The 144,179-nt window shown below is 39.1% G+C and overlaps 2 protein-coding genes and 1 long non-coding RNA gene across 5 annotated transcripts; 2 read left to right on the top strand and 1 right to left on the bottom strand.

Moving 5' to 3' along the window:
- The first annotated feature begins 22,063 nt into the window (after positions 1-22,063).
- LOC122224219 (pregnancy zone protein-like) lies at positions 22,064-67,257 on the top strand. Of its 2 annotated transcripts, XM_042945766.1 has the most exons (36): positions 22,064-22,146; positions 24,234-24,417; positions 25,123-25,276; positions 25,435-25,487; positions 26,551-26,571; positions 27,041-27,209; positions 28,470-28,554; positions 30,671-30,794; positions 32,138-32,252; positions 34,066-34,175; positions 36,319-36,480; positions 37,328-37,555; positions 39,055-39,118; positions 43,008-43,150; positions 46,581-46,730; positions 49,616-49,780; positions 52,040-52,130; positions 55,118-55,277; positions 55,657-55,885; positions 56,189-56,315; positions 56,526-56,647; positions 56,874-56,925; positions 59,115-59,198; positions 59,711-59,887; positions 60,177-60,264; positions 60,901-61,057; positions 61,443-61,517; positions 61,806-61,989; positions 62,415-62,638; positions 63,471-63,689; positions 63,843-63,973; positions 64,348-64,438; positions 65,124-65,192; positions 65,525-65,627; positions 66,004-66,045; positions 66,704-67,257. In XM_042945766.1, exons 1-36 carry the CDS (start codon positions 22,064-22,066, stop codon positions 66,724-66,726), a joined length of 4,458 nt encoding a protein of 1,485 aa, XP_042801700.1. In that variant the 3' UTR covers positions 66,727-67,257. The 2 variants fall into 2 exon arrangements, with proteins under 2 accessions (XP_042801700.1, XP_042801699.1); XM_042945765.1 differs by lacking the exons at positions 22,064-22,146; positions 24,234-24,417; positions 25,123-25,276; ... (2 more) ...; positions 27,041-27,209; positions 65,525-65,627 and having other exon boundaries at positions 28,475-28,554.
- Positions 67,258-82,250: 14,993 nt separating this feature from the next.
- Positions 82,251-129,272, top strand: LOC122224216 (PZP alpha-2-macroglobulin like). The gene is made up of 36 exons (XM_042945761.1): positions 82,251-82,390; positions 87,654-87,837; positions 88,988-89,147; positions 89,326-89,378; positions 90,393-90,413; positions 90,672-90,840; positions 91,456-91,540; positions 98,282-98,393; positions 98,712-98,826; positions 98,977-99,086; positions 99,949-100,110; positions 101,747-101,974; positions 102,227-102,290; positions 105,436-105,578; positions 106,161-106,310; positions 110,255-110,419; positions 110,926-111,028; positions 114,713-114,848; positions 115,494-115,722; positions 116,611-116,737; positions 117,156-117,277; positions 117,961-118,012; positions 118,976-119,059; positions 119,345-119,521; positions 119,799-119,886; positions 120,997-121,153; positions 121,494-121,568; positions 121,983-122,163; positions 123,051-123,274; positions 124,833-125,051; positions 125,216-125,343; positions 126,351-126,441; positions 127,126-127,194; positions 127,947-128,049; positions 128,527-128,568; positions 129,125-129,272. Exons 1-36 carry the CDS (start codon positions 82,305-82,307, stop codon positions 129,145-129,147), a joined length of 4,437 nt encoding a protein of 1,478 aa, XP_042801695.1. The 5' UTR covers positions 82,251-82,304; the 3' UTR covers positions 129,148-129,272.
- LOC122224218 lies at positions 101,460-132,220 on the bottom strand. Of its 2 annotated transcripts, XR_006204682.1 has the most exons (4): positions 132,070-132,220; positions 130,711-130,766; positions 102,081-102,272; positions 101,460-101,497 (listed from the first exon to the last, which is right to left on the bottom strand). It is a non-coding gene; the product is annotated as an uncharacterized LOC122224218 (long non-coding RNA). The 2 variants fall into 2 exon arrangements; XR_006204683.1 differs by lacking the exons at positions 101,460-101,497; positions 102,081-102,272 and adding an exon at positions 125,058-125,139.
- Between the last annotated feature and the right edge of the window lie 11,959 nt (positions 132,221-144,179).

Raw genomic sequence — 144,179 nt, 5'->3', positions numbered from 1 at the left:
CACTTTTTTTCCCTCATCTTTGTCTCTTTCTTTTTGTGTCCTTTGCAACTTTGCGAAAGATGTTCAACCTCAAATGGACCCAGAGGATCCAAAAGGAAATATCTCCTGCGTACGTGCTCTGCACTTAGGAAAACAACGTGTAAGAACTACGGGGCTGATTTTCCGTAAGTGCCCGAGTTACAGAAAACGGATAACATTGACATCATCTGAAATGACAGGGATGTGGTCAGGGGTTACCTTGTGTGACCCTTGTGATGTGCTGTTTCACCTACAGTGTCCAGACACGTGAACAAGAACCACCCCCGATCAGGTGGGTCTCACCAAAGAAGCCCTTGTGAACTGCATTTGGATGATTGGATTGCTTTTGTCCACTGGGGGAATTTTCAAAGCTGCTCTCTGTTTTTATTCTAGCAGATTCTGAGTGCCTCTCCCCTCTTTGGATTCCCAGCCCATTAACACAGCCTCTGCCACGCCCTCAACTCACCCACCTGTAGCTTGCCTCACTTTTCCCGTTTCAAATTGCAATTCCTCCCTTATTCCCAAACAAAGTCATCTGTTTTGAGTTTGGAGCTTCTTTTATAGGTCAATATTCCCTGGATCAGAAGTAGGATTCAGGGGGGTGCCTAGGTGGCTCAGTGGGTTAAGCGTCGACTTCGGCTAAGGTCAAGAGCTCACGGTTGGTGAGTTCAAGTCCCACATCTGGCTCTGTGCTGACAGCTGAGGGCGTGGAGCCTGCTTCAGATCTGTGACTCCCTCTCTTGGACCTTCTCCTGGTTGCGCGCTCTCTCTGTCACGCTCTCTCTCTCTCTCTCTCAAAAGTAAATAAACATTTTTTAAAAAAATTTTAAAGTAACTAAAAGGGGGGAATAGAAACTCTGAAACGTGGGTTCTAGAAAGATCCTACTGCCCAGAGATCGATGGAACTGCATTAGGAAGACATCTTCCCACATGAGGAGAGAGAGACCTGAAAACCATAACTGAACAAAAGGCTGGATTTCCCACTCAACAACAGCAAGAAAGAAAGAGAGAAATCGAAACCCTGTTATGCAAATTAACGATAGGGTTGACACAACTAAGAATACAAACTATTTAAAAGGAAATGAAAATAAAGACTCGTCATACCACAATCACCAGGACAGAAGAAAAGTAGCACTGTGAGGACAACGTCTGATTTAAAATATGCTAATAGAAAAAAGACTGTAAAGAATTATCTCAATACCACATGTTATGAAATTAAACATCTTAAGAGGGGCACATGGGAGGCTCAGTCTGTTCAGCGTCTGACTTGAGCTGAGGTCACCATCACTCAGGTTATGAGTTAGAGCCACGGGTCCCCCTCTGTGCTGACAGCTCAGAGCCTGGAGCCTGCTTCAGTTCCTGTGTCTCCCTCTCTCTCTGTCCCTCCCCTGCTCACACTCTATCTCTCTCAAAAATAAATGAAATAACAAAATCGTTGTGAATCGTACAAAAAGCTAACTTCCGAGAATCTCAAGAATGACCTAACAAAGATCAAAGTAAGAAGAAATAAAATAGACAATCCCACTTAAAAGAGCAGTGAAATCTAAACCTAGACTTTTCCAGGAGACCAGGGTGGCTGAGGCGGTTAAGCCTCTTAAGTCGGCTCAGGTCATGATCTCCAGGTTTGTGAGTTCGAGCCCCGAGTCGGGCTCCGTGCTGACACCTCAGAGCCTGGAGCCTACTTCAAATTCTGTGTCTCCCTCTCTCTCTGCCACTCCCCCCACCTATTCTCGCTCTCTCTCTCTCTCTGAAGTCAAAAATAAATACTTGTTAAATTTTTTTTTTTCAAATGTAGACTCTTCCTAGTGTAAAGTAAATGGCTACACTTGACACAAGGTAATCAAAAGCTAGAACAGATTCCATACCCAGAAAAGATCACCAAGATTGCTTTACAAATAGAGTCACCTAGACATGGCTTCCTACCTGAGTTACATAGTTAAACGTTAGAGAGCTGGGCACTTACAATAATATTTCAACTGTTATCCCAACAAGGGACTCGCCCTCATTTCATCAAGTCAGCTTAAGGCCGAAACGCCCAGATATGGCTCCAACAAAGAAAACTAGTCAATGCCAAGGAAGAGTAGAGATGAACAATTCTACCTTAAATGCGATCAAATACAATCCAGCCACACATCAAAATAATACATTTTATTTACACATACAATAATCATTGAACATCAAGACACCTTTGGGTACAACTTCTTATAACAACACTGTATATTCATTGGACTCTCCACTTATGACAATTGCAGTTGCCTTTAAAACATCATTTCTCAAATTTCGATGGGGCGGTCAGAGCTCTAATGCCGCTGGTGACAAGTAAGCCCAGGTCAAGGTAGACAAAAGTAACACGTATTCACAGTGTTGCACTCTCTGAAATCTTGAGTCAATGAAAGAAAAACCACGAATATTCCCAGTGGCTGATCTACAAGCAGTGGTCATTTCAGAGCATGTAGCATATTTGAAACAAGTTCTTCCTGGAAGAAAGGTTTAAAACATGTTAAAATTAATTGTGCATTTCTGGGGTGTTGTGGGCAGCTGGAGCCTTGGACAAAGTCCACACTTCAGAAACAAAGTGTGAAAAGAAATATTCTCTTCAGTGACCTGACACTTGTGTTCTATATACTCTCATGGTATTCTCAAGATGAACACAAGAGATTAGATTAGGATTTGTAAGACTTTGCATCACAACACTCAGACACACAGGGATGCCTGGGAGCTATGTTGGTTAAGCCCCAAATCTTGGTTTCAGCTCACATCATGACCTAATGCTTCTTGAGATCGAGCCCTAAGTCCAGCTCTGAGCTGACAACATGGAGACTGTTTGAGGTTCTCTCTCTCTCTCTCTCTCTCTCTCTCTGCCCCTCCCCCACTCATGCCCTAGCAGGCATGTTGCCTCTCTCCCTCTCTCTCTCTCAAAAGAAATAAATAAAGTTTAACAATATATGTATTTTTTAAAAAGTAAATCATTTGGGCAACACAAAGACTGTTGTGTCTTATGGGTTTCATTGTCGTGTGAATCTCAGCCCAAAGCCACTGGTCAAGCCAAATAAACCGCAAAGAAACACATAAAGGTGTTGGAAAAACACAGAATTCAGGGACCATGGAACAGCTTGGGAGTACTCACACAGCTCTTCACTTCTTCCATTGTTTCATGCAACATTTTGAGAAACTTTCTCCTCTTTTTATGGTGCGAGATTACCTTAAGGAAAAGACAATCAAATGGGACGTATTATTCAATCTTATTTCATTCAAAATTTTGAAAACTCTATTCTTTCATTGTTCACGATTTCGTCACTGCAAAATGTTCATGTTGCTGTACTCCCCAGATGAGTACAACTCTGGGACATTTCAGCTATTTGAAATGACTCTCTTTTCTTTCCTAATATCACCAACTTAGAGGCAATTCTCCTTGGAAGGAGACCTCTGACATCAAGACAAATGGCCATTTTGGAGACATGAATTTTCCGCATGACTTGCCATCGGCCTTACCTTTTTCCGGCCATGGTGGCGAGTTTTCCTGAGTTTCTTCTCTGTTCTTGATTCCCACATTCCATCCTGGTGCCTCTCAGGAACCAGCGATGTTCTGTCTGCCTCCTGATCATCCAGCTTCAAATCTGACACTTCAAAGAAAGATAGCTCTGAAGGGGAGATGAAGAATGTCAGGTTTTCCAGAGCTGGGGATATTTGAGATTAAGATCCACCCATGTAGAAATAGATACATGAAAGAATGACTATGTGCGTGAACAATCCAACTGATGGAGGCTAAAATCCCAAAATCTGTCCTAAGCAAATGCAAGAAACCAAAAATACATCTGGTCTCTGATGTCTCATCCCTAACTTTTGCCCCACCCCAGTCACCTTCCAAACCTCTTAGAGACTCAAACTAACCTCGTGAAGCAGCTTGACACACATCTTCCTTTCCTGTCATTTCTTTTTCTCCATTTGCTGGCATCTCCAACAGCATTTTAATATCATCTTCGACTTCATAGTTTTGGAGAAACTGGGCTAGAAACTCATCGCCAACAACGGGTTTATCTGATAATACAGAAAAGAAATGCTGAAATTTGGAGACTCCGGGGAAATTAGATTTCCCCAAACATATTCTTCTTGTACAACACTCAGTAATACCCCTACGTCATGAATTAGAGTTAAGCCATGGGTGGGTGCTATGGAAAACAGAGCAGAAAACAGTTAGATAACAAAGAGAGAGGGGTGCCTGGGTGTCTCAGTCATTAAGCATCTGACTCTTGGTTTCCAGGAAGGTCATGATCTCACAGTTCTTGGGATCCAGCCCGTGTCCACCTCTGCACTGACAACATGGAGTTTGTTTGGTTTTTTCTCTCCCCCTCTCTCTTCTGCCCTCTACCCCGGCCCACCCTGACACAAACAAACAATTAAAAAAAAAGAAAAAAACCTGCGGGATACAGGTATCATCTGAGAGCGATATATTCACTCAGGTCTTAGACTAAAAGACAAGTAAAGATTTCATTTCATACAAGGCTAAAAGCTCTCACATTGAAACATATAGTCTTGTCCTTGGCATCGAGTTCTTCCTTTGCCTAACCAGCAGAGAAGTGTTGAAAGATCAATAGATAGACACTAAGGATCTAAAGGCAACAGCTTAAAGGAATAACACACACAAATTCTAAAGAGAAGGACAGTGTTGTCAAAAGAATACCTGTATGGGAGATCTCCTCTCTTTGACGTATGTTCAAGGGAATTTCCATTGAATGATTCTGGAAAACAAAATGGAGAAGAGTTTCATTTTGGTGGGACTTCTGAGCCCAATGGAGCACATAGATTTCTTAGACATGGTGGACAACCAAAGGCGATATTTGTGAGGGTCTTTTGGCTGAATACTGTCACCCGGGAGGTGAACTGAAACTAAGGCTGTTACCTTAGTTTGATACCACAAACTTTAATGGTATCTGATACGTTTTAGTCCGGACACTCGTAGGCAGTTAGGTCCTTGAAGGCAAGTTGGAGACAATTCCACAGTCTATGGCTTTGCCCTGATGCCACCCGCTGTATCTCGGGGCCCAGCATTTGGCTCATGAAAAATCCAATACAGTTGCAGAGAATCCAGCCTCCATTCTTATACTCCCATACTCCTCACAAGCACCTTTATAATTCTAGGTAATTCCCCAAGTATTAAGTGGTGCCGTAGTTCAACACTAATCTTTCCTTCATGCAACAGCCCCTCCATGTTAAGCATACCCTCGACATGGATTCACTAATATTTCCACGTGCCCAAGGTCAAAACTCCCCTAGGCATCTCCAGGATGCTTCTTGGCCCTCAAAGTATTCTACAACCTGCATAATAGTTTTCTGCTAGTCCCATTTGCCTCTAACTCCCGGGAAAAGCCGTAACCCACCTGGCATGGCAAGCTCTCCATCCTTGAAATGGCTGAAGACAGATTTCCACCTGGAGACTTCTGTTTTTCAAGGCAAGGAAATCGCATTAGCATTAACCAAATCAAATCAATCAAGTCGTTACAGGAAGCTTGGCTCTCACCTTTATCCCTGATAACATGAGGACCTTTCAGACTCTTTCACCATGAAGATGATACTCCCACTTTGATTTGAGTGCATACATTTTCTACGGGTACCTTGAATCCCTGAGGTCCATTGATGGAAGTCATGTGTAAACTCCCTGGATGAGTGAATTTTCCCTTCAGAGTCTAGTTCCCAAACACACTCATATGGACCCCGCACCTAAATTTTAGGAAGATTCGTAGTAGAGCCCAGGAAGACTGAGTGTAACCGTAACTATTGAGAAGCTAGCTACAAAAGAATTCTTCAGTTCAAATTGTCTGTTGTTCCCTTCTAGAATTTTGATTGCAGAAAGAAAATACAAATTTGGCATTGCAGAGTTGACTTTAAAATATTTGATAACCTCCTAAGAATGTATGCGTTTACTCTGTCAACGAATACAATGGCAGTGTTTTTGTCAAGGCGATACAAGTTTTTCGAGTATTTTTAACAGGCTCAGCCAACTGAGATCCTACGAGGAAATCAACTAAAGTTCCTGTCTCCAGGGCACCTGGGTGGCTCAGTCAGTTAAGCTTCCAACTTCAGTTTAAGTCATAATCTCATGGTTGGTAAGTTTGATCCCCACGTGGGACTCTGTGCTGACAGTTCAGAGCCTGGAGCCTGCTTCACATTCTGTGTCTCCCTCTCTCTCTGCCCTCCCCCGCTTACACTCTTTGTCTCTCTCTCCCAAAAATAAAGAAACACTACAAACGAAATTGTTTTAAACCCTTCAACAAAACTACAGACAAATCATATTGATTAACATAGATTTGTTAAGATCTTAAAAGGTTGCTTAGAAAAGGAATGTGTTAGGGGCTCCGGAATGGCTTAGCCGGTTAAGCCTCTGACTTGGGCTCAAGTCATGATCTCAGGGTTAGTGAGCTCCAGCCCAACTTCCTGTGAGCCCTGCTTCTCTCTCCCCGCCCCCTTCCCCTGGCTCACCTGGACCCAGCCTCGCTCCCTCTCAAAAAAAATAAAAAAGAAAAGCAATATATTAGGAAGAAGTGCACTTTACTGCAGGAATTCAAGAACGGTTCAGCATATAGGAATTAATTAACATTATCTGTTTAGGTTGCAAATTAACACTATAAACTGAGGAAGACAAGTCCCGGTGATAATACTGATAGGTGTCAGAGGAAAATATGTGATGCTCTACAGCAACTTTCACATTTTAAGAAATTCTCATCAAATTAGATGCAGTGATGCACTTTTTTTTTTTTTTAATTTCAGACAGGTTAATTAGCATATAGTGCAACCATGATTTCAGGAGTAGATTCCTTAATGCCCCTTGCCCATTTAGCCCATCTCACCTCCCACAATCCCTCCAATAACTCCCTGTTCGTTCTCCAAATTTAAGAGTCTCCTACATTTTGTAATACCTCATTATATATATTTATCGCATCAATGTATTACTCCATTGTATATATATATATATCACATCTCCTTTATCCATTCATCTGTCATTGGACATTTTGGGCTCTTTCCTTACTTTGGCTATTGTTGGTAAACACTTTTTAAAAAATGAATGAATATAGATAGGACAGATATTTTAACGCTGATGTTTTTTTCTTCTCTTATATTTTTGAGTATTTCTTCTTTTTTCAATTTTTTACATTTAATGTTTATTAATTTTGAGAAAGAGACAGAGACAAAGAGCGAGCAGAGGAGGGCCAAAGAGAGAAAGAGGGACACAGAATCTGAAGCAATCGCCTGGCTCTGAGCTGTTAGCACAGAACCTCACGTGGGGCTTGAACTGATGAACCGCGATATCATGACTGGAGCGGAAGGCAGATGTTTAACCGACTGAGCCACTCAGGCGTTCCTTTATCTACTTTTTCTAGACCCATGGTCTGTTCATTCCAAGCCTTTGGTCCCAGTCCTATGGAGATTATATCTTTGCATTCTGCTCTCTTGACAATGAGCAGTTTTCGGTTTCACTTTCTATCCAATTTTTTTAGTACATCATTTAATAAACTGAGTTCTTTTTTAAGTGTGTGATCCTCCTTCTTCATATTTAATACTGTTTCTTTTTCATACTCCCCTTTATAAATATTTTTATTCATCTTCAAATGGGTAGGATTCTTGCCAGACTCCGGGGCTAACAGGCATGTAGATTTCCCTTGGCTTATTGCATTTGATAAGCATATGTGTGGGTTGAATGCCCTTCTAAGAGCAATATCTACCCGTCACTTTGTTGTCATTAGCACTTACCTCAATTCCTAGTGGTCTACCTCAAATCTTTCATCGAAGGCAGTGTTTGTTAAACTAAAGATCACAACGTATTAACAGAGCCTGATATCACTTTAGAAAATCACAACTCCAAATGTCCTTGTGCATTGCCTGTAACTGTGTAACTCCTGCTTGGCCAAGGCTGTTTTCAGTTGTATGTACATATTCATGCATATGTGCGTAAAATGCGTTTCTTACTGTGGTCATAGTCACAATTGTTGAAGAGCACTGCTCTTGGCGGATATGCTCTGCTAAAATCAGTTGATCCCTTAGTCCCACTGCCTGTTTCTCAAATCCTTTGAAATACAAGAACATAACAAAACCTAAATCCACCTTCTGATGCATGTGTTTGTCACACATCAAAATAGATTAAAACTTTCTCTGATACTCTGACGCATCCCTCCTTCCCTATTTCCTCAAGCCCTGCTGGCCCTGGCCTTTGCGAAGACTGCTTTTCAATGCAGTGATAAAGGATTAAATGCAATGGACAGCGTCCACAGTTCAGGGACAGCTAACTGTTCCATATGATGCTTTAACAGGACCCAACATCTCTCAACAAGGGAGAGGAAAGGAGGCAAGAATAAAGTCTCTTTCAGGCTCCTGTCAGGTAGATGGAGCTTCTGTATCTGTTTAGAACACGTCATCACCATCTGTGCATTCAGTGGAAGGAAATCGTGAATTGCTAGTAGTCTTTTACTTAACCTTTTTTTTTTTTCCCAAACTCGTCTGTTTCATGCTACATATTTCCTGGAGAAACTGCAGTAAAATTTCCAGTCTGATGACATTTGAAAGCACATATTTTATTTTTTTAATTTCTTTTTTTTAACATTTATGCGTTTTTGAAAGAGTGACACATTGTGCGAATGGGGGAGGGGCAGAGAGAGAGGGAGACACAGAATTCCAAGCTGGATCCAGGTTCCAAACTGTCAGCACAGAACCCGATGCGGGGCTCGAACTCATGGACCGCAAGAGCATGACCTGAGTCGAAATCAGCCGCTCAACTCAGGTGCCCCTTCTTTGATTTTATTTTTAAGTTTATTTAATTATTTATTTTGAGATAGAGACATCACAAGTCGGGGAGGGGCAGAGAGAGAGGGAGACAGAGAGAATCCCAAGCAGGCTGTGGCCTGCCCCCACAGAGCCCGATGTGGGGCTCTGACTCACGAGAAGGTGGGATCATACCTGAGCCGCAACCCACAGTCTGACACTGAATCGACTCAGCCACCCAGGTGTCCCCAAAAGCACCTATTTTATGTATTTAAAATTGTCACTGCCTGTTTTATGTATCATTATGTCCACTTTTCTTCTCTCATCTTTTTTTCTCTTTCATTTTGTGTCCTTTGCAACTTGTGAAAGAATTTCAACCTCAAATGGACCCAGAGGATCCAAAAGGAAATATCTCCTGCGTACGTGTTCTGCACTTAGGAAAACAACGTGTAAGAACTACGGGGCTGATTTTCCATAAGTGCCCGATTTACAGAAAACATAATAACAGTGACATCGTCTTAAATGATAGGGAATTGGTCAGGGGTTACCTTGTGTGACCCTCATGATGTGTTGATTCACCTACAGTGTCTAGACATGTGAACAAGAAACGCCCCCGATCAGGTGGGTCTCACCAAAGAAGCCCAAGTGAACTGCATTTGGATGATTGGATTGCTTTTGTCCACTGAGTGAATTTTCAAAGCTGGTCTCTATTTTTATTTAAAGAGATTTTGAGTCAACTCTCCCCTCTTGATCCCCTGCTCATAATCACAATGGTAATATCCACTTCTTTCAGGATGCATACGCTTCTGCCTTTAGAAATAATTACAGGACAACTGAAGCACTTAAGGCCCTCCCCACACACACTTGTTCTTACCCACAACTAATGAAAGGGCTTATACTAAATCAAGCACTTAGAAAACATTTACGCTCTGGTAGAACAATCTTTCCACAGTCCATTCCAGATGAAGACACACATCACAACTTACAGCCTGGAAACTTTTTCTATTGGAAAGACAGCTCCAAAAATACTCTTCAACATCACTGGCAAGGCCTCTACCAGCTATTATTATTAACCAATCTCTGTGCACCCAGACTTCAAGGCACACACTCCTGGATTCATGGGTCACACCCCAAGTAAGCCCCACATCTGCATAGACTTGTACACCAACTAGTGACCTGGCACTGAAAATTTCTAGGAACTGAAGCAGACAGCATCTGAAGTAGACAACTTACCCGAGATATACAGACCAGACCTGTATAACTTGACATTTTTTTAAATTACTCTATGCTTAATATTTCATCCTATTCAGGCCTTCCATTGATCTCTCTCTAGTTTTCCTGACATTCTTTACTTTAGCTTTAACACATCATTTTATCCCTACCTTACAGAAACTCTGATTCTGCTACCTTACTGATTATTGGATTTGTGCCAGAGCAAATAATGCTCATGATGAACCCGAATTGTGGCGCAACTATTGTCTTTAGAAGGATGGCGAAACCTATCTGGCAAAGATAATGGATCTTCCTGTGGTAACTTTGAAACCATTCATGTCCTCTTTCTAGAAGTCTGGCACTAAATATTATGGCTTTCCATTGGGTTTCCCTTACTCATAAAGGGATACCCTCACTCAGGTCTGGACTCTTACCCAAAATTTGTTTTGAAAACTATTATGAAAGTGGAAACACTCTAGGATATCTCCCACTAACTACTTATAACTATGTTATTTTATATAACCTAAATAAACATGAGGGAAACTTGATTCAACTTGCTTCTTCCCTAGATATCTTTTTCCCCAGATATCCAGACTTCCAGCAAAATCTTACTGATATTACATCAACTCACTTGTTACTTCAGGTCTATACAAATTTAAGATGTTCACATAACCATTCCCATAATGCTAGTAAACCAGATTATCATATGCTCCATGTAAATGATTCTATTTCTGATCATGCTATTCTCTCATTTTAGGAAAAAGAATTTGGTCAAAGGGACCCAATTATGCTCGACTATGCTTTATGCTTAGAATACATTGGATATTTCTTTTTATGTGGGAAAAAAAAAAGGTATATTCTATCCTTTCCCTTAATTGGAAAGGACATTGTGGGATCATTGCCCTCACCCCTGATGCCAAAATTAGAAACCCTCTTTCCTCTATTGCTTATATATCTAATCTAGAGTCTTTCTCCTATCAACTTAAAAGGACACAGCAGAGCTGGGAAGTTTATAATTTTGAGTGGATATCTACAAATAACCCTATAGAAATGGTTTGGGGCATGCATTCTCCAGGGACTTTTGAGCTTGGATTGGAGTAGCAGACCTTGAAAAAGCAATCTGTGGTCTTTCTAGAATCATGTCTACCACTTTCAATGCTTCTGTCTGAGCTTTTAACTACCAACAAGCCCAAATAAGCCTCGCAGGAACAAGCTTTACTACAACTTTAGGCTGCAGAGCCCTAATCCTGCTTAGCAGGGGGGAGCATGTGCCCTCCTTAGAAAGTAATGTTGTTTTGATGTCAGTAACCTGGAAAAAATAACACAAGCACTAAAAATAATGAAAGACACTATCGGGCAGAATACTGCCTTCTTCTGCTAGCGGAAGTTGGCCAAACTCTTGGAACCTGGGACACGTTTGATCTACTAAGCATAGGCAATTGGGCAAATTGGCTGAGAAGTACATTTTAATCACTAGCTATCATTGAGGTTTTGGTCATCAGTTTACTTGTTTTCTTAAATCTCTATTGTTTTAGTAAGCAAATGTCTTCTTCCCAAATGTAGGTACAAAATAAAATTCTTTCCTTTTCAAAGGCTTTTCCTGGAACTCAACTAACCATGGAAACTAAACCATACACCCTAGAGGGACATAACTGGGATTCTTCGTTTTCAACCCTCTTGTTCAAATAAGGCCAGTGAAATCCCATATCATGTTCCTCCTCTGTGGGACAAGATGCAAAAAGATGGTCCTTCTCAGCTTCATGGAAAAAGACCCCTGCACCTGAGAACAGCCCTTCTCAGCTCCATGGAACATACAATACAATCTGCATTGTATACAAATGAATACAATGAATTGTAACAATGAATGCAACCAACATTGTTTTCTATGAAAGATCTTGATCAAAGGAGGAAATGGGGGGGGGGGGGAGAAAGGAGGAGAGGGATATGAAAGAATTTGTAAATGGAAAGTGGAGAATGGAAAGTCTCATGTATGTGCCCTCAAGGGGAAAAAACATAAGGAATGAGAGAGAGACTGATATCCCATAAATGCCTGATTTACAGAAAACAGATAATGTGGAATTTTCTTAAATGATAGGGAATTAGTCAGGGGTTCCCTCTCATGAGCATTGTGGAAATTTTTGCTTATGGTTTCCAGAGACACGAACAATGAACCGGGTCAGGACGATCTCACAAAAAGCAGACTTGAGCTTTATGTGTATGATTGAACTGGTTTTGTCTGCTAGGGGACTTTTCAAAGCTGGTCTATGTTTTTCATTCTAAATGAATTCTCCCCCCTTTCTATTCCCTGCCCATAAATGCAGCCAATCCCAAACCCTCAACAGTAGCTTGCTAGAGTTTGTGTGTCCCACAATGCGATTTCTCTGTTATTCCCAAATAAATTCATCTTTTTTGAGCCTGCCCCCGTTTACTTCTTTACTAGGTCGACAATTTCTTTCTATTTTTTACTACTTTACCTTATATTTCATATTTGACCTTTTTTCTTTAGCATACATCTATTTTCTTCTTTTTCAGTTTTCACTTAACTTGTTCATTGTTTTAATAGTTTGTTACACTATTTTAACCATGTCTCTATTTATTTCATCTTTTCATGGACTTATCCATGTTTTGCATTAGAAAACGTTATCCTGAAAGCACAGTTGTTTCAATTTCTGGACTTTTCTTCTCACAATCTCAAAAAAGTTCTAACTTCCTTAATAGTCACTCTGTTATCTCACTTGCAACTTCCCCTTTCTCAATCCCCATGCAAAAAATTTGAAATTGTAATTCTAAAGATTTATAACCCAAAATCTGCACCACGATCCCATGATACTCACACATCAGTGACCACTGTAGTGTCTTTTTTTTTTTTCCCACTCCACGTGTAGTCCAATTCTTCCAAGAGAACAAATGAAATATAAAATACGTAATATCTTACATAGGATCATTCAGCACTGATTAAATCCTGAAGAGGCATTACTGCATAATAGGAAAGAGAGATTACAATTTATGAGAATCTTCAAAATAAATCTCAGATTTAACCATTAAGAGTAATCAGCTTACTTCCAAAAGCTTCGTGAGGGTTGCCTTCCCTGTTTCTTATAATCAATTTGTCAGTTGATTTGCCAACAGATAATTAAGAGTAAGAACCTATTTCTGTTACTCTACGTTTTTGGAAAATAGCGTTCCATCTTTCTGTTTCTGATTTGGTGAAAAATAATAATAATAATATCATAAATACAATAATACAATAATAACGTTGGATTGATTTCTCAGGCAAGATGTGAAATGAAACGCATAAGAGGCTCTTCTGGAATTTATTTTAAACACTTAAAACTTTGGGGGCCTGGGTGTCTCGGTCAGTCATCCGACTCCTGATTTCAGCTCAGGTCTTGACCTCAGGGTCGTGAGTTCAAGCCCTGCATTGGGCTCGGTGCTGAGTGTGGATCCTAACTAGAAAGAAAGAAAGAAAGAAAGAAAGAAAGAAAGAAAGAAAGAAAGAAAGAAAGAACAAATAAAGCACAAATGACAAAATAAACAGTTTTTTGAAAAAAAAAAAAAAAAACAACACTTAACAACTTTGCAATATTGTGCTGTCTCAGAATCTTGACTCTGATAAATCCCCACAGGAATCTGTGGAAAATCTGGAAATCCTGCACAAGGAAATGGAGGGTGGAGAGGAGATGATCATCCATGCAACTGCCCTTGCCTTGCTTCCTGGCATGAAAAGTTTCACCAGGCCTGATGTTCTCAGAAGTCTTCGATGGAAAGATAGCAATTCCTCTGTTCGTGGATTTTCCTTGCCCGAAGGAGGGACATTTGCCCTGATGCAATTGCCCCATCCTTGAATACAACCTCGTAGTTGGAGAAGGCGCCTAGGGCTTCCCAACATCTGTCCCTCTGTCCTCTAGCTTGGAGCTCCTTTAGGAGATCTGGGTAACTAAAAGATCCCTTTTAAAAAGATTTTCAACCTAGAACATCTGTCTCTGAAAACAGTAAGCTTATCTTTTCTGAGTAGTTCCTTAAAAATGTATGCTTATTGGGGCGCCTGGGTGGCTCAGTCGGTTAAGCATCCGACTTCAGCTCAGGCTATGATCTCACGGTTCATGAGTTCGAGCCCTGCATCAGGCCCTGTGCTGACAACTCAGAGCCCGGAACCTGCTTCGGATTCTTTGTCTCCCTCTTTCTCTGCTCCTCTCCCACTCCTTCTCTGTCTCTCAAAAATAAATAAATAAATGTTAAAAAAAACAAAAACAAAAAAACATTTTTTAAATGTAAGTTTATTGTCTTCTTAGAAAATTGCAAAATAGCATCTCTCAGACTCACATTTTCGTCTGGAAAAAAATCAGCGTTCAAAGATTGTTATGTTACTCTTAGTTATTGCTGTATAAAATCATTTTATTACAAAATCAATCAGGAAAACATGTTTATCACTGAAACTGACCTTTGACATCGACTCTCCGGTCATTCACTGACTATGGAATAAGCTACCTGGACTCAAAAAAGAGTTTTATATCATTTTACAAAATCTTTATTTTCATACTACCTCAAAAATATTATTACATAGCAATATTCCACCATCAGAAACAATAATAAAGTGGAAGAGTGCAACAGAGAACTGCCTGTCTATCTTTCTTCCATTAGCTAATATCTTAACCATTTAAAAACATGCTTACAAAGGAGCACTTGGGTGGCTCAGTCGGTTTAAGCGTCCGACTGCAGCTCAGGTCATGATCTCACGGCACATGCGTTCGAGTCCTGCGTCGGGCTCTCGGCTGACAGCTCAGAGCCTGGAGCCTGCTTCAGATTCTGTGTCTCCCTCTCTCTCTGCCCCTCCCCCTGCTCAAGCTCTGTCTCTCTCAAAACTAAATAAAAAATTAAAAAGAAACATGTTTACATGTACAAGATAATGTATTTTTACCCGTGTCCTTAGCAAAAAGGAAGGACTGTTGTGTTCTGTTGATAAAAGTATGTAATTGAATCTTGTTAATTGATTTCTTGCAGAAAGACAAGTTTAACAACATATTAGGTAAATCTTAATTCATTCTCCTTGAAATATTATTGTTCCATATCAAATATATACATACAGTTCAATGGATTCCTTTATAATTTTTATTTATTTTGTAAGAGAGAAAAAGCAAGTGTCACATCTCATGGGCCCATGATTCTTCATTCATTTACTCAACAATGATTGAACGCTTGCTGTTATTGGATATGGTTCCCATTCACAAGGATCAGTGATCCACAAAACTGCATTTAAAATGGCAGTCTACCCCCCTATCTTGTGGCATTACTGACCTCCCTTGTTCTGCTAGGAACTGCAAGCATTAAGTCATTATTGAATAAATGGATGAAGAATCATGTGCCCATGAGACAGGACACTTACTTCTCATTGAGAAGATGACGGGTGAGCAAAAGCAGAAGAGAGGAAGTTAGCCATGTCAGTATCTGGGAGAATACTGAAGGGTGAAGGGAATAAAAAGCACAAAGTCTTTAAGGCAGGAAAGCTTCTAGGTTCTGGAGGAAAGCAAGTGCCGTATGGCTAACGCAGACAAGGTAGAATCAGCAGTTTGGGCATGAGGAGACTGGGGATCACAGGACCGTGGGGGAGGGTTGTGCGGGCATAGAAAATGGCACACTCCTGAACAAAATTTCCAAAGATTATTCAGAGGCAGGAAATTGAGCTGCATCGAAAGTTATTTTGCCACTGGGGCAGTTTTTAATGATGTCCATGAAGAAAATACTACTGCCATCTAAAGGAGGAATCACAGCTCAGCTGACAAGCCCATTGGCCTGATCTCTGAATCATCATGGTGACATTAAACATGAGTCTTTCTAATAAGACCCCCCCGAAAAGCATCTTCTTTATATTCTTATTATCATTCACCTTGCTTCTCAAAATCTGACTGGAAATCCTTAATGGATAGAAATGTGTCCTTTATGCTCCCGAATTTTCCAGCTTGCTCTCTACTATAAGGATAAAAATGTGTCCTTTATGCTCCAGAATGTTCCAGCTTGCTCTCTACTAAGCCAAGTATTCACGGGGAGAAAAATATATATATACCCCAAATCAGCAAGTTACTATAGAGGATAAATTATCACAGCCAGGATTTCTGGTTCTTTCATCCATTAAAAGCATCGCTATGAATGTCCCACGTGTGTTAATACAAGTTTCAAGTTTATTCTACACCTGGCAATGCTTCTAACTCTACCTCCCTACTCTACGTACACTAAGGTGGCAAGGACACTCATTCACATCCGCTCACGGTTGCTCAATGTTCTGTAAACATACTTTTCTTTGAAAATAACATTGGTTTAGAGCTATGTCCAAAGGTAATGATGTCTTTCATAGAGTTTTTTTAATAGCTTTATTTTAAGAATTGTTAAAAATGTATTTGTTCAATTAACATTATATCAGCATTGGGGCACCTGGGTGGCTCAGTCGGTTGGGCGGCCGACTTCGGCTCAGGTCATGATCTCGCGGTCCGTGAGTTCGAGCCCGGCATCGGGCTCTGTGCTGACAGCTCAGAGCCTGGAGCCTGTTTCAGATTCTGTGTCTCCCTCTCTCTGACCCTCCCCCGTTCATGCTCTGTCTCTCTCTGTCTCAAAAATAAATAAACGTTAAAAAAAAAATTAAAAAAAAAAACATTATATCAGCATTATCAGTGATACAAAGTCGACTTTTCATGTTTACTTACTCTCCTCTAGTCTTCGTTTATGTAAATATTTAATGCCATTATTAGAGCCATAACTTAGCTTTTGTTCTCTTTTTCATGTAGCAGTAAATAGCAGTAATAATTTACATGTTAACTAGTGTAATCCAATCATGCAGGAATTATTGTCACTAAGTCAATGTTACAGGTGAAGAAGCAGAAACACTGAGAGGTTGCGTAATTTGCCCAAGACGGCACAGGAAGTGAGGAACCTGGGATTTCATCCCAGACGGTTCGGCAAGTGAGTCTATTGTGTGAACCCCTGTGCTGTCCTACCTTAAGTCCAGTTAAAATATTCTCACATTGTATTTCAGATTTCTTCTTTTCCAGACACTTTTCTTGCTTATATGAACATGATTTTAGCCAGGAAACGCTGTCAAATTATTTTATTTATTACTGCATTCAACAAATATTTATCAAGTGTCTATTAAACTGATGCTTGGAATTCCGTTACTGTATGTTCTTTCATGTGAGTTTAGTGGCTACCTACTATTAAAAATTGGAATGCTGGGACACTGATCTCTGACCTTAACATTTGGCTAAAACCTGCCATTCGGGTTCAGCCTTGGCCTCAACCTATTTCAACATCATTTCTGGATCCCTCAAATTGTGCATGATCAATAATCCAATGGTCTTTGTGGGTCATAATTATATAAAATCATTATCATAATGTTGATAATATAATCCAAGTATGATTTGTGGATCTATTTTAATATAGGAATTTTCACTTACAGTTATATGTATTTTAGATCTATCTTGCAGTGGAAAACTTCTTGCTCATCTCTTCCAAAAGGACAAATCAAAATATTGATATTTGCAAAAACTCCCTTGAGACATCAAAGCCCACTGTTGACCTTATTCATCCATCTGTCCTAAACATATTCCTGGTATAAAAAATATAGCATTATAAATGGGTAAATTAGGCTCACTTTTGAATTTTCTGTACTCACACATTTCATAAGGGTGGGTGGCAGATATAATGACAACTTTTATGTAAATCCCCACCTCTTTTCTGCAACTCTTGTCAATGTCTATTGCCCCTGAGAGTTCTGTAGGAATAAAGCAGAGAGCATGGGAAGAAATACTGAAGCCTGGTGTCTTCATCTAGGCAACAAATCCCCAGCAAGACCCTACCTTATCTCAGAATTTAGAAGTCAGACAATTGCCACAGGGATGTATATTTATCGGTTTAAGAGAATTAAAAATGAAGCAATATCTGTCCTATCAGAAATGTTTCATTCGACCAATTATTTTGACAATGAGGACTGGCTTTGCAAAATTAGCTTATCGGTAAACATTTTCTAGAAATGTAATCAGCTAAATGTGTAAGTCATCATTTAGAAAATAGGTTAAAAAATTTTATAAAGTTTTATATTTTAAAAGTATAATTGAATTAATATTTCAATTTTCCAAAATTTCTTGAGTGTATTAAGTGTGTGTCTTTAAGTGAGAAAGTAACCATCAGTAGCCATTTATAAGTGCTGATAAGTCTTTTTCTAGAGACTGAATATGAGGATGATTCTAATGGCTGAGTTCCAAATTCTTTAGCAATTGACCTAGTTTCCAGTACTTTGCTTTCAACAAAATTAAGGAGGCTATTTTTTTTTCAGCTGATAGATAATTAAAATTATATTTAATGATGATTATAATGTGACTTTTGGTTTATAACCTAGATGCCTAAATAATTAAATGATATTGTTATAATAGAACTTCTCTCATATTTGTCTCTTTATGTGAAAAAGTTGCCTTGGTGTCTACACCTTTATGACAGAAAACAGAGCAGGAATATTCTAGAATAGAAGTAGAATAGGATCAGGTTGCCTGCATGGCTCAGTCAGTTAAGTATCGACTCTTGCTTTCAGCTCAGGTCATGATCTCATAGTTCGTGGGTTCAAACCCCACATTGCATTCGCCCTAACAACGTGGAACCTACTTGGGATTCTCTCTCTCCTTCTCTCCCTGCCCCTCCCCTGCTCATGCTCTCTCTCTCTCTCTCAAAATAAATAAATAAACATTAAAAAGATTTTTAGAATAGAATAGAAAAAAACAGGAAGTAAATAAAGAGTGGAAACTTGTCTCAAGCAATAAGTAATATTCATCCAAAGATAAAAAATCTGATTGGGGGAACCAGATGGATGAAATATACAATTTCTTTCATTAAGAAATTATTTTCATACAAAATTTTATCTCTTGTGTTTAACATTTATTAAGATTGTAGTAGATATGTATGATCTTGATAAGTAATATACTGATAATATTTGTAATGATAACTCAACCCAAAAAATCGTATTCCTACTCAGAACCTTATAGCAACAAAAAACTTTTTTTATAATTCTGATTATCTTTAGTTATAGAAATGAATGATAAGGTATTCATTAAGGTGTATTGAAGAATAAAACACCAGGATAAAATTATGTGGGGAATTAGAATGGAAATACAAGATCAAGAAGAAACAAGATTGATGTAAAATTTCCAGCTGGTAACAAAGGAGTTCATGTGTGTTTTAAATGGATGATGACTATACCAATAAATGACTGTGGTATTCACATTTCACTGCATGTATTTGAAAAGCGATATTACAGTTTTATTTTTAAAATATCATTATTTATAACATGGTTTTTGGCATCTTGCACATGATGAAAAAGTTTTAAGTTAAAGAAGTGTGAGGATTTATATGTTTAATAAAATTCTTTTAAGGAATATAAGAAAAAAGGTTGAAGACCAAAGTGTATAAAAGCCATCATTGAGAATCCTGAGAAAGAATTATTTACAACATATAATAAATATTTTAAGTGTACCTAATAAAATTTGCAATTAAAAATCAAAATGATAGGGGTGCTGGATGGTTTTGTCGGTTAAGTGATTCACTCTTGACTTCAGCCCAGGTTATGATCTCACAGTAGTGGGATTGAGCCCCGGGTCGGGCTCCATGATGAGCTCCAGCCTGGGCTTCTCTCTCTCCCTCTCTCTCTCTGCCCCTCCCCTGCTCATTCTCTCCGCCCCCCCCCCCCCGCTCTCTCTCAAAATAAGGAAATAAACTTAAAAAGAATCAAAATAATAAAGTTTTCATGACATCCAATATGTTCTTCCATTCTCAAAGTTCAAGCTATGAGTTTTGCTTCATCCAAATATGGATTTTTATTTTCCATTATTAGGCATTTGGCCAACATATAGGGTTGTTGCACATCCAAAAATCTTAATTATGCCTGGGGAAAATAACATGGAGACCTCTTAACATCATTTATTATTTATTATAAGTTAATTTATCCCACATGAAGTCTGTAGAGTGTAAAAGTATTATTTATGACAGCGCAGGAGTGAAGGAGGAAAGCACTGAAGAGATCGGTAGAAAAGAACATAAAGATTCTAGTGAGGGCACAACCCAAAATGAAACAGAAGAGATTTGTACTCATTCAGCAAGCATTTACTAACTACTAAGGGCCAGGACAATGTGTTATTATGGTTTATTCTATTTGACTTGGCATTATATCTCCCATTGAATTTATTACCCTCCTTGAAGTTTTAATATCTTAAATATCTATAGTTTTACAGTTCACAAGAGGTGCCATGTAAATTATCTTCACTTCTCACTCTTTCAGATTATTTACAAAAATGTATGTCAAAAACAAAATATACTTCATCCACAGAAATGCCTGTTTCTCATCACATCATATTTTAGAGTTTAAATTGATTCTCTATTCAAAACATGCACACTTCATTTCGGGTGGTGTTAAATTCATGTAATAGTATGGATCTTTCATATTTTCAGGATTTCTTACAAATAGATTCTAACACCGGAATAGCTCTTGGGAAATCAATAGGATGCTGAGTCACTATTGATAAGATATTTTTATATTGCTCAAGGTAAAATTAAACAAGAACGTTCATCAAATAAAGGTCATTTCCTTAGGGAATAAAATGAATTAATTGGCTTTATAGTCTAGATGTTCAGTGAACTAAGAAACAATAAGAATGTATTATATGGGTGGTATTCTAATGAACTACTATTTTCTTTATAAACAAACATAGGGTTACTATAAAACGCAAGCTTTAAACTGCTAAACAAGGGAGAGATTGTCTTTAGAGTTATTGTGTTTAAAATCCTGTGATAAATTTCACTTCTTTGTTTCACCAAAGAACCATATGTATCACCCAATAATTGCACTACTAGGCATTTATCCACGGGATACAGATGTGCTGTTTCGAAGGGACACATGCACCCCCATGTTTATAGAAGCGCTATTGACAATAGCCAAAGTATGGAAAGAGCCCAAATGTCCATCGATGGATGAATGGATAAAGAAGATGTGGTAAATATATACAATGGAGTATTACTTGGCAATCAAAAAGAAGGAAATCTTGCCATTTGCAGCCCTGTGGATGGAACTAGAGCTAAGTGAAATTAGTCAGTCAGAGAAAGACAAATATCGTATGACTTCACTCATATGAGGACTTTAAGATACAAAACAGATGAACATAAGAGAAGGGAAGCAAAAATAATATAAAAACAGGGAGGGGGACAAAACAGAAGGGACTCTTAAATACACTGAACAAACAGGGGTTGTGGGAGAAGGGATGGTCCAGATGGGTAGGGGCATTAGGGAATCTACTCCTGAAATCATTGTTGCACTATATGCTAACTAACTTGGATGTAAATTAAATAATAATAATAATAGATTTAAAAAAACTTAAAAAAAAATAATAAAGAACCAGATGGGATAAAGCTTGTTCCCTGAACTACCAAGAAGATATTTAGGACATGTGTTTACATTAATAGCTATTTTTTAAAAAATGAAAGTCAAGAATATTCACTGAGGGACACCTGGGTGGCTCAGTCGGTTAAGGATATGACTTCTGTTCAGGTCATGATCTCACGGTTCACAGGTTCGAGCCCTGCATCAGACTCTGAGCTGTCAGCTCAGAGCCTGGAGCCTGCTTGAGATTCTGTGTCTCCCTCTCTCTCTGCCCCTCCCCCACTTGCATTCTATCCCTCTCTCAAAAATAAATAAACATTAAAAAACCTTTTTAAAAAGGAATATTAACTGTTTTCATCAAGTCATATAATTTATTTTGCTTCTTCTTCAAAATAGGTTAGGTACTGATTAATAATCAGAGACAGTGTAGCCTGAAAGTAATATTTTTCAAGGACAGAACATTTGAGAAAGCGGATAAAAGAATACTGATGGTCATAGAAATAATCTGGAATTGATTTTTTTATACTGGAAGTAGTTAATATGTTACAAAAATAAAGGGTTAGCAGTTTACTTTCACTGCCCATCAGGTAAAATAAAAACCAGTGATTCTAGGACAAGACCAGAGTTCAAGGAATCAAGGGGCTCAGATTCCTGTTATTTCCTATTTCTCTCCACACCATGAGGAGAAATCAGCTGCCCAGTCCAGTCTTGATTCTACTTTTCCTGCTTCTTCCCAGAGATGCTTTCACTGCTTCAAAACCGTAAGCAACAACATTTTCAGAAAATTCTGTTGTCCTTCTCTTTCCCATTGTTTTATCTGCTTCTTAATGTCTCTCTTATTTGTTTTCTGATTTCCTGTGAATTTATCGGCTGTTGAAGGGGCTTAGAAAGGTCAATAAGTTGTTATTGGTCATGTGGAAGAGGCATCCTCTAATTCTAGAAAACACAGAGACATGGGGCAGTAACGTTTACGAAACATTCACTGAATAAGAATACAGAATTATACAACATTTATTAAATAATAATATAGAACTCCTGCCAAAAAGAAAAAAAAAAAAAAGGATACATCCTTCATTGGCTCACGAAAAGGGCTGCAGTGTCCATCCAGTGTGAAATAACTCAATCTCTGTATTTTCCCCTGGTCAGAGATCACCAAGATGAATACATGACTTTCAGAGAAGCCAGGATTTTTGTGTCAGATCACTCAAATTCTTGAGCAAACCCGTAGGGGCTGGTGTTTAGATCTTGGGAATACACAGATAACACAATGTGGACCCTGTCCTCAACACTTCACGGTATAGAGAATAGAAAAAGTGTGCAGGGAAAGGAATACAGTGCAAAACCAGAAGCTAGCCTTGCGGGATTCTGTGAGAACAGTCGCAGAGAAAACCTACCTCCTCCTGGAAGCTGTGAGCCATATAAGGGAAGGGACGTCGCCTAAGTCTTCAGAGAGAAACTTGTTTGGAAAGAAGTCTTATGAAGCAAATAGAACTTATCCAGATAGACAAGGACACTTCAGGAAGAGAGAGAGAGAGGCGTGGACAACCAGAACATTGCAAAGTGAAGCATGTTTGGTGGTAGTAAATGGTGGGCGAAACAACTGGAAAGTGGTAGTTTCTTCTGGGTGTGCATGTTAATATATTTGGTGACTAGCCTCGCATGGCTCGATCGACTCCGCTTCCCTCATCACAGAGCGAAAGAAAGAAAAGAGCCAACATTGCTTCTGAAATAGTACTGAGAGGCAATGCCACTCCTCCTTATCCATTAAATATCATCTATTTAGTGTCCTAGAATAAAGAAATTCATATCGCCCACATGAAACCCAAGACCACATGTAGACAGGTTCTTAAGGCTTTCAATGATAATTAATGGGTTAATCACATTTTGTTGTTGCTCAAACAAACATTGTTTTAGCTTCATAGGCATACAATTGACAAAATTATGAAATATCTAAAAAGTACAACGTGATGGTTAAATTTACCTATATACTGGAAGGATTCCTCCCATTGGCTTAATTCACACATCCATCTCTTGAGTATTTATTTACTTTTCCTTTTTGTGTGTGTGAGAACAGTCTAATTCTCCTTCCAGCAGATTTCATTCATACAATGCAGAGTTATCAACTGTAGTCACTGTGTCACACATTATATCTTCAGACTTTATTCATCTTATTATAACTGAAAGTTTGTACCCTTTTACCAACTTCTCCCTATTTCCTTCAACCGCGCCCCCTACCCTGCCCCGCCCCTAGTAATCACAAAACCATTGTCTCTTCTGTTTCTGTGAATTTGATTTTATTTAAAAGGGTCTATATAAGTGGCAGCATGCAATATTATCTTTCTCTGGCATATCTCACATGTATATATTTCTTTAGAGAGAGAGGGAGAGTGCACATGAATGGGGGAGAGGGGCAATAAGAGAGAGAGAGAGGGAGAGAGAGAGAAAATCCCAAGCAGGCTCCACACTCAACACGGAGCCCAACACAAGGCTCAATCCCACCACCCTGGGATCACAACCAGAGTCGAAATCAAGAGTTGGATGCTCAACTGACTGAGCCACCCAGGCACCCCTGGCATATTTCACTTACAATGTCCTCAAAGCCCATCCATGTTGTTGCAAACAATGGGATTTCCTTTTTTTAAGGGTGAATAATATCCTATTATACATCATCCCATTTTCTTGATCCATTTCCAAATTTCAAAGCACATAATGATTCATGGATTGCTTATCCATAGCTTAGGAATAGTTCTATGATTGGTGATTACAGAAAAGATTATCTAGAAAACAGCCACAATCATGACGTCTTTTTAACCTTTCCATGGTTGACCCGGAGCCCTCTTCTCCACAGGCAGTACCTGGTGCTGGTCCCATCTCAGCTGTACACTGGGGTTCCTGAGAAGGCCTGTGTCATGCTCAATCACCTGAATGAGACGATGACACTGAACATAATTCTGGAGTATGGAATGCAGATCAGTACCCTCCTCACCAAGCTGGTGACAGAGAAGAACTACTTCTCCTGCAGCACCTTCATTGTCAGTAGGACTCTTTGGGATATGGAAGCTCGTTAGAGAAAGAGCGTATTAGCTGATGCCTTGTATTCTGACCCCCAGCAATAAAAAAGCATAATGAAGAAACACATGAGAAGTACAAAGTGAAAGTTTCTACTGAATACGCTTTCATAATATTTACAAACAGTCCTAGTGCAATATATGAAAAGTAATGGTAGTTATAGGAAAGGTTTCATTGGCTCCTACAATTCGGAGATGAATAAAGGCCATGCCGTCACCCATTACAAACACTGAAATTCATAAATTTAAGTGACTTATTTAAGATCTCACACGTGATTGATACTGTCCTTCTAACTTTTTGCTACATAAGGTATTAAATAGTTAATCACACTGGCTTACTACCAGTGATAATATGTAACGTTGACGTTGACCATTGGAAAATAACATTTGATAATTACTTCAATGCCATCATACTGCTGTGGAAATTAGAGTTTGTCATTGCCTTCACTGTCATGACTATTTGAAGACTTAGTTGGTTTTATTTCGGTGACATTTTCCCTTTAAATCAACAAAGTGTTCCTGTCATGTTACAGAAGCGTGAGAGTCTATAATTCTTGACTTATCCCTTACTAATTCTCTGGGACTAACCAGAGAAAGAACAAAGTCAGAAAGGCTGAGACATTCAGACATGGGTCTGGGCAGATTTTTCAGTGCTTTTCTGTTTTACAGATTCCAAAGCTGTTCACTTCCTCAGGGTTCATTACCGTGGAGGTGAAAGGGGCAACCCAGGAATTCATAAAGAAGAACATAATACATGTAAGGAGAGCAGAGACCGTTGTCATTGCCCGAACAGACAAACCCATCTACAAACCAGGACAAAAAGGTATAAGGAACCAAGCTGGCAAGAGCGACTTTAAGGGGTGGGTGTGTGGATATCTATTACTTTATGCTGCAGTCATGAAAACACAAGCATGCTGTTATCTGTGTTACTGCCTTGGATTCCCGCAGTAGGGTTTCATGGGGAAAATCTCTGTGTTTCAGTGAGATTCCGCATCGTCTCTGTGGATGTCAATTTTCACCCTGTGAATGAAACGGTAAGTCTCCTGACAGTGGATGAGTGTGGGGAAAACAAGCACAAACTTAAGGCCCATTCTTTTGAAAAACATGAGACCAATATGATCTAAGTGGTACCACTGCTGGAGAATGAGATCAGTTCATCAACCACATTATCAAAATAAAATATTCCGTTGAAATTATCTTTTTAAAGAGCCCAGTCATTTTGGGGGTGCCCAGGTAGCTCAGTCTGTTAAGCGTTCAACTTCAGCTCAGATTATGATCTTGCAGTTCCTGAGTTCAAGCCCTGCCTCAGGCTCTCTGTTGTCAGCCCAGAGCCCACTTAGGATCCTCTGTCTCTCTCTCCGCCCCCCTAACCCCCCTCCCTTCCTCTTCCGCTCCCGTGTGTGCACACACACTCTCTCTCTCTCTCTCTCTCTGTCTCAAAAAATAAACATTTTAAAAAATGTTTTTTAAATGTTTATTTATTTTTTGAGACAGAGAGAGAGAGAGAGAGAGACAGCCTGAGTGGGGGATGAGCAGAGAGAAAGGGAGAGGCAGAATCTGAAGCAGGTTCAAGGCTCCCAGCCATCAGCACAGAGCCTGACACGGGCCTCAAACCCACGAACTGTGAGATCACGACCTGAACCGAAGTCGGATGCTTAACCAACTGAGCCACCCAGACGCCCCAAAAATAAATAAATATTTTTTTAACCCCAGTAACTTTTATTAAACAAAGGAAAGTAAGTGAACTTGATTTCTCTCTTAGAGAGATGGAGAATTTCTCAGAGATAAATTTCATCTGCAAAATAAACTCACTCTTTTGACCTTTTTACTTAAGTGTAGGTTTCCTCCATTGTACATTATTTCATAAAAGGAAAGTCATGACTTCTCAAGAGATATATATATGAGAACTAAACATGTAAAACTAAACTAAACATGTAAAATGCATGTGAACCAAATTGGGGCACATTTCCTTGTTTGGATAAAAAATATATACAGACTCACTTCCCCTGATCCAGATAGGCTATCAATGCTGAGATCATGGCTTTCTTTTTCTAACCTCCATCCCACACTCATACTATCTTTTTTTTTTTTTTACAGTTCTCAGTGGTTTATATTGAGGTAGGTAAGATCTTATGCATCTCCGTTGGGATGTGAACTTACTACAAGTTAGGTTCCACTGCCTGTCCCGCCTCCTCCCTCCCCTCTAGCACTCCACCAAAACTAAACACTGTTTTCCCTATCTATCTTAAATCCTCTGGAGACTGGGTAAGATGTAAATGAAAGAACAAAATCCCCTGAGGTGATACAATTTAGTGACTTTTCCAGTATTTCTAACCAAAATGGATACCCGTTGTAATCTTTAACATCTCATAGCTAGTAACCTTGATGTCCTTTTCTGAGCATAGAATTCCTAGAAAACTTTGTTCACTACCTTTGATTTGTAGCAAAGTACCTTTGATTTGATTTGATGTAGTCAATTTGCCAGCCGTCTACTATCCGACTCCCAATGTGCCCTCCCTGGAAAGCTGCCCCTCTACTCAAAATACCTATTTCAATGGTTTCTATGAACTCATGTTTTTACCTATAGAATCCCAAGAGGAATCGAATTTTCCAATGGCAAAATGTCAGACTGCAAGGGGGACTCAGCCAGCTCTCCTTCCCACTCTCGGTGGAGCCCACCCTGGGTACCTATAATATTATGATGCAGAAGGAGTCAGGGGGAACACTACAGCACTCCTTTGAGGTGAAGGAATATGGTAAGAATTCTGCATGTGCTCGAGACATTTATGACATTAGAGTATTTAAGAGCTTAAGAGTTTTTATACATAGGTACAAGCAAAAATCTAGCATATAGTAGGTGCAAATTAGCAAGTTTTTTATTTATCTAAATATTCACTAAGTGCTTTTCATGCGCTATCTTGTTTAATCCTCACATCACCCCTCTGAGGCAGAGACTGTATTATCCCCATTTTACAAATGAGTACATGAGGACTAGAACTGTTAGTAATTTGCCAAAATCACAGAGCCAGCAAGAGGCAAGAAATATTTTATTAAGTCCATTTGACCCTATTCAATCAGAAATTGTTAACCAATACAATAAATATGTGCATGCATCTGTTGATCTATATCTTATAACTGAGGGTACCTCTGGGCCGCACCTATGACCTAGACCTATACTACTCCAACCAAAGTAGTCAGACGTTGAAGCCACCTTACCAGTTATCAGTTATGTGGATTTTCTCATGCCAATTGAACGTGGGTGAGGAGACTTGATCAACAAAAGCATGATTCCCCAAATTCACCAGACCTGCCACGGGAATTATAGAACAAAGATCTCTTGCAGGAACAGCTAATCTTACACAACTGTGAGAGAGGCCGGAAAAGTAAGGGTCCAGCAGGAGGAGCTAATGAGTCAGAGGAAATTACTAACCAGTTCTCCGGAAGCATGGGTGGGGACAAATAAGTTAGCACCCACAAGGGTCCCTTCAGATGCCAAAGTGGACCCCCAAGGGCCACCGCCATAGAAGAATCTATGGAAGGCCGTACATATACATATCTCTTCATATCCACTGCTTCAGTATTTCTGTAGTCAAGCGTCTAGTGGTAGATCTTGGGCCTCTATCAGTCAGCAGGACTCGCAGCTGGGAGGAAATGGACACAGAGAAGGACAGAATTAGGACAAATTGGAATCAACTGGCTTCTCTGTACCTTTCACCACATCCAACCATGTGGATCTTTAGAGACTCAGGGTGCTTCTTTCCTTCCGTCTTTGAAATCTTAAACAAATTCAGAGGAGATGCTAGGAAAGGTAATCCCAGCTTAACCAAGTTAACGCAGGACAGACTACCCGTGGTCAGAAACACATCACCCTCATCAGAGGTGGCTCTGCTGCTCCTTATTGCCGTTGACATCATTTCATGTGATCTTACATTATAAGGTTCTGTAATAGAATCATTACTAATACTTGCGAGATATCCCGCCCACCTTCATGTCTTTCTTCCTTCTGTTGACAACAGTTTTGCCCAAATTTGAGGTCCAAGTGAAAATGCCCAAGGTCATCGGCTTTCTAGATGAAGAATTTGTGGTATCCGCCTGTGGCCTGTGAGTTACATTTTTTTTTTTTTCATTCCAATTCTATTTCCCGGCTCTATTTGCATTGGTAACTGGACTTCAAGGTATTTTAATTCGAGAATGACTTTCTCCAACTAGGGAGCATGAGAGGCAGCATAAGACATCCTACTAATAATAAAAGTATTGCCTGACCCCTGAAAATGTGCAAGACCGTGTTTTAAGTGCCTTGCCCCTGTTAACATTTATTCTCACACTAACCTTGTGAGATGGGGATAGTTATCCTTAGTTTGCAAATGAGGAAACTATAACACATAGAGGATAAAAAAAACTTGCTCAAGTTTCTACAGATAGTAAATGACAAACTGGAATTTAACCCAACAGTCTGGCTCCAGGGCATGAACTCTTCACCCCTATCCTATATTCCTTCTGCAATTAAATAAAAAAAAAAAAAATCTAGTTTCATGAAACTTTCTACAACCGAAATTGAATGCAAGATGTCCAACTCAAGGTCATGCTCATGCTCATAAATTCTGTGTTATTCTGTGTCATACAATCCCCATTTTTTTATTGCCCCTGATTTCCTAAACTATGGGAAATTAGAAAAAAATTAAGAACTTTTCTTAAGTAGATATATAGATATATAATGTATAGATATATAGATATATATAGATGTATACATGTGTCACAGTTATTTCTTCCCTGGTTACCTTTTGGTGTAGTAAGACATTCTTCACGTGTACTGAAGAGACACTTTACCTCTTGGTTTTGAAAGCAGTGTGAGGATCATCATATCTTCATCTTTCTCACCAGTTTTGATGCCGTAGATCTTTCCCTTAGAAGGGGGAGCACTTTCAGTCAGGTTTAAAGATTCCTCAAAGTGAGAGTTAGTAAATCATTTATTGCTTTATCAGCATTGCTAGAAACTGGGGTGGGGAGGACTATAAGAAGAGGAGACTCGGGGCCATTGAAGCCAACTGTCACCTACCCCACAGTTTTGGCTAAAGCAATAGGTCTCAAACTTAAGTGAGCAGCTGGATCTATTGAGGTGATTAGCTAAAATGTAGTTTCCTTGGCCACGCCTCTGGAGATTCCAATCGTGAACCTAAGGAAAGATTGAGGACTCCGAATCGCAATACCTATCTCAGGTAATTTCAGGGTAGATGGTCCATGAAGCATACGTTGAGAAAGAACAGACTAACCTGGCTTCACATCATATCTTCATTCAGCCTGCTCTGACACATACCACAGAATGGTTAGTTTATAAACAACAGAAATTTGTTGCTCACAGTTCTAGAGGTTGGGAACTCCAAGGTCAAAGTGCTGGCATGGTCACATTCTGGTGAAGGTTCTCTTTCTTGCTCATGGCTGGTTGGCTTCTTGCGATGTCCTCATATGGTGGAAGGGGCAAGCGATCTCTCTGGAGCCTCTTTTATAGAGGCACCAATCACATTCATGAGGGTTCCACCCTCATGATCTAAGCACCTCCCAAAGACCTCACGCCTAATGCTTTCATCCTTGGTGTTTAGGATTTTCACATACAAATTTGGGGGGTGCAAACATTCAGAGCATACCATAGCATATCCTTCCCTCAGATTTGGCAGAATCAGACTAAGTCATTATGATACTGTTCATTTATAACATTTCTGTTCGATAGCTAGTGCTTTTGAATATTCAAATTTCCAGTTAAGTTCTCATTTATCTTCTTAAAATATATACGAATTAGAGATGACTTAGAAATACACCATCTAGAGACCCTTAAATTTTTCCCCCAAACAACTTAGGAGGCATTGTCAAAGGTGGAATTATAACTTAGATAATCTGATGGCAGAGAAAGAAGGAAATAAGACAGTAAAACCCCAACTGGAAAGGAGGAAAGATCTGAGAAAAACCACATTGTTAATTTTTCATTTGGAGGTGTTTCAAAAAGATTCAGTAAGTATTTTCTCTTAGAGTTGTAGATGTATATCCACTTGGATAATTAAGACGGTTTCAGAACAAGTGCTTCTAAAGAACAAATTCATATGGAAGGAATTACGACAGCTATAGATGAACAAGATGGATATACGAATGGATCAAATTATGTGAAAAAATATCTGAGTTATTTATATTAAACATATTCTCATCTATAACTGTTTGACTGTCATAGATACACATATGGAAAGCCGGTCTCTGGTCTGGTGACAATTAATGTATGCAGAAAACATTCACGATACCATTCCAACTGCCATGGAAGATATTCACAAAAGATCTGTGAAGAATTCAGTCGACAGGTATATGGAAACCACTCTCCCCAGGACACTAACAACAGATCTTGTTTTCTCAGGGATTCAAATGCAATAAGGAATATCATACAATAGAATACAATATTGTATTGTGAAAACAGTATAACAAAGAGTAGTGTTTGAAATGGTCCCCTAGGAAAAAATGTAGAATAAGGGAAACATTGTAAGATTGCCTGGCAACGTTAGGAGGTTTCTTGATAGTTGGGTTCATGAATTTATACTGGTATTTATGCGGCCAGCAGAGAGTGGCAGTGAGTGGGCCCTGTAAGGGTATGGAAAAGAAAGTTATCAGAGCTGCAGAGAGCAAATGAATGAAAGGCTAGGATGATGAATATGATAATGAATGTCAAGACAAGCATCAATAAGCAACATAAACATGAGAGGAATTTAGTTACAAAACCTTTAAAATATCAGGGATAAGGGATGAGTTTTTATTTTCAAGTGAGTAAATTAAAATACGATTAAGTAAATTAGATGTAAATTAACTATGATTACATTTTATTATGCAATGAATATTTTCATGGAGATAAATAAAAAAATGAAAACAAATCTTTCTTAAGGTATGGATCCCAATATTTAGTTGGGAAATCTATTATAATGATTCATATATTCAATGAATATATGTTTTTATTAATGTCCTAGACATGGAGAAATACAGTGAAGAAAACATAATCCTCAGTCGATGTTTAGATAAAGGTAGTCACAGAGGAGATGTTACATCTTTTTTTAATTAATGTTTTATTTATTTATTTTGAGAGAGAGAGAGAGAGAGAAAGCAAGGGAGAAGCAAACAGAGAGAGGGAGAGAGAATCCCAAGCAGGCTCCACGCTGTCAGCACAGAGCCTGATGTGGGGCTCGAACTCACAAACTGTGAGATCATGACCTGAGCTGAAACCAAGAGTCAGATGCTTAACCGACTGAGTCACCCAGGCGCCCCAGAGATATTATGTCTGAGCTGAGTTTAGAAGAGTAGTAACCGTTAGCCCGGATAAGAATGGGAGCAAGAACGTCATCGTCTGAGGAACAGCATACGCAGAGAGGCAGAATTACAAAATACAGTGGCGCATTTGGAAACTAGGAAGTTTAATTGGGCAGAAGCAGAATAGGCTTTCAGAAGAGGAGAGAGAAGCCAGAGGCAATGAGTAACTCGATTAATGAAGAAATATGATGTCTTCTTTGGCTTGGGAAGGGATAAGCACCTGAAAGATGTTCAGAACATTTGTAAAATCTCCTTTGGCAGGAAATGTGGAGCACAAAATTTTCGTAGATTGCTAACTGCTTTTTGTGGCAGCAAATCAGAGGACCCAGGAATTCTCTTTCTTTCCTTTCAGGCAGACGGTAAAGGCTGTTTCACACAACTCGTACAGACGAAAATATTCCAGCTGAGACAAAAGGGGTATGACATGACAATACAAGTGGAAGCCAAGGTCAAAGAGGAAGGAACAGGTTGGCATTGTTTTTAAATATTGATTAATTCATTACGTTACTAGTTTATTACCCTTTTTTCAAGGTTATGTATGTATGTGTGTGCATGTGTATGTATATATGTGTGTGTATGTGTGTGCATATATTTATAACCATAATAACATTTTCACAAGAAATGTAAAAACTAGGAGCCCCTGAGTAGTTCAGTGGGTTAAGCGTCAACTCTTGACTTCGGCTCAAGTCATGATCTCACGGTTGGTGAGTTCGTCAGGCTCTGCACTGACAGTGTGGAGTCTGCTTAGGATTCTCTCTCTCCCCCTCTCTCTCTGCCCTACCCACACTTGCACTCTCTCTCTCAAAATAGATGAACATTAAAAAAAAAAAGAAATGTAAAACCTAAAGACCAAATGAGCATGAAGAGAATTAATTCTAATAGAGAGGCAAAGTTTATAAAGTAGCATGTGGGCTGATTTGTACAGAATGGATAATATTTTGAAAGCTAGCAATGGACTGAGAAAAAAGCATGATTCACGTAAAATAAATGTGTTTGGTCTCAGAAGGATTTGAAAATGCAGGTAGGGGCTAAGATGAGTAAAAAGTAAATCATATGCCAAAAAGGTTAGACTTTATTATGAAAAGCCTTGGATATCTTCAGATATATTGGAGTAGAATGTTCTAAATAAATTGATATTTTAAAAATACAATTCTAGCAAACATGAAGGGGACAGGCTAGATGAAACAATTTTAAGGTATCACAGTGTGATACAGCAGATTATTCAAAATGGCTTCAAAGATTACAAATCTGGGGCCTGGAAAATGGAAATGCCATTAACCAAGATAAGGAGTAGATGTGAAAAAGTTATGGTAATGAGAATGTGTCAAAGATAATTAATTATAATCTGGAATACCAAAGTAGAATATGATTCGTTCATCCTCAAAAATAATTTTAAAAGAAAACCAGAGCAAAATCAGAACCATAAATGTATATCTGAAACAATTCCTATTGTATCTATACCCTTGTAAGGGTAAATGCAATTGTTCTGAAAGAGAACTCACTTAGCTTTGCTAAATTGAGGCTAGAGGCAGACAAGGAGAGGCCCAAGGACAGAAATAACTACATTTAGGACATAGTATCAAATCAGTCAGAATAATAAAATTAGAAGTCATAGGGATGGGGGGAAATAATAAAATAGAGTTTCTTAGAAGACACTGGAAAGGTTTCAGTGGTACTGATGTATGAAGTATTTCTGAGAACTCACTTGGATGAAGTCTGAGATGAAAATACTATAGTGGGAGAAAATAAGGGATCTTTTAGACTTTGATAGAACAGTGCTTTAGATGATGAAGATAAAACACAGATTACACTTCAATAAATGGAAAGGCACCAGGTGTTGGCTATACCTTGCAAGGGCCATACAAGTGAAAAGAAGGGTCTTTCTGGGTAAGAGGTTTGTGATAGAAAATAAGCATATTTTAAACATGATTCCAATGTAAAGAATCATGTTGCATGCAGAAAGTCATGGGGAGAGGGCAAGGATCTGAGAGAGATGGAAACAAAAATGGCGCAAGATCACAGAAGAGGTGAGGAGCTTAAGAACATAGAGCAAGTAGGATACTTGCAAAACCAGAGGAATTGGGGAATGAGGTAAAATAATTTTTTATACGAACGTGAAGCTAAGGTCATGTTGCTTATATTTTCTAAGTGTGAGAAATTCTAGAGAGGAGAAGATATAGAATAGAGATAGTAATTTGTTATGATGGAGTGAAGCTGGCTTGGAGGTAGGAGGTGAGTTGAATATATAGAACAGTTCAACCTCGCTTATTTCTTTTTCAGAGTTGGAATTAACTGGGCATGCATCATGCATAATCACAAGCACCTTAAGCAAATTGAAATTTATAAAAGTGGATACATATTACAGACATGGGCTCCCTTTTTTTGGACAGGTAAAATATCTTTTCAATAGAATCATAATTTGGGGGATGTGGCCTTTAAGAAAATGAATTTTTGTACCCCAAAGTATAATTTGTTATAAAAATAAATATTTATTTTGAGTGAGGAAAGAAATTATGGCAAATGACAAACTTAAAAGGCAAACACTATCACATGCAGAAAAATAAAGCACACTTACTAACTTCTAACACATCTCTAGAATACATTTTTCCCTGTGTAGTTTGACTGCAGACTCTTTACCTGTTTATAAACAATGATTTTGTTTTATAATTTTTTAAAGATACTCTTTCATCTAGATGATTGAGATTGAATTTTTCATATTGATAGTTTTAAACACATTTTTGTCAGCTTCAAAGATCAGTATCGGTAATCACATTGGTAAATTTTCAGACTGATATCCAGCTAAGTAAGTAAGCTATCAGTTTTCTTTCATATAAGAGATAGAAGTTTTCTGGACATTTAAAATTTTCTTCTTTAGTAACTAATCTTTAACCTGACAGTTGATAGACAATTTCCTTATTTTAGTGATGTTGTGAATTGTATATTTTCTTCATTTATTGCAGTATTTTGCATCAAATTGGCAAAAAATTAATAAATGTATAGATGTGGTTGTGTAAGACCATTTCAAACCAAGAGGAGTACATGAGCAAACTGAGGGCTTAAAAGATGAATATGACTTGGCCAGAAATTTAAGAAAGAGGGGAGAATGGCCAAGGCTCTAGGTTTTAAATAGCTTTTAAAGACCAAGGAAGCGGGGCGTCTGGGTGGCTGAGTCAGGTGAACGTCCAACCCTTGATTTCGGCTCAGGTCATGATCCCACAGTTCATGAGATCGAGTCAGCGTCAGGCTCAGAGCTAACAGTGAGGAGCCTGCTTGGAATTCTTTCTCTGCACCTCTCTTTCTTGTGTTCTCTGTCTCAAAATAAACAAATTTTTTTTATTTAATTTAAGCAAATTATTTTAACTGAAGAGCGAAGAGCTAAGAGGTAGCCAGGGTGACTGGCTGAGATAGAAGATATAACTGGATGGACTGTATAGTTGTAGGTAAGCCAGAGCAGCCCTTGAGGGCCTTTTAGAATAAGCTCAGAATTTTGTACTGAGGAGTTACTAAAGGTTTTAAGGAGAATAGCATGATCAGTTTAGCTGAGGCAGTATAGAGAATGGTTTGAAGCCAGCAGGAAGCAGGAAGAAGGCGAACTGTGTAAGATTCAATAAAATGGTATTGGAAACCAGACGGAGAAAAATATTGTGTCCTGTCATCTGAGAAAAGAGGTAGAGTTAAAATAAAAACAAAGCTTTTCAGAATTGCAATTTGGGAAACATGGATTTGGGCAACAATTCAAATAGTGCCCCCTGGCCTGCAAAAACAAAAATCAACAGTTTTTCAAGACAAAGGGGAATTCTAGTACATGTCTTTTATGAGGAATTTCGATTGGCGTTGGTGGCAGAAGACTAATCTTGACTGAATGTAAGCGGTTACTAAGGATATCATCGAGCAAAATCTCCTGTAGCAGGTGGCAGGTGTTCGGGCTGAGTTTGGTCCAGTTCCGAAGTTCATGGTTCTTCTGCTGAGGACCATCAGCCTGAGTGCCTAAGGCACTCAGTGCCTAAGTGCCTAAGGCTGATCTCCCTAATGGCCTCCCAGCTCCATTGTAAACCTTTTGATAAGAGACCTCATTTTATTTCACCTTTCACAGGTTTTAACTGGAATGGCAGCAATGAATCTAGAGAGAAATGAATAGGAATAAAATGTGTTCAACAGGGAAAGAGATAGCATTTGGCCAATGGTTAGATACAGTCAGTCAAAGAGAGAAAAATGATTTAAAAAGAGAAGAAAAAAAGCCTATGGGATGAATAGAAGCACCATATACTGAGACAGAGAACAGCGGGGAGGAAGAAAATTGGGAAAGGTAATATCACGAGTCCATTCTGGGATATTCGCAGTTGTTTCAGGCTCAGGGAATATCTATATAGAAAAGTCAAATAGTCTAGAGCCCAGAAAACAAGTCTAATTTTCAGATTCTAAGATCTTCGGTAAATGACAGCAGCCACGAGGTCAAGAGGTGAATGCAACAAAGAACGGAAGATGCCATTGCCACGTAACCCTTGACACCAGCTATCTCTTCCTCACTTCTAGGTTCTTCTAGTCAATGAGAAGGATCAGCCAATCCCCAATAAAACTGTAGTCGTCACTGTGGATGGAAATGCATATCATTCCAACTTTATCACGGATGACCATGGTTTGGTAGACATTTCCATTAATACCACCAGGTTCACATCTTCTTCATTCACAGTTTCGGTAGGTGGGAAGGGGCATCTGGGGCTGCAAAAAGATTGCTGAGGCTGCATAATTTAAGGGTATGTGGGAAGCATGTAAATTCTACGGAAAAAGAAATGGCAACACAGAGGAAAATAGAAATTAAGCAATGTGGAGACCTAACTCAGAAGAAAACATGATCTGCCAGAAACCTTTTACTTTAGATTGACTCCATTTACAACCTGCCGTAGACATTTATTGGCTCATCTTGACCTTCCCTCGTAAAATTCAATGTTTTCACAATTCTGTTACAGATTAGATTTTCTTGATTTCTTCGATGTGCCGCTATTGTTTGTTTTCTGTAGAAGGTTCAAATAACTTTATGCAGTTTATAGGCATAAGGGTATTAAGAAAAAGTAATTGGTCTTGACTGTGAGTGAATATCATCTACTAAATCAGTATGGCACAAGCATGAATAAAGTTAAGGAAAAGTCACTCACAGATTATGCTTTATTTGGGAAAACAAACTATAATGGAGCCAAATAAACATGGTTCACATAAAATCTTTAGTAAATGAGGGAAACCCTGGGTGGCTCAGTCAGTTAAGCGTCCGACTTCAGCTCAGGTCATGATCTCACAGTCCGTGAGTTGGAGAGCCCACGTCGGGCTCTGTGCTGATGGCTCAGAGCCCGCGTCGGGCTCTGTGCTGATGGCTCAGAGCCCAGAGCCTGCTTCTGCTTCTGTGTCTCCCTCTCTCTCTGACCCTCCCCGTTCATGCTCTCTCTCTGTCTCAAAAATAAATAAACATTAAAAAAAAGAATCTTTAGTAAATGACAGAGTGACCAACACGTACATAATGTATTTTCAAGACCTTTATTCTTTCCACTAGGTCACTTACAAAAAGAACACCCGCTGTTTTGATAACTGGTGGCTTGAAGAATATCATACGCCAGCACAGCACACTGTAAAGCGTATTTCCTCCCCGAGCAAGAGTTACCTACACCTTGAACCTGTTACTGGTACTGTGGCCTGTGGACAAATCCAGGAGATCCGGGCACACTACATCCTGAATGAACAGATTCTAAAGGATGAAAAAGATTTGACCTTCTATTATTTGGTAAGAATAGAAGTACCTCTTCCTTATTACAAGACCTCAAAAAGATTGAGTTCTTATCGAAGTGATACGCTTTGTAAGACATCAGTGAAAACCTTTTCTTGTCCTTGTTTTTATGCTTGAAGAGAAGTAGCTTCCTAATACATTATCAATGCTTTCATTTCTCATTTATGCTCTGGTCTCCACTGGAATTTCTAAGCTTTTTTCTGAGTTCCAATGGAAAATTATTGAAGGAGAGAGGAAAAAGCCAGGGAGAATGCCTTGTTAGACAAAAATAATGTTTTTCTTAGAACTCAATAGGTAAATAAGCAAAGGGCAAGAAATCAAGAACTTATTCAACAGGAAATAAAATTATAAACAAGCTTCTGGAAAATATTCAGTTTTGACATTAATTGAAGAAGTGAAAAATAAAACAATAAAGCAGTAGCAATACACCTGTAAATCTTCTAAATAGTTACAAACCTTATGACCAATGTTAAATGAAGGGAAAAAGGGCATTGACAGGCATATCATAAATTGATATGATACTTTTGAGGCCAATAAACCTATTTGTGCCCTGAGATTAAAAATATAATCCCAAACTGGCAGTTACTCAGATAAGTCACTTTAAGAAAAAAAAAAAAAAAAATTACATGTAAGAGACTGTGTATAGGAAGATTAACTGTAGACAATATGTTTTTAATTTTTTTAATGTTTTTATTTATTTTTGAGAGAGACAGAGACAGAATGTGAGCAGGTTAGGGGCAGAGAGAGAGGGAGACACAGAATCCGAACCAGGCTCCAGGCTCTGAGCTGTCAGCAAAGAGCCCGACGCGGGGCTCGAACTCACAAGCTGTGAGATCATGACCTGAGCCAAAGTCAGATCCTCAACTGACTGAGCCACCCAGGCGCCCCGTAGACAATATTTTTAAAAATTCTATTGAAAAGTTTTTTAAAAAGTTGACAGTAAGTCAGAATCTTAGTTTTATTGCTTGTTAGTTACGTGACGTTGGGCAATTTACCTGATCTCGTTTGTAAAGACAAACGTCAATCATCTTACCTGAATACTAGGGATGAGATTTATACCCACTTCATGGGAATACTGTGCACATTAAATAAAATCCTATAACTAAATAATTTAGCTCAATGCCTGGCACAAAGAGAGTGTCAATACCTTTGGCTTTTTAACAATAAAGAATACTTACATATATTTTATATCTATCTGCTTTTAGTACATATTGCCTTGTGTATGTTTAAAATATTTGTTGAAAGAATATGCAAATTTGAAATATCAATATTCAAGAAAAATAGCAAATACTAAATAAAATACTAAAACATTGCAAAACATGTATTTGTTATTTAAAGTATGTAACTCTACACATAGGAAAATACTGAAAGAGAACTTTAGTGTTCAAAACTTCTGGGTTGCAGTAGTGAGATAATTTATTTATATATTTTGAATAGGCTCTTGTGAGTTTAATATGTGCCTTTTAAAACGATAATGGATATCTTTCCGTCTTCAGATCAAAGCAAGAGGAATCATCTCCCGATCAGGAATCCACGTGTTGTCCATTGAGCACGGAGAAAGTAAGTACTTCCAGGATTTCCCCCCCTTTTTTTTTCTCTCGTATACTCAAATTCTGTACATTTTAGCAAGACGGAGCTACTTTTACATTTTACATTTACATTCTACAGAGGTCATGGTCTCCAACCTTCTTCAATCAACCAAAGACGAGGATAAGCTAATACAAAACAAATAAACATTTTAAAGGTTGCGGGGGGGGGGGGGGGGCGGGGGGCACCTGGGTGGCTCAGTTGGTGAGGTGTCCGATTTTTTATTTCAGCTCAGGTTGTGATCTCACAGTTGTGAGATCCAGCCCTGTGAGACGGAGCCTGCTTGTAATTGTCTCTCTCCCTCTCTCGCTCTCCCTCTCCTCCTCTCCCCCACTAGCCCTCTCTCTCTCTCTCTCAAATAAATAAACATGCAAAACGATAGCATACTAGGTTCATTTTAGTCCATTTAGTAATTTCTCTTATTTTTGTAACATTTCTATATTTTAAATTTTATTCCTAAAGTAAAATATATTCATTTTATAATTAAATGTTTTAAAATGCATATATTTTTATTAAAATGTTAATTTTATTAACGTATTTATTTGAAAGTGCAGAAAATCACCAAGGAAAAATTTTACTGTGTACGTCTTTGAATTCATTTCCTATTGCTGCCGTAATACATTACCACCCACTTTCTGGCTTATAACTGCAAATTTATCATTTTACACTTCTGTAGGTCAGAAGTCTCACTGGGTTAATATCAGGGTGACAACAGGACTGGCTGCCTTCTAGTGCTCTAAGGAGTTACCCGTTTCCTTGCCTTAGAACCTCCTGCATTCCTCAGTTTGTGGCCCCTCTATCTTCAACCCCGGGAGCACTTCATCTTCAAATCTCTCTCTTACATTTCTGCCCCCTTTTTAAAGATCACTATGATTCAGGGGTGCCTGGGTGGCTCAGTCGATTGAGCGTCCGACTTCGGCTCAGGTCATGATCTCACAGTTGTCTCTCTCCCTCTCTCTCTGCCCCTCCCCGACTCATGTTCTGTCTCTCTCTGTCTCAGAAATAAATAAACATTAAAAAAAAATTTTTTTTTAAGTAAAGATCACTATGATTCCATCGGGCTCACTTGGATAACCTAGAATGATCTCCCCCTCTCAAAGTCCTTGACGTAATCACATTTGCAAAGTCCCTTTTGCTGTGTAACATAACATGTACACAACTTTTTCAGATTATGATATCTTTGGGGAGGACGTTAATCTGCCTACCACAAACTGCCCTCTGGCCCCAAAGATTCACATCCGTCCCATGTGCAAAATGCACTCACCCTATCCCAACAGCCTTAAAAGACTCCATCCTTTACAGCATTAACTCAAGTCCAAAATCTCATGTAAGTCTCATCATCTCAAAAGTCCCAAATATCATCTTATTGTCTAAGTTAGATATTGGTGAGGCCTTAAGTGTAACCCTTTCTAGGACAAAAAGAGTTATCAGTCCCAAGAAATTTTGAAAGCCGTTTGGACAAACAACGTTAGGTTTCAGAATACTGCTTAAGCTGCATCATACAAGTATTTGCATGTGATATTTTCATTTGTGCTCAGTTCGAAACATTGTCAGATTTCCCTTTTAATTTCTTCTTTGGACTCTGGGTGAGTCATAAAATAAGTATGTTTTTTAGTGTCTAAATATTGAGGTATTTTTCAGAAACTTTTCTTAGTGATTTCTACCTTCATGCCATTGTGGTCATTTCTTTTAAATTTACTGAGACATGTTTTATGGCCCCACATATGGTCTATCTTGATAAATGTTAGTATTTCTATTCTTCTGCTCTTCAGCGTTTTCTAAATGTCATTTAAGTCAAGTTGGTTCACAACATTTCTATATCTTATACGGCACTTTCCTTCTGAATTTTCTTGAATCACCAACATCTCTCGATTTCTGTTATCCCAGGAAGGATAATTAACCTTAAAAAAAAAGGGGGGGGTTTGTTCCAAAAGGTAAATACATTTGGTCTGTTTATTTGTTACATGTCCCTAGGCTAAATCTCATAAATAGCCTCCTTTTTTTCTGTTCATTTGATAATTATAAGCTATCATTTTACAAAAACAAAATAAAAATAAAATAAAAACTTTTATTAGCAGCATATTTAGGAATCAAAAAGCTCATTCACCCAAGGTGAATCAGTATATGCAGGAAAAAAATGAAGAGTACCCATTACAAAAATTAAAATATGTTTGTCTTTTACCTTTGAAACCCCATTTCCGTGTCCTTGGCACGGAGTGGGCACACAAGAAATGTTTTTAAAGTAATTCATAAATAAAGGATAAGATATCTCTTTGTCTACAACCTGTGGTAGCTAAACTTTATTTGAAGTTTACATATTTGAACTATATTTGAAGAGAACTAACTTTGAAAATAATATAGCTTCCTGTCCTGATATATCTCTATAATAAGAGTTTTGGATAAAAAGTCCATGCCCTCAAGATGTTGTTATGCTATTTTTTATGTTTATTTATTTTTGAGAGAGAGAGAGAGAGAGAGAGAGAGAGAGAGAGAGAATGCGAGCAGGGGAGGGGCACAGAGAGAGGGAGACACAGAATCCGAAGGAGGCTCCAGGCTCCGAGCTGTCAGCACAGAGCCCGACGTGGGGCTCGAACCCACGAACTGCGAGATCATGACCTGAGCCGAAGTTGGATGCTTAACCACATGAGCCACCCAGGCGTCCCTGTTGTGACACTTTTTATGTGCTCTTTATATGGTTTTAGTATTATGGTTTCAAATTACTTTATTGAAGTATAATTAACACACAGTGTTATAGTAGCTTCAGGTGTCCAATATACTGGCTTGACAATTCTTTACATTATTCGGCGCTCACCACGATAAGTAGAGTCACCATGTGTCATCATACAATGTTACTACAATATCATTGACTATATTCCCTAGGAGATCTGGCCATTAGCGACAACATGGATGGACATAGAGCATGTTATGCTAGATGACAGAAGCCAGAAGTTTCGAATTTATTTTGACCCTGCTGTTTCCGTGCTTCTTCACCCCAAGCTGCCCTCCAACTTTCTAAAGACACAGGAAAGCTATACTTTTGAAAGAATTTCCTGCTACCCAGAACTTAGCTCGTTTACGAGAAAATTAAGTGTGGACATCACATAAGCACTATGCAATGCACGCAGAAAGAAGCAACTAAGATAAATATAGGCAATTCCCTGGTAAAACTCAGATTCACACCTGGTTTTGTCGGTAATTATTCGTACCGTATCTCTGCGGTATTGAAAATGGCCTGATGGTCAGACGAGGTTGCATTCTTTGCCTTTTCCTCGTGCATATGACAGGAATTGTGTTGATGTGGATCAGAGGTAGAGGTAATTAACGATATCTAGAAGTTCTTCCCTCTTGATTTCTTTCTTAAGAAATCTTTTTTTTTTTTCCTTCCAAGATTTTATTCAAATTCAAGTTAGTTAACATATAGCGGAGCCACTGGCTTCAGTAGAATTTAAGTGATTCCTTACTTCCATATAACACCCAGTGCTCATCCCAACGAGTGCCCTCCTCGATGCCCATCCCCCATCTAGCCCATCCCCCACCCACTCCCCTCCTACAACCCTCAGTTCGTTCTCTACAGTAGAGTCTTAAATCTTTTTTTCAATTGAAAAACAGAAAGGCGCATTAAATGCGTTTTTCGACTTAAATGCACAAATGTATCCTACACTTTTCCGGGAAAACGTCATTGGCTCAGCATGTCTGCACTCAACACAACTGCATACACGATGGTGTAAATGCAAGTCTTCTCTTCCTTTAGTGTGCTCCAAATGTTAGAAGGAGTTAAGTCATTAGAGGGTCTCTTCTGTATAAAGTTGAGAACTCCTCCCTCTTCCTAATCAAGTATCTTGAACGTTTTCTTACTCTCCAGTGAAAGGAGTATTTTCCTTCTCCTTTCGAGTGGAGTCAGACATCGCTTCTGATGCCCAGTTGCTGCTGTATGCTTTTTTGCCTGATGGAGAAATTATTGCCGACACGGAGAAAATCAACATCGAAAACTGTTTTGCCAATAAGGTGAGTCACCTGTATCAGCAGTCCTTTTATTCATCTCCCCTTTTGAAGGGCGGAAAAGACAGATGTCGTGGCCGTTTCTAAAACTGCCATATAGTGTTCCTGGAACTTTCCTCCAAAGGACATCCAGAGGCCGAGAGTGATGCCATACCCTGAGAGGGCTGGTGAAGAAGTTCAAAGCAGGTGGCCCTAGACACACAATGTTTGACAAGTTTCTTGTTTTATCTTAAAATTCATGTGCAATTCAAAATCTATTCTGTTATACAACCTGAATAGCTTTAATCTTGACGTTTCGTTCCCTAAATTTTCAGTTAAAAATGATGTCTCCCGAGGATGTGTCCATTTTATCCCATCATACCCCCGACGCACCTCAGTGTGCTATTGCAGAAACCAGTAACTCATTGTGAGTTTAAATTCAGTTTGATAATACAGAACAGGGGTATATGTATGTGCCCCATGTTGAGAAACACAGCCTGGGCACTCTAATAATGACTATAGCATAAAAATATAACATACTTGCAAATGGAGTCTTCTCATGTTTCCAAAGAATATATAGTTGTAACAAGAAGCCTTTATCCCAACAGAATTTGGTGCTTAACATGAACAATCAGAGAGCATCCACCAACTTCACTTATCTTTTTAAAAATATACCTAGGACTCTTTAACATGAATTTTATGAAGATTCAAACTATGCAAGGTACCTGGGTGGCTCAGTTGGTTAAGCGTCCAACTTTGGCTCAGGTCATGAACTTGCAGTCCGGTGGGTTCGAGCCGCGAGTCCGGCTCTGTGCTGACAGCTCAGAACCTGGAGCCTGCTTCAGAATCTGTGTCTCCCTCTCTCTCTGCCCCTCTCTGCTCATGCTCTGTCTCTCTCTCTCTCAAAAATAAATAAACATTTAAAAAAATGTTTTTAAGAACAAACAAAAAAACTACACATTTAGGGGCGCCTGGGTGGCTCAGTCATTTAACTGCCTGACTCTTGATTTTGGCTCAGGTCATGATCTCACGGTTCATGAGTTCAAGCCCCACATTGGGCTCTGCAATGAGAGCGCAGAGCCTGCTTGGAATTCTTTCTCTCTCCTTCTCTTTCCACCCCTCCTGCACGCGCCCGTGCTCTGTCTCTCAAAATAAATAAGGAAACTTAAAAAAAAAAGAAAAACTATGCTTTGATGGCAAGTGAACATTTCTGCAATGCGAACTACATTAGATTATCTTTTTTAAAAAACATATAATGATCTAAGAAAAATACACAATGGATTCTGATATAAAATTTTAATTCTATCGTACTAAAGAATGCTAGTAAACAGGACAGGTGTCCAAGGGCATAGTTTCTTCTGCTCTATTTGGATGTTCTTTGTGTTCCATGTGAACCTAGAAGAGATTCCTGTCTCAAACTTCAATGCCCTTACTGCTAATCGTGGGTAGTTGGTTGTTGGTTACACCTTGGAATGGCCATGTTATGCTATAGCTTTCGGCACACTTTGCTTATTCCAGCAGGGGTTTCTTGCTGGTAGAAAACAGGTGACCATTCCTGAGTAACACCAGAAAATTTCCACAGAGGAGTGCAAGCCCCTGGATATCATTCTCAGTCTCTTCATATCAAATATCTCGTAACTTATTCATCACAAGTAGAGAGACGCTGTGAAAACCAGAAAAGTATTTAGAAGAAAGGTGACTATTTTCATTTACCACCAGCAGTTAGAAAAAAAGAGGTATTAAAAAGTTAAAAACTGAGGACCTTAGAAGGTAGACAGCCTGGCAGGCTGATGAACAAACAGAGGCAAGAACAGGCGGAGAATGGGAGGGAAGAACCAAGTCAGTCTGAGATGTGTGTTCCCTCAAACCAATAATATACTTCAAGTATTCTCTTCAGTCTTCATTAGGATAGAGAAAAAACTGTTTTCTATCCAAAATTTGTATCTCTCTTTCTTACTTTAACAATAACAGATCTAGTATATAGGTTAAATACCACATAACACTTTGCCTGTCATTCTTAACTGGATTGAATTATTTACGAAGGATAACATTGATTAACTCTCTCTCTTTCACAAATAAATAAACATCAAAACAAATTTTTTTAAGGGGCGCGTTAGTGATTCAGTCAGTTAAGCATCTGACTTTAGCTCAGGTCACGATCTCATGGTTCGTGAGTTCGAGCCGGCGTCAGGCTCTGTGCTGACAGCTCGGAGCCTGGAGCCCCCTTCGGATTCTGTCTCCCTCTCTCTCTGCCCCTCCCCTGCTCATGCTCTGTCTCTCTGTCTCAAAAAATAAATTTAAAAAAATTTTCTTAATTTAAAAAATAAATAAACATCACAAACATTTTTAAAGGATGACACTGATTAATATGGATAAGTGCAGACTCTCCAACTATGCCTTAAAATCCTTTGTTTGTTCGCGTATCAGTAAAGCATTTTACATTTTCTAATGTAGTCACTTCTTGATTAATAGTCGTTTCGGTGGATTATAATGCAAATAATTCATGTGTTCATTTGAAATAGGCACTCACAAACATGTTTTCATACGCTTAAATTTTCTGAAAACAAAAACAAACACGTTTAAAACAAAATTCTCCATACGCCATGTTTTCATAATATAGTGAACTACCGGGATGAATACTTCCTCATTTTGAGAATAAATCTATTAATTGTTTTTCGTGTAGCTCTCATGATACACGAATCCAATTGTTACATTAATTCACAGACCACATAGCGGGATGATCACGGTTAAATTCAGCAACGCAAGTGAGATATTATTTTAACTAAGCATACTGACATTTCATTCCAATCCAAATCACCTTGCCGTTCAAGAACCTGGAAAGTTTCCTGGTGCTACTACAGACTCTAGATTCTAAATTATTTTCTTTTCTATATTGAATATAAAATAAAACTCAGACTCTGCTCCAGAAATATTTACAGAAACATGAAGAACGGATAGGTTCACTTATCAGTGAGTTTCTCCCGGCCGAAGCTGCCCTGCACCCCTTTAGAATGTCAGACGACTAAGACTGCGACCTGGAGGAGGCTTCAGGTGGCTGGTCTCAGAGGTGGAGCGTGACTTTTCATGGCACCGTGCAAACTGTGCGCATTCACCACGAAAACACCGCACGGAGATAGGTCAACTGCATCAGAGTATGTATCTTTGTTAGCAGTGTGCGCTCTTTTTCCCGTCGGGGATTCTGTCTCAATGTGATCAAAACCAATGTACATTTCACCAGCTACACGAGGACCAGGAAATCTCAGTGAACTGGAGCTACATTTCCAATTTACCCCAGAGATCGTTCACTGGTAGTCCCTACCGGTTCGCACCTCTTAAGCCTGCTCCAAAAAGGATGAAGGGAAACCAAGCGTAGAAAGAATTAGTCCTCGTCTGGGGTAGAGGTGTTGAGGCTGTAATACTTAGAACATTTGCTGTCATAATCATATCCTTTTTACAGGTCAATTTGAGCTTCTCCTCAGCCCAGAGCCCACCGGCCTCAAACATCAACCTGGAGGTCACAGCCACTCCCCATTCTCTCTGTGCCCTCCGTGCGGTTGACCAGAGCGTCCTGCTCATGAAGCCTGAAGCTGAGCTCTCGCCTCGTTTGGTGAGTCCCCTTTCAGCCTTGGATTTCAGAAAATGCACATATGCTAAGACCAGTTATAACTGAGAGGACGTATCCTTCAGAGTGTCAGGCATACTCTGGTAAGTTATGTATGAATTGGACTTGAATTCAGTTCCACAAAAGACATTGCGCCAGGTGCTTAACATAATCTGCTCTCACTTCATTCTCTCTCTTGATATATTCTCAGTGAGGGAGCAATATTGTTCCCCACTGCATTCACCGCCTAGCACAGTACTTTATGAATAAAAGGTGCTCAACACATTGTTAGGGAATCAACACATGAGTAATAATTCCTTAAGGTGGTCATTATTACCTTAATTTTATGAATGAAGAAAACACAGCTATGACAGATAAAGCCACTATAGAATATATTAAAATATAATATCTATTATATATAACGTATATAATATATACTATATATAAATTATATTATATATATAATTTATATATAATATATTATATATATAATAACATATAATTTAAATATAATATATATGTTATATGTTATTATGTTATATATATAATATATATTATATATAACATATATATTATATTTAAATATAAAATATAATATATATCACATAAAATATATGTATTACACAAAAATATTATATAGTATATATTATATGAAATATATATTATATAATATATAATATAATTTATATAATATATATTTATATTTATATTATATTTATATAATATACTATATTTATATTTAATATAGATTATATATAAGTTATATTATATAATATAATTATAATAATTACAATAATAATATAATATATGTTGTTTATAATATATAATAATTATAATTATATATTATATATATTTATATTTATATTATATTTATATAATATACTGTATTTATATTTAATATAGATTATATGTAAATTATATTATATATAATATAATTATAATTACAATAATAATATAATATATGTTGTTTATAATATATAATAATTGTAATTATATATAATATATATTATATTATATTTATATAATATAATATATATTTATTTATGTATACATAAATATATAAATATAATATATATTTATGTATAATATATTATATAAAATATATAATATATATTATATGTAAAATATATAATATATATAAAATATATTTTAAGGGTGGAGTTTGAATCAAATCTCATTCCATGCCACCTTTAATGCACCACATCAAGATAGTATGTGAAATGCCTGATTTTTCAGCTTCCCCTAAAATCTAGGTGCTTGCTCACCGGTTTGAAGTATGGACAAAAGAGAGTTTCCATTCAAACTTGTCTTTTACAGATGTCTCTTGTAATAGAGCACTTTCAAAAAGGCCTTATAGTTTACTTTCTCTGTCTGTTTATTTATGTAACAAATCTTCACTGCCTCTTCCCTAGAGGCTGGATCCTGCTCTGGGAACAGGAGTTCTAATGGTAAACTTTCAGATGTCGGTTTTGACCATCTTAGACTAACGGTCTTATGAGGCATTAACATAAACAAGTAAGCAACAAAAACATAAACATATAATAGTTCCCAATTTGGGTGAGGATAGTGAAAGAAATAAAAAAGATGCTGAGATAAAGAAAAAAAGAGTTGGACATTGTTTCAAGTGGTGATTGAGAGTGTCTTCTCATGGTCAGAGAATGAAGGAAAAAGGACAAGTATTATGAAGAATGAGGGCAGCGCGCCCAAAGGGCTTGAGGTCAGAACAAGACTGGAGTGTTCTAAAAGGAAAAGGTAATAACCTAATAAGTAATGGGGAGAGACGAGGATGCTAGAGACTGTAGGTAAAATGGAAAGTAAGGAAGATTGTGACGAGCTCTGTTAGCCTGGAGTGGAGTTTGGAGGTGACGGCAAATGCTATGGTAAATCTGAAGAGTTGTAAACGGAAGAGTGCCAATTCCAATTTATCTGTTAAGGAGATCCTGTTTGCTGCTGAGCGAATGAGAGCAAGAATGAAAGAATGGGAACAATTAGTAGGTTATTGTAGTAGCATAGGCAAGAGGTGAATGCAGCCACATTAGAAGGTCTGCGTGGAGGCCTGTGTTTATTTAATGGCCTGGGTACTATGTGACTGAGCAGGTGGCCTGACACCAGGCTCTGGGCAAAAACTGAACTGCAATTGATTTATTTCTAGGTTGCCTGGGCACCTAGTTTTTGGTCAAGCTAGAGTTGGAACTAAAATAGTAGACTAAAACAAACAAAAACAAAAAACTCAGTAAGAGTTAAAAAGAACTTAATCATAGAAAATGGGAAAAGGAATGAATTGGGAATGTACGGAAATTATTTCTGACTGTTGGGATTATGAGTGGCTTTTGTGCTCCTGTCACACTTCGCTATGCTGTCCACATTTTTGGCTTCCTTTTAAAAGCAGGCATTTGGGGGGCGCATGGGTGGCTCAGTTGGTTAAGCATCCAACTCTTGATATCGGCTCAGGCTGTGAGCTCATGGTTGTGAGATCGAGCCCCATGTTGGGCTCCACACTAGGCATGGAGCCTACTTGGGATTCTCTCTCTCTCTCTCTCTCTCTCTGCCTCTCTCAAAATAAATCAATAAACTTCAAAAAAAAAGATAGGCATTTGGTGTAGGAGACAGGAGACGAGTTTTATTCTTACTCAACCAAAATGGGCTCTGAGACTTTGATCAATTAATTTCATTTCTCTATGTATTAATGTCTTTTGTACAACAACAGGATTAGGATCCCTAACATTTATTATCTCCCCATGATTTGTCTGTGGTTCTTTGTATCATTGGCATGGGAGTATTCAATAAACACCACAATCTTTTAAATCCCAGACTGAACATTATCACACTAAAAATGAACTTAAAAGGCAAGACAAAACAAGAAGTTTCCCTTTGTTCTCTCAACTTTGCAGGTCTATGATTTGCTGCCACCAAAGAGGGTCCCTAGCCTTACACACGGAGGTCCCCTGAATGCATATGGTGAAAAATGTATCAATGCAGAAGACATAGTTCACAATGGAATTGTTTACACACCAAAGTGGGCCATAAAAGAGGATGACGTTTACAGTGTTTTTGAGGTAATTCACCTTCCCAAAAGTATAAACAACATTGAGTTTTAAGTTTTTGTTGAAGTGGAGAACAAATGGGCTTCTAAGCTCTAGAATCTGATCCTGCACCCCCCCCAAAACAAAGCTAAGCTTAACAGAAAAACACTGAAACCTCAGAAGCACGGAGAACTTTGTACACATACGGATATTCAATCATCAATGTATCTCGCACTCTTTAGCGCAAGTGGTATGCTTTTAGGGCCCACAGCCTCAACCAGGTTGATCCCAAAGCTGTTTACGACTGCCATAGCCCCCTCAGCAATTGTCAGAGATTCTAGCAAAACATAGAAATGTTTCATAGAAACATAGAAAACTAGTGTGAGCATAGTGAAACATTTTCCACAGTGAAAGGTGAGTACCTTATTGGCGGCCATTATCGTCAGTCTGTTGCACAATACATACGATGTTGAATAAATAAATGACTGAATACACAAAGTATAATACTTTCATCATCTTTACTGCAGTAAAATTTCCGGGAAAACTGAAAGTAGTCTTTCACAAAGAAAAGATTTACAAAACTTGGGTCGGAATGTGAGCAGGCCTGGGGCAGGTTAAATGCCCCAGGTTAAATAAAATGCCTAGCTTTCAGATTAACTGTAACTAGACAGTGTTACGAAGGGAGAGTTTGTCCAGCTTTGAGATGAAGTCTTATCACACGACCAAAGAGGGCTTAAAACCCTTATTGTATCTTGAGGAAACGTGCCCTTCTTCCACAGCGTAGCGGAGAGCAATTTAAATCTCCTTCTTCTAGAGCCTCCGGGATCTTAAATCAGTTGGTGAGAGAGGGGTAGGTAGAGGACTCTTTAGGCTCATTAGCTAACTGTTTAATCTTTAAACATTTGCTTCTGACTTCTTTCTCCCTGTTTCATGTCACTGCCACCACTGATAACTGTGTCTCAGCCTCGCACAGTTTCCCGCGTATTTGGAGGTAAGACAGCGAGTAGTATTTCCTGGTGACAAATAGTGAGGAAAGAGGCCTCTGGGACCAAGTGGACTCGAGGAATCAGGCTACTGTAGGCATCTGCATGTATGTTTTGGATGCAGAGATTCAAGATGCTTGCAAGAAAATGAGAAAGAAAAGAAGCAAGACTAAATTAGGAAAGTGATGGGCTGAGCATAGATATTTAGGGAAAGACACATTTTCCAATAAAACTTAAACAACACAAAGTGTAACTAACTGTGAAGAAAAATCTCCAATGTGCAACCCTATAATTTCAAATGAAAAGAAACATAAACAATTATTCTGTGCACACACACACACACGCACGCACACACACACACTATATATATATATATATATATATATATATATATATTATATATATATATTTGTTTGGAGAAACAAATATTAGTTGGTTGGAGAAAAGGAAGGGAAGATAAACATACAGGTGCAAAATAGTTTCTTGGATGCAAAAGATAATTAAAGAGGCATCAGCATATAGCAACAAAATTCAGAAATAGGAATCAGTAGAATCAGGGTTCTAATCCCAACTCCTAGTCACTAACTGGATGAACTGGACTGTCTGTGACTCCGTTTTCATATTTATAAAATAGCTCTCTTCCTTTTTGTGTGGCACTTTCATGATGATCCTATGGGCTATATGCATGATAATAATGAAAGTGTGATCATGTAGGGAAGGAAAAATTCCTCCTCTGCGCCTCAGGGTGTTCCGGCTGGACTAAGAATTAGATTTCTAGGAGACAGTTTAACAGGAGAGAAAAACGGTTTTATTACATGCTCTGGGGGCCCAATAATGAAATTGAGACCTAAAGAAATGAACAAACAGGAAGCTTTTGTACTTTTTAGCCAAAGAGAAGACAAATTTGTGGGAAACTGACAGGATAAAGAAAACATGTTCGGGAGCTTTAGAATTCTAAATGGAATTTGGGCTGAGGTCATAGATTAAAAAAAATAATAACGGGGTTTGTTTCTACAACATTCTTGGCTTTAAAGTTCCTATCTCTGGTGATAAGGATTTTTATTTTCCTTACCCTTTCCATGAAAGGTTACCTTTCATGTGGGAGATTTATTTACTGCTGTGAGGAAGACAGAGGAGGGATTGAGTGTCCTTGAACCAAATGTTTCCCAACTAGCCTCAATTCAAAATAATCAATATGCTATATTCGCTTTGGGCAGCCTGCTCTTGACCCCTACAGTACAAATGTAAGAAAAGATCCCATTCTCAGGATTGGATTGCCAATATGCTTTAATAATCCATTTTCTTCCAGTCTGCAGGATTAAATATTTTTACCAACTCAAAACTCCACAGTCCATCTTTTTGTTGGCTGCCTCCACCATATCCTATAGCCTATGAAGACGGTAAGGGGGAGATACCTTTGCCTGCTAGGATAATAGGGGAAAAAATGATGTTTTGCTGGGGTGGGGTGGGATGAAAAGTTATTTTTCTGAGTATTGAATCTTGTGACTCTTGTGAATCTGCAGCGACTTCTTGGTGAGTTTTCTTCAAATAACACCCCCTCCCCTCCAAAAAGAAACAATTTTTAAAGCAATTATCGTTTCATTTTTTTACTCTGTCTCTGAAATCAAAGTTGACTGCTTTTTTGTCCTAGCCTGTAGTAGTCTTGCGATTTCAAATCCTCCTTATCCAGTGTGGGTTCAACACCTCAATTAGCATAAGACAGATTTTACTGCAATAACAACCAAACTCCCACAGCTCAGCAACTAAGATGATAACATTTGCTTTTCTTTGTTCGCTCACACACAACTGCATATGCATCCAGTAGCTGTCCAGAACGGCTCCCCCCCAATCAGTGAGTTAGGGGTACCCTTTCTACTTTCATCTTGTGACTCCATTTCCCATGTGCCATCCAAGACCATTACCATGAGAAAGGAGGGAAATGATTATTTTGTCCTGCTGTGGAAGTGGGATATCTGCCCTTCCTGCAAGGAAGGCTGAGAAATGTGAAAGATCGTATGGACATTAATTGTCTCTGTCATCTTCTTTTTATGAAAATCAAAGTGACTTTGATATGTTGAATGAAATAGAATAGCCCAACTTTTGGCAGTTAGACTACTGGTCTCCTTGTGTGTTTCCAGTATACCTGGCAATGAGGAAAATTTGAAAAGATTCTGAGTATTCTTTTCTATTGCTGTCACGTCTAGAGAAAGTTTTCTCTACGCATTTGTATATCCACTAGTCCTACTTTCTAATAAGAAATGTTCTAGAATATTGGGGCGCCTGGGTGGCTCAGTCGGTTAAGCGTCCGACTTCGGCTCAGGTCACGATCTCGCGGTCCGTGAGTTCGAGCCCCGCGTCAGGCTCTGGGCTGATGGCTCAGAGCCTGGAGCCTGTTTCCGATTCTGTGTCTCCCTCTCTCTCTGCCCCTCCCCCGTTCATGCTCTGTCTCTCTCTGTCTCAAAAATAAATAAACGTTAAAAAAAAAAAAAAGAAATGTTCTAGTATAAAGTGTTCCTTAAAAATAAAATAAACACGGACTTGAATACAGTAGACATGATTTACCTAAGAAGACAAAGAATAAAGTTCTAGTTGGCAATAGAGGAGCAAATCAGAATATTCCCTCAACAGAAAGAAAATTCTGTATAGTGAAAAAAGCAGTGTGCTAAGGGCCAAGGGACATGTTCTTATCTGTGTGGTAGGTCATATGGGACTTTCCAAATTCACAGACTAAGGCTCAACTTCTTCAAATCTGAAATCAGAATGACAACATCAAAGTTACTGAGCATGTGTTGTGAGCATAAATGAAAAAATATAATCATGTTGCCATGAATAGTATATGTTTAAAAAAATAATTGAAAAGAGGGGTGACTGGGTGGCTCAGTCAGTTAAGCTTCTGACTCTTGATTTCAGCTCAGTTGATGATCTCGCGGTTCGTAAGTTTGAGCCCCGCATCGGGCTCTGCACTGGCGGTACAGAGCTTGCTTGGGATTCTCTCCTCTCTCTCTCCCTCTCTCTCTGCCACCCAACCCCCTCAAGATAAAGAAATAAACCTAAAAAATAATAATGATAATAATAATAATTGAAAAGCACTATTACTTTATTTTCCTATCCCTCTTAATACCAAGTGTGTATTTTCTTTCCAAACATAAGAGAAAACATGCTCATAGAATGATCCAGAAAACCTAAAAACAGAGTAGTGTCATTACATTCTTACCCCAAATATTCTGTAAGACTCTATGCAAACTTTGCATTTGTATTTGTCACCTACCCATTATTTCCTTTTCCTTCTCAGTTATACCACCTTATTCTTGTGCCTCATTATTTCATAACGAAATTACTTACAAACTACCCTAATTTACTTTTCTTGCCTCCTGTCCTTCTTCACGTCAGTCTATCCTGGATACTGTGAAGGGCACTATCACCCTTAAACGTTGCTCTTATCATGTCACTTATTTCCCATAGATGGTCACCATTTCCAGAATTCATAGAATTATTGTACTTAAGGTTTTAAAAAGGCATGTTCCACTATATTATTTTATGTGTATGTAAAATATATATCATATTTATATTTATATATTTACACCTGTGATCTTTGGATCTTCTGATCTCTAGAGTGTCACTTTTATTTAAATCAAGCTAACTCCTGCATTAACAGATCTACTTTATTTGCCCTAATCTTCCTGGTACTTCATTATATAACTACACCTACTGTTTACTCAACAAACCCTCAAAATAGACATCTCACTCCCTTTTCCCTGTGGAGCATCCCTTCTGACCTCTGTGTACATACTTTTAGAGCCCTTTCCTTCAAATATCTCCTCGATTCTCCTTTGTTTCTCATCTTTCAATGATCATCTAAAATTCTACTTTGGTAAAGTCGTTTCTGGTCACTCCAAAGTTCATTTTCTGTCCTTTATTGAGTTTCTGGGGTCTATAACATCCTCTACTGTATTCTAGTGTTTGTGTCCCTATCTCATTCACTGTCAAGGAAAAAAGCGTTTCTTAAATCCTTTCTGTAGCTACTACTCATTCTTCTCGTTCAGTTCTCACTGCAAGTGGAGAACACGTGATCATCCTTTCAGTGTAAAGGCACTATTGGGTGTGTTATTCCTCCCTTCGCTAATTGAATAATCCACAGAGAGCTACATTTGTTTTCATTTCTGGAGAAAAATACATTTACCTCCAGACTCTTTGAAGGAGATAGGATTAGCTTTCTTAGAGAGCAAATAGGTAAGTGAACAAAGTAACAAGCTGATAGGTTAAATTGCTCTGATAATGAACATTCCCTGAGCAAATGACCTTATTCTGCTTGAGAAACTAGGCAACGCGAAGAAATTCATGATAAAAATGAGGTTTCTGTTGGGCCCTTCGTATTGTCTTTCCACAGCCCTTCCACAAGTCTTACCACAAGTAGCACCTGGTGTTGGGGGAAGAGCTCAAGCAATAACAATGAGTGAGAATGTTCCAGCCATGGTAGAACGTCCCAGGAAAGAGACAATCCGAAAGTACTTCCCTGAGACCTGGATCTGGGACTTGGTACCCCTCGAGTAAGTTGTGTGTTGCCCAGAATTTAGTTTAGGAAAAGATGTGACTCCTCCTCTTTGATTCTGGTGTTAGCATTGGTTCCTGAGCCTTTCAGTGCTGTTCCATTTCTTTCCGGTAAACATTTAGGCTCATAGTTCATTGACCTCGTAGATCAGCAATGCAAATTTTTTTCTAATTTCATCCTGAGATATCTAAAACAATGGAAAGTGGGAAGCTACCCTTGCCTCTAAAAAGAAAAGAAAAACTTCCAGAGACCTCCTGAGGAGTCCCAAGTTTGGCATTGGCCACACTGGGTTACTAAGATACCCCGCTCTAGAATCAGCTATGGCCCGTGTTAAAAAATGTGTTGACTCACAGTGTTCCTCTTTTTTCCTTCTCCAGTTTATCAGGTAGAAGTGAGTTGGCAGTGAAGGTCCCTGACACCATCACTGAGTGGAAGGCCCATGCACTCTGCTTGTCTGGAAACACAGGGCTGGGTCTCTCCCCCATCATCTCTCTTCAAGTGTTCCAGCCCTTCTTCGTGGAACTCACTCTCCCCTACTCTGTGGTTCGAGGAGAAGACTTTACCCTCAAAGCCACCGTGTTCAATTATTTGTCCCACTGCATTCGGGTAAGGGCCCTTCTCTGGGAGCAAGCAAGAGTACAAGGAAGGCACCCAGTCGCCACTCATTATCCCGGTCTCCTACATAATCCCCCGGCAAATCATAGCTGAATAATGATGTAGGCTAATTTTGGAATGGAATAGGTGCTAAGAGCAAAGCTACCTGGCCCGTCCAAGGTGGTAACGTTATATTTGCTTGGGGTTCTATATTTTCTGTGTATTCCTAAATTCAGATATTATTTCCACCTGATTCCTTCTTTTTTTTTCCCCCCTGTGTTCTTTCTCACACTTGTGGGCGGGTATGGGGTTCAGGTCAGTGTGCAGCTAGAAGCCTTCCCTGACAACTCGGCCGACCTAGTGAGAAAGAATGAAGCCAATCACTGCGTCTGTGGAAGCAGGCAGAAAACGGTGTCCTGGACTGTGACTCCAAAGTCACTGGGTGAGTGATAAGGTTGTTGGCAACTCCCACTTCCTGCGTTGTAGTGATTTGCTTTCCACCCTGACCCTGACCCGGATACGTGGGGTTTTTCCCTCCTCCTTCAACCATGATGCACTGAAAGAAAACCATTATATCTCCTGGAGAAACTTAAAAAGGGAAACCATTCAATATGGAATCACTGTTTAACTCCTTAAGGATCTTATTTTCCAGGCAAGGTGAATTTCACAGCTACCGTGGAGGCCCTGCAGTCTGAAGAATTGTGCGGCAACGAGGTGCCTACAGTCCCGGTGGTTGGGCAGAAGGACACTGTAGTCAAGCCCTTATTAGTTGAGGTACGTGGGTAAACTTCCTGAGTCTCAGAGGCCTTATTATATTATATAGCATTACCTACTATGTATGTGAGTGCCATTTCGTTCCCAAGAATAGAAATGGATCTGCAGCTCAGTGTCTTACTAACATTTTCTCCTCTCCTTTAGAGTAATTGGGTTTTTTTTTTTCTTCTACACTCAGTATGACTTTACTTTTTCACTTTTTTTTTTTTTTTTTCCCAACGAAAAGCCTGAAGGAATAGAACAGGAGGAAACTTTCAACACACTCCTCTGTGCATCAGGTAAGGGTCAAAAGTAGACAAAATTCTCAAGTTCAGCCACTCGCGCCCAAGTGTAGAGTTGTAGAATGCCATATGCGGTATGTTTTCCTCTGGAGAAAAAATATAGCGTACTCTCCCAAGGGCAAACCTCAGGGCATTTGATTCAGAACGGTCTTTTCCAGATGAAGACTCAAAGAAGTTAAAAGACTTACCTAAAAGCTTCCGGCTAATAAGGAGAACCAAAGCTGATGACCGCAGAACAGGATCCTTTCCAATGCACCTGCGTTTATCAAACTTCTCCCTAAATAATTTTCAAAGTATTGAAATACCTGTGTGGCAAGAGTAGTCATTATTCAATGACTAGCATAAATGTACTCAAATTTAACTTACTCATGTAAGTCATTTGAAGAAGAACTTCAGGTCACTAGCATGTATAGAAAACCAATATTTTACTAACACTATCAACAAAATGATATAAAAATTACCATGAAAATGTTCAACTCTGCACCATCTAGAATCATCTTGAGAACAGTGCTCCGTGTGCAGATCTCTCCTGTAGGTGAGCATCCCTTGATAATCTCATTCAGTCCCAGAACTTGAATAACTTGAATAACTCCAGCTTTGCACTGGAGACAGCAAAGTGTACAACTTGGGTCCACACTGCTTTCTTAATTCAGACTCGTGTATTCAGCTGCCCACTTATCAACTCCACTGACGGGCCTGTGGACTCATAGGTATTTCAAAACCAGCATGTTCAAAACTACACTTCTCCTGGTTCCCACAAACCTGCTCCTCCTGCCATTTTTTTTAAATCCATCTCAGATGATAAAAATCCCACTCTTCTACTTGCCTGAAGGAAAAATTTCATAGTCATCCTTCACCATTACTTCCTTACATTCCACACCCAATCTGTTTTCAACTATGATCGGCTCCACCTTGACATTTTATCCAGAATCTTCTTACTTATCGCCATGTGCACTTCTACTCTAGTCTTTTCTCTCCTGGATCATCTCAATAACCTCCTAACCGGTCGCCTGGCCACCTGCCCTTGATCCCTGACAGCAGGAGGGATTATTTAAAGCACACTTCAGATCATGTGCCCCGTCCGTTCAGACCTTCTGAGAATTTCCCATGTCCCCAAAAGTTACAGCCTATTCCTCCAATGTCCCCTCCAAACCCTCACGATTGCCATGACTTCATACCCTGTGACTCTCTCCCTCACTCACCCTCCTCTGGGCACAGTGGACTCCCAGTCTGGTCTTGGAACACAGCCAGCATACTCTAATCTCTGGAGTCTTTTCGCTTTTTGTTCCTTTTCCCTGGAAGTCTCTTCCCCCAGATATGTGTAAATCATATCCCTTGACATCCTTCAAATCTCCGGTCACCTATGATTTTATTGAAGAGAGGAGCTTACTTCACACCAGCTCTGTCTTTGCTTTGTCTTACCAGCTGTCCCATATAAACATTCTGCTTTAATTTTCTCTATAGAACTTCTTTTTTTTTTTAATTTTTTTTTTAACATTTATTTATTTTTGAGACAGAGAGAGACAGAGCATGAACAGGGGAGGGGCAGAGAGAGAGGGAGACACAGAATCGGAAGCAGGCTCCAGGCTCTGAGCCATCAGCCCAGAGCCTGACGCAGGGCTCGAACTCACGGACCGCGAGATCGCGACCTGAGCCGAAGTCGGACACTCAACCGACTGAGCCACCCAGGCGCCCCACTATAGAACTTCTTAACGCCTATCATACTAAATATTTGTTTGTTATCTGATTACTCCCGTTAAAATGAAAACTCTGGGAAGTCAGGAATTTTTTTTTTTTTTTTTGAAAATTGTTATATCATTGCACTTGAAGCAGAAGCCGGTATATCGCGTGCACTTAATGCATATTTATGGAATGGAGGTATTTTTAAAAAAACACTCATCATATATATCAGCATAAGCAGTTAGGGGAAGAAAATAGTCATAACATAAGGCATGTGCTCAGAAGGAAATCGGTACAAATTTAGCACAGACATATGTTAATATGGACTTCACTGCGAGAAAAACCATGACTTTAGGAGAAACTTAGACGACATCAAAGAAATGATACAGTGATCCAGAGAAAGGACAGGTGGGAATTTGATCAAAAAGGGGGAAGAACTTGAAACAAAAGTAGGACATTGCTCTCTTGTTGTCCCTCCCTTATACATATTTGTCTTCTTTCATTAGAAACTGGAGTGTCTGAAAAGCTGTCACTCAAAGTTCCTTCAGATGTGGTTGAAGGATCTGCCAGGGCGACATATTCGGTTTTGGGTGAGTCTGCCAGCCCGAGGCAAACAATTTTCCATCTCACTATTCTCGTGCACGCAGCCTCACTATCCACAGTTAAGACATTGGCTGTAGGCATTCGTTTGAGAGAAAGAGTGCTAAGCTAAGAATCGCATTGGGTATTAGAAGAGGGCTGAACAGATGTTGTGCTACCTTGACACACTCTAAAAAGTACCAAGGGTCACCTCTCGGTGCCCTCATCTTCAAGAGACTGACTAGGTGGTGAGGCATCCTGAAAGTTGGTTTTTCCCGGACAAGTTGTTTATCAGAAAAGATGGCTCCTGCCATTCAGTTTTTTCCATCCTTGAACCACTGACTTTATTTTTCCCACTTTTCTCTATCCTTTCTATTTCTTGTTTTTCTTCGCCTCTTATGCTTTCCTGTCCTTCTCTCCATAAGAGATTTGACCTCACATTTTGCTAGTAATCTATCTTCCTATCCCAACATAGACCAGCTCTGAGTGCCTCGGATTTTTTTTTTATGTTCTCATTCCCCAGGTGACATACTAGGTTCTGCAATGCGAAATCTTCAGAATCTTCTCCGGATGCCCTATGGTTGTGGAGAGCAGAATATGGTCCTTTTTGTCCCTAACATCTATGTTCTGAACTATCTGAATGAGACAGGACAGCTGACGGAGGATATCAAGTCCAAAGCCATCAGCTATCTTGTCAGTGGTGAGAGATTACCCCGAAAGGAGAAATCTTAACTGATTCCCTAAATAGCTCTTTCACTGAACTCCAATCAGTTTCTCCTTGGTTAAGATTTTAAAAAATCACCGTTGCCACGATAACCAATCAAATGTCCCACTATACCTCCAGAAAATTCAATGGCATTATCCAGTCTTGGAGATATCTTGATAAAATGGTAGTTTTCCTAAGATTCCTAACCAAGTTTTGAGGAAAAGACTGATTAATTCTCCAATGTTTCTGCTGTTTCCTAAACCTATGAATACTTCCTTTTCAGGGTACCAAAGGCAGTTGAATTACAAGCACAAAGATGGTTCATACAGCACCTTTGGGGATTATGATAGTAGAAGTCAGGGAAACACTTGGTAAGATAATTATTTCCATATGCTCACTGCAGATTCATTCTATTTGGGAATTCTGGAAATATTGATTCTCTGATACCTGGAGTTGTTTCATGGAATGCGCTATCCTTTAAAACTCCACAAGCCTGTCATCACTATCGTGTGATCTCACCAATTCATGTATGAACACTCACCTGTAAAATAAAGTAAATAGTAAACAGTAAAATAAAGATCCCCCAAAATGGAAATATAAGGCAGGAAGCATTATAATGTGAATGGTAAAAGAAGCTTCTATACTGTGTATTAAGGGAAGGAAGAGGGAAAGGACAGAAAGGGACTGTGATGTGATAAAGAATCATTTAGGAAATGGCAGTTTGGGTGATGGACAGCGTTGTCGGGCAAACATTGTGCACGAAAAAAAAGTGAAAAAAAAAGTGGAAAGTTCTTCATCAACTCTGAAGAAACCAGTTAAGTCTAGAGATTCAAGAAAGAACTCAGATAGCTGCTGCACAAACAAAAGAATATTTAGCGTGCATGTGTCCTGTCCCCACCAATGGGTTGCTTCCACTGAGTTGTGAAGACCAAAGTCTGAATGCCGTTGCCCAAAATGAGCTTTGAACGTGAGATGGTCCTCATGTCTGTCTCTTCTGTGCTGGACAGGCTTACTGCATTTGTGCTCAAGTCCTTTGCTCAAGCCCGGTCGTACATTTTTGTGGAGAAGTCGCACATCACGGATGCCCTCACTTGGCTCTCACAGAAGCAGAAGGAAAATGGTTGTTTCCAACGCTCTGGATCACTGCTAAACAATGCTATTAAGGTGGTGCCATTAATTTTGTTCTGGTCCCTGGAAATAGTCACATGTAGGGACAAAGATACTCCTACTGATTCCTCAAGTCTTGGTGACATAGATTTGAGGTAGGGCAGTAGGTTCTAAAAGCTTCTGCAACCTGACAACAAATCAGTAGTTTTTTAGGGAATTAAAATAGTGTGCGAAACGCCTCAGCATGTTACTAAGAGTGAGGGTGAGTGATTTGGAACCGATTCAAGAATTTTAGGGTGGAGGAGAAAGAGGGGAAAATCAATCATACTGCACAAGAAAAGATGCTTTCTGGTGAAAAGTGAGCAAGGGGAAAAGTAGAGTTAGCCAACTCCGGCTAATGAATATTGGGATGTTTGAGTATCTCTGCCTGTGATCTTTACAGGGTGGGGTAGACGACGAAGTGACGCTCTCTGCCTACATCACCATTGCTCTGCTGGAGATGCCACTGCCTGTCACTGTATGTACCAGCACAGTCCCTATATCCTGTCTCACAAATATAAGGAATACAAATCACGAAATTATGAATCTCTGAGGACAATGAGTCGTGGTTTTTATGTTATTTAATTTTGGTATATTTTCACTGGCACATAAAAGACTAGATACTTTTGGAAGCCGCAGAGGAAATTATTCTCGGGTCAGAACCGTGATGTTACGTGACACATGGAGACTATTCATCCGGTGTTAGCCTGGAGACCGTTCATTAGCCTGGTTGTGCTAGATAAAGATCTTTTTTCATCTGCTTTAGCACCCTGTTGTCCGCAACGCTCTATTCTGCCTGGAAAGTGCCTGGAGATCCATCTCAGAGTCAGAGGCCCAAGGAAATCTTGTCTACACCAAAGCATTATTGGCCTATGCCTTTGCCCTAGCAGGAAACCAGGCCAAGCGAAGTGAGCTGCTTGAATCACTGGACAAAGATGCTGTGAAAGAAGGTAAGAGCTGCTACGGTGAAAGGAGGTAGAATTTACGTCCAGAATCACCAGTGATCAAAAGAAGGAAGAGAACCTATCATGACTATAGTACATCACATATATCACATTATATTATTATAATGATGATAAAAATAATTATCATGGATCCAACGCTTCAATTCTGTAGGTGACATGGAATATTTTTTTCAGTTCACACATTATAGACTCTGCAGCCCGACCTCTAATATCACACCAGTATGTAATAGACACAAAGAAAAAAAACTGTGATTTACTGGAAACGTAAATTGGCAAAGCGTTGCTTGATTGGTGATTACTATTTTTACACCGGCTCACTACTACGTGAGCTCTAACGCTAATGAATATTCATGAATCAGATTTAAAAGTCATTCTTTAAGTTGAAGATCATACTCTTTTCCCTTTCAAAGATGAGTCGATCCACTGGCAGCGTCCTGGGAAAGTTCAAGAAGTTCTGTCGCTCTATTATCAACCCCGGGCTCCTTCTGTTGAAGTGGAGATGACCTCTTACTTGCTCCTTGCCTATCTTACTGTTTGGCCTACCCCATCTTCGGAAGATCTGTCTGTGGCTTCACGTATTGTGAAATGGATCACCAAGCAACAAAACCCCAATGGGGGCTTCTCCTCCACTCAGGTCTGTGGAGAGGCCCTGGGAAGAAAAATAAATACCTGACTACATATGTAGACACAACCATATTCTAGGAGTTGGATAATTGGATAATATTTCTAATTCATACTTTCTCCATTCCTCCATCAGCAGAAGGGTTCCAGCCCCCTGTCTTAATATATTCATTACTGCGCTGCCCTTTGTACAGTCTTTCTTATCTTCTCTCCTTAGTGGACCCCCAACTGTAAAATAGATCAATCTTTTTAACGCAGTATTTCATAAAATTACTTCCTCGTTAAAGTAAATCTTTTTTTCACCCAAAGACTAGAATCGTCTAATATTTTATGCAAAACATTTCCTCTCCCCAGTAAACACGAAGACTCCTATCTGCTTGGGCTGATCCCTTTGCTTTTTTCTGGAATTGGCTCCCTCCTTTTTCTGTGTCTTCCCACCCTGGTAGTCCCTGATGCCCCTCTTCTGTCTATATAAACCCTTCTCATAATTCATCCATACTCTTATGTCTAACATTCTTCACAGTCTCCTCTATCTAGCTCCGATTTCTTCCCCTTTCTTCGAATGTGTACACATGTATTATTATATAAATTTATAAATTATCGAGAAAGCCTCTGCTTTATGTCAAATATCTGGGTCGAATTTCCATGTGTTGAGTGTAAATTACTTGAATGGGGAAACTTTTTAATGTCCCCCCCCACCACCAAGGACATAGAATAGTTTATGATTAATAACAGGTCTGCGTTTGTCATTAAATAACTCCGAGAGAGAGTAGGGTTGATATGATTTACATCCAGTATGATTTTGGTACCTTCTCTCCCATGATTTCTGCCCCATCTCTTTTCAGGACACAGTGGTAGCGCTTCAAGCCCTGTCCAAATATGGAGCCGCAACATTCAGTAAAATGGAGAAAGCTGCTGTAGTCACTGTCAAGTCTTCGGAGACCTTCTCGGAAAAATTCCAAGTACACAATGCCAATCGCCTGTTGCTTCAGGAAATCAGGTTGCCAGAGATTCCAGGGGAGTACAGCACGACCGTGTCAGGATCAGGATGTGTGTACCTCCAGGTGAGACTACCAGGGTGTAAGGGAAAAGTCTCAAGAATTAGATACGAACCTCCAAATGGAAAAAGGCATGTGGGCTAAGAAGAGATATGAATCATCTAGAAGAGACAGACTATTAAAGTGCAAAGATAAGGGATGTTTTTAAATTTTTTCTAGACATCCCTGAGATATAATGTCCTGCCCAAGAAAGAAGGGAAAGTTCCCTTCGCTCTGAAGGTTGATACTCTCCCCAAGAATTGTGATGGCGTAGAAGCTCACAGGAAACTCCAGATTCACATCAACATTAGGTAAATCCTTGTGTAGGTAAGACCTTTCGTAGAATATTGAGAAACCGATTTTCTTGTGCGGGGAACTTCCGTTGTCCAAGATCACACATTGTGAATGTGTAATTCTTGCAATATTTACTAGTGAGAAAATGTTCTTCACTCTTGCTGAACAGCCTTAACATTGAGAACATGATGTTGCCATGCCTGCGGAGTGTGAGTTCATAATGGTGGGTTTTCCAAATAACAATAGCAGAAGCAAAGAAAGTAGATGGGGAAACTGCGTGGTGGTTAAGGATAGAAAACACCAGAAATAAAAGAGAAGGGGAGACTTCTGTCTTGAACAAACTCCAAAGGATTTTGTTTGAATGCCTTCTCCCGATGCCTTGACTTTGTAGTTACACTGGAGAACGACCAAGCTCCAACATGGCCATTGTTGACGTGAAGATGATATCAGGCTTCATACCTGTGAAATCATCAGTGAAAAGGGTAAGCCCTATATCCCTTACAGATATCAAAGTCATGATAAATACTGGCATTTGTGCTTGTCAATTTTATTTTACCGATTCAGTTTTACTTTATTTTACTGATTCAATTTTCAAGAGGTACTCCCTCAAACTTACTTCTCTAGAGTGTGCTTACGTCATTTTAATAGTGAATCATCCCTCTTATGTGGTATCAGGTATAAGACGTAAGTCCTAGACATGGTGAATAAGGCTCCAGCAGGCCCGGAGACATCTAGATATGTGGAGAGGTATTGAATTATCTTCCAATCGTGTATGTTAAAAAGGGAAAATATATCACATATATACACATGTATATGATATAAAAAGATGCCAGAGAGAGAGAGAGAGAGAAATGTGATACTCTCCCTTTTTATTTTTATATGTAAAGGATAATTCTCTCTCATATATTATGAAAATATATATGTTATGAATAGATTAGTTAGATGACAGATTGACAGGTAGGTAATAGATAGATACAGAGATACGGAGGTATAAATAATGGTAGATAATATAGAAAGGGCTTAATACATATTACTATATTCCTGAAGAAATCACAATTAGCAATTTGGATGTTTCCGAGCAGCCCATTGGATCATAAATACCTGAAAAGTACTCTCAGCCTGGAATTTCCTCATCTCATATATCTGCCTTATGGTCTTGATCAACAGCTCCAAGAAAAGCCTCAGATTCAAAGGACTGAAGTGAGCACCAACCATGTCCTGATTTACTTTGAAGAGGTGAGATTCTGTAGACTCTGCCAGATCCGGGAACACTACTAGAGGTTCCAACACACCAATCCAGATCCTAGATAATAATGTTTTTCAGACACACAGGTGAAGGAGGCTGAACCAGTCAACAAAGTTCAAGCTTACTACATTTCACTGTCCATAGAATCATCTTTTTTGTCCTTCCTGTATCTGTCACTGAGTCTCAAAATGCCATTCTCTCCAAAGGTTTTGTTACAGACGGATAGCGTAACCATAAGATTTGATGATATCGTAGGAAGAGAGGATGGTAACTGGTAACTAAGTTAATCTTGGATTCCAATTTGGTTTTCCTGTCTCTCCAGCTAACCAATCAAACCCTGAGTTTCTCCTTCTCAGTGGAACAAGACATCCAAGTAAACAATTTAAAACCAGCTACTGTAAAAGCCTATGATTATTATGAGACAGGTAAGTGGGATTCATACATGCTGAACCTTAAAAAGAAAGAACTAACCTGGTAAAGGGTCACCTTCACTGAAACAAAACTGCGCAGTCTTTCCCTGGAGGAAGAAGTGAGTCTGCAGTCATTGGATAGGTACAGCTCCAATAAGAAGAGCAGGGCTGCGAAGAGGGCTACCCGGTGTCCAAAGAAAGACAGCCTTCCATTTGTGAAACCTGGCCCTGAATTCTGTATCCAAGCCTAACTTCTTCTTCCTCCCCTCTCCACCAATCCTACATGGTTTAGCACAGAAGTTCTTAGTTTACAGCTTATTTATAAGTAACTGCCCAGATGCCTGTTTACTGGAGGTCTTCACTCTTTCTGTCTTCTCATTTTGTGTTTCAGAGGAATTCACTATTGAAGAGTACAGTGACCCCTGCAGTGCTGGTAAAGTATAAACAGTAAAATCTAGTGCCAAGATGAAAAAAAAAAAAAAAAAAAAAAAAAGCACCTGTCGTCTGCATAAGGCTGTTGCTTGAGTCTATCCTTGTCATATTATAAAGGTCCATGGTGTGGCATTTATGAAGCAAACTGTTTCAAATGTATTATCAAATTTCTCAGTAAGAAAAACATGCATGTAAAGTATAATTTCTGAATCTGGGAGTACTTGTTTGCAGATGAATCCAGGAATTTGCCACATATGAAAACTAAATCATCTAATATTTAGTTTACATTGTATACCCAATGGTGATATATTTGTCACCTATGACATTTTTAGGATGTTTCTGCACTTATACCATTTAAGGTCAGGAAGTTTTTCCCTGTAACCATCCATATAGCACAGCATAAGAGATAGGACCTACAAGATTTTCCCTTAGGCTGGTCAACGGTGTTCATCTTTGACAATATAACACTTGCTTTGAGACCTTCAGTTTTCCATTCTAAAATTGGCGGGGGGCGGGGGGGGGGGGGACAAGAACATCCCTATCATTGAAAGTAATTAAAATTTATTACATTTGAATATTTATGATTGAAATATGAAAATTATTCCTTTAGTAGATGACAGAATTTCCTTAATTTTCCTACCTTTTATTCTACTGTTTAGAATCTGAACACAGAAGTGCTTAAAAATGGAAACTTGTGGACCTCATCAGATGACCTTCTCTAGCAATGAAGAACAAAGATTGATCAGCAGAAAATATAGAGAAACAGGAGACAGGAATCGGAATACATAAAATTTGTATGTGGAATAAATTTATGACGTATACACATCTACAATTTCTTTTGTTCTTTATCAATGTTATATTTCCCTTCTGAAATCTGTATCTATTCCCCATAACATTTTTTAAAACACTATTAAAGCTCTACAAAAAGCTGCGCTCAAAACACTATAGATAAATCAAAATGGAATTCCAGTAAGTGTTCAGATAACCCACAGGAAGGTAGGGTAAAGAAAGCAATGTTTCCAAATATTGAAAACATCCAAAATGTCCATCAGTAGGTGAATGGTTATATTAACTGTGGTGCATTCATGCCGTGGAATACTACTCAGCAATAAAATGGAACAAACTACTGATTTACACAATAATTTGAATAGATCTCAAAAATATTATGCTGAATAGGGGCGCCTGGGTGGCTCAGTCGGTTGAGCGCCAACTTCGGCTCAGGTCACGATCTCACGGTCCGTGAGTTCGAGCCCCGCATCGGGCCCCTGTGCTGACAGCTCAGAGCCCGGAGCCTGTTTCAGATTCTGTGTCTCCCTCTTTCTGACCCTCCCCCATTCATGCTCTGTCTCTCTCTGTCTCAAAAATAAATAAACGTTAAAAAAAAAAATATTACGCTGAATGAAAATACAGCCAATTTCAAAAGGTCATAGTGCATGTTTCCTTTTGTCTAACATTACTGAAATGACAAAATGATAGAAATGGAAAACAAATTAGTGGTTTCCAGGGGTTATGGATGGTAAAGCAAGGGAGAATTGGCATGACTATAAAGGGCTAGCTTTAGACAGATCTTTGGGTTGATGAAATCCTGTGTGTGTTTCCTTCACAAGTAAAATTTTTGAATTTGTGTAGCTTAATAAAATACAGCTTTTAATAACTATTATGGCTGGTCTGTCTCATTTCTCTGTTTGCATCTTTTCTTTGCAATACTGTTTATTATTTACTCCAGGTAAAACTTTAAAATCCTTTGTGAAGTTAATTATCTCCCTAGTTTTACTGGGTACTATTTAGTATTGCATTGAATATTAATCAATTTCTAATGATTGTGAAAGTCAACATTTTACAATATTTAGCCTTCCCTATTCAGACACAGTTTATCTTCATTTATTCAGTTCACAAGAAAGTGAATTCTAAATTTGATTTACTCTCTGATTTTGGACTAAACTACAAAGTTAAAATTAGAGGTTGACTTCATAAATATATATAGTGTGATAAGTTAAAAGCATGAAGTGGGACGCCTGGGCGGCTCAATCAGTTAAGCACCCAACTCTTGATTTTGGCTCAGGTCATGATCTCATGGTTTGTGAGATCCAGCCCCATGTCAGGCTCTTCACTGACAGAGTAAAGCCTGCTTGGGATTCTCCTTCTCCCTCTGTCTCTCTGCTCCTCCTCTGCTTGTGCTCTCCCTCTCTCTCAAAATAAATATTTTTTAAAAATAAAAATAAAAAATAAAAGCATAAAACAATGTATATACATGGAGACAAATTAAAAGATAAATGCAAGAATAAGGTTACAAGGGGCTCCTGGGTGGCTTGGTCGGTTAAGTCTGACTCTGGCTGAGGTCATCATCTCACAGTTTGCGGGTTCGAGCCCTGCATGGGGCTCACCTGAGAGTGCAGAGCCTGCTTGGGATTCTCTCTCTCTCACTCTCTCTCTCTCCCCTCCCCTCCCCAAGCTCATGCTTTCTCTCTCTCTCAAAATAAATAAATAAACTTAAAAAAAAGAATACAATTACAAGATAATGAAAGACTAGAAACCGCTGAAAGATTTTAAAGCGAGAGAATATTTCAGACTTGCATTCTGAGAGTTCAACTCCTTGGCAAAGGGAAGAAAGGAGCTTTTGCTGATGTCCAAATACACAGGCCATTTGTGCACAGCCAGGCTATCTTCTTCACGCCTGATCACATGGTTTAGCACACATATCTCTCTTTCACACTTCTACACACTTCATATAAAACAAACTAAAAGATTATTTTCCTCTCATCTCCGAATCAGATCTCTTTGAAAACAAAACCTGGGAGCGCCTGGGTGGCTCAGTCGGTTAAGTGTCCGACTTCGGCTCAGGTCACGATCTCGCGGTCCGTGAGTTCGAGCCCCGCATCGGGCTCTGTGCTGACTGCTCAGAGCCTGGAGCCTGTTTCAGATTCTGTGTCTCCCTCTCTCTGTGACCCTCCCCCGTTCATCCTCTGTCTCTCTCTGTCTCAAAAATAAATAAACGTTAAAAAAAATTTTTTAAAAATAGAAAGAAAGAAAGAAAGAAAGAAAGAAAACGAAACCAGTATCTTAATCATGCCTGCGGCCTATTCACTTAACACAGTGCTGTGAATATCGTAGGCTCTCAGCAAAACAAAAGTGTGATGGAACAGGTCCCTGAGTGAGCCTGTTCCCAAACGTGGGTACGTGCAAGATAAATGCAGTAACACAAAGGTGTTGGAATACATCAGGAAAGAAAATGCACTAGAAAGATCATTTCACCCCAAGCTGAGTTGAATTGCTTAATGTGTCACAAATGTGTTACAGAAAAGATTTTCATACTTTTCCCAAGTCAAGTAGATGAGGAGAACAAGGAATTTGGCTTATTTATGAACACCTTAAAACTTGTTTAAAAGTACCTTTTATGCATTCACTGAGCTCAATGAGGAAAATTAGCGCCTCTGGCTTGCGAAACTAGCTGTCAGCAATCACCAAAGGGGTAAAGACACATTATCTCTGTTGTGGGTTGAATTGTGTCCCCCCAAGAAGATACGTTGAAGTTCCAATCCCTGGTACCTGTGAATGTGACCTTATCTGGAAATAGGGAATATCTGTATCTGGAAATACATCTGCAGATGTAATTTTGATGTAAGTTAAGACGAGGAGCACCGGGGTGGCTCATTCGGGGTTAAGCGTCTGAGCTCAGGTCATGACCTCGCGGTTTGTGAGTTCGAGCGCCACATGGGACTCTGCGCTGACGGTTGGGAGCCTGGAGCCTGCCTCAGATTCTGTATCTCCCTCTCTCTGCTCCTCCCCTGCTTGCTCGCAGTCTCTCTCCCTCTCTCTCAAAGAAATACACAAACAAACATACATTAAAAAAGAAAGGTGGAAATTAAGATGAGATCAGACTGTGGTAGGATGGACCCTTTATCCAATACTACTGTTGTTCCATAAGAAAAGGTGAAGATATACAGAGGCAAACATGCACAGAGGGAAGACGATGCCAGACTTGCAGGAAAAATGCCACGTGGTGATGGAGCAGGGACACAAATACCAGGACTGCTGGCAACCAATGAAGCTAAGACAATGGCACGGAAGAGATTGCCCCTGAAAGCATTTGGAAGGTGCATGGCCCGGGTCGGTCAATACCTCGATTTGTGACTTCTAGCCTCCAGAACTACGAAAGAACAAATTACCATTGTTTTAAGCCACCCAGTGTGTGGTAGTTTGTTATGGCCGTTGTAGGAAACTGCTGTAATGTCCCGGGGTCTAGTTTTTCACGTCTGGCTTTCTGCCATGTTGACAGCTTCTCTCATAAAAGATGAATCAGTTCTTGTTATTAAAGTTCTCCAGGAGGAAGTTCTTGTAGATTTCTCCTGTGGTCATAAGGAAAATAAAATGATCCAAAATAAAAATAAAGGAATCCATGGGTCATTCATATTACTTGACTTCAAGGCACATTTGGGTGAAAATGCTGGCAGATTTTAATCGGTTCTGGTACACTCCCTCAAGAAATATTTGGTACTTAATACAACACAAAAGTACTGTTGTAGACCTTTCTTCTTCGTGATTCTAAAAATATAAAGAAGTCACTGTTATTTAAATGGTAATAGTGTGCAAAATATCCTTACGCTTTTCACTTAATATCCTCAGGCATTTTTCTTATAAAATTGAGGAATCCGAATTCATGAGATAACATTAAAGAACACTCAAGCCACTAAATGCACAAGCTGTGCAAGGATTCACGTTATGGTTGAACAAAGCTTCGCCTGAAAAAATCTGTACCAAGATGTAATGTGTACTTAATCTGACAAAATGAAACTTGTCATGTTCAGTAAATGATCTTTGATTACCCAAACTCTGTTAATATATAAGCCACACAAAAGACTTTCATCCTCAGCAGGCTTAGCTATCATTTGGCCTAAAGGTTCTCTCTTCAAAGACAGTGAGCAGCCGAATATAAAATTAAACTGCCTCTTGATTATCAGATATCGAAAAAGAAAAGATTAAAAATAAAAGGGAATGCTTTTCCCAATTTGTGTAAAATAAAACAGCACCCTCTCTGTAAATTTTTTTATAATTTATACTGGGACTCATAGATGGATATTATTAACTCTGGTATCTCCTTATTTTACAAACTGTCAAAGTGTAACTTTCAAAAAGAAAATATATATTCATATACTTGTAACTTATATTCTGAGGCAACTATAAACTGAACACAGTGTCTAAGATCTTATTTAGCCTATTAATTAACCAGTAAAATGTTATAACAAGTCCAAAAAGCTAGGAAACTTACAAACAATTTTTAAAAAACTGTTAGGAGAAGAATGATGAGTTACGTACAAAACTAAATAATGTAAAATAAGCCATACAATCTTAGGGGTTATCTGTTCCACTGGGCAGAAGTTATTTGCGTGTGTACCTAACAAAAATCAACAAGTAACCTCACTGAGTCTAGAGCCTTTCATTTGTAGTAAATAATGAAACGAACTAAGCATATGCCCCTGGATAATCTTTAAGTGGTCCTTGACCCCAAGTTATATAGAAAGAATGTGCTACTCCCCATTTTTGCCTTACTGCTGAGTTTCTGATAGTTTTTCTGACGGTCTCCCCTCTATAAAATTATTCTTGATTAAAAAAAAAAAAAAGAAGTGACCATCTTATTAGGTTTGTACTCATTGTTTTCACAAGTGCCCGGGAAGGTTAATGAGGGTTAATGTAGGCCTCCTTGAGTTTGTCTGAAAATCTTGAGCCTTCAGTATTAAACAGCTATTAAGGCCACATAACTAACTTCTGTCCAGCAGCTTTCATAAGGAATCTTGGCTTAGACTTTTAAAAACCTCCATGACTTATTATTTCACCTATAGTACCTACAACGTTAGATGAATTCCTCTCACCTAAAAGTCCCCCAAATTCTGGGGCGCCTGGGTGGCTCAGTTGGTTAAGCGTCCGACTTCAGCTCAGGTCACGATCTCGCAGTTTGTGAGTTCGAGCCCCACGTCGGGTTCTGGGCTGATGGCTCAGAGCCTGGAGCCTGCTTCCGATTCTGTGTCTCCCTCTCTCTCTGCCCCTCCCCCGTTCGCTCTGTCTCTCTCTCTCCCAAAAATAAATAAACATTAAAAAAAAAAAAATTAAAAAAAAAAAAAAAGTTCCCCAAATTCCAAGATCTTTGGCTTGCCAGGGAATGATCTTGTTTATTCTTGTGAGATTGAAGCCCTATAAGTCAGGTACCAGGTCAGTTTCACGAGAGAACTTTGTAGGCACCACTGGTATTTCTCAATAGCGAACGTATCATGTCTGATTAAATGAGAATTATTTTCAAATATTATTGCTCCAAGTATGACTTGATTACACAATCAACCTGTGCAACTATATCCACGTTAAAAGAAACAGCAAATACTTATTAAACTATGCAATCAATGTTTGCTGTGCGAAGTATACAGATTCAGTCAAAGTATGTGTTTGAATTCTAAGGTTATCAGTGGGAATCAGCTATCATCTTTAAATGTTTTGTTTCCATCCACGGAAATAAAATCTGCTAAATTAGGGGTTAGGTATAAGGTAAAAAGAGTGAGAAAAAAACTTTTCCTATATTTGTTTAAAATACAACATTAAAATAATACCTACCTACCATATTCCAAAGAGATAACCACATTTTAATTTCCCTACCATATTCCAAAGAGATAACCACATTTTAATTTCCCTCTTTGGTTTAGTCAATCCTAGTAATTCTCCTTCTGCTTGATCTTAAGTCAAGCATTGTTCTCTCCTGGAGTATATTTGTTTCTAAACTGAAAAGAGTCCCAGAAATCTTGCCTGATCCATTAGGACAGTCTGAAAGTTGTCTAAGGAAGAACAGCTTAGAAAACTGTATCCAAGAGTCTGTTCTTTGAAGTACCAATGTCCATAGTATCTAGTAGGGAACTTTCCAGAAGCATTCAGCAAGCATCAAGCAGCAGACAACTGCTTGATGGTGAGATAAGTTAGTTTCTTACAGTAACTTATAATGTCATAGTGAAGGAGAGAAAATTTCTCATAGGCATACTTCACATAGCTATTTCACACAGGTTTGCTCGATGTTTTCATAAAAGTGAGAATATACACGGACAATGAAGACATTGACAAATCTCCAGTATCTTCACATAAAAGCTACAATTTCTGAAATATTTATATTGACATTTTGCCTGTGCACATTTAACCTAGAGAAGGCTGAGGATATCTTCCAATTTGATCATTCTTCTCAAGTAGGTCTTACAACAACACTGCTAAGCTAATTAATAAAGACAATGAAAAATATCCTGACTTTATAATTTCCTTTTAAAATCAGGATGCTATCTGAGGCAAGCAAAATAAAGTGGCCAGATTGATTAAATAGGGGAAACTAGATTAAATAGGGGAAAGAATACATTATTACTTATTACCTAATCAAAGTGAAAATATTTTCAAATTAACATAGAAGAAGAAAGATAACATGATTGCAAAGTCAACACAAAACAGAAAAAAATATTCCAGTGCAACACACTGAATAACTGCTATCTAGACACGTTGTAACAGAAAATAAGTAATATTCTCAACCATTGTTGAAAACAAAATCTACTAAATTGAGGGTTAGATATAGCATAAAAAGAAATAAAAGTAACTTTTCTTATATTCATTAAAAACACAATATTTAAAATAATGCCTACTATATTCCAAATAAATAATCACGATTTAATTTCTAGGACCACTATACCATTAACAGAGAAAGCCTAATTTTAGTTTTGCATTGATATAAAATTTTGCAGTAAATGTTTTACAAGTTTTTAAAAACTAATAAAGCCATCAAACTTGAGCTAAGAATAACATCAGCAAAAATGGTGGAGGAAGGAACTCCAAAATATCAAATGTTCATGAATTGAAAGACTTACATATTAATATAAAATATATTGCATACAGTAATAAAATATTAACATATAAATTGTATTTTACTAATTTATTGATATTAAGATGGCAATATCCCCCAAACTGATCTGTAGATTCAGTGCAATCCCCACCAAAATTATAACTGCTTTTCTTTAACAAATGGACAGGTTGACCCTGAAATTCATTTGGAGATGCAAGAAACTCAAATTAGCCAAAACAATATCAAAAAAGAAGAACAAAGAAGAAAGACTCACAATTCTCTATTTCAAAACTATTTTCAAAACTAGGTCTAGGATCCCAAACACATAAAAACCTCTTACAACTCATCCGTAAGAAAACAAATTAAACTATGATTTATTTAATTTATTTTAATTTATCAAATTAAACTACGATAAAGAAGTTAAATAGAAACGTCTCTAAAGAAGATATGCAACAGTCAATAAGCTCGTGAAAATATGCTCAGAATCATTAGTTATTAGGGAAATGCAAATCAAAACCACCATGAGATACCTCTTCACCCCTGGTAGAATGGGTATAATTAAAAAACAACAACAACAACAAAACAGAGAATGACAAGTGTTGGCAAAGATGTGGAGAAAACGGAAGCCTCATTTATCAAAGAGACAAGGCAAAAAGCCGCATGCAGCTGTCTGGGAAACAATTCTGCGGTTCCCCAAAATGTTAAACAGAGAGTTCCCATGTGACCCAGCAATTCTACTCCTACTTACATACCAGAGGCAATTGAAAACATATATTTGCACAAAAACGTTTACACAGCTGTTCAGAGAATTATTCATAACAGCTAAAAAGTGGAAGCGACCCAAATGTCTTATCAACTGATGGATGAATAAATAAAAGATAGTACAGCTGTACAATAGAGTATCTTTCATCCATATGAAACAATACTGATATATACCACAGCACGGATGAACCTTGAAAATACCGTGCTAAGAAGCCAGACACAAAAAGCCACATAAGGCATTATTCCATTTATTTATTTGAAATGTCCAGACAAATCCATAGAGACAGAAAATAGGTTCGTGGTTGTCAGACACTGAGGAGTAAAAAATTGGGAACAGGTCCAACATTTCTTTTGGGGGTAATGGAATCTTCAATAATTAGATAGTGGCAATGATTGCCTAACACCACGAATATCATTTAACTGTACATTGGAAAATGGTGACTTTTGTATTATGCGAGTTACGTCTAAATAAAAAATTTTTTAAAAATGTGCCAGCTATGGAAAAAGTTACCTTGCTTTTTTCCAGATTCAATGTTATAAATGAGGGTGAAAAAAATCATTTCCTACAGACGTTATTCCACATTCATTGAGATTTTTTTTCTTTCACTGTTCTATTTCACATTATGAAAGAACCAGGCATTTTTTTTTTTTGATGTTTTATTTATTTTTGAGAGACAGAGAGAGACAGAGACAGAGTACAAGCAGGGGAGGGGCAGAGAGAGAGGGAGACACAGAATGTGAAGCAGGCTCCGGGCTCTGAGCCGTCAGCACAGAGCCGGACACGGGGGTTCGAACTCATGAACTGCGAGATCATGACCTGAGCTGGCTGAAGTCGACGCTTAACGACTGAGCCACCCAGGCGCCCCAAGAACCAGACATTTTAAAACAAAAAATATTCTCTTTTTTCCCTCGGAAAACAAACACGCCGCTCATTACTCTGCATAATTGTGTTTATTCTGTTCCCAGAATAGTCAAAACAATCCCTGATTATGACTTTTAGCCCTATATACGGAAAAACAACGGCAAGAGAGATCATTAAGTTACCTTCTGTATCTCGCATTTTCACTGGCTAATAAAGCACTCAAGAACCATATAATACAATTTTCTATAGCCACACATATCCTTTTTACAACGTTTCAAAGTTTGGAGTTGTAAAAACAAGGAATAGGAAACAGGCAAGGAAAACGTGGCTGATGTGAAGAGAGACCAGCTATAAATAACTCAAGAAATAAGAAATGAACTCATGGAAATACAAAAGAAATCAGCTAATGGTTGAAGCCGTAGCTCTGACAGAAATAAGATGAAACGAACAACTTTATAGTCAGATGGGCGGAAATCACTCCCAAGGCAGAAGAGACTAATAAAGGGACACAAAATATCAAAACCAAGTTAAAGGGCAGAAAGCACCGAGGGGAGTCAACACTTACTTCCGACACGATGAAACACTAGCGCAGGCTGTTTCTTCCTCCTTCCAAACAACCCGGGAGAAACAATATAAGCAAAAGAGAAACATGGGTTTTAGGAATCAACAAAGTATCAGAAAAACCTGGAGAAATGAATGCACTCTGGAACTGTTGAGGAACTGGCAGGGGGGTGGGGGGGAGGGAGGGTTGGTAATCAACGAGAAAGGAAGCTGGAAACGGCCTGACTTGATAAATTCAAACACAGTTATTTAAATGCTGCCCTTGCCTTTCTTTCAAGTTGGTTTGGGATGGTCATTATCCCTTCACAGAAATCGGCAGCAAAAGCCTAGAGTGATATCCTGTTAACGGAAAAGCTCTGTAAGTGTAAAGATGAAATCAGATGTGGAATAACCAGCCGCCTCGGGCATTTGCTTTTCCGGTTTGTCCCCCTGTGAACCCTCAGAGCTCCAGGGAGATGATCTCTTTTCTTTTCTTTCTTTCTTTTCTTTCATTCTTTCTTTCATGTTTATTCATTTTTGAGACACAGAGCGTGAGCAGGGGAGGGGCAGAGAGAGAGGGAGACACAGAATCCGAAGCAGGTTCCAGGCTCCGAGCTGTCAGCGCAGAGCCCCATGCGGGGATCGAACTCACAAACCGGCGAGATCTTGACCTGAGCCGAAGTCGGATGCTTAACTGACTGAGCCACCCAGGCGCCCCGAGAGGATCGGTTTTCATTGCTGTCTCCTTAAACATATAGAAATGTAAAAAGTATCATTATTACACTATGTGTTAACCAACTTGGGTTTAAATTTTTAAAAAAATTAAATTAAATTTTTACAAAATGTAACAAGTAAAAGTGATCAATGGTGGTCCTTGATGACTGGGGATTTCCTCCCAGGACTCTTTCTCTCCCCAAACTTTACACTCACTCTCCAGATCACACACAGGATCTGATCCTTGGCTCTTCCCCAATATATAATACGAGACAAAGTATCCCATTTATAATGGGCTCACAGCCAAAATAACAATAAATTTCAGCTGTTCAAGTCCTATAAAAGAAACACAACAGGGGCGCCTGGGTGGCTCAGTCAGTTAAGCGTCCAACTTCCGCTCAGGTCTTGATCTCAGGGTTCATGGGTTTAAGCCCCGCATGGGCCTGTGCAGCCCACTTCAGATTCTGTGTCTCCCTCTCTCTCTCTGCCCCTCCCCTGCTCACATTCTCTCTCTCTGTCTCTCTCTCTCTGTCTCTCTCTCTCTCTGAAATAAACATTAAAAAATTTTTTAAACACAACAAACTGATCAACATATATTATCTGAAGAAAAATTATCAGAACGAAATACCAATATAAAATAAGCCTAATGAAGTAGACAATAAAAGGTATACAAAATGTAAATTAAACACAAGAAATCATAACACCAAAAAAGTGGAAATATTAGATATGAATACGTAGTATTTGAAATTTCTGAGATTACCATCCTGATGTGTAGAACTGAAGCAAAAAATAATGAGCTTGAAGGTGAAGTTGAGGAATTTTGCAAGAAAGCAGCAGGAAAGTTTAAACACATAGAAAAAGTAAACGGAAAGCTAAGTAATACGAAAGATTGAAGTAAAAGTCTGAACATTTACATCTTCAACTTCATGAGACGAAAGTAAAAAGGAAAAGGAAAAAAATATGAAGAAGTAATGAAAATAAATTTCCCAGCATCAAAAAAAAGTAAATAACTACACAAAAGAGATAAAAAAAAAAAAAAAAAAAAAAAAACCTGGACACATACTAAGCTTTTAAAATATCTAAGATAAAGAAAAATTCTAAATGGTTCAGGAGAAAAAGACTAGGTACAGGTTCTCAACAACACTGGACACAAGAATACAATGGGATAACAGGTTAAACCACTAAGGAAAAACTTCACATCATGAATTTTATGTCCATACAAATCATGACTCAAATGTGAGAACATAAAAATCTTTGTAGGTGTGCACAGCCTGGGAAGTTTTGCTAGATAAGAGCCCTACCCTGAAAACTATTCAAGAAAAAGTTTGCAAGCAAAACAGAGAAATAAACCAGAGTATGCTATAAAAGATTTGAAAGTTGGGGCCCTGGGTGGGTCCGTCAGTTATACATCTGACTCTTGGTTTCGGCTCAGGTCATAATCTCATGGTTTAGGGAGTTTGAGCCCCGCGTTGGGCTCTGTGCTGACAGCACGGAGCCTGCTTGGGATTCTCTCTCCCCTCTCTCTCTCTCTCTCTCTGCCCCTCCCCTGCTCACACTGTCTCTCACTCTCTCTCTCTCTCAAAGTAAAGAAGCTATTTATAGATTTCTTTAAATAAAGTGGGTAAAATCAAAGAAACTTGAGAAAAGTATAATTTTGAATCAAGCAAGGTACAATCAAGGAATCCAAACCACATGGTAATTTGAACAGGGAAGGTTTAAAATAAAGTATTAGAGGGGCACCTGGGTGGCTCAGTTGGTTAAGCGTCCTACTTCACTCAGGTCATGATCTCACGGTTTGTGAGTTTGAGTCCCGCATTGGGCTCTGTGCTGACAGCTCAGAGCCTGGAGCCTGCTTCGGGTTCTGTGTCTCCTTCTCTCTCTGCCCCTTCCCCACTTGTGCTCTGCCTCTCTCTGTCTCTCCAAAATAAACAAATGTTAAAAAAAATTAAAATAAAGTATTATAAGCAAAAACAGAGGGTTGGGATAATAAGAAATTATTTAATACAGAATAAAAAGAACTCTAAAAAAATACAGGAATAGCAGGCCTATGGAGCAGACACTGTGGAGCCCCTATCCATGGGCTGAAATAGCGCACCAAGGAAAAGACAGATCTAAAGTACAGCCAGAGAAGGAATTCCCGGGGTGCCTGGGTGGTTCAGTTGGTTAAGCGTCCTTCCTACTCTTGGTTTCCGCTCAGGTCACGATCTCACAGTTCGTGAGTTTGAGTCCTGCATCGGACTCTGCACTACTGGTGAGGAGACTGCTTTGGATTCTCTCTCTCTCTCTCTCTCTCTCTCTCTCTCTCTCTTTCTCTCTCTGCCCTTCCCCACCTCCCATGCACTCTCTCTCTAAAAATAATCAAAATAAATAAATAAACTTAAAAAAAAAAAGACAAAAACAAAACACACACACACACACACACACACACACACACACCGAAAAACAAAGAAGGAACTCCTCAATGCTGAGTACTAACCATTGTTGGAGAGGGAGCAATCCTGGCCCCCGGATGATAGAGAAGGTTCACTCAGGCTTTAAAACCAGGTGACAAGGGAGGGTGCTGGGCTGGTGGCACTCTTGCTACGAAGCCCTTCAGAAGGTGTTGGGAAAAGTCACCCACAGGTGACTGCTGTCAATGGGACACTCTAATAGCCTCGAGGTGCAGAACCCACTGGCATTGCTGAAGATGGGTATTAAACATATCATGCAAACTGCAGGAATCAAGACGCAGCCATTAAAATTATATGAGCATAAGTGGAAATAAATTGCAATGCAAAACAAGTATCACCTTCCCCTCTCAGCAACTGACAGAGACTACAGGGAAAAACAACAACAAAATATCAAATGAATAAGCTCCCCCTCTCTCCGTCTCCCTTTCTCTCTCTTTCTTTCTCTTTCTTCCCCTCCCCCTCCCCTCTCTCCCCTCTCTCTCCCTCCCTCTCTCTTTCTGTCTCTTCCTCTCTCTCCTTCTCTCTCTTTCTCCCTCTCTCCCTCTTTCCCTCTCTCTCCCTCTCCTTCTCACTCCCTCTCCCTCTCCATCTCCCTCTGAAAGATAAAAAGAAAAAGAAAACAAGAAATGAGTAAGCTCACTACATGTATATGGGGGAGATTACCGGTGCAAGAATGAACAAAAAGACCGGCGGTCAGAAACACAGAGTTCAGAGATAGTTCTATGCAGATATGAGACTTTAAAAGACCTTACAAGTGGCACCACAAGTCAATGGGGTTTAAAAAGATTGGTATGGGACACCTGGGTGGCTCAGTGGGTTAAGCTTCTCTGACTCTTGATCTCAGTTCAGGTCTTAATCTCAAGGTCGTGAATTCAAGCCCCACATTGGGCTTCACTCTGGGCACAAAGCCTACTTAAGAATAAATAAATAAAAATGGGGCGCCTGGGTGGCTCAGTCGGTTAAGTGTCCGACTTCAGCTCAGGTCATGGTCCCATGGTTTGTGGGTTTGAGCCCCACATCGGGCTCTGTGCTGACAGCTCAGAGCCTGGAGCCCACTTCAGATTCTGTGTCTCCCTCTCTCTCTGCCCCTCCCCTGCTTTTGCTCTGTCTCTCTCTCTCTCTCTCTGTCTCTCTCTCAAAAATAAATAAACATAAAAAAATTCTTTAAAAAAAAAAAAAAGAAGAAATAAATAAATAAATAAATAAATAAATAAAGTTGTTAGTAGAAAGGGCTAGGAAAATTAAAGGTTAAAAACATAACTTGGATCTGCAAAGAATACCACATACAAAGTGAGAATACAGTTAGCTTGCTGAAACACTTGTGATAAGTCAAACTATAAAATTAACAGAAAAGTCAAATTGGGACTGGGAGGAAATATCTTAAACCAAACTGCAAAAGCATAAATCACAAGGAAAAGAAGCTGAAGTTGATCAGTGAAACGTTAAGAAATAGAAGATACTATGGACAGAGTTACAGATGAGAAAATGAACAAAAATGTTTATAATGTCTAAAACTGACAAGGAATTGGTATGTAGATTTATACGAGAAATTCCAGCAAAATCAACAAGACTGGGATAGCAACTATAATTTTTCAAAATGAGAAAGGGGGTGGGGGACGCCTGAGTGGCTCAGTAGGTTAAGCATCTGACTTTGGCTCGGGTCATGATCTCATGGTTTGTGTGTTGGAGCCCACATCTGGCTCTCTGCTCTCACCTCTCAGTGTGGAGCCTGCTTCAGATGCTCTGTCTCCCTCTCTCTCTGCCGCGTGCCCATGCTTGCTCTCTTACTCGCTCTCAAAAATAAACATTTTAAAAAAATCAAAAAAATAAATATGAGAAAAAGGAAATGAACAGGCAATTTACAAAGTATAGCCATAGTTAAAAAACAAAACAAACCCTTGAAGTCATTGTTAGTCAGATAAACACAAATTCAAACAATGATGCAATATCACTTCCTACCCATTTATTTGGCAAAATGTAAAGACCAGCTGTTGGCAGAAGTTTGAGATTATGAAAATCCTTACGCACTAGCTGGTGGAATCACAGTGTGTTACAACCATTCTGGGGAGTAATCTGGCAGTTAAGTACACGCGGCAGATGGAGCCATCCCTCCTCTGTGCGTGCATCCTCCAAAAAGTTTCACCTACGTCTCTAAGGAAACACGTTAAAAAGACACTTATCCATTCATCGGTTGATGGACATTTAGGCTCTTTCCATATAGACAGTGGAATACTACTTGGCACTGAGAAAGAATGAAATATGGCCTTTTGTAACAACGTGGATGGAACTGGGGAGTGTTATGCTAAGTGAAATAAGTCATACGGAGAAAGATACCATATGTTTTCACTCTTATGTGGATCCTGAGAAACGTAACAGAAGACCATGGGGGAGGGGAAGGAAAAAAAAAAAAAAAGAGGTTAGAGAGGGAGGGAGCCAAAGCATGAGAGACTCTTAAAAACTGAGAATAAACTGAGGGTTGATGGGGGGTGGGAGGGAGGGGAAAGCGGGTGATGGGCATTGAGGAGGGCACCTGTTGGGATGAGCACTGGGTGTTATATGGAAACCAATTTAACAATAAATTTCATAATAAAAAAATAAAAAAGATACTTATCAAAGCATTACTTGTGGTGTCGGGGAGATGGAGACGATCTTGATTCTATCACCGGGCAAGTGGCAACATAAAATTTGGTTGGCCATGACCAAAAAGTGCTGCGCTGTAACAAAATAAACTGATTTACTGTATGTATAACATGGATGAATGCTTTAGAACTAGTCTCTCACCAGGAGCTCTGCCGTCAAAGTAAAAAGAAAGTTCATGACAATTAAATATGAATTTCATCCTCTGGAAATGCCCCAGAGCCGGTCAGAGGTTAGCCTTGAGGGTAATGAGGCAATCACTGAGAGCAATGACCTTTTTTAGGGAAGCTCTGCCCAACTCTGAGTGCTATTTGGAAGCCTTGGGGTGGAGCTTGTTTGCAAATAGCAGCCACAGAAAGCCTGGTAAATTTAAGACGTCTCAAGGGACCAGGCTGAAGGCAGGGAGTTGGGCATGATACAGTCCCTGCGCTTTGTCCCTCACTATGGAGAAAGGCAGACCTCCTCGTTCACGTTTCCCGCTACTTCTCCTTGTCCTGCTTTCTACCAATGCTTCAGACTCTGCAGAACCGTGAGTCTCTCTTAGAGTCCCCTCCTCAAGAGTCCGTTCTTTATCTCTGTCTCTTCTTTATATCTTTGCTTTGACCTTCCCATTAAATGCTACCCTTCCATTTCTTAGGATACCTTCCAGTCATAAGAGATTACTCATAACTGATTATTTTTGTCCTTTCATTTGTCGGACCCTTTTAATTTTTCTCATTGGATCATCACAGTCATAAATAGGGTAAGTAGTCACGAGAAGGGGTGATTTGGTCAGACACTGAAACCTCAGATCCCACCTTCCCAGAGTCATTCTTTAGGACGGAAAGTGTTGACTATAAACACAGTTAAAGTGTTGGGGCACCTGGGTGGCTCAGTCAGTTAAGCGTCCGACTTCAGCTCAGGTCACAATCTCACGGCTCATGAGTTCGAGCCCCGCATGGACCTCTGTGCTGACAGTTCAGAACCTGGAGCCTGCTTCAGATTCTGTGCCTAGCTCTCTCTCTGCCCCTCCCCCCACTCACACTCTGTCTCTCCCTCTCTCAAAAATAAACATTAAAAAAAACAACAAAAAGAGTTAAAATGTACAGTGGGGTGCCATTTAATTCATATTGTAGGTCACACATGCAGAGGGAGCATGGGTCCTTTTCTTTTTCTTTTTCTTCTGTTTTTCCAATAACTTACTGAGTCCTCAGCAAGAGACCCCGGTGACGAATCAGTCAGGGAGAGGGGCAAGGAGTCATTTAAAACTAGTCAGTTGTAAAGTTGGTGGAATCCAATAACTGCAAAGCTTCTCTTCCACCTCTCCCCAGTTCCTCCCCAATAGTATCTAGATACTAGATACGGCCTCCCCATAGTATCTAGAAGGTTGTGATCTCCATTCCTTGCTGGTGGAGAAAAAGACTCAGAGTCTGAAACCTGAGAGTTTTCATTCTTCCTCGGCCATTGCTAATCTAGCCTCTTCTTACCTGCCAGCATTCATCACTTGAGTCTTCAGCCATCTGGTTTGTCTCAGCTTGCTTCCTTGACCAAGAAGTCCCAGAAGCCCTCTCTGGCCGACTCTGATCCACCCTCAGCTCTTTTTTTATGCTATAGAACCCCGAACTTGTCACAGCATCCTTCCTCCAATCCCTTGACTGTTCCAATACAACCTGTATTGCAGAGTCACCTCTCCCGTTTGAAGTTCAGACCCCTACCCACTCCCCTCCTGACTGACGTAGCTACATCCCAGATTGATCATGGCAGCCTCCAGAGTCCTAAACGTGCAGAGGCATCAAAGGTCAGAATGCTGGCCAACTCACTTTCCTTTCTTCTTCAAATCCCTTCAGCATACAATCTCCCAGTAACCAGTCAGCGTACGTTTCTCTCCCATCACTCCTCTACCCCATCTCCAACTATGGATGGTACCACCAGCCATATGGTACCACCTCCCACTGCATTCCACCCAGAGAGGATCTGGAAATATGGCGGGGGGGGGGGGGGGGTGCTGTTCAGATTTCTGCGTGGAGGCTGGATGGATGAAGCAAGGGGCATTTATTGGGGTCGGAAATGTTAAGCGGTCTGTGTTTTCAGTCCAACACAACGCAGGATGACTCTGCCCACTGAAAACTGTTGCTTTACATCCCATCCACCATTTGATAAAGAACAATAAGCCTCATGGCCTAGTTGTCATAAACAGAAGAGGTATCGTCTATGTAGAAGACATTCTGCGTCGCCCCAACTTTATTAGCCCTCGATGCGATAAATCAGAGACATTACCCAAAAGCCCGGGTGACTGTTCTCCTTTGCCTTGGGGCAGTGAGCTTCAGAGTCATGGAGGTTTCAGGAGAACATGACGAAAAGAGAAAACTAAAAGTCCTCTGTTTAATATTTGCAAAATTCAGTCACTCCTACAAAGGCAAATATTTAAAATGCCAACACTCATGATTAGGTAATATTTTAAGGGTTTAATTGCTCACTTACAGAGGAAATCTTGGGCAAATTACTCAACCTGGATGGGTCCCAATTTCAATATCTATTAAATGAATGCTCAAGAGCCTTTATGAAATAGTTGTTTGAAATATCTGGTGTATATGGAATTACTTTTTAAATTATGATATCAAACAGGCTTATAACTAATAAGAACAAAAACAGTATATTGAATAAGTTATTATACACTCATGCCTTCTTTCCTATGAACATCAAAGAACTGGAGGAAAAAAGTGTGGACGAGGAGATAAAAACCAATAATTTTTATAAGTTATCACATGTTTGATAAATGTGATTTACATTATATATATATATATATATATACATATATATATACACATATATATATATATATACGTATACACACACACACACACACACACATATATATATAGTTCAGAGTAGATTATTCAGGTCAAAAACTACCCAGATGCCAGAAAGGGATTCAATGAGAGGTACCATCTGAATGATTATGGACAGGTTATTTAACTGCTCTGAGCTTCTTTACTTTAGAACAAAACTTTAGCACTTATCCAATAAAAACACCTGAGACTTTAATGAATTTTTTTAAGTTTTTGTTTACATTTCAGTTAGTTAGCATACAGTAAAATAGTTTCAGTCGTGGAATTCAGTGATTCATCACTTACATACAACACCAATGCTCATCACAAGAAGTGACCTCCTTAACACCCATCACCTATTTAGCCCATCACCCCCCAACCTTCCCTCAATGTCAATCTATTTTTTTTAATGTTTATTTTGATTTTTGAGAGACAGAAACAGACAGACAGACAAGGTGTGAGTGGGAAGAGGCAAAGAGAGAGGGAGACAGAATCTGAAGCAGGGTCCAGGCTCTGAGTTGTCAGCACAGAGCTTGACGTGGGGCTCGAACTTGGGAACTGTGAGATCATGACCTGAGCCAAAGTCATTCTGTTTTAAATGTTGGATCCTCTGTGTGTCTGAATCGTAGCTCCCAATGTGCAATGTTCAATATATTACTTCATAGTTTAATTATAAGTGTTTGTTGGTAATTTGGAGTGATTTGCCTTTGAAGTTTATTAAAAGAGAGAATATGTGCAGATTTTTCTATTTCTGCACAAATGTCATTGGGGTTTTGATAAGGATTGTATTGAATCTGTGTATGAGATTTTAATTATTGAAGAGCAGATCTAAAGATCCATGGCATATAGTTTGGCCAAGGAAAAACTTAAAACACATACAGCTTGATGAATGCGTTGGAAGAGACCCCTTGGAGAATGAGAGAACCAAATCTGACTACCAGATTCCACAACTAAACTGTCTCTGTTATTCTCTTCTGTGAGTCTCATACCTATTAATTCTGAAAAGTAATAAAATAGTGTTTCGTGTGTCAAATTGCCTGCTGTTTCTTAAGCGTAAGAGTCCATGTTGGAGGTAGAAGGGAAAGGCTAGTAAAACAATATAAGAAAAGAATAGCCCTGGTTTTTTTTTTTTCTTAATTGTAAATTGACGCCAATAAATTAAGGACTTAAATCTGCAGCTATTGAATCACTAAAGTTTTGCAAAGTCACATTTTGTGTATGATTTATTGGTTTAGTGAGTAGGCAGAGCAGGCAGTATCTTACTGTTGCGTATTCAAATTTGGGAATTGGCGAGGGTCTCAACGTTTATCATGAACATACAAAATATGATGCATGTACCACACAGGATTGTTAGGAGGCTTAATACAGAGACTGCTTAACACAATTCCTTGCAGGTACCAGGCACTTAGGAAACACATTTCAGCCCATAGGGGTTCAGGCTATGGGGAGATTATATGGCGTCGAATGTTTCATGAACAGTTTTTTGGTCAAACGTGTCACTTGGGAGGGTTCCTGAAAAATGGCTAGAATTGTGACTGGAACTATCCGGAGGGGGAGGGGGTTTGTAAGAATATAATAGATAAAGGAAACGTGTCAGTAAAGTCAAGAATGTAAACTCACAAGGGTGCCGGGCTGGCTCAGTCAATGGAGAAAGTGATTCTTGATCACGGAAATTCAAGCCCCATATTGGGTGTAGAGATTACCTAAAAACACAACCTTTAAGGGGCACATAGGTGACTCAGTCATTTGAGCATCCATATTTCGATTTCGGCTCTGGTCATGATCCCAGGGTAATGGGATCGAACCCTGAGTCAGGCTCCACCCTGAGCTTGGGCTCTGCTTGCGATTCTCTCTCTGGCCCTCTGTCCTCTCCCCCACTCGCACGTGCACTGTCTCCCTCTAAAAAAATAAAGAAAGTAAACTCACACAAAAGGTTGCCCATACCTCTGAATAATTAAATACATTCAATAATTAGCATAAAAAAGACTGTAAAGTAATACGTTTTGTGTGAACTTGGTTTTTTAATAAGATAATTTATTGACCCATAGAGGTTTGACCACAAGGATATATTTATGAACGTAGAAGTATTAATATCAATATATTAATATTGATTACCTCAAGAGGGTGAGGATGAAGGAGGATGTTAATCACGTGCAATGTGTCCTTGTGAGTGCGTGTGTGTGCATGCAAATTAATAACAAAAATTAAAACTTGTTGACAAAAATACCATCGATTTTGGCTAAGGTATGTCTGAAGAACCTTAGAGAAACAGCAAATACATTACGTCTTCAGTACCGCTGTTACAAAGAAAACGATTTCACTGAGGTTTTTCCAAATGAATGTATTCAGTCATGGTGTTCATGCACAAGGGATGTTTATAGAGACAGAATTTAATGTAAATCTTTTTATAAAGTGAATAATCATCAGCAATTTGTTATATATATGTACTTTTATGGGTATATATTCAGGAACTCAGATATTAAAGTCCTTTAATACAAAGAGTGCACATAAAACTATAACATCCTTGAAGCCAACTGCTGATATAGGCTGTGCGGGTGAGGGACTACTCAGGAGTGAAAAATAGAATTCTTATGCCTGGCAGCGATGAACCTTCCATCATCCTGTTCTTTGTTCATTGACACTTGGTATGGAATCAGTCGTAGCAAGAAGTACATATGGTTACGGAAAACACGTTTATGGTTGAAAATGCTTGTTAAGGGGCGCCTGGGTGGCTTGGTCGGTTAAGCGTCCGACTTCGGCTCAGGTCATGATCTCACGGTCCGTGAGTTCGAGCCCCGCGTCGGGCTCTGGGCTGATGGCTCAGAGCCTGGAGCCTGTTTCAGATTCTGTGTCTCCCTCTCTGCCCCTCCCCTGTTCATGCTCTGTCTCTCTCTGTCTCAAAAATAAATAAACGTTAAAAAAAAAGAAAAAAGAAAATGCTTATTATTCCCCATTTCTGTCTCTGACTCAGCCTTCTCTCCCCAGGCAGTATATGGTGCTGGTCCCCTCCCTGCTCCACACAGAGACTCCTGAGAAGGGTTGCATCCTTCTGAGCTACCTGAATGAGACAGTGACTATAAGTGCTTCCTTGGAGTCCCTCAGGGGAAACCAGAGCCTCTTCACTGACCTGGTGGTGGAGAAGGATTTATTCCACTGCGTCTCCTTCACTGTGAGTACTATTTGCCTGTCCTTGTTTGATACGTTATATCGAATCATGGTGACGGGAGCTGGTGTTGAATCTGCAAAGAACAACTTTAAGAATGTTAGTGAGCTGGGGCACCTCGCTGGCTCAGTTGGTAGACCATGTGACTCTTCATCTTGGGGTCACGAGTTTGAGCCCACGTTTGGATGTGGAGCCTTTAAAAAATACAATATTTTTTTTAAATGTTGGTGGGGACTTCACAACCTACGAAAGAGAGTGAGTTTTTAGCTACTAAGAAACAAAGCATGGAATTTCCATCCACAGAGGAGAGAAATATTTTTCTGCATGCCAAAGTTCAATTTAAATTAAAAAAGAATTCTATTGGCCATAGAAAGCATGACTTAGTCAAAGAGATGTTCTTTTCTTTTCTTTTTTAAATTAAGGTTGTTTATTTATTTTGAGAGAGAGAGAGAGAGAGAGAGAGAGAGAGAACCCCAATCCCAAGCAGGCTTCATGCTGTCAGCGCAGAGCCCGACACAGGGCTCGATCTCATGAACCATGGGATCGTGACATGAGCCGAAATCATGAGTCGGATGCCTGAACCACCCATGCGCCCTGACTTAGTCAAAGAGGGTTTCTAATTTTGATATGTAACCATCTCTTTAAGGTCAGAGCAAGCAATACCTAGAAAGAGATTATACAAAAATTTCATGGTAGGACAGCAGAATTTTGTAGCAGAATTTTTCTCCTATGGCGAAATGTTAGGTGTCTTTGTCCTCTGAATGTATTAATAGTACCAGAAACTCAAAGCAAACATCCAGTACCTCTTTGAGGTTGCCCTGTTTGTGCTTGGGATACTCAGCTCCCATATTCTCCCATATTTTTATAAAGATGCTTCTTTCCATTCTTTCTGCATAGATTTTGCTCTGTTAAAAGGAGTGTGATTTAATAACTAGAGTTCCAGGTTGGCTCTCTGGATATTTGGGTTCCACTGACGGCTGTTCTCACTGACATATCTCTCCTATATCTTATATTATTATCTTCATTCATGTCTGGCAAAATATTTATACTTACCTAGCCCTTGGTGAAGCTGAGAGAGAGGTAGAAAATAGTCATGGATGAAGGATTCAGAGAAAGAAGACTGTGCAACTCCTCGGTGGTATTTTTTGTTGTTCAGCTCCCAAGGAGCTCCTCCTTGTCAGAGATGGCATTTCTCAGTGTCCAGATAAAGGGACCAACACAAGACTTCAGGAAGAGGAACACAGTGCTGCTAAAGAATGCTCAAAGTCTGGTCTTTGTCCAGACAGACAAACCCATCTATAAACCAGGACAGACAGGTATGAAGGGAAATTCTACTACTGGGGCACTACTGAGAAGGAGAGGCCACCCCAAAGCTGGTTTTCCAGCCAGGCACCATTAATTATCCCCATCTCTTAGCCTCCTGCCCTATCACTCACATGACCTGCCTTATCATATCATGTCTGAGTCTTATCAGAGTATTTCTTTCTTTTTTAGTAAAATTCCGTATTGTCTCTGTGGATGAAAACTTTCACCCCTTAAATGAACTGGTAAGGATCTCAGTAGTTACGGTTTGGGTTGGTGGCGGGGATGGGAGGAGGGGATGGGAGTACTCACCCAAGCAGGGGCAGGAAGGTCCAGGAAAAGCAAGAAGATGAAACACATTCCTTTTGGAAACTGGGATCCTGCCTCCCTACAGATCTAGAGTCTTATGGAAGGCATTACAGAGGGGTAAACGATGGAGGAAGCTGTCTCTCTTATAACAGTAATTAATCAGCTCAACAGTAGTCAGCTACATTTATTGCTGTGACCATAATACATTAAACATAATGAAGAGTAAAAAAGTGAGATATTATCCATATCCATACTCTCAAGGAGTTTATGATTACTAAAAGCACAGAGTTTCACTGTTTCTGAATATATACGTAATAGATAATATTATAATATGGTAACAAATACATATATATACTATATACACATGTATTTGTCATAGATATTAACACATAATATAATATACAATATATATCACATGTAAAGATTTCACTTTTGTTAATTGGGTGATCCTTCCTCCAACTAGCTTTCAACAAGGAAAGAAACAAAGCTGCTGTAAAAATGCAATTTTTTAAATTAGGAAAAAATGTCCTTGGTTAACTGTTAACCAAAATTCTTATTTGGTCTAAATCATAATGACATATCACGCTATTAATATATAATTTATATAAGTAAGCAATATAGTCATATTCTTTACTTACAGGTCGTAAGTACCTAGTATTACTGATTAAAAATATGAGTAAATTAATAAATATTAATAAAACTTATTCACCAAAAATATTTTTCCGGGAAATGGCAACACAATGATTGTTGTAGAAATACGTTATTTATGCTTTTCACTTAGAACTATTTACTAGTTTCCCGAACAGTTCTAGCTCTTTAATGTTTCAGGTTAAATTTTGTTATAACTTACTACAGAATCCATTTTCCCATTTCCCTATTTGATCACAAGTCTGAAATCATAGTGTTTGGTGAAATTCTAATCACATCTCTTCTTTCCTTTTTTCATATAGATTCCACTGGTATACCTTGAGGTAAGCATCAGAGTCTTGTATAAAGAAATCAGTGCATTTAAGAATGGAAGTGCTGATACTCCTGACAGATGAATTACTATTAAAAAAACAACTGTCAGATCTAAAATCCCCTGCTCCCAGATGTCAGGTTTACTCTGTTTTATCTTCCTTCTGTGTTTATCTCTTCTGAAGGCAATGCCAGTTACCAACCCCAAAGTCTTTTGTTCAAGGGCTATCATAGCTACATGATTATTCTCCATGCTCCCTGTTTCTGTCTAGGACCCACAAGGAAACCGTGTTGGACAATGGCAAGGTGTCAAGTTGGAGAGTGGCCTCCAACAGCTGGCCTTTCCCCTCTCGTCCGAGCCCATTCAGGGCTCTTACAAGGTGGTGGTACAGAAGGAATCAGGCAAAAGGATAGAGCACTCCTTCACTGTAGAGGAATTTGGTATGGATTATGAACGATGAAAAGGACATAACATTTTGTTTCATACCAAGCATTCATTTAGATTTTTTGAATTCCGTGTAGGTATGTTGAACTTGGATTAGAATCAGCTTTAGCTGTTTGTAAAGTCATCGTAATTCTGTGCACCAGAAATTCACGAGAGTCTGATTTCCAGTAGCAAGTTGCGCTTTGCCAAGTATCAAAATTCTTATTTCAGTGGAACCATCATCATTTGTTTAGTGTCATTGACATCTGCTCTCACCACGAAGTCAGTTAAATTTTGCATGAGTTGTTAAACTTTATTATCTTAAAGTTGGCACATTGAAAAATGCATCTATAAGAGACTCTTAAAAACTGAGAACAAACTGAGGGTTGATGGGGGGTGGGAGGGAGGGGAGGGTGGGGGATGGGTATCGAGGAGGGCACCTTTGGGGATGAGCACTGGGTGTTGTATGGAAACCGATTTGACAATAAACTTCATATATTGAAAAAAGGAAAAAAAGAAAAATGCATCTAGGCCTTCAGGATATTATTTTGGGGAAAATTATAGACATGAAAATATTTGTATTTCCATTAAATATTTACCAACCTCCCTATTTCCATTATCTCTACCAACAGTGCTTCCCAAGTTTGAGGTCAAAGTTCAGGTGCCAAAGATAATCAGTATCCTGGATGAAAAAGTGAACATAACAGTATGTGGGATGTGAGTTAAATTTCTTTTGCCTGAAATTTCAGATTTTGCCTCCATTTGAGTCATTATTTAGCTAGGTACCTAAGTACAAATTAATTTTTAACTGAATTAAAAAACATTTCAATGACTTATTTCAGCTGCTTATTATTAAAATTTTCAAATATGCAGAGGAATAGAGGACACCCATAATTATGATTTAACAACTAACACCTTTCTATATCTGCTACATCATTTTTTTTTTTTGCTTTAACATTTCAGGATAAATTACAAAGATCATTACATTGTCCCCTTGATGCAGCACTATGTACCTTTAAAAATTATTGACATTTTCTGGGGCGTCTGAGTGGCTCAGTTGGTTGAGCGTCTGACTTCAGCTCAGGTCATGATCTCACGGTTTGTGGGTTCGAGCCCCACATCAGGCTCTGTGCTGACAGCTCAGAGCCTGGAGTCTGCTTTGGATTCTGTGTCTCCCTCTCTCTATGCCCCTTCCCACTTGCGCTCTGTCTGTGTCTCTCTCTCTCTCAAAAATAAACATTAAAAAAAAGTTTTTAAATAATAAAAATAAAAATTACTGACATTTTCCTACATAGTCATGATGTCATTATCATACTTAACAAAATTAAAAGTAATTTTCTTATACTAATTCTTATTTTATACTCAAGTTCCCTCAATCTTTCTAAAACTGATTTACTCATTACTCTTGATTACTATGACTCATATGTACTCCTTTTTTCCAACTCTCCACAATGGAAATTTTTTTGAATGCAAAAGTTAACAGAATAGTAAAATGAAAATCATGTACCCATCATGATTACCCATGGACCATTACACAATAATGAATTTTTGCTTAATTTGTCCCATTTGTTCTTTCCTCCCCCTTCCAGTTTTTTTCCCTAATATTTTTTAGCAAGCCATGGGAATCTATAAATATCTTAAAGTTTTAAAAGTCTGGAACCTCCTTTTCTCTCCAGGATGTTAACTTATTGGAGAGAGCGGCCAGTTGGCCTGTAAATATCCCTTTTGCTGGATTTGCCTGAAATGTCCCTTTTGCTGGATTTTTCTCAATGTCGTAATGAGACATTGAATTAATTTTAATTTCTCCTCTGACCAATTTTAAGAGGATCCTTGGAGTATTTTCTTTTCTTTTAATTCATTTATTATTTAATTTACATCCAAGTTAGTTAGCATATGGTGCAACAATGATTTCAGGAGTAGATTCCTTAATGCCCCTTACCCATTTAGAACATCCCTCCTCCCACAACCCCTTTTTGTTCTCTATATTTAAGAGTCTCTTATGTTTTGTCCCCCCCTCCTGTTTTTATATTATTTTTGTTTCCTTTCCCTTATGTTAATCTGTTTGTCTCTTAAAGTCTTCATATGAGTGAAGTCATATGATTTTTGTCTTTCTCTGACTGACTGACTTCACTTAGCATAATACCCTCCAGTTCCCTCCACGTAGTTGCAAATGGCAATATTTCATTCATTTTGATTGCCAAGTAATACTCCATTGTATATATATATACACCACATCTTCTTTATCCATTCATCCATCGTTGGACATTTGGGCTCTTTCCAGACTTTGGCTATTGTTGATAGAGCTGCTATAAACATTGGGGTGCATGTGCCCCTTCAAAACAGCACACCTGTATCACTTGGATAAATACCTAGTAGTGCAATTGCTGGGTTGTAGAATAGTTCTATTTTTAACTTTTTGAGGAAACTCCATATTGTTTTCCAGAATGGCTGCACCAGCTTGCATTCCCACCAGCAGTGCAAAAGAGATCCTCTTTCTCCACATCCTCACCAACATCTGTTGTTGCCTGAATTGTTAATGTTAGCCATTCTGACAGGTGTGAGGTGGTAAATCATTGTGGTTTTGATTTGTATTTCCCTGATGATGAGTGATGTGGAGCATTTTTTCATGTGTCTGTTCACCATTTGGAAGTCTTCTTTGGAGAAGTGTCTATTCATGTCTTTTGCCCATTTCTTCACTGGATTATTTGTTTTTTGGGTGTTGAGTTTGATAAATTCTTTATAGATTTTATATTAACCCTATATCTGATATGTCATTTGCAAATATCTTCTCCCATTCTGTCAGCTGCCTTTTAGTTTTGCTGATTGTTTTCTTCTCTGTGCAGATGCTTTTTATTTTGATGAAGTCCCAATAGTTCATTTTTGCTTTTGTTTCCCTTGCCTCCAGACACGTGTTGAGTAAGAAGTTACTGCAGCCAAGATCAAAGAGGCTTTTGCCTGCTTTCTCCTCGAGGATTTTGATGTCTTCCTGTCTTACATTTAGGTCTTTCATCCATTTTGAGTTTCTTTTTGTGTATGGTGTAAGAAAGTGGTCCAAGGTCATTCTTCTGCATGTCGCTGTCCTGTTTTCCCAGCACCACTTGCTGAAGAGACTGTCTTTATTCCATTGGATATTCTTTCCAGCTTTGTCAAAGATTAGTTGGCCATACGTTTGTGGGTCCATTTCTGGGTTCTCTATTCTGTTCCATTGATCCGAACGTTTGTTTTTGTGCTGTTACCATTCTGTCTTGATGATTACAGCTTTGTAATATGTCTTGAAGTCTGGGAGTGTGATGCTTCCAGCTTCAGTTTTCTTTTTCAAGATTGTTTTGGCTATTTGGGGCCTTTTCTGGTTCCATACAAATTTGAGGATTATTTTTTCTAACTCTGTGAAGAATGCTGGTGTTATTTTGATAGGGATTGCATTGAATATGTGGATGGCTTTGGGTAGTATCAACATTTTAACAATGTTTGTTCTTCCAATCCAGGAGCGTGGAATATTTTTCCTTTTGTGTGTGTGTGTGTGTGTGTGTGTGTGTGTGTGTGTGTCTTCTCCAATTTCTTTCATAAGCTTTCTATAGTTTTAATTGTATAGATTTTTCACCTCTTTGGTTATGTTTATTCCTAGGTACTTTATGGTTTTTGGTGCAATTATAAATGGAATCTACTCCTTGATTTCTCTTTCTGTTGCTTCATTACTGGTGTATAGAAATGCAACCGATTTCTGTGCATTGATTTTATATCCTGCAACTTTTCTGAATTCATGGATCAGTTCTAGCAGTTTTTTGGTGGAATCGTTTGGGTTTTCCATATAAAGTATCATGTCGTCTGTGAAGACTGGAAGTTTGACCTCCTCTTGGCTGATTTGGATGCCTTTATTCCTTTGTGTTTTCTAACTGCTGAGGATAAGAATTCCAATACTATCTTGAGTAACAGTGGTGAGAGTGGACATCCCTGTCGTGTTCCTGACCTGAGGGGGAAAACTCTCAGTTTTTCCCCATTGAGGATGATATTAGTGGTGGGTCTTTCATACATGGCCTTTATGATCTTGAGGTATGATCCTTCTATCCCTATTTTCTTGAGGGTTTTTATCAAGAAAAGATGCTGTATTTTGTCAAATGCTTTCTCTGCATCTACTGAGAGGATCATGTGGTTCTTGTCCTTTCTTTTATTGATATGATGTACCACATTGATTGTTTTGAGGATATTGAACCAGCCCTGCATCCTGGGTGTAAATCCCACTTGGTTATGGTGAATAGTTTTTTTTAATGTACTGTTGGATTCAGTTGGCTACTATCTTGTTGAGGATTTTTGCATCCATGTTCATCAGGGAAATTGTCTATAGTTCTCCTTTTTAGTAGGGTCTTTATCTGGTTTTGGAGTCAAGGTAACGCTGGCTTCATAGAAAGAGTTTGGAAGTTTTCCTTCCATTTCTATTTTTTGGAACAGCTTCAAGAGAATAGGTGCTAAGAGACTCTTAAAAACTGAGAACAATCTGAAGGTTGATGGGAGGTTGGAGGGAGGGGAGGGTGGGTGATGGGCATTGAGGAGGGCACCTGTTGTGAGGAGCATTGGGTGTTGTATGGAAACCAATTTGACAATAAATTTCATATTTAAAAAAAAGATACAGAATAGGAGCTAACTCTTCTCTAAATGTTTGGTAGAATTCCCCTGTAAAGCCATCCAGCCCTGGACTCTTGTTTTTTGGGAGATTTTTGATTACCAATTTGATTTCTTTACTGGTTATGGGTCTGTTAAAATTTTCTATTTATTCCTGTTCCAGTTTTTATTTACTTTTTATTTTTTTTAATGTTTTATTTATTTTTGAGACAGAGACACACAGAGTGTGAGCAGGGAAGGGGCAAAGAGAGAGTGAGACACAGAATCCGAAGCAGGCTCCAAGCTCCGAGCTGTCAGCACAGAGCCTGACGTGGGGCTCAAACTCACAAACCGCGAGATCATGACCTGAGCCAAAGTCGGACTCTTAACTGACTGAGCCACCCAGGCGCCCCCAGTTTTTATTTATTTTTTTAATTTTATTTATTTGGGTCCTTTCCTTTTTCTTTTTGATCACACTGGCTAGTGGTTTATCAATTTTGTTAATTCTTTCAAAGAACCAGCTCCTGGTTTCATTGATCTGTTCTACCGCTTTTTTGGCTTCGATATCATTGATTTCTGATCTAATCTTTATTATTTCCTGTCTTCTGCTGCTTTGGGGTTTTATTTGTTGTTCTTTTTCCATCTCTTTGAAGTGTAAGGTTAGGTTGTGTATCTGAGATCTTTCTTCCTTCCTTAGGAAGGCCTGCATTGCTATATAATTTCCTCTTATGACCACCTTTGCTACATCCCAGAAGTTTGGGGCTGTGGTGTTAAATATCCAGTAGTGGAATTATTGGGTCATATGGTAATTTTTTGAAAATCTTCCATAGTTTTCCACGGTAGCTGTACCAGTTTACATTCCCACCAATAATGCACAAGGATTCCTTTTTCTCCACATCCTTGCCAACACTGGGGTATAATATTCTAAATATGTTTCTTAAGTCCATGTAGTCTAAGATTGTTCAGTGTCACTGTTTCTTCTTGAATTTCTGTCTGGATATTCTATCTATTATTGACAGTGGGGTATTGAAGTCTCCTACTATTGTTGCATCATTGTCTGTTTCTCTTTTCTGTTCTGTCAGTGTCTGCTTCTTTTTTTTAATTTTTTTTTTTAACGTTTATTTATTCTTGAGACAGAGAGAGACAGAGCATGAACGGGGGAGGGGCAGAGAGAGAGGGAGACACAGAATCGGAAGCAGGCTCCAGGCTCTGAGCCATCAGCCCAGAGCCCGACGTGGGGCTCGCACTCACGGACCGTGAGATCATGACCTGAGCCGAAGTCGGACGCTTAACCGACCGAGCCACCCAGGCGCCCCGAGTGTCTGCTTCTTATAGTTAGATGTTTTGGTGCTGGATGCATATATTTTTATAATTGCTATATCTTCCTGGTGAATTGACCCTTGTATCATTATACAACTTCTTCTTTGTTTCTTGTGGCATTTCTTGACTTAAAGTTTATTTTCTGTGATGTTAGTATAACCACCCCTGATCTTTTTTGGTTACCATCTTTATGGAATATCTTTTTCTATCCCTTCACTTTCAGCCTATATGTGTCCTTCAGTCTAAAGTGAGTCTCTTGTATACAGCATATAGTTGGATCTTGTATTTTTATCCATTCATCCCCTCTATGTTTTTTTATTGGATAATTTGATCTGTGTACGTTTAAAGTAATTATTGATAGTGAAGGACTTACTAATGCTATTTTTGAAATTTTTTTCTGTCTTGTAGGGTTCCCTTCTTCTTTAACCTTTTGCATTTACAAATAGCTCTTACAGTTCATTTCAACCTTGAGAATTAAAACTCATTTCCTATAAATCATCAGTAGAAGAGGGAGCATACAGGGTACAAAAATATGCCCATCTAAATATTATATACCGGAAGCATCAAAGGATCTGGACCTTTGCCTCAAGGATCTTCCTAACTTAATGGCATCCTAGTGCTGATATCTGTATCTTAGAAAGGGGTTTCAGAATAAGTTGCTCTGATTTTATTTGAAGTGATATTGTAAGTATTTACATATAAAACTAATGCCCAAAGCAAACTGATTATTAATTATTCCATTTTTATCGAGAAAGGAAAAAAAAACTAATAGAGAAATAGAGTGCACACACACGCGCGCACACACACACACACACACACACACACACAATTTTGTTTTATATGCCCCATGGTTGTTTGGCTTTATCAGAGCTCTCTTTCCTCTCTCTCTCTCTCTCTCTCTCTCTCTCTCTTTCTGTGTGTGTGTGTGTGTGTGTGTGTGTGTGTGTGAAAGCACATTATGGTGTTAGCGTTATTATTTCTATTATTTATTTATTTCAATTCTATTTATTATCTAAGTTTCCCACTTGGTATAAACAACAAGTTTTGATTTTATAATGACAGAATAAAAAGAATGATAAAAAAAATAGGCTACAAGGAAGAAATTTTTCTAAATGTTTATTTATTTTGAGAGAGTGTGCAAGGGGAGGGACAAGGAGAGGGGGAGAGAGAGAATCCCAAGCAGGCTCTGTGCTTAGCACAGAGCCCGGCACAAGGCTCAGTCTCACAACTGGGAGATCACGACCTGAGCTGATATCAAGAATTGAACAGTTAATCGACTGAGCCACCCAGGTGCCCCAAAGGAAGAAATTTTTTAAATCCCGAAGGAAACTTGTTTGTACATGGCAGCACAGTTTCAAATGCCTTAATAAGTAGTACCTCTTGATAAAGATACTTTCCAGACATATTTCAACTTGATATGAGCCCAAAATGATAGAGAAATACAAGGAACTGCAAAGAGTATGTGTTTGATCTGTGGTGGGTTGATGTAGTGGAAAAAGTAGATACCCTTCCTCAGTTCCTGACTTGTTTCTTACATGACAGATACACCTATGGGAAACCTGTCCCAGGACTTGCAACTGTGAGCCTGTGCAGAAAATTACTTCATCATTCTAATTGCCAAAAGAACGAGTTCTGTGAGAAATTCAGTCAACAGGTTAGTCTACAATGTTCTCGCCAGGGACTATCATTGTTGACAATAGCTACCCTATTTTACTAACTAGAAAGAAGACATCAGAGCAAGCTTATCCCAATATATTCCCCACCAAAAAAAAAGAAAGAATTTCTATTCTTAGTCAATAAAATTCTCATTTTGATGACTAACCCTTAGAGAGCAGATGTGAATATTAAAGGCCAACTAACATGTTTAACCCAAAGAAATTGTCTCGGCATCAGAAAGAAAATGATAAATTTAGTCTCGGTCAGTATGGTCTTAATCAGTATGGGATTGATCAATTTTTTTTTCCTCTCTCAGCTCGACAGCAATGGCTGCATCACCCAACAAGTAAACACAAATGTACTCCAGATTAAAAATATGGGTTTTGAAATGAAACTTAAAGTGGAAGCCAAGATCAGAGAAAAGGGAACAGGTGTGAACTCCAAATTAATGTGGGGAGTGAAACCATAAGCATTGGTTTGTTTTCCATAACAAAACAAGGGTCATAAAGAAGGTGGAAGGACATGAATTTTAGGACTAAAGTAACTTCCAAGAGTACTTACTCTTCTCTACATATTTTTAGACATAGTACTTACTGGAAACGGGACCAGTGAAATCACAAATACTGTAACCAGAGTCAGGTTCGTGAAAGTGGATTCACACTTTAGACGAGGAATCCCCTTCTTTGGACAGGTAGAGTATATTGCAATTCACAAATAATGAAGTATCTAGTTGTACCTACCATCAGGGCATGATGATGTAGCCTACATCTAGTTAGCGATATCAATTAGACCCAAAACATGAAACCAAGAAAAAGGACCTTCCTTTGTAAATATCACCAATAAAATGTACAAACACATACGACAGTATTTTGAGAATCAGAGGTATTCTTTCTTTTTAGAACATGTAGCTAATGAAGATTCTTAATGTGATATGAAGTAGTGATTATGTCAAACCTTCTCTACCAACCGTCTTACAATAAATATATTTCTGACATTATCCAGCCAGCTTCAGAATTTTAAGAGAATTTCTCACAAATCATTCTCAATTATGGCTGCGAGTATCCTCCTTTATATCCGTCGTTCTATTTAGAAGCAAGTGGATAAGTGGTTTTATTTTTAGGCATAGGACCTATAAGAGCATATATTTCATGGCCATTATTATTAAATTATTCTCATGCCTAAGGTATACATGTTCATTTTAAGTAATAATTTTACCCTTTTTATAGTTATTTATAATTATTCACCCATTTTATAATAATGTATTTAAAATAACTTATAATTCTTCTCAAAAAGAAACACTTTTTGTGGGGCTGCTTATGGGGTTTGTCTGCAGAGACGAAAAGGACATGAGGATCCAAAAACAGAGTAAAAAGGTGAAAGAAATGAGGATACAGTGGAAAAAAATTTGATTTTGTAGTAAATATGGAAGGGTTGTTTTAGAGGTTGGCTTTTGCTTTTTTCGTTCAGTTATGGCAGCAAAGGAATTTGTTCCCATGAGTTCTGTCTTCTCTGAGTATTATCCATATAACTTATCAAGTACTTTTCTTCTCTAGGTGCTTCTGGTGGATGGGAAAGGTGTACCCATCCCCAATAAACTTATCTTTATCTCTGCAAGTGAAGCCAATTATCTTTACAATGCAACTACCAATGAACAGGGTCTTGTACAGTTTTCCATCAATACCACTAACGTCTTGGCCAACAAAATTTCTGTTGTGGTAAGTATGAAAGAAAAAAAAAAAACCAGAGGACAAAGAGACACCTCGGTGACCATTATTTATTCAAATACGAAGAAGCATACATTGTATTTAAGAGATAGAAATGAGAAGCTGTCCAACTTAGGGATAAACTTGGGAATTAAAATTTTCATTTAAAATAACAAAGACAGGGGCGCCTGGGTGGCTCAGTCGGTTAAGCGTCCGACTTCAGTTCAGGTCACGATCTCGCGGTCCGTGAGTTCGAGCCCCGCGTCGGGCTCTGGGCTGATGGCTCAGAGCCTGGAGCCTGCTTCCGATTCTGTGTCTCCCTCTCTCTCTGCCCCTTCCCCGTTCATGCTCTGTCTCTCTCTGTCTCAAAAATAAATAAACGTTAAAAAAAATTTTTTTTAAAATAAAATAACGAAGACATTAGAAGAGATACTATAGAAGTGTCTGATCATTTCATTCACATTATCTTTAAAATTTTATGTATCGTAAAAAAAAATAAAAATAAAAAAAATTTTATGTATCATGCAAAAAAAAAATGCATATAGGATTTGGTCCTGAACAATATCAGTTCCTCAATAGGTGAGTAATTCATGTAATTTGTTTTCTGTTGTTTTTCTCTACGTCTACTCAAATAACTTTAAAAGTGATTGGAACCCCCACACATTCTTCGTATATATTGCCTAATGATGAGGATCAAAAGATTTCTGTAACTAAAAAGACTTTGCTCTTGTAAGCTCAAGCAAAGAAGTGGTAAAAAAAGATAATGATTTATTGATTCCAGGTTAGATAAATAGCATTTAAATTATTTCCATTTCCCAATGTTGACATGTTAATTCAATTTAAAATATGGAATGATGCTTAATGTTTTCTATGTGATAAATACCTGCTCTTCCTTAGGATTGAAAGGATGAATAGAGTGTCCCTATATTTGAAACTCTACAATCATAGTTACAATTATTAGTATGATATATTTCAGGGCAATCATAAAAAAAATAGGAACTTTATTATGATAGCAAATACAAAGGTCCACAAAATACACCTAGTAAATTCAGAAAAAGAAAGGGTGTGTACTCAGAAAATAGCTAAGGAGCAACCACTGCGGGGGCAATAAATAGAATTATCTCCTAGACAACATTTTCAAGGTTTAAAGGTCCCAAAACTACAAGGGCTTAAAAATCCAAAGTCATAGTAATGATAAGAAGCATAGATGATAATTGGCTGGGATTATTTACAAACAACTTTGAAGCCCTTACAGTTATAAAATATTACATTAATACATACAACATAATTTCAATTAAACCAATTTACAAGGCACTTCTCTTATCTAAAGATTTCCTTTTATGCTTGTTAAGACTACTTGCCATTCTCACTGGGACGCCATTGTTCCTCCGGCCTTGCGCTACAGAAGAGAAGATAAATCAATGACGATTTGGCAAATTCAGGGCAAAGGAGATTAATTTCTAAATATTTCCTGTTAATCGCTGCAATTTGAGAGGCTGATAATTTGTTTATTCGGTGGTGAACAGGGATGAGGATGATGCACAGTATATGTTAGAAGGGAAGACACAAAATTTTAACTGTTCGTTTTGGTGGGAAGCTAAAGTGAAGAACTATCGAAACAATAATCTTTGTTTTTCTGTTTTATCAGGCCTTCCACGAGCAAACCAGCTTTTGTTTTAACTTTGTATGGTTAAGAGAAGAACACCAGGGTGCTCAGCACCTTGCGAGGCACGCTTTCTCCTTCAGCGGGAATTATGTTCACCTGGAGCCTGTGGCCGGTACCCTGCCCTGTGGCCAAACTCAGATTATCAAGGCATACTATACACTCAATGGGCAGGCCCTTGGGGAACCAAAAGAGCTCATTTTCTATTACCTGGTAAGGATAAGGCTACAAAATATATTTGGAGTTCATCGGTAGACGAAAGTGGTTAAAAAGCCAGGAATGTAAGAATTGCCTGTGCACCGCCATCTTGCTTTCTTACCCATGTTCCCCTTGATTCTTTGATTTTCAGGCAGTTGATTCTCTCTAGCAGAGATTCAAGGACAGAAAGCAGGTCTTGTGGGGAGTACGATGTTGAGAAGTGTGTTAGGCTCAAAAGGTTGTTTTTGTGTTGGTTTTTCATTTCAGTTCATGGCTAAGGGAAACATCATCAGATCAGGAACACATGCTGTGCCTGTAGAGCCGGGAGACAGTGAGTATCTTCAAATCCATTCCCCACCCCCCATCTCCTTCCCAACACATCCAGCTTTACACTTCAGTGACAGTTCACAAATAGGGAAATTATTCTCATTATCCCTTGTAACAAGGACACCAAAGAAAATATAGATTCTCCTTATGACTCTAGCATTTTTTTACTCAACACAGTCAACAGATAAATTTGATTGCCTACTATGTGTCAGGCATTCTGCCTGAGTCACACTTTTTTTCTCCCAGTCTGTCTCTTCCAGCTGATACTTAAATTCCAAAATTCAGAAAATCGAAGCTTCCTTCTGTTTTTTAACCCTAACAATAAACGTGTATTGGCCATCTTTAACCTTAGTATTGCAGAGGAGAGAGTTAGGTATCATGGAGAATTTTTTTTTTCCCTGATGTGCCAGACTCTGGGCTAGGCTCTCTTGTCTCTGGGAAGGCTCACTCCCTTCAGCAGTTAATGAGGATGCATACAGTGCCGCCAGCATGAACTTGGGAACCTCACACGTGAATCTGAGTGCACTTCATTAATAAGTCGTGGGAAAGGAAACCAGGATTATTTTCCATTCTAATTAAATCATGTCAAGATTTAAATCACCGAGAAAAGAGCCCATGAGCATGCTCATAATTAACTAGAATTAAGGCAAATATTTCACCAAACTCCACTGCACCCCAGAGCTAAACGTAACGATGCTTGAAATTATGATTTTCTTAATAGTTTCCTCCCCTATCACGCTGGAAAAATAAGACATCAATTATATTTTTATTTTTCCATATTGAAACAATATTGGAGAAGGTTTAATTTAAACGAAGTTACTAATTAGCACTCTCACTAATTAAAAATTATTTAGGGGGCACCTGGGTGGCTCAGTCAGTTAAACAAGGGACTCGTGACTTCAGCTCAGGTAGCGATCTCACGGTTTGTGAGATCAAGCCCCTCCCCCCCCATCGGGTTCTGAGCTAACAGGCTACTTGGGGTTCTCTCTCTCTCCCTCTCTGCCCCTCCTTTGCTCACACTCTTTCTCTCAAAATAAATAAACATTTTTTAAAAAATTGAATTAAACATTAAAGAGTGCTGCCAGCTTTGAATATCATTTATCCCAATATTTATATAGGGATACTTTGATGTACAGAATGGACCCCACGGTGTGCATTATTTGCCTTCCATGCATCTTGTTGCCTGCTTTTCTGTTTTCTACTTTCTAAGACTGCAGTGTGTAACCATTTATAGAAATAGATGACGGCCTGAAAACATTATGTGCTGATCTGATTTTTTTCCTTTCTTGACATTTTAATTCGTGCATCATTCAGAAAAGGAAGACTTTCTACATAGTAGTAGAGAGTTTATTAATTATTTACTCCATGAAGGTATCACAAAAATGTAATGAAATTAATTCTGCCAATAATTGAAAGGAATTTCTTTATATAACCAAGTGAATTCACAAGTATTTATAATAACACTATTTTAACCACACATTGTTATGTTATTCATTATCAATTTGTTCTTCATAAAGACATACTGCAAATCCTTGACTCTAATAGATAAAAGAACCAACTTTGTTCAGAGTTTGTCTAAATTCAACCTTTTTCATTGCTTACATTTAACTTACTCATATCATTCTTTTCTTATACTATTCTGCAGTTTTGATATCAAGGTGCAAATTACTAATTTCAGAACAATGTCTGAGTCTCTTTTAAGTGCAGAATTCAGATATTCAGTGACCAAGCCGTCACAAAATTCATTACTTAAAGGTTACTTTCTTTCCAGTATTCCCTGGGGGAAAAAAAATCTGCCATAATTTTTTTTTTTCTGTTTTTGTGATACTTCAACCTACTCTTACCTACCATGGTTCACTCCAGACACAGCAATACAAGGGTTGAAATCACCCTCTTTTCACAGCAAAACTTTCCTTTTTAGGGATCTAAGTTAAAACTTGATCCCTCCAATGAGACAATAATACGAATGCCATGACACTGCCTTGGCCATTCCAAAGGACTGAGGGAAGGGGGGAAGTGAGTGGTCAAATGGACATCGCATTTCAGATTTCCAACATGAGAAAGTTCTGGAGATTTGTTTCACAACAAAGTGAATATCCTTAATACGACTGAACTGTACACTTTAAAATGGTTTAACATGGCTGGGGAGCCTGGGTGGCTCAGTCTGTTGAGCGTGTGACTTCTGCTCAGGTCATGATCTCGCAGTTCATGAGTTCTAGCCCCGTGTTGGGCTCTGTGCTGACAGCACAGAGCCTAGAGCCTGCCTCAGATTCTGTGTCTCCCTATCTCTCTCTGCCCCTCCCCCGCTCACACTCTGTCTCTCTCTCAAAAATAAACATTAAAAAAATTTTTTTAAGAAAATAAAATGGTTAACATGGCGAATTTTATGTGTGTTTTTTTTTTTTACCACAATAAAGAAGACATGTATTTGGAAAAAAAGTAAGCCCTCTGATTATATCTTACAAATTATAACTCTGAGAATCACCTCTGGCCTGAAATGGTTTCTAAAAGGAATGGTTTCCATTCATCATGTAAATATATGATATAGATACTCATATATAACATATATAATAAATTGCTTATTGTAAAGTTTTTAAAATTTTTTTGAATGTTTATTTACTTATTTAGGGAGAGAGAGAGAGAAAGAGAGAGTGCAAGCAGGGGAGGGGCAGAGAGAGAGGGAGACAGAATCCCAAACAATCTCCATGCTGTCGGCACAGGGTGACGTGGGGCCCAATCTCGCCAACTGTGAGATCGTGACATGAGCTGAAATCAAGAGTCAGACATTTAACCGACGGAGCCACCCTGGCACCTCCCTTATTGTATCATTTTTGATTGAGCCCAGCAGCCTTTATGAAATATTCTTTGTACACATATATATGTAGAAAAACGTAGACCTACTCTAACTTAAGTCGCTTCCAGCCCTAGTTAAGTGGAAAATCAGACACAGACATGAGTGTAAGGGACTTTCACTTATTCCACAGTTGACGTTGCAAAGGAGAAAAATAGCCTGTTAATTTCACCAGATAATTAGAATGGCGTTAAAGAGACTACGCCATTGAAGGAGTAGCCACAGGTCTAAACTGGGTAAGATCTAACAGTAGTGCTCTGACCCATGACCGTCTTGTCTCATTCTCTCCACGTCCCAGGGACAGGCAGCTTTTCCTTATCCTTCCCTGTGGAGTCGGACGTTGCTCCCATCGTCCGATTGTTCATCTTTACTATTTTACCGGACGGAGAAGCTATTGGAGATTCCGAGAGTTTTGAGATCGAAAACTGTCTAGCCAACAAGGTGAGTGTCTTCGGCATGAAGTGACAACACCAAGAAATGGAACTATAGGCACCCTCCGTTTGCCTCAGAGAAAACTGAGCCCAGAAAATGAAATTAGTTGCACACAGGATCCCAGCCAGTTAACGGCAGAGCGAAACCTCCAGGCACCTAGTACAATAATTTGTCAATTATGCCAAAATGCTACCAAATTTGCTACCAAATTGCTACCACATAGCTAAAACATAGTCCAACCTTGTGTCCGTGGCGCCCTGTCCACTAATTCAATTGCATGAGGTACGTAACATGCTAAGATTCCAACATTCCAAAGACCTTAAGGACAGACAGAAATACCTAGAACCGCCTTATAATGGGTCAGAGGTAAAGACGGGCCTCTAAATATCAAACAAGCTACGTATCCCTTATGAGCTACCAGTTGTCCCTTTAGGAAAAGACTGAGCCATTGAAGGAACCTTTTCAACAGCAAAGGGAACTTGGGAAAATAGGTTCCTGACTTTAATGTAAAGATGACTCGGGAAATGTGGGTGACGGCAGGGTCCCAAAGGTCGAGGAAGCACTGACTGACTTTTCCCTCTGCTCTCACAGGTGGACTTGAGCTTCGGTCCAGCACAGAGTCTCCCGGCCTCACATGTGCACCTGCGAGTCTCAGCTTCTCCTCAGTCCCTCTGCGCCCTCCGTGCCGTGGACCAAAGCGTGCCGCTGGCGAGGCCCGAGGCTGAGCTGTCCCCGGCCTCGGTGAGTTGCCGGCAGCTTTGTGGGTCAGGAAGGGCCGCGTAAGGGACCACAGGAGGGTTGGCGGGGGGGGGGGGGGGGGGGGGGGGAGGATAAGCCCCTCTTAAGAGTAAACTATGATGGGGCGCCCGGGTGGCTCAGTCGTTTAAGCGTCCGACTTCAGCTCAGGTCAGGTTTATGGGTTCGAGCCCCACGTCGGGCTCCGGGCTGACGGCTCAGAGCCTGGAGCCGGCTTCGGATTCTGTGTCTCCCTCTCTCTCTCTGCCCCTCCCCTGCTCATGCTCTGTCTCTCTCTCTCTCTCTCTCTCTCTCTCTCAAAAATCAATAAAAACATTAAAAAAAATAAATAAATAAATAAGCCATTTTTGGTCAATGCAGTAAGCTTTTTAGACAAAATTGATATTTGCAAGCCTAAGCCATTTACCTCCCAGCAGATCTATTTATCTCTCTAGAGTGCTTCCGATCTGTGAAAATGGTAATAAGTGATTCGCAAGTTATTTTCAATTCAGAAAAAAGTGACCTACTCCAGCTTTGTCAGCAAGGATGAGCCCCAGACTACCTAAAATTTTAAGTTCCTTCTTTTTTTTCCCTAGAAGTGTATTAATTAATAGTGGTGATATTGGGGGTATCACATTGGTTTTGATTGCTATCATTGTCGTCATCATCATTTTCACCAGCTTGCAGGCCTACTATGTGCTAGGTCTGTTTTAGGAGCTGGGGAAATCGCAGTAAACAATCACAGTCTTTGTCCCTTACAGAGGTGTCGTTTTAGAGGGACGATAATAAGAAATTGCATGTGACTCCAAAAAATAAAAAGGGAAAATATGGTCAGTAATTAGCATCAGGTGAAAATACTTTCAAACATGCGGTTTTTGAAAACTATCAGAAGTAGAGGAAAATTCAGAAACTGCTTTTCTAACCTATTTAAAACTAGATTACTGGGGGCACCTGGGTGGCTCAGGCAGTTGAGCATCCAACTTTAGCTCAGGTCATGATCTCATGGTTCCTGAGTTCAAGCCCCACATTGGGCTCCGTGCTCACAGCTCAGAGCCTGGAGCCTGCTTCGGATTCTGTGTCCCCCCTCTCTCTCTGCCCTTCCCTTACTTGCAATCTGTCTCTCTCTCTCAAAATAAATTAACATTAAAAAAATTTAAAAAAAAACACTAGATTACTCATCTTTCGAAAATGCTCAGCATGATGCAAGAAAAATGACATGTTACTGGAATTTGATCATTGTCAAAAAGTTATCAGTGGTGAATTTTATAACCTTAATTGCCTTATGCATGAATGTTTAAATAGATTAACTCATTAACTTGCCTACCTGGGACTTATTATTATTTGGCAATACTGGAGGATAAATCAGTAATATTGAAGTTTCTTTTGGTTTTCTTCTGGTTTCTACTTCTCAAAATTCATTTGTAGGTATTAAATTTTAAAACTGTGGGATAACTATATCAAGAATCACTGTCTTGTTTCTAATCATCAAAATTAACATTCTTCGGAAAAAAGGGTATCATAAAAATTTTTTTCAACCTTAGCCTTGTATTAACAGGTCAAAATATCTCCTCATAGCATCATAATTATTAGAGAAAAAGACAGATTTCTCTTACTACAGTTTTCTATTTGAATTAGAAGATGGCATGATGAAGTTAACCTGAAAAAAAGGGACTTATTCTCTCTAGGTGCCTTCTTTGGAGAAATGCTTTTTTTTTTTTTTTCTTTTTTACACTCTGTATTTGCGTAGTCTATTCTGAGCTGTTTTTCAGCTCAGCTTGTATTGAACAAGTTTAGTCTACTTTTCAATATTTTTGTGTTTATCCTATTTTGTTTAGTTCTATAAATTTAACAGTCGATTCAATTGCATAACACAGCTTTCAACATTATAGAGATAAAAAAAAGGAGTATGAACATAATTGGAGACTTGGGCTCTTACAGTTGTCTTTATGTCACTTGCTTTGACAATAGCCTGGAAAATATTCGTTCATCCAAAACAGATGGAGCATGCTCACTTATGCGACCATTTGGTTCTCCTACTCAAGAACAAAGTAAATAGGTAAAGAAGTTTAGAGAGTGTTTGTGGTTAGTTATCAAGTGCTTCATAATGATGCTCCCCAACTGTGTTGGTGTTAAACAATAAACATGTATTGTCATTCGCACTTTCTGTGGATTAGGAATCCAGAAGGGACTTATCTGGGCTAAGTGACTGGCTTGTGATCGCACCTGTTCGTCAACATGGCAACATGTTACTAGGGCTTGGCTGAGGTTGGAAGTCTACTTCCAAGATGTGTTGCTCATACAGTTGTTCCTCACCACACTGACTGAGTGTCCTTGGGGTTACCTGAGTGTCCTCAGCACATGGCAGGTGATTTCCTCTAAAGCAAGTGATCCAAGAGACAGCAGCTAAGGCTGCAATATATTTTATAACATGGCCTTGGCATTTACACACTACCGCTTCCACAAAATGTTATTAGTTATAAGGACCCCTGGGTGGCTCAGCCGCTTAAGCCTCCGACTTCGGCTCAGGTCATGATCTTGTGGTTTATGGGTTCAAGCCCCGCGTCAGGCTCTGTGCTGACAGCTCGGAGCCCAGAACCTGATTCAGATTCTGTGTCTCCCTCTCTCCCTGCCTCTCCCCCCTCACACTCTGTCACTCTCTCTCCTTCAAAAATAAATAACATCAAAAAAAAATTTTTTTAAATGTTATTAGTTATAGATGTCAGCCCTATTCATTACAGGAGGAACTACACAAGAACACAAATACCAGGAGGTAGAGATTACTGGGGGCAATTTTGGAGGCTGTGTTCACAGTTTGCCCTCTGACTCCCAGTGACCTATTACCTTCCCACATGTAAAATACACTCACTTTCCTCCTATGACCCTAGAAGTCTCATTCCCAAATTAGGCCCAGGTACAGTTGATGTTCCTTGGGCGTTGTTCCTCAAGTACAATTCCTCTAGCTATGAAGACCTTGACCTAGCGTGTACTTAAGGTGTTTACCTCCACACATTCAGCATACAATGGTGGAACTGACATACTGATACTCCTGTTCAAAAGGGGAAACAAAGGCCCATAGGAGGTATCGGTCCGTGGCAGTTCTGAGATCCACCCAAAGGCTGAAAGCCCTTTGATTAGGACTCACTCTTACTCCAGCCTAGGAAATAAATATCCAAGCCCCTTGGCTCCACCCTACGGATTCGTGGTTCTTTCATTTAAGTCATCCTTCTTCAAAAAAAAAAAAAAAGGTGGCCTGAGCTTGCAATTGTGTAGACATTGTTCTGTTGAATATCAGTGATATTCACCTATGTACCTATGTGGTTTTTCTATCCAAGAACAAAGCTATACAGAAATAGAAGCTTAACAGATTGCAGTAATTCCTACCTAAATTAGCGTATTTTTTTCTTTTCTTTTTTTACAGCTCATTTATTTATTTTTGAGAGGGAGAGAGAATCCCAAGCAGGCTCCATGGTGTCAGCACAGAGCCCCACGCAGGGTTCAAACTCATGAACCGTGAGACCATGATCTGAGCTGAAATCAAGAGTCAGGCACTTAACTGACTGAGCCACTCAGGTGCCCCTAAATTTGTCAGGTGATTAACTATTCATCAAACACAGAGACAGTTCAGATCTTTCTTTATTTGGTCTAGTTTTACCTCTAAACACTAGAATGAATTTTTCAGTAATCCTTGGTAATTTAAGTTGTATAATCCTTGGAAACATTTTCCCAGGTAGGTTTTATGTCAATAGAACCACAAAAATAAATAAATTACAAACACAAAACACTGATAAAAATAAACAAACAAAAATTTTAACTTCTCTCTAAGGGACCGACTACTTCGAGGTACTCAAGAAAGGACTGATGGTGATTCTTATCACATTTCTCTCAGTTCAATGGCTATTTCAAAAGAAAAACAGGTAAGAGCTCTGTCTTTGATCGCCCCTCTGTTCCAGGTATATAATCTGCTAACGATGAAGGATCTTACTGGTTTCCCTGACAAACTGGACCAGCAGGAAGAAGAACATGCAAGTTGTAGCGATCCTTATATCATTGTTAAAGGAGCCATCTACATTCCCCTAGCAAGTTATGATGAAGAAGATATGTATGACTTCCTAAAGGTAAAATCCTTATTACCTGTTAATGTACCGGCTTATGAACATGTTTATGTTAGTAAAACTATATATATATATAGTTATATATATAGTTTTATATATATTTACATACACATTTATATATTTTTATATATATTTATTTATAAATATACATATATACATATATATATATATATATATATATATATATATATATATATATAATTTAGAAATATATAGTTTTAGAAAATGTTTAGCCTAACAGTTGATAACTCAGAGACAGGGCTAGATCCAACCTCTGCCATTTCATTGAAATATTTTAGTTATATTTAATTTGCAAAAGGCCATAAATTATAAAATCTTGATAAGCCATAAAGTATTATAATTTTACCACTCTTTTATTGAGTCTGTGTACCCCTAGGGAATTAATCTAACATTAAGGCTATCGGGGTTACATAGGGAAATTTCTAAGGAAAATATATTTCATGGATTCTAATCAAGTTTACAAACCTATTGAGTCACCATTTTTACAGGGTATGGGATTAAAGGTGTTCACCAACTCTAAAATCCGAAAACCACGGTCGTGTTCAGTGATCCAACCACCTGCAGGAGCAGAAAGGCAAGCAATGTATGGAGGTAAATAGCAAGTTGCTTTCAATTTTGTATAGCATCCAATGATATTACTTTGCCAAAAAAAAAAAAAAATGTAAAACGAGATAGATAATGTGGCCTTATCTCCATTTGATACATAGAGAAACTAAGATTCAGATGTTTCTTGCTGAGATAATTTAGCTGGTAAATGGCATAGACAGAACTGACCAGTTTGTTAAAGATCAGCCCAATATTTTATTTTATTTTATTTTATTTTATTTTATTTTATTTATCTTATTTATTTTGAGAGAGAGAGAGAGCACAAGCAGGGGAGGGGCAGAGGAAGAGAGAGAGAGAGAGAGAGAGAGAGAGAGAGAATCTTAAGCAGGCTCCACTCTCATCATGGAGCCCGATGCAGGGGTCGATCTCTTGACCATGAGATCATGATCTGAGCTGAAATCAAGAGTCAGCCACTTAACCGACTGAACCACCCTGGAGCCCCTACGTGAATCAGATATTTCAGGGCACAAAATCAGATGAAACACAAGATTCTACTATACTATAAGAAAGGAAAATGTTTACCATGTAAGGAGAGAATAATTCTAACTACGGAATCAGGAGATATTTTTAGAGATGCTATATCTTAAAGAATAGAAAGGAAGAGAACAGGCCTTGCTGGTGAAAAGAAATAATGTGAAGATGGCAGAAATATCTCCTAATCCAAAGCCAAAAGAAAACGAAATAAAACATCAAAGGAAGCAGCCTCTTTCTACACCCTCACTTTCCCATTAAAATACATGTTTTAATCCCCAGATCTATTTATACTTACAGCCCATTAACCAAACCTTTTTCCTCTCTCTCTCTCCCATGATTCTGTCTTTTCTTCCAAAATATTCTTGATGTATATTGTTAATGAAGATGAACATCTTCTGAGTTTTGTATTTACGAATCAGAGGTTTTATGTGCCCAGTGAACATGACAGATGGCTTTACTGAGATATAACTGATATAGAACATTAAATGATTTTAAGGAATACAATGTGTTTATCTGATGCACTTATATATTACAAAATGATTATCACTATAGCATTAGTTAAAATTTCTGTCACCTCATAATTTCCGTTTCTCCTTTTTTTTCTTTTAAATTTTTATTTTCATTCCACTTAGCTAACATACATTGTTATACTAGTTTCAGGTGTAGAATTTAGTGATTCAACACTTCTGTACATCACCCTGTGCTCATCATAACAAGTGCACCCGTCAGTCCCCAACACCTATTTAACCCATTGCTTTTCCCCCCTCTTCCCTGGTGACCATCAGTTTGTTCTCTATAATTAAGAGTCTGTTTCTTGGTTTCTCTCTCTCTCCCTTATTTTTTTCCCCTTTGCTTGTTTGTTTTCTTAAGTTCCACACATGAGAGAAATCATATGATATTTATCTGTTTCTGACTGCCTTAGGAGTACTACTCATCCATTAAAAAAAAAAAAAAATGAAATCTTGCCATTTACAACAACATGGATGGAGCCAGAGAATATAATGCTAAGTGAAATAAGTCCATCCATTTCTTTTTTATGGTTCTCAGCACTTTTCAAATGGAAAAACTGAACCCAGAAAGGTTAAGTAACTGAAGCTGTTAGGATGCCACAACCAGTAAGAGATAAGATGGAGATTCAGATCTGGCTGTTTGACTCCAGATCCATGTTTTTTAACCTCTACACTATTCTGTCTCTCAAAGGCTTTAAGGTGAGAGCTTACCTGGAATGTTCTAAGGGTAAGGAAACCAGCATGGTTGGAACAGAGTGAATAAAGTAAGTGCAGTTGGAAAGAGAGATCAGCGGAATAATTGAGGCCAAATGGTATAGGGCTTTGTAGATCATTGTAAGAATTTGACTTTTTACTCTGCATGAGATGGAAAGATTTTCAGAAGTGGAGAGTGACGTGATCTAATATGTTTCTTATAAGGATCACACTAGATACTGAATTTAGAAGAAAATTAAGTTTTCAGTTTTTATGCTTTTTTTGTTTGAAAGTAGCAAAGGTCAAAAATGAATACAAGAATTACAAAGCTAAATTGAGTGGCCCTTTCACAGCCATGAACAGAATATCCAGCTGAAAGTATTTTGTGATCAGCAGTGAAATAGAACGTAAGTGAACGTGTCCAGGGATCAACACATTTCGATGAAGTCAGATGGGAAAAAGAAGCAGAATAATAATAATAACGACCACAATAACATTTCATCTTGGGAAATGAATCTAAAGGCATTTAACGTAGAGTGTATGAGTTGTGACAAAGGAAGAATAGAATTTTAACATAAACACTGTGAAAGGATCAGTAGAGAGTTGAAGTTGACCTTGAGAATGAGACAATAAGGAAGGTACAGTCATCATCCAATACATGGAGTTAAAATAACACATTAAGCCACTGTTTGTTAACTGGAATAGCTGGAGAAGTTGAAGGGTCTTTGACATCTGTAGCAGAAACGAGAAAATAGCTTCTTTAGATGCATCATCCATTTAGATAAATTTAAGTACCAATAACAGATTTACATATTCAACGTAAGAGTAAAAACAGAGACAATAGAGCAACATCAGGGAGAAATCAAAGTCAGAGACAGAGATGGCTACCACGTGGAAGGACTTCTAGGAAAGAAGTTGTATGATATTAATTAAAGAAATTACTGTGGATGCTTTTTTACAGTTGAGAGAGATATCAAAGGAAAATACCTGGAAATTTTTTTTTTTAATTTATTTTTTTAATTTTTTTAAAGCCTTTTTTTTATTTTTTGTAATCTTTATTTATTTTTGAGAGAGAGACAGAGTACAAAGGGGGAAGGAACAGAGAGAAAGGGAGACACAGAATCCGAAGCAGGCTCCAGGCTCTGAGCTGTCAGCAGAGCCCGACGTGGGGCTCAGACTCACAAACAGTGAGATCATGACCTGAGCCGAAGTTGGACGCTCAACTGACAGAGCCACCCAGGTGCCCCATGTTTTGTTTTGTTTTTTAATAAATATTATTTCACAAGGCAATTCTGAAATATCACCTGGGGTGCCTGGATGGAGAGCCTAAGCCAAACTCAATTTATAAGCATGACCTCAGGCACAATAAGGATCAGAAAGCTTTCATGTTTAGTTCTCTATCCCCTCACTTTTGTAAATAATTTCTCTGTCTCCGTCGTAGCAAATGGAACCATCTTTCTATGGCATCTTGAATTTTTCATTTCTCCTTCCCAAGACATAAAGAGAAGAAAATCTAATGCTCTAGCCTTCTTATCAAGAGAACAATGAGTTTACAAGCTTCATTATAGTGCAAAGAATTGATGTTATTAAATTCTATTCACCCATTGGTAACTCAAACAATTGAACACATGTTGCCCGAAGAGAGTTTTGCATTTTCTGCTCAGTCCTTCTTATGGAGGAAACAATACTCTGTGACCTTGAAAACCCACTATATCTCTCACAAACTATAAACGCATGTCCAAGTTCTCTTGCTCTACGAGCCTCCACTCATACAAAATTATGCTATCTGTAGGGTACAGGGAATTTCTACCTTTAACAGAGACTCCTGTCTGCTCAAAGAATGAGGGCTCAACAAGTTATTTCCAAAGTTCTACAACTCTTAGGAGACCATCTGAGCAGGAAAAGTGAAAACTTGGTCTTCTAACTCTCACGCATGCACCATGAATGGATGCTTTTTCTTTAACTAGATTGTAATTTTCCTTTATTTTATCAGTGGGAATGGCAGCGAGTCCATACAGTCCTCAATTTGACGCATATAATATAATGCCCATAAATAATCCAGAGCCAGTCTCTGAAACGGTACGGACTTATTTCCCTGAGACCTGGATCTGGGAGTTGGTGGCCGTGGAGTAAGTAATTTCACTCTCCTCCATTTGCTGTGGGTGAGCCAGTGAGAATCCTCCAGCATTTTCAACTCTAAGATAACCTTTCTGAGAAATTCTAAATAATCATCTTAACCTCTCATCCTTTCGGGATAGGTCTAAGAAAATGCCTTTATTATAGAGGTTTCAAATATAATATAAAAATATATTTTACTTTATAGGTAAAATTTTCTCAGAGATGAGCAATTCTGAAATAACTGTTCCGGAGACTGCCAGAAAAGAGACATGGGTGCTAAAAATATCCAAATGCTAGACTGCCTAATGCTATGGGGGGAGCCTTCCGTAAACAAGATTGGAAAACGCGCATAAACAAATCAGGCTACGTAAATGTAATGGTCTGTTTGTTAGATTGTGATTCTTAAATATGCTTGTTTATGGGATTGTACAACAGTGAGGGACATCTATGGACCAAACTGAATCACATGCAAGTATTTTTCTTTTAAGGTACAGACATGTTGATAAGGGAAAGAGGCACCGTTGAGTACCTTCTATTTTCCCAACTCAGTTTCCCGATACATAATCTGGTGTACTCGTGTGGACATATTGATTCTCGCTTGAGAAAAGATGTTTCACCTGCTTACTTTCTGTTCTTCACATTTCTATCCTCCCCAGCGCATCAGGTGTGGCTGAAGTGGAAGTAACAGTCCCTGACACCATCACGGAATGGAAGGCAGGGGCCCTCTGTCTGTCCAATGACACAGGGCTTGGTCTCTCTCTTCCCGCCTCCCTCCGCGCCTTCCAGCCCTTCTTTGTGGAGCTCACAATGCCCTACTCTGTGATCCGCGGAGAGACCTTCACGCTCAAGGCCACTGTCCTAAACTACCTTCCCAAATGCATCCGGGTAAGGAAAATGAGGGTGAATTGAAACGGGGGATAGAATCAAAGACTTCTTCAGTCGGTCAGCTCCCGATTCCGCTCCCAAGACTGTGGATAACACTGGGAATTCTGCCCTAGAACTGCAAATAAATAGTGCTAAGCAGGGCAGAACCTGATCAGGAAGATAACACAATGACCTTTGGGCTACAGGTACAGGATCTCCAAACCACATACTTTTAAAAAGAAAATTGCCCGAATCTGGCCGAATCCTTTAACACAGGATAGGCTTTTTGCCAGGAAAATTCTTGATGCTGACAGAAAAAAAGTCAGTTTTCTTAATTCCATGAGTGTCATCCTTCAAGTTCTTATCTCTAAACTCCCACAATATGCTTGTAACTTCTACAGCATGTATTTCTTTGTAAATTTCGTCACGGTTTTGTATATAGATTATCCCCTTTGTAACACAATATCCTCAAGGTCCGGAAGCTCTTAATTTGCTCTGTCTTGTATATAGTAGACAGGTGATATTTGTTGAGGGAAGTGGGAAGAAGGGAAGAAAGAAGTCAGGAAGAAAATCTGCACGGGAGGTAGGAACCAACGGGTAGAACCAGTAGGTAATGCTCCCATGGGCAATCTTCCATTGCGGTTTTCCCCTCCCCTCCACTATTGCTATACCTGCAAATTTCTCCAATCTACCCTAATGCAAAGGCCAGATCCTCCTAGTAAGGAATCATTCTTGCTTTGTATCACTGCCATTCTTAAACTCCTCAAAGCATGCGTGGACTTACGTGACATAATTTTTTTCTCCAAGTCCCAGTCTAGTGCAGCATCTCATATGTGGTCCCAGTTCTGTGCATTCATTGTCTCTCCATATTCTGACCATTTGTTTCTATGCCTCGCTTGCAAATGATAGGTCAGTGTGCAACTGGAAGCTTCCCCAGCCTTCCTACAATCCCAGAATGAAAAGGGAGAGGAATCTCATTGCATCTGTGCAAATGAGAGGCAAACCCTGTCTTGGACGATAACTGCCAAAACACTGGGTGAGTGACGTTCCCCCAAAACGTTCTCCGATCAACAAGCGTGGCAGGTATCCTACGTACATCACGTTCTCCTTTCTGCTTTCCGCAAATATAATTCCGTAAGGTTAGTTTGTCGCTTCTTTTGATTTCTACCCCCAGCGGCCTCCCAGTACTCCCACTGCACCTGGGTCCCATGATCATTGTGGCTTGGGCACAGTGGACATTAGCCTTGAGGTCTTTTTCAGCTTTATTTCCCACTTCCGGCCAACAGTAAGGTTAAAGGGCAGCCCTTCAAGATGATGACAGAGCACAGAGTCATTTTCCGGGGGTAATAGCTCAGTGGTAGACCATTTGACAAGCACACATTCTCAGCTATTAGGGATGGCGTTGACTGCTCTCAAGGTGAACGTGCATGTTTTTCTACGTTTTTCTGTTCCAGGGAGTGTGAACTTCTCGGTGAGTGCAGAGGCAGTGCCGTCCCTCGAGCTGTGTGGAAATGAGATTGCTGAGGTCCCTGAGATGGGGAGAAAAGACACGGTCATCAAAACCCTGTTGGTGGAGGTAGGTCCGGTCCGGACCACTTTGCCATATTTTTCTGAGACCCTAACAATAATAACAATGAAAAAATATGGCCATATTCTTGAGATAATAAAGGATAATTATACCATACTCACACAATGCCCCTGGGAAGACTAGCGGTATTTCCTGTCCTAAAAGTTTACGGGAGTCAGTTAGGCACCCGACTCTTGATTTTCGTTCACGTCGTGATCTCATGGCCATGGGATCGAGCCCCGTGTCAGGCTCCACAATGTGGAGCCCACTTAAGACTCTCCTCTCTCTCTTCCTCTGCCCCTCTCCCCTGCTCACTCTCTAAAATAAAATAGAATATTAAAAAAAAAGTGTTATAGTAAACTTTGCTAACTAACCTTGTTAGCTTATTGTAAATACTTTTTTCATAGATTAATTTAGAACTATTCTCTTTTCTTGATCTCTACCTCTCTTCTAAGATTCACTTATTTCTCACCCCTTGTACCTTTGATTCTCTTTCCTTATTATCCCTCCTTTCCTCCTCTGCAGATCTCCCTGGTTTTTCGAATTGTATGGATTTATAGTAATTTGATAATAAGTGGGATGTGAAGATTGTTTAGTGTAAATTCCAGCCTTCAATGCAATGAATCTACGGTTGTCCCTCAAAAACCTGGATATTTATCCATTTTCTCCTTTTTTTTTTTTTTTTACTCCAGCCTGAAGGTATTGAGCAAGAAAAGACTTTCAACTTTATGATCTGTGCTTCAGGTAACAGTCAATCTTCATAATCATAGTGAGAATAACGCCTCACAGGGATATGTATGTCAAGTTACAATGCAAACTCAGTTCACATTTAGCCTTTACCTCCGTAGCCCAGGGACTGATCGTGAACCAGTCAAGACATAGTAGCTTAGAGTGTCATAGTTTAGGTAGAAGGAGAGCAAAGTCATGATAAGTTTGAATGACAATAATATTCCCTAAAATAGTTGATGATGAAATATGTGGCACTTTGTACTCATCTTACTAAAAAAAATGTTTTTCATGGCAAAGAGAAAACCCGTTTTACATCGGGAATTTGTCATGTCACTAAGAAACACCTGTACCTTGCAAATTACATTACCACATTCGTATTAGCGCTACGTCATAGTGTGTATGACGCTTTTCTTGTCACTTGAGAAGGACCATTTTAAAATATAAACTCAGAGAACAATAAAAGCAGAGAATTGTACCATTAAATCAAAGAACTGTACACCCTCACCAGTTCCCAGGCTCCTTTGAGAGAGCCACTATGCACGGCAACACAAAACATAGCAAAGTGAGAGGGGAAAGGACTCTGGTAGTCATACAGCACCAAGAAGAGCTGGACTATTAAAGGTGATCTCACCATAAGCCACAGTCCTTATCCCTTGGACCCCGAGTCCCTGAAGGAGACATAATTACACTACTGCTGAATATAATAATAACAACCATAATAACTGCTCACGTGTATTGAGATACGACATGTTGCAGAGGCTGTTCTAACGCACACGTGTTTCGCATGCATTCTTCCTTGAATCATCATACGAGCAAGTTGGACGATGAAGAGGTTAAGGAATTTGTCCAAGGTTTGTAGCTAGTAAGTGGCAGGACTGGTACCATATCCAAGCAGGGTGGCTCTGACCCCCTCCTAACCACTACATCATATTGCGGTAAGAGATGCCGTCTTTTGATATGGGTTGTCTGTTTCCAAAGGCACTGAAATATCTGAGCAGTTATCTCTGAAGCTCCCACCTAACGTGGTCAAAGAATCGGCCAGAGCCTCCTTTTCAGTTTTGGGTGAGTCAACTTGCACCCAGAAAACTTGAGACAAAAGATCAGCCATAATACATTTTTTTCCATCTATCTATCTATCTATCTATCTATCTATGTTTGTGCTTGAAATCTCAACTTATTGATAGTATCTATTTCTATTGGGATTCTGGAAGTCTCACTCTCTAAACAGAACTTTTCCCTTGCCTAAATGATAGTATCTATACTAAATAGGAAAATCACTTGTCTTTAATAGTGTGAGCTACTTACGAGCTGAAATTACTCTGACACCTAATCTTTCACATCCCCCAGGTGACATATTAGGTTCTGCTATGCAAAATATACAGAATCTCCTCCAGATGCCCTATGGCTGTGGAGAACAAAACATGGCCCTATTTGCTCCGAACATCTATGTTTTGAACTATCTGAATGAAACCCAACAGTTGACCGCAGAGATCAAGTCCAAGGCCCTTGGCTATCTTACCAGTGGTGAGACAAAGACGAGTTTACTTTGTTACTCTAATGAGATTTTTTCCGATTAAACTTGAATCATATTACCAGATATTAAGCTAATGATGGTGATTTTGGGCGAAATGACAACTTTCCCAACATTTGATAGGATGTTGTGTTGTGACATATCCATATCACCATGACAGATCCTATGCACAAGAGACCGTACAATGTCTGGGGCTTCTGACCAACCTTCACGTATGGGTGGCTTGCCTTTCTGTAATATTTCTTGAACTAATTGAACCTTTCATTCCAGGTTACCAGAGACAGCTGAACTACAAACACCAGGATGGTTCCTACAGCCCCTTTGGACAGCAATATGGCAGGAGCCAGGGCAACACTTGGTAAGAGAAGAAAATCTGAGTCTCAACGATGAGCTCACAGCATGTACATATGTTAGCCTATTTAATTCTTACAACTACCCTGTGAAGTGAGAGCCGCTTCATTTTACAGAGGAGGAAATGCTATACAACATGGATAAATAAATGTCTCTGGTATAAACGGCTAATAGGTGGCAGAAATGAGAACACTTGGAACTTGATTCTTTTTTATATCTAATATGCCAAGCATCTCTTCTTTCTCGTGTTGCTAAGAGACCATTGTAAGTTTGTGGTTTTTCCCTCTTAAGTTGTTGCTTAGCAGTGAGAGACACTAGAGACAGGCAAGAAAAACAGTAGCCATTCCTCACTGAGTGTCCTTTACTAACTTCTACTAAATGATTCTCTCTGTCTGTCTGTCTGTCTGTCTCTCTGTTTATCCATCCATCGTGGTCAGTCCATCCATCTATCTTCCATCTGTCCCTCCATCTGTCTACCTGTCTGTCCATCCACTCATCTATTTATTTTTCTATTCATTCATCTTGAAGAAGTCGGACCACAAAAGAAAACGAGAGGAAATCAATGACCCAGAAAGTGGTGGAGAAGCTGGGCGAGGTGAAATATTTACTGAGGCAGGACATTAAAAGCAGTTCATTAGACTACTAGCTGCATAAGAGGAGGTAAGAAATCTGTGAAAAGAGCCTGGGTAGCTCAGTCGGTTAAGCATCCGACTCTGGATTTTGGCTCAGGTCAAGATCTCATGGTTTGTGAGTTCAAGCCCCGCATCAGCACAGAACTGTCAGCACCAAGCCCGCTTAGAATTCTCTCTCTCCCTCTCTCTCTGCCCCTCCCCTGCTCAAGCACTCTCTCTCTCTCTGTCTCTCAAAATAAATAAATAACTTTAAAAATGGAAATCTGTGAGAAGAAATAAATACAGAAAGTCCAGAATGTGAGAGCAAATATCTCAACTGCCCAAGAACACTAGGAGACACCTGAATCTCTGAAGTGACACAGAAATGCTTTAGGAAGTCAGGACCAATTGGTAATGCATTCGACAACAGGTTGCGACGAAACAAAAAGAGTATCGTTAACAGACAAAGTCTCCAGACTCTCAGTAATAGTTCATTGACTCCTCAGGCTCACAGCCTTTGTACTGAAGACTTTTTCCCAGGCTCGAACCTACATCTTTATCGATGAAGCACACATCACCCAAGCCCTCAGCTGGCTCTCCCAAAGGCAGAAGGAAGACGGCTGTTTCAGGAGCTCTGGGTCTCTGCTCAACAATGCCATTAAGGTGAAGTGTTCTGAGTACTTGTCCCGAACCTCACGATGATACACACATGCTAACATTCCTCCAAAGGTGATGGGAGGAAAAAAGGCACAGAGGGGTTGCAAAGATGAAGTGCAGTATTTTGTGAAAGGGCATCAGGGAAGGAATGTTAAACCTGAAGATGTGAAACCTGAGAAGAAAGAAATGGTATTTGCATGAGGCTGTTAATTTGCTTGATAGAGACAGATACTGAGGAGAATCTCCATGAAACAGCAGAAAAGAATATACTAACATCTTAAAGTAGGATTAATAAAAATTCTCTCTCTCTCTCTCTCCCTCTCTCTCTCTCTTCCTCTTTACACAGGGAGGAGTAGAAGATGAAGTGACCCTCTCTGCCTATGTCACTATTGCTCTTCTGGAAATTCCTCTCCCTGCCACTGTAAGATTCACCTCAATTCCACTTCCTACCATGAAAACTACAACCCTGATGTCTGAACACGCCCTACAAAAAGCCAAGTCTCAAAGTTCCCTTCGCTCAATGCGGAGGCATTTCTCAGCTCGCAGAGCTCTGTGGTTAATCCAGCAAAGGGAACTTATACTTGCCTAGCAACGCCCTCAGGCTATGTACAAAACTCATCCTAAACACTCAGGTTCTGTGGACTTATTCTTTTAAGACTTAAGTATAAAGCTAAGAGATTTAAAACACTTTTTCAACTTCAAAATCGTGGATATTCGGCTGTCTACCTGTCTGGCTAACAGCCGTGAATGACATCTGTCACTCAATGTCCAACCCAGGGCCCGCTCCATCCGCGACTTGCCTTAGCTTGACATCATTACCTCCTGGTCTTTGCAGCACCCAGTTATTCGCAATGCCCTCTTCTGCCTGGAGTCTGCCTGGAACACAGCAAAGGAGGGGACCCATGGAAGCCATAGCTACACCAAGGCGTTGTTGGCCTACGCTTTTGCCCTAGTGGGAAACCAAGACAAGAAGAGAGAAATACTGGACTCTCTTAGGGAGGAAGCTGTGAAAGAAGGTGAGAGCGAATGGTCAACAAATGCCCCCTCCTCTTCCCCTGACATTGCAAAAAGAGAATTGTGTTCCTGCTGAAAGTAACAAGTCTCCTTATCCAACTCAGGTGTTATGAAATCAGAGCACCTCTCATAAAAATGTCGTCTCTGAAATGTCATACGTTATACAGTGTGTCACATAGTAGACAGTGCTGCAGGTAAATTGTGGAAGTTTATTCCTCACTGCGACATATATATATTTTTTAAATTTATATATATTTCCCATGGTATCTGCCTTCTTGAATGAAATTATACTCGAATGAAAAGAGGCACAACAAAAAAGCCATACTCAGGGAAGTGCAATAACATTTTCACAGTGTTTTTATCTCTATTTGCAAAAGAGATGATCACAAAAAGTCCTCTGGGATCAATGCGTAGGTTTTATATTCCAATTTATCCTCCAGTTTCCACGAAATATCTCAAGCAATAAGGGAACTCTCTTGGGTGCCTGGGTGGCTCAGTCGGTTCAGCGTCTGACTTCAGCTCAGGACATGATCTCACAGTTTGTGAGTTCAAGCCCCACGTCGGGCTCTGTGCTGACAGCTCAGAGCCTGGAGCCTGCTTTGGGTTCGGTGTCTCCATCGTTCTCTGCCTCTCTCTCTCTCTCTCTCAAAAATAAACATTAAAAAAATTAATAAAAATAGGATGTTCCGTGCTTTGTCCTCCAACAACATTCTTCAACTTAGCCCCACAGGACTAAACCAAGCTTAGTATGGAAATGTGACTCAGGGAATTTGTGGGGCTTGTGGCAGAGAGGACCATACTCCATCCCTGTATTATTTTCAGCTACCCATGATACAAATGTGTTTTCATGTATCATCTGCGAATCATCATCCTTTTTCTTACCCTTAAGGCAACTCAGTCCACTGGGAGCGACCTGAGAAACCCAGGGCACCAGTGGGGACTCTTTATCAGCCCCAGGCTCCCTCAGCTGAGGTGGAGATGACGTCCTATGTGCTCCTCGCTCACCTCACGGCCCAGCCCGGCCCGACCTCCGAGGACCTGACTTCGGCCGCGGGCATCGTGAGCTGGATCCTAAAGCAACAGAATGCCCACGGGGGCTTCTCCTCCACCCAGGTCTGTGGTTCCCAAATAGTCTTCTCTTCCAGATTCACTTGGCAGATGGGAAGCTTGAAAACAGAACAGTTACGAGGAAAAGAGAAGAGACCATCAAATCATGGGGAAGGTTCTTTAAGGATATTTGAGGACAGTGGGAATCTGAAGGAAACAGACCTGAGACATTCCCCCAAAACGCTTTTCCCAAGTGCTATGTTGACACCCTATCCATGTGGCTAATGACCATGAACATCAGCCCTCTCTAAAGCTTACACACATGGGTCGCTGGCCACACTCTAGACTAGGGTTTTTGAATATCGGTGCTCCTGACATGTTGGGGAAGATAAACACTGTTGTGAGGGGCTGTCCTGGGCACCAAAGATGTTTAGCAGCACCCGTGTCCTCTCCCCACTAGATGGCCCATAGCACCCCACCTACTCTCAGTCGAGATAAGGTAAAATGGCCACTGGATAAGACACAGTGTCCTTGGCTCCTGTAGGATTCTTCCAACAAGAAATCCTCTAAGGTGAACCAGAAAATTGTGTGATTAAAAGGAAAGTGACCGAGGCACCTGGATGGCTCAGTAGGTTGAGTGTCTGACTTTAGCTCAGATCATGATCTTGCAGTTCATGAGTTCGAGCCCCACATCAGGCTCTCTGCTGTCAGCAGCACAGGGCCTGCTTTGGATCCTCTGTCCCCTTCTCTCTCTGCCTCTCCCCTGCTCATTCTCTCTCTCTCTCTCTCTCTCTCTCTTTCAAAAATAAATAAACATTAAAAATTAAAAAGAAAATAAAAGGGAAGTGACCAAGTAGAGTTCACTTTGATCTCCACAGAATGATTGAGAAGTTCTAGCCAGCCTCTCCACGCCTTTCTGCCTGCCCTGAGAAATGTGTTCTCCCTTTAAACCAATTTTTGTTTTCAAAGCTGAAGTTCTTGGAATTTTCTTTTTTTCCTACCACAATTCTGGAACTATTTTACTGAGGATATGAGTGATTGTGTTAAATATCCAGGGAATCTGGGTTTTCCCTCCTACAAAGCTCTTTCAATATTTAGGATGTACATAGTGGGACTTTTATTTTTCAGAGAAATTAGGTGTAGGAAGTGAAAATACGCTATATAAAAGTGGGAAAGAAACTTGGGAAAGTGCAATGGTCTCATATCACCACTCACAGCCAATTTCAGTCACTCTTCTACCTAAATTAACACCATTCACTCTTTTTCCTAACTTGTCAATTTTAGACCCAATCTTGGACAGCTATAGCCAGGAGCACCATTGATGAGAAAGGGTAGGCCGTAATCTCTGGACGTAGGGGAATAGTCCCTTAGGACAAACCTAATACAAGTGAAAACAAATTGCCAGGCTAATTGGCATCAGAAATCTTTTATTTCACTTGCGGAAACTGTAGCATAACTTTGATGGTGCCTGAAAGGCAGAGAAAAAGGAAACACAATTAGCAGATGTATACTTCAGGGGGAAAAAGCCATCATCCCCTTGTGGTAACCCACACAGACTTTGGGGGCAGTCCCTGCTACCAAAAACTTACTCTTTGGGGGTGGGTTCTCCACTCCTCTCTTCCAGGACACGGTGGTGGCTCTCCATGCCTTGTCCAGATATGGAGCAGCCACATTCACCAGGACTGAGAAAGCTGCATGGGTGACCATCCGGAATTCACAGACATTTTTCACGAATTTCCAAGTGGACAAAACCAACTTCCTGTTACTGCATCAGGTCTCATTGCCAGAGCTGCCTGGGCAATATGCCATAACGGTGACTGGGGACAGATGTGTGTATCTTCAGGTGAGACTCAAGTTATGTTGGAAATTTTAACCTTACCGAATGAAAGAGGAGTCCTGGTCTCTCGTTTCTGAACATGGAAAGGGCAAATCTGGAGGAGTGAAATGATGAAAAAGTGAGGCGTTCCAGGCAAAGAGAGAAACTGATGGTGCATTGCCGTTCCACAGGCATCCATGAAATACAATATTCTTCCAGAGAAGGAGGACTCCGCATTTACTCTCAAGGTGCAGACTGTACCCCAAACTTGTGATGGACCCAAAGCTCACACCAGCTTCCAGATCTCACTGAGTGTCAGGTAAGACTTGTGGCTGAATCATGCAATCCTGAGTCTAAAAGCTACTTGGAACCATCAGTATTTAATAATATATTTTGAAGCTATGCTAGTAGGTGGGTATAATTTAAAGCTGTTATATCTACTAATGAAGTTAGCCTTCTATCACCATGAAGTGATTCTTTTATTTAGTAACTTTTTTTGTCTTAAAGTTTCAGTAATACTTCCAAAGCCTTTAAAAGCAAAGTCTGGTCTTAAACTGTCAAATAAAAAGTGTGGACTATTCGAATGTTAAAAATTCCCTACTTTTACACTAATTTTTGTTCAACGCATCACTGAAGAGTAAATTATTTTCCACAAAGATTTGTACTTTAGGTTGAAGAAAGTCTTCTTTACCTCTTCTGAATGATTATATTCTATTTTATTATTTTTCTAATCAGATAAATAGCAAATGCTAATATTAAAGAGAAGTATAAATTGCATATAAGATATAGAAATTGCCCTATAATAACCCATCAAAAATTTATAGGAACCCTAAGAAAACATAGCAGCAATAGAATACTATGTAACTAATATTAATGATATTGATATTGTAAAACAAATCTTACTTGCATAAAAGTATAAAAGTCTATCCGATCTTACAACACTTTGGAGCCTCTCTGGGAGACATGCTACATTCAAGTTAATTAAAAATATTAAAGTAATACCTACTAAATAACAAACATATAGATGAAGTGTCCAAAAACTATCATGTGTTAACAAATGCAAACTACTAAGCTCCATTCCCAAAGATTCGGATTTGATAGTTTGGGACTGGGGCTTAAACATCTATGATTTTAGTAAACAGTAGATCTGATATACATTCAGGGTTCCAAACATCAGTGTCATACATGTCTGGGGAACACAGATTTCAAGGAGTCATAATGTCACAGAAAACTTCAAGAAGATAGGTTTATGGTAGGTCTTGAAGGAGGGACTCTGGCTTTCTTTCACATACAAAGCCCTTACTCCTTTTCCCTTTGACACTATAGTTACACAGGGAGCCGTCCTGTCTCCAATATGGTGATTGTTGATGTGAAGATGATATCTGGTTTTATCCCCTTGAAACCAACAATAAAAATGGTAGGTGAATTTTAAGCCTAGTAAATTTCATACAAAGGATGCTCTGTATATTCAAACTAGAAGCCTACCAATAGCAAAGCCTTATCATTATCATCCTGCCCCCAAAATATTTTTCTCAAACCCAGGAAATTAAATTCAATAATTGTTTATTTGTCTCTAAGCCGAGGGACTTGTGTGATACCAGAGAAACCCAAGAGGAGTTCCTGTCCTTAAGCCATTCGCAGTCTAGTTAGGGAATTAAAGCACATGGGTACAAAGCTGTATTTTACTATAACAATGCAAGAAAGACAGACTTTGATTAAGTGTCAGATTGGCTGATATGCTCTCAAACATTTGGCAATGACAGAAGCAATGTGAATTAGAATCATTAAAGATGCCAGAGGGTCTAATGTGTTATTTGGATATTGAAGCATGATGGAAATCCTGATCTGAAAATACTGGCTTCCTTCTCATCACACAAAGCCAGATGATTTTTTCATGGTCAAGACATGATAACACTGAAGCCTGTATCCAAATGTGATTTCTGCCCCCCCGCCACCCATGTTTTATATCTTTAATGTACCCTGGCTATTTAATCATGAAAATGACTTATAAGAATCCTATCCCTGACATCATTTGGACATTTTTCCCTGACTACAATCTTCTCTCATTTGCTAACTTTTTAAATTTTCTAATTTTCTTCAGCTCGAAAGATCTAGTCATGTGAGCAGGACGGAAGTCAGCAATAATCATGTCCTCATTTATGTGGAACAGGTAAGAGCTCTGACATTTTGGCTGAGACTATACATCATGGTGGTCTTTTCAAGTGGGTCTCTTCATTAGAAAATAAGTAATATGAGGTAAGCAGTAATTAGTAGCACCTTTCCAGAAAGTTCCTTTATTCTAAAAGAATAAAAGTCTCCTTTTAGACCCATGGAGTGTTCTGCTCCCTTTAATTATGTTCAAATTGGAAAATGAATATGTCTATGAAATTGCAAGTAGAACATCAATGAACAAAAAGGTTATTGTGTCTGTTATTTCAAAGACCTCCCCCAAAGAATAAATGTACGATAGTGGTTGATTAATGATAGTGTAAACATCCTGATACATCCCTCTATAAGATAAAATAAAAAGTAGACTTCATGAATATCTTCAAATCTGACTATAAAGCAAAGGGAATGTCTTATCCAGTCACACAAAAAGAATAGCTTGATAATTACAGATGTTACGAAGCCAAGTCTCTGCATCTTGGCAAACCCTCACACAGGCCCAGAGAGTTAATCTCATAGCTAAGCCTACCAGAGAATGTAGATTGTCTCAGCTATTTAGGAGAAAATCTGGGGAATTTTGATCACAGTAAAGTGTTTCCAAAGTTGCATGTGAAATCCATCTTGTCACCCATAAATGTTTGCTCACCTAAAAGACACCATTGCATGAGGGTCAGAGAGCAAAGAAAGAATATAATTTACTCAAGGAAGAGGAAGGACACTTTCTAGACTCTTCATTCCTCCCACTTGTCCTTTTAGGTAACAAATCAGACACTCAGCTTTTCCTTCACGGTTCTGCAAGATATCCCAGTAAGGGACCTCAAGGCAGCGATTGTCAAAGTCTATGATTACTATGAGCCAGGTAAGTGAGAAGAAACTGAAACAACTAAATAAGTCTCAACCCAGAGCCAAGAAATAGAATCCGTTGTTACAACAGATCCTGGTTTTAGTCCATTCGGTCAGTGCTACATCTGTTTGTCTCTTTGCTCTAAGATACATATTGTAGCAACTATTAGTGGAACAAATTCATCACTATCTACTGAGTCAGAAACTTAGAAATTTAAGAAGAAAGATAATATCTGGACACTGCTCTCAAATATTTTAGAGACGTAGGGAACATAATCCACATAAAAAGATAATGTAACGAGGAAAGGCAGTTTATGACAGGTGAATGTTCGAATATAGATATTTTAACTATCCTGTTCAACACTTGTGTATTTATGTAGAGTTTTGACAATCCTGATGTGTACTTGTCTCCAAAAGTAAAGTGAACAGACTTAGTATGGGCTCCCGTTTATAGATTTGTTTTTTGTCTCCTTTCATCCAACGATTCTTTCAGATGAGTCTGCCATTGCTGAGTACATCGCCCCCTGCAGCATAGGTAAGAGGTCACACGCCAGGACCACCCTCATTCCGCATGAACTATGCTCCCTAAAGTTTCTTCTAAATTTAAAATTCTCTACAAGTCTTTTGCTAGACCCAAGACAGTTCACGTGGCACATTCTCACACAAAGAGAAAACCGTGGCCTCTCCAATTTCAGATAGCCACACCGTTATCAGTAAAGTCAATAGGTTTTGTTTGCGTGTTTGTTTGTAGGATAGCTATCACGGACAGGCAACATTTTACATCACAGTTAATCCGTCCCCTTCAGCCCAAGGGACAACTATTTAATTCTCCTGCCAAATCTAGCCCAACATCTATTTTTGTAAATGAAGTTTTTATTGGAACAGAGCCACGCTCATTGCATTATTTTCTACAGCTGTTTTCATATGTTGAATAGTTATGACATAAGCCACATGGCCTGCAACATCCAAAATATTTACCATACGCCCTTTCACAGCAAAAGTGTGCCAACCCCTGTTCTAGCCCAGGCTCAGCGGAGGGAATGTTCCTGAGGAAACCCCACCACCTTCCTATGTTTCTCTTCCCTCCATAGATGCAGAGCATGGCAATGTTTGAAGACCGTATTTAGGCTCCATATTTTGTTGGATTCCCTGTCCTATACTTCTGTTGAGAAGAAATGGAGTTGTTTGTCTCTGTGAAACAGACATCAAAGAGGCTTGTTGAATAAATATATGTTTCTGGGCAAGCTATCATTTGTTCAATCGTTCATTTATCAAATATCAATTACATGCTTACATGAAATGTTATGTTGTTTTAAATAATGTGAAGAATACAGATGTGTAACATCTGCTGATAGTTCAGCTGTGGCTATTACATATAAAGTCGAACAGAGAATAACTGAAAATAGTTTATGTTCTGAGAAATCTTAGGGAAAAAACTCATTCATTGGTCTAGGAAGCCTTTGTTTAGACGGAGGTAAGTAGTATTGATTAGTTAGGCATAAATATTTTTGGAGAGGAAGCAAGAAATGTTTATCTTCGTCCTTAAGAAAGTCCATCAGTTGGGGCACCTGGGTGGCTCAGTCGGTTAAGCGGCCGACTTCGGCTCAGGTCATGATCTCGCGGTCCGTGAGTTCGAGCCCCGCATCGGGCTCTGTGCTGACAGCTCAGAGCCTGGAGCCTGTTTCAGATTCTGTGTCTCCCTCTCTCTGACCCTCCCCCGTTCATGCTCTGTCTCTCTCTGTCTCAAAAATAAATAAACGTTAAAAAAAAAAAAATTAAAAAAAAAAAAGAAAGTCCATCAGAAATGGACTTCACAGGAGACTAAAGTGATTGGAGTAAGAAAATGTGTTGGTGACAGGCAGTATTGTGCAGTGGCTAAAATCTAGACACTGGGGCCAGACTACCTAGAGTCAAATTCTGACTCCATCCCTGTCTCACCAGCTGAATGACTGGGGCTGTTACTCAACTCTCTGCTTCGGATTCCTCACAAAGAAATGGGAATAACAGACCCTATCTCAAAGTATTGTTATGAGGATAAACTATTCTCATGGAAGAGGGGAAAGAGAAAGAGCTGAATCAAGCAGTGGCTCAGAAAGCTTTGGCTCAGGGGCACCCGGTGGCTCAGTCGGTTGGGCATTGGACTCCTGATTTGGGCTCAAGTCATGATCTCATGGTGCAGTTCGTGAGTTTGAACCCCACATCGGGCTCTGCACTGGCAGAGCAGAGCCTGCCTGGGATTCTCTGTCTCCCTCTCTCTCTGCCCCTCCCCCTGCTCACTCTCCAGTTCTCTCTCTCAAAAGTAAATAAACATAAAAAAAAAAAAAAAAGCTTTGCCTCAAATGTGGTGTATATAACTTTCATTTGCATTCTATTGGCTAAAGCAAGTCACATGACCAAGCCCAACTTTAATGGGGCACTCAGTATGTTCTCACTTACCCCCATGGGAAAAGTCGCAGGCCACGGGGGTCTCTCCTGCAACCAAAAATGTGCTGCTTTAGGGAACGGTGATGAAGGCAAAGTAAAAATATTCCTCTTACCTTTTTCAGTGCATCTATTCTTGGATTCTTTCCCAACAGTGGGCCAGAACTTCCCCATTGGACTTCCCAACTCCCCCCAGGGTACTCTCATAACTGCTAAAATCCATGTTCTGTGGAGGGTAATGGTGGAGAACTCTTACCTGATACCCCCTTTCACTTTCAGCCCTACTGTGTGTTTCTTCTTGTCTTCAGCATCCTTTAAAAGGGGTTGAGAAAAGAAAAGGAGGGAAATGGATGTACATTTTATTCAGAAGCCCAATTATCTTTCAATTGTTGTCCTCTTTATCAAAGAATTCTCAACCCATAAGGGTTGGAGGAATTTTGTCTATTTACTTTTTATTTCTCTCTTATGTGGGTCTCCTCCTCCTCCTTCATAGGAAAATTCAATATTGATGTAATTTTATACTTGCATAACATTTTAAACATCTCAGAGACTTTTCTATGTTTTCTAATTTTATCTAAACCCATTTTGCAACTCATAATGAAATAATGTATCTAAGTCTTGAACACCAATGATTGCTAACATCAGAAAGAGAGAAATAATTAGATATTCTGTGCATCCTGATGCATGAATATAATATTTCCCATGAAGTCGCATTGCCAAAAAAAATGAAATCTAATTCTCTGTTCCTGAAAAAAGGCTAGAAACAGTGTGAAAAACCATTCTCCTTGGCCTTCCTCAGAATCAAGGCACAGTGTTTCAAAATGGAAAATTTAGAAGAAATCTTTAAAGATGACCCAAAAGATCTGAATTCAAACGTGAGAATTTGGTAAGAAACAGAGGTTTCTCAATCACAGGGATTAGATGGGAAGACAAGAGGGAGGATGGGAGGGCAGGTCAGCCAGGAGGCTAAGAAATCCTTTCCCTAATCCAGAATGCTTTTTTATTTCATCCTAGGTTTTCCAAAGAGAGAAGAATAAACACAGTTTATTCGTAATTTATCACTACGAATTCTGATCCCTTTCTTATGAGGTCAAGATCCACTTTTACATAAGGAAAGGGAGAAGTAAGAACCAGAGATTAACATATTTTTCCAACATTTTACAGTTCCCAGAAAAAGAGTTAAGTCTTTTAATGCTAGGGCTCTTTATTGAATCCTAGGATTAAAATTCCATGTTTCTAGGACCATATTTTTGCTTGCACAAACAGGGAAAATATATGTGTGGGATAGTAACGGCATTATCAAATAGGGACCAAAGAAGAAATCAGGGAGATGGTAAATTTTTCCATGAAAATCATGACATGGGAGCCAAGCACCAGAAGTCTCTGCATGTTTTTATCCAATAATGTGAGGTTATAGAGATGTACATGTAAAAATGGAAATTACCAAAATGATAACTAGCCTGTTCTCTCCCTTTATCTTTTCCTTTCTTTTTCCCCCCAAAAGATATATATATATCATATATATGATATATATGATATATTCCACCCCCAAAATATACACACACATACACACACACACACACACACACACACAAACACATACACACACACATACTTGAACTGAAACTCTGCATGTTCATTCTGCTTCTCCCAAAATAAGTGAAATATTTCTGTTTCCCAGCTTCCTTCCCTGAATAACATGGAAGGGTAACTTATTGAAATATGAACTGGTGTTTTGTTTTCACTCCTCAAAAGGATTTGCAAAGAATGTGATCTGTGCTGATTCCGATCCCTTGTTTTTCCCTTCCCTATTTCAAAGCCTAGCCAGGACCTTGTGTTCTTTGGCCTTAAAAGAATTTTCAAGGTCAGAAGTAGAGGTTGCTTAAAGATAACTATGTGAAAGCCCTGCCTATCTGAGCAAATCACTCTAGGCGCTCATGAAGAGAAGAAAGAAGTCTTTTGCAGGGAGGGAAGAGTAGGAGCCCAGCTGGCAGGGAGAATCCAAAACCAGGAGGTGGGTGGAGGTTTGTGTGACCCGAGATAGTGGGCATCTGGGGTCCTCTCCCTCATTGCACCCAGGGGAAAGATAGGACCTCTGAGTTAAATGACTATGTGAGGCCACCCTGAACCAAAGAGCTCCCAGTCTCAGCAAACATTCTTGGGCCCAAACGGCCAGGCTTCAAAGGGGCTGAGGGGTTGGACAATGACACAGTCACATCAAGAGTAACCATTTCAAGCGAACAGTAAAGCAACCTTCCCAGACATTTTGCTTTACAAATCCCAGTGTGAGAAAAGCTCTAATAAAAACTGAGATTAATTCTCACCCAGAAATTTGGAAAAATGGAAACAGAATTAGATTTCATTTAAAAAGTGGTATACGTTTTGAATGACACGGTTTGTGGTTCCTAATTCATATCTGCTACAGCAGTAAGTGTTCTTAAAAATTGTCAAAACTTCTATTTCCTTACCCCAAAAGTTGAAATTTCTTATTCTTAGTTACCATTATTGTGAAACCACTATGACTAATTCAAGGCCTAGTGTAGTCAGTTAATTCCTTCCTTCCTTCCTTCCTTCCTTCCTTTATTTCTAAGTAGTTAATTTTCTTGAGTTATGATTGACATACAAAAAAGCCATATATAGTTAACGTATACATCTTGATGAGTTTGAAGATACGTATGTATATACTTATGAAACCACCACCATATACAATACCATAGATGTGAGTGTCATCCGTTTCTTCCCTCTTTCTTTTTTGATAAGAACATTTAATCTAAGATCTTCTCTTCTAAGAAATTTTTAAGCACACAATATTGTTAACTATATGCACTATGCTCTACAGATTTCTAACCTTCTTCATCTTGCGTGAATGAAACCATATACCCTTTAACCAACATCTCCCTGATTCTCCTTACCCTCAGCTTTTGGTAACACTACTCTCTGCCTGTTGAGTTTCACTGTTTTTGATTTCTGATATAAGTAAGACCATAGAGCATTTGTTCTTCTGTGTCTGGTTTCTTTCCTTTAGCCTGACGTCTTTCAAGTTCATCCATGTAGTAGCAAATGGCAGGATTTCCTTCTTTTTTAAAACTGAGTCTATTCCACTGCATGTATACACACATTTTCTTTATTCTATTGTCTATAGACAGGTTGTTTCCATGTCTCTGTTATTGTAACTAATGCTGCAATAAACATGGAAGCTCACATAGCTCTTTGAGATCCTGATTCCAATTATTTTGGGTATATACCCAGAAGTGAGATTGCTGGATCATGTGGTATTTCTATAAATACCTGTTTTCTGTAATGGCTTTACCAACTTACATTTCCACCGACAGGTATAAGGGGTCACTTTTCTCCACATCCTTCTAAACACTTAGCTTTTGACTTTTTCAGAATGGCTGTCCTAACAGTTGTGAGGTACTATCTTATTGTGGGTTTGATTTGCATTTTCCTGATGATTATTGATGTCGAACATCTTTTCACTTACCTGTAGGCCATTTGTATGTCTTCTCTGGAGAAATGGTCTTTTGCCCATTTTTAATCATTTTTTGGTGTTGTTTTGGGGGATTTGAGTGGCAGAGGGGTTGTTCTGGGGGGCTGTTGCTATTGAGTCATGTGAGCTCCTTATTACTTTGGATACTAACCCTTTATCAGACACATGATTCGTGAACTATTTTCTCCCATTCCACAGGCTGCCTTTTCACTTTGCTAATCATTTCCTTTGCTGTGCAGAAGCGTTTTTGTTTGATGTTGTCCCATTTGTCTGTTTTTGCTTTTGTCGCCTGTGCTCTTAGTGTCATATCCAAGAAATCATTGCCAAGACACTTGCTCTCTGTTTTCTTCTAGGAGTTTTACAGTTGTATGCTTAAGTCTTAATCCATTCTGAATTGATTGTTGTGTATGTGTAAGAAAAGGGCACAACTTTCTTCTTTTGTATGTAGATTTCCAGTTTTCCCCACAACATTTATTGAAGAGACTTTCCTTGCCCCATATGATCTTGCTCCCCTTGTTGAAGATCAATTTACTATAAACGTGTGGGTTTATATCTGCACTGTTTTGTTCCATTGGCCGATGCGTCTGTTTTTATGCCAGTACCCTACTGTTTTGATTTCTGTGGCTCTGTAATACAGTTGGAAATCAGGAAGTGTGATGCCTCTCATTTTGTTCTTCTTGCTCAAGATTGCTCTGGCTATTCAGGGTCTCTTATGGTTCCATACGAATTTTAGGTTTGTAAGTGGGCAATTCTAATATCTTGTGGATCGGCCTTTCACAGAATTCTTACTTTAGAAATGTAGGAAAGGTGGTGAATGAAAAGACTTCTCTTAATTTTCCGTATCACATTAGTAGTCTTTGTGTCTATCAGAGAACATACAATAGTTGCTGAAGGAGAAAAAAATGAAGAGAAGGAAAAAGTGGGTAGTAAACCCCTATCTTTGGAACTTTCTCTCTGTCTGTGCTCACTCCATGGGCATTTCACCCAAGGTTTATGCTTTAAACACTAGTGCCATCGGTATGCTGATAACCTCCAAGCTTTTATGTAGCGTGGGCCACCCTATATAACTATGGAGTTGTAAATACAACTGTCCACTCAACAACTACATGTAAATGTCTGTTTGACATTATAAACCTATCACATTCAAAACAGAAATCCTGACTTCTCCCTTAAAAAAAAAAAAAAAATAGGAAACTGCTCTTTCCAGAGCCTATCCAATATCAATAAATGGTAAATTCATTCTTCAACTAATCAGACGAAAACCTTGGAATTGCTATATCATAGCAGCTCTACCTCCAAAATATATCTAGAATCTGGTTGCTTCTCATTACTTCCATTGTTATCTCCCTAGCCCATGCTGGCTTTATCACTTACGTGGATTATTGAAGTAATTTCCTGACTGATAGCCCCCAGTTTAGCACCTCTGTCCCCACAATGTATTCTCTAAAGTAACAATCTTTTTTTCCGAACTTTTTAACGTTTATTTATTTTTGAGAGAGAGACAGAGACAGAACGTGAGCAGGGAAGGGACAGAAAAAGAGAGGGAGACAGAATCTGAAGCAGGCTCCAGGCTCTGAGCTGTCAGCACAGAACCCAACACGGGGCTCAAACCCATGGACGGCAAGATCATGACCTGAGCCGAAGCTGGACGCTTAACTGACTGAGCCACCCGGGCGCCCCTAAAGTAACAACTTTCCAAGTGATCCACAAAATACTTCAAATAGCTCAGAATAAGAGACAAAGCCTTGGAACAGCTTATGGGCCCCACATGATCAACATCCCATTCTCTACCTACTACCGTCTGACTTCTATCCTACTCACTTCCCTTCAGTCACCCTGTTCCAGCCTTCCCAGCCTCCTTAGTCTTCCTCAAACACCCTCCCGCCACACAATTCTGTTTCATGGAATCTGTATGTTTTACACCTTCACCTTTTTTAGGTCTTTGTTTAAATGTCATCTTGAAGGAGAAGGCTCCAACACAAAGCACATACACAAAGTATATACACACATGTGCACACACACACACACACACACACTCCCTGTCCACCTTATCCCGCTTTACTTTTATCCACAGCACGAAGCACCATATACCTACCATTTGTTTACAATTTTTCTCTCTCCTCAAGAATAGAGCTCCACCACGAGAATAGACTTTGTTTTAGTCACTGACATGTTCAGAACCTAGAACAACGCCTGTATGCAGTCAATAAATATATGTTGAATATCAGTCCCGCTTGAGTTTGAATGCTGATTCAACTACTTATAGGTCATGTGCTAATCAACTCAATATTTCAGTTTTCTTATCTAAAAAAGAGAGATGGGGCGCCTGGGTGGCTCAGTCGGTTAAGCGTCCGACTTCAGCTCAGGTCATGATCTCGCAGTCCGTGAGTTCAAGCCCCGCGTCGGGCTCTGTGCTGACTGCTCACAGCCTGGAGCCTGCTTCGGATTCTGTGTCTCCCTCTCTCTGACCTTCCCCCATTCATGCTCTGTCTCCCTCTGTCTCAAAAATAAATAAACGTTAAAAAAATTTTTTTTTAAAAGAGAGATAGTAACAGTCCCGACTTTGTGGTGTTGTTTTTAAAGTGCAAATTACATAATTCGCAATAAGAATTTGTTCAGCAAGCTCAAAAACTTAGCTTTAATTAATTAATTAAAATAAAATACAACTCGGGACGCCTGGGTGGCTCAATCTGTTAAGCATCTGACTCTTGATTTTGGCTCAGGTCATGATCTCCCAGGTCATGGGATCGGCCTTGTGACAGGCTCTGTGCTGATAGGGTATGACTTAGGCATTCCAGTGGAAATACTAGATTCTGTAAAATCCCAAAAGAGGACCGATTCAGCTATCTGCAGCTGAAACAAATGACACAATAATAAAGACTGTCACCACTAAAAATATATGGCCTCATAAAAAGCCCAATTAAAATCACAAGTTTCAGAAAAATGAGTAGAAGACAAAAGTAGGACAAAAACAATAAGGGCAACAAATGTAAAACAGTAGAAATTATCATAGATATTAACTCAGCTATATCAATAACAAACACATTAGACGTCAATGGTCTAAACATACCAGTTAAAAACAGAGGTTGGGATGCCTGGCTGACTCAGTTGGTAGAGCATCTGAATCTTGATCCCAGGGTTGTGAGTTCAAGCCCCATGTTGGGCATGAAGCCTACTTTAAAAAAAGGAAGAAAGAGAAAGAAAGAAAGAAAGAAAGAAAGAAAGAAAGAAAGAAATTGTCAGAATGGATCAAAAAATAAAACCCAGCTATGTTATCCTCAAGAAAACATAAGGTTATCTTCAAGAAAACATTTAGGGTTTCCTGGATGGCTCAGTCGGTTAAGTGTCTGACTCTTAGTTTCAGCTCAGGTCATGATTTCAGTGTCATGAGATCAAGCCTCAACTCTGGCTCCATGCTGGGAATGCAGGTGGCTTAAGATTCTCTCTCTCTCCCCTCCTTTACCTCTCCTCCCTCTCCGCTCTCTCTTAAATAAATAAATAAATAGAAATCCACTTTAAATATAAAGACACATATAAATTCAAACTAAAGGAAGGGAGAAAGACATAGCATGCCAACACTAACCAAAAGAAATCAGGAATAGCTATATTAATTTCAGATAGAGTAGACATCAGATCAAGGAAAACTATCAAGGATAGAGAGGACCATTCCAGAATGATATAGGGATCAGCTCTGCAAAAGAGTAACAGTTCTTACTGCGTATGTGCCTAACAACAGAACACCAAAATATATGATGGAAAAACTGATGAATCTGCAAGGAGAAATAGACGGATCTACTACAATAGTTGAAGACATTAACAACACTCTATCAGACATGGACCGTTACAGCAGGCAGAAGATCAGTAAGGATGTAGTTGAACTCAACAGCATCATCAATCAACTGGATATAATTGACATCTATACACGACCTAATTCCAAATCAGCAGAATACACATTTTTCTCAAGCTCACATGAAATATTCATCAAAACAGATCACATTCTGGGCCACACAATGCACCTTAACAAGTTTAAAAGGATAGAAATCATACAATGCTTGCTTATAAACCATGATGGAATTGAACTAGAAATCAATAATAGAAGGATAACTTGGAAATAAAATACTTGGAGATTTAAGAACATATTTCTAAATAATACATGAGTCAACAAAGAAATCTCAAGAAAATTTTAAAGTATTATGAACTAAATGAAAGTAAAAATACAACTTATCACAATTTGTGGGACACAGTGAAAACGGTGCTTAGATGGAAATTCACCACATTGAAGGCATATTCTAGAAAAAATAAACTCTTAAAATCAATAGTCAAAGCTTCCATCTTAAGAAATCAGAAAATGAAGAGCAAATTAAATCCAAAGTAGGCATAAGAAAAAAAATTATTTAACAATTAGAGCTGAAGCCAATGAAACTAAAAAGAGGAAATCAAAAGAGAAAATCAGTGAAACCAAAAACTGCTTCTTTGAAAAGATCAATAAAATTAACAATCCTCTTTAAGCTAACTAACAAAGAAAGATGACCCAAATTACTAATATCAGAACTGAAAGCAGAGACACTACTAAGATCTCATGGACCTCAGAAGGATAATAAAGGAATACTATGGACAACTCTCTGCCTACACACTTAATAACCCAGATGAAACTAGCCAATTCCTTGAAAGACACTTCTGAAAAAACTCACAAAAGTAGCAATGGACAATTTGCATAGGTCTGTATCTATTTTAACAATTGAATCAGTAACTAATAACCTTCCAAAACAGAAACCACCAGACCCAGACAGTTGACTGGTGAATTCTACCAAATATTTAAAGAAGGATTTATACCAATTCTCTATAATTTCTTCCAGAAGATGGAAGCAGGGGAAATACTTCCTAACTTATTTTATGAGCCCAGTATTAATTTGTTACCAAAACAAGACAAACACATTATAGGAAAACTACAATATGCAGTTTGAACTACAATATGTAGTTTGTACATATGAACAATATGTCTCATAAGCATAGGTACAAAAATTCCCAACAAAGTATTAGTAAATCAAATCCAACAATGTATAAAAGAATTATACACAATGGCTAACTGGGATTAATCCCAGGTATGCAAGGCCAGTTTAATATTTGAAAACCAATTAATCATCTCATGAACAGGCTAAAGAAGAAAAATTACATCGTCATATTAGTCTGCATAAATGCAGAAAAAGCATTTGAAAAAACCCGATACCCATTCATGATAAAAACTCCGGAATAGAGAACTTCCCCAAGTTCATAAAGAACACTTACTAAAAACCTACAGCCAAGATCACACATAATGGTGAGAAATTGGAACTTTCCCAGAAGATCAGAAGAAAGGGAAGGATATCCCCTCTCACCACTCCTCTCCAACATCATCCTGGAAGTCCTACCTAATACAATAAGGCCAAAAAAAAAAAAAAGAAAAAAGAAAAGAAAAGTTATATGGAGTGCAAAAGAAGAAAATAAAACTGTCTCTGCTCAAAGAGAACATGGTTGTTTGTGTAGATATGTGAAGGAATCAGCAACAAAAAACCCTCCTACAACTAAAGTAAGGTTGCAGGAGACAAGGTGAATATAAAAAGCCAACTGCTTCCCTATATTCCAACAATGAAGAAGCGGAATTTGAAATTAAACACACAATACCATTTACATAAGCACCCCACCCAAAAGTGAAATACTTAAGGTATATATCCCACAAAATATACATAAAACCTGCGTGAGGAAAACTATAAAACTCTGATGAAAGAAATCTAAGTGCTAAATAAATGAAGAGATGTTCCATGTTCATGAATAGGAAGATTCAATATTGTCAGGCTGTCAGTCTTTCCAACTTGATCTCATTACTAAATGCAATCCCAATCAAAGTTCCAGCAAGTTACTTTGTGGATATCAACAAACTAATTCTAAAGTTTATATAAGGAGGCAAAAAACCCAACACCATATTTAAGGAAAAGAAGAAGGTTAGGAGGACACCTCCCACCCAACTTTGAGACTCACTATAAAGCTAAAGTAATTAAGACAATATGGTATTGGGGAAAGAAAAGACAAATAGATCAGTGGAACAGAACAGAGAGCTGAGAAATTAATTCACATGATCTTTCACAAAGGAGCAAAGGCAATATAATAGAATGGACAGTCTTTTCAACCAATGGTGCTGGAAGGAAGGGAGGGAGGGAGGGAGGAAAAAAGAAGAGAGGGAAGGAGAGAGGGAGGAAAAAAAGGACAGGGTCCAGACACAGACCTTATACTCTTCACAAAAATGAACTGAAAGGGTATCATAGATCTAAATGTAAAATACAAAGCTACAAAACCCCAGAAGATAACATAGAAGAAAATCTAGGTGACCTTGGGTATGCCAATGACTTTAGATATAACACAATCATAATCCATGAAAGAAATAATTGATAAACTGGACTTCACTAAAATTAAAAATCTGCTCTGTAAAAGATGCTGTCACAAGCATCTGACCCACAAGCTCAGTTTTTGATGTTTAAGATCATCCTCTAAAAACAGCCAAAAACCATTCCTTCAAGAAATGCTGATTCCAGGTTTGGGGAAGATAAATTATAAGATGAGCCTGAACTATCCTAGACCTGAAAATAAAGAATTGCTCAAAGAATGATAAGGACATGTCACAAGGACGCAGAAGCCAACTTAAAAAGAGTTTTCCTGGCCAAATGGGGGACAGTTTGCGCACCCAGAGAATGGTAATAATAACGTATAACCCATTAAATAAAATAGGAAACCATGGCTCCATATTGGCATAAACAAATAAATGAATACATTGAAATTTTGATGAGTCTGGGAGTACATAAAATATTTATTAGTTATAAAGGAAAAAAAAAACATAGACCGGAAGTCTGGCCCATACCACCTTAATCAAGTGACCAAATTTAACGTTGCCAAAAATGGGAAAAATTGAAACATATGCCACCTGATAGGTTACAGTAAGAGCACAGTATCACTCTGGGACATTCCTATTAAAGATGGAAATGTCTTGTAGAGATCTCTACTTGGATGTCTCCTAAACACATCAACTCAACTCTTGCCCCCCTCCTTCTTACTTTTCCTCTCCTCCTACATCAACCGTCTTGGTAATGACAGTATCATGACTTAATGAATTATATTTACTCCCTCTACCTCCATTCTAGATCCTAACCTGAAACACCATTATCTTTCACCTTGTAAGAACCTTCTTTCTGATCTCTTCCCTTATCTTCTTGGTCTCTTAAATCTGTTCTCTACATAGCAATCGTGGTGTTTTTTGGTTTTTTTTTTAATGTCTATAAGATTATACCACTCTTTTGCTTAAATGCTTTTAAATGACTACTCACTACAATTGGAATAATATCCAATGCCCTTCCATGATCCAGACCTTTCTCTTCAAACTCATGTCACTTTCCTCCCTGAACAGCAGGCTCCATTCACACTGGCTTTCTTCCATTTTCTTTTATTTTTTTAATTTATTTATTTTGAGAGGGTATCGGGGCAGAGAGAGAGAGAGGGAGAGAGAGAATCCCAAGCAGGCTCCACACTGTCAGTGAAGAGCCTGATGAGGGACTTGATCCCATGAACCATGAGATCATGACTCGAGCAGAAATCAAGAGTCAGACGCTTAACTGGCTGAGCCACCAGGTGCCTCTCTTCCATATTCTTAAGTGCTCCAAGGACCTTAGTCTTTCAGGCGTACTAACCCATCTGCCTGGAAACCTCCTGTTCTCTAGTCTTTTCCTGGCTAGCTCTTACTCAGGGATCAGCTCAAATGTCACTTCCTTTTCTGGATACCTGCCCATCTGTCTCCCACATTGCTACCAGAATGATAGCTCTGGAGCACAAAACTGATCATGTCACTTCTCCATTTTAGAATCTTTTGGTCTGAAGGCCTCTACCTTAGTGCCATATCCCTACATTCTGCTTCCTGCCTCCTCCTCTGTTCCCAATTTCTCCTCTTTCTCCTCACACGTGGCCTTGACTGTGTGCAGGGCATCAGAGAGACCACGCCATTCACACCCCCATGTTGTCTCCTCTTTGCACTCTATCAGCTGAAGAACTTCTACTTTTCCTTCTAAATTCAGATCCGTGGGTATCGACCCAGGAACTTTTTCTCTGTCAGATTTAGGTGACCCCCTACGCCTTCCCCAACTCTCTAGATTTAAGTCCTTCAAGGCACTTGCTACACTGCGGCCTCATCATTTATTTACTCATCCATCACTCACTAGATTCAGTTCTGTCAGGGCTTTTTAGCTTCAGGAACTACAGAACACCTCGTGTAGAGTAAGTATGCAATAAATGATGGCACAATGAGTGACTTTTTTTTACACAAAGTGCCATGTGAATCTGCACAATTTGTTTTGTTTTTGTTGTGGGTCCATAAATTGTGCAGCTAAATGTCAGAAAATTGGAATGAATGTGTTCAGGGTTCCACCAACTTTTCAAAAGTCACTTAGCTTATTTTCCTTACATTTTTTTTAATTTATGTTTTTTTTTAAATGGGTAGCAGTCATGTGGCTCAAATACCAGAATATAAGAAAAGATACACAGTGAAAAGCTGTCTCCTCACCTTTCCTCCTGATTTGCCTACTTTTCATTCACTCCTCCCTTTAGGCAACCCCTTTTCTTAGTGTTTTATGTAACCTTCCTAACTGCCAATACCCAAACAAATATGCTTATTAATTCTTATTTCCACCTTGTTAACATAAAAAGTAACATAAACTCACATTTTATTTTCCCACCGTGTATCTTAAACAGGTTTCCAGATCTCTGGGGATTTTTTTTTGCAGCCTCACAGCATTACAGTGTATGGAGGTCCCATATTTTTATTAACCAACTCCCTTCTGATGTAAATTTGGGCTGTTTCCAGTCTTTTGCCACTACAAACAATACTGCAACGAATAATCTTGAACATACATCATTTTGCAAGAATGCTAGTAAAACAACAGATTGAACTCTTAGAAATATAACTGCTGAGTCAAATGATTTGTGCAATTATAGGGTTTTTGTGATTTAGTTTTGATAGATGTTTTCTATATTGGCAAACACTGCTGCATATTAATTTTACGTCCAGCTAACCTACTGACTCTCCTATTGTTTGATGTAGTTTCTTAGTTGGTTCTCTTCTATTTTCCAGGTATAACTTATCTCGTATTCAAATAATCATCATTTCACATTTTCCTTTTTTTTTTTTTAATTTTTTTTAACGTTTTATTTATTTTTGAGACAGGGGGAGACAGAGCATGAACAGGGGAGGGTCAGAGAGAGGGAGACACAGAATCTGAAACAGGCTTCAGGCTCTGAGCTGTCAGCACAGAGCCCGACGCGGGGCTTGAACTCACGGACTGTGAGATCATGACCTGAGCCGAAGTCGGCCGCTTAACAGACTGAGCCACCCAGGCGCCCCACCTTTTCCTTTTTTAAAGTTTATTTATTTATTTTGAGAGACAGAAAGAGGGAAGGAGGGAGAGAGAGAGAGAGAGAGAGAGAGAGAGAGAGAAAGCAAGCAAAGCAGGGGCAGAGAAAGACAGAATCCAAAGCAGATTCTGCACCGTCAGTGCAGAGCCCAATGCGGGGCTCGAACTCACAAACCGTGAGATCATGACCTGAGCCAAAATCAAGGTGGACATTTAACCGACTGAGCCACCCAGGCACCCCTCACCTTTTCCTTTTATTCTTAATGCTCCTAGTTTACTTCATTTGTATTTGCTGAAATGTGTAGAGCAAACTTAGAATAGTAAAGATAGCATTTTCGTCGTCTTTCTGACTTATTGTAAATACTTTGTAAAGACACTATATATGTATAATTATGCATGTATAATACTATATAATTATGGAATTAACCACTCATTCCTCTTTTACTGTGCTTTTATAAAGAGTGGATATTGTTCGAATCCCTTCCTACCTCTACAGAAATGAAATCAACTTGATCATGGTGTAAAATCAGTACTCCTTTAATGTGCTGTTGGATTATGTTTACTAACTTTTCAGTTAAGACATTTTATCAGTGTTCCTGAGTGGGATTAGTGTCTCTCTTATCTCTTCCAGGTCTGGATATCAATGTCATGCTCAGTTCATTAAAAAAAAAGAAAAAGAAAAAAAAAGTTTGAGTTTCTTGTTTTTGTGTACTCAGAAACAATCCACAAATATTTGAGCATGTTAAGTGACATAATTAAGGTAAGCTGCAAATGCCTGGCACATAGCACCTATAAAGATTAGCTATTAAC

Source organism: Panthera leo, chromosome B4, assembly GCF_018350215.1.
Source record: "Panthera leo isolate Ple1 chromosome B4, P.leo_Ple1_pat1.1, whole genome shotgun sequence".
In the NCBI taxonomy this organism is placed as follows: Eukaryota; Metazoa; Chordata; class Mammalia; order Carnivora; family Felidae; genus Panthera; species Panthera leo.
The sequence above is the reverse complement of the archived record's forward strand: the minus strand, read 5'-3'. Positions and strand labels throughout refer to the sequence as shown.

Excerpts from the sequence above, each read along its gene's own strand:
- LOC122224219 (XM_042945766.1), top strand. The coding sequence starts at position 22,064 with ATGAGGAGAAATCAGCTGCCCAGTCCAGTCTTGATTCTACTTTTCCTG. Across the intron at positions 37,556-39,054 it reads ATTTGACCTTCTATTATTTG|ATCAAAGCAAGAGGAATCAT; the intron begins GTAAGAATAGAA and ends TTCCGTCTTCAG. Across the intron at positions 61,518-61,805 it reads AGATGCCACTGCCTGTCACT|CACCCTGTTGTCCGCAACGC; the intron begins GTATGTACCAGC and ends CATCTGCTTTAG.
- LOC122224216 (XM_042945761.1), top strand. The coding sequence starts at position 82,305 with ATGGAGAAAGGCAGACCTCCTCGTTCACGTTTCCCGCTACTTCTCCTT. Across the intron at positions 98,827-98,976 it reads GATCAGAGAAAAGGGAACAG|ACATAGTACTTACTGGAAAC; the intron begins GTGTGAACTCCA and ends ACATATTTTTAG. Across the intron at positions 121,569-121,982 it reads AAATTCCTCTCCCTGCCACT|CACCCAGTTATTCGCAATGC; the intron begins GTAAGATTCACC and ends TGGTCTTTGCAG.